This window comes from Dermacentor andersoni, unplaced genomic scaffold (genome assembly GCF_023375885.2).
Source record: "Dermacentor andersoni unplaced genomic scaffold, qqDerAnde1_hic_scaffold ctg00000039.1, whole genome shotgun sequence".
Lineage (NCBI taxonomy): Eukaryota > Metazoa > Arthropoda > Arachnida > Ixodida > Ixodidae > Dermacentor > Dermacentor andersoni.
Window position 1 is genome coordinate 3,452,878 of NW_027314752.1, and position 144,179 is coordinate 3,597,056.

The 144,179-nt window shown below is 46.9% G+C and overlaps 1 pseudogene; it reads right to left on the bottom strand.

The window, feature by feature from the left end:
* Positions 1-13,514: 13,514 nt before the first annotated feature.
* LOC126528238 (intraflagellar transport protein 56-like) lies at positions 13,515-103,385 on the bottom strand (annotated as a pseudogene).
* Positions 103,386-144,179: the final 40,794 nt, after the last annotated feature.

Sequence of the window (144,179 nt, forward strand, 5' to 3'; positions counted from 1 at the left end):
GCGTGAACTATGAAGTGATTCCAGACGGAGACCTGCCATCGCCCAAGAGCCGTTTACCACGCGCAGAGACTGTGCATGTCGTCCGCCTCAAGCCGTATTTTACACGATGATGTGAAGTGTACTGGTGAAACAACTTTTTTTTTGTCGTAGCGTCATCCTTCAAAGAACTGCGAAGCGTTTTTTTTTTGTTTCCGACCACAGAACACATTTTTCCGTGTGCATTTCCGTACGTGTGCTAGCACGTTTCCTTTTTTTTTGTCTTACCTAATTTGTGTACTTTCTGTGTACGTTTTGCGTTTGAGCATCGAGTCGATGCTCCTTTGGGAGGGGGCATAATGACACCTGGTGTTTTGAGCCAGCGTTGCGTGCCCAGCAAGAACGGCGATGAAGACGACGAAGTCAAACATCACGCGCCAGCTGGAGAACCGTCCCTTTTGTGTCTGACATTTTCGTGTTTGGCTGCTGATACTGCTGCTTACCCTTGCCTTAGTGCGTGACAATATATATATTGAATTGAATATTGAATATATCTTTATTTCCAACATATTGGGGGAGATATGCAAGAAAACCTGCAAGAGCAGCTTCAAAAAACATGCTACCCCCTATGACCACAACACATGGGCAGCGCGGAGCTGCCGCGTGTTTTTAACAATACAAAAATACAGAGTTTGCAAGAATGCATGAGAAGCACTGAGTGAAAAGTGAGTAGTTGCGCGTAAGGAATTAACAAAACGTTTCACACATGACAGATGAAAAAAAGAACATATATATACACGTATATATGTAATCTAAATGTGGACAAAAAGCTGTAAACTCATCTAATCGGCACTTCTGAAACAGCTGACCATATAAACATGAATATTAGTCCCGCTGATGAGGTCAAGAAAATTCTAACGGAGTAAGGGCACATATATCAATCCCCAATTTATTGAAAGCATTTAAAAGCCTTGGTAAGTTGTTTCTTTAGCATTTGTGAGCTGTAATTAGTTCTAAAACGCTGCACTGTCCAGGGTTCTGTGTTTCTTGTGAAACGTGAGGGGACACGTTCTTCTAAACATGATAGTTTAACAAGGGATAGATCGCTTTTCCTGTTTATGTGATATAACTTCTGCAAAAGTCGACGCCTATAGATTTCGTGCACTGCGATAATTTTAAACTTGTCAAATAAAGGCTCGGTGTGTGAATCGTACTGAACATTTACGAGGACGCGTACGATCCTTTTTGTGCAATAAAAATAATTTGTTTAAATTCGTATCAGTGTAGTGTCCCATACGAGATGACAATAATTGAGATGAGAGGCGAATAAGGCGTTATATAATAGTACTTTAACTGATGTAGGGAGAAGGCAACGGTTTCGGCTTATTAAACCTGTTATGTGACTCAGGTTTTGCGTTCCAAAGTTTACATGGCCATTTCATAGCAGCGATGAAGAAAAATGCCCGCCTAGGATTTCGATGCTTTCTACCAATTCAATCGGAGCTATATTATAGGCTGTGTCATGTAGTAAAGGGGAGGTGCTTCCTTTTGGACGAAAAATTATAGCTTTAGTTTTGGTTGGGTTGACGCACAAACAGTTTTGCTTAGACCATGTACTAAGTTTCAGGAGCACTTCATTTGATATTGTGATAAGCGCGGTGTAAGAACGTGATGTTAGAAATATGCTGGTGTCGTCTGCGTAAATTAAAAATTTTACATTGAAACGTTAGCCAAGCGGAGGGACGGGGCGTCTGCACGTTCGTCCGCAATGGGCTCACGTTCATCGAGTACCAACTCAAACACGGCCGCAGCAGGGTGGAATACGCCTTCACCGAAATCATGCCAAGCAAAGAACGAAAAGGCAGCCTGTTCATCGCCAACATCTACAGTAACCCGAAGCACAAAACACAGAAATTCACGACCCTACTACACACAGCCAGCACCCAAGCCAGAGACAACACGTTGCTGATCGAAGGGGACTTCAACGCCACCCATCGAACGTGGGGTTATGTGAAGGACACGGCCAAGGGACGGGACTTATTACAGGATACCCTGGACCACAAATGTGTCCTAATTACGGACCCCGCGTATCCAACCCGCATCGGCAACTCCGTAGCACGAGACACCACACCAGACCTTACGTTCATAAAAAATGACCACAGGGCAAAGTAACATGGCACAACACGGGCGTCGACCTGGGCAGTGACCACTACATCCTCGAAATTACGCTACCCAACCAATTATGGAGCAATACCATTATACATAAGTGGACGGACTGAGACGAATTCCGTAAGGGGCGCCTCACCACAGCACAAGACATCACGGAGATCGAAACCTGGACGGCGGAACTCCGCGATGCAGTGCGCTCAGCCACAAAGACCAAAGAAAGAGACGAGGACGTCATCATCATGGACAGCCGCCTGGCCCATCTGATAGAGGCCAAACGTTCGATACAGGCGCGTTGGAAGCAGCACCGGCTGAATTGCAAATTGAGGAAGAAGGTGGCTGACTTAAATAGGGCCATTGAACAACCATTGCAGGCTCCTGTGCTGTCAACAGTGGAACGAGATCTGCAACCGAGCTGACAGGGAATTGCATCGCAGTTGTACATGGAATCTATTTCGGCACCTCCTAGACGAAACAAAGACCAATTCAAACCAGCGCGACCACCTGGCCCCCCTCATGTACACCATCACACCCCAAGGAAAAGAAGCTGTTATCAGGAGCCTGGAAGCCAAGTATCTGCCAGACACGCCAACGGAAACCCACCCACCGTACGGGGGGCTGCCCAACGCGTGGCTCGACCGAGGCATTACCATATCAGAGGTACGGGTAGCGCTGCACGAGCTCAACACCCGCTCAGCAGCCGGCCCAGATCTCGTTACAAATAAGATGCTACGCAACCTGGACGACGCTTCGATAGAAGCCCTAACGATTACTTCAATGAATGCTGGCATTTGGGCAAGCTCCCCCGACAGTGGAAAACGGCAAGAACGATCCTGATTCCGAAACCGGGCAAACCACTGGACATCGGCAACCTGCGTCCCATCTCGCTGACGTGCTGCGTGGGCGAGGTGCTGGACCACGTGGTCGCCAACCGGTGGCAGGAATACCTAGAGAAGGAAGGCCTCTATCCTGACACGATGATCGGCTTCCGGCGCAGACTCAGCACACAAGATGCCATGTTACAACTCAAACAAGAAATCGTCGACAACAATTCACAAGACAGCAAAGTAATTCTGGGTCTCGATTTACAAAGTGCATTCGACAAAGTCAAACACTCAGCCATATTAGGACAAGTATCAAGGCTCAACATGGGGGTAACGAGCTACAATTACATTCAAGACTTCTTGACCAACCGCACGGTAGAACTGCACGCGGGAGATCTCAAGCTCCCCGAACACAAGCTCGGCAGTACGCGTACTCCACAGGAATCGGTCATATCGCCGTTGCTCTTTAACCTCGTCATGATCGGGGTAGCGAGGGCAGTAGCGGGGACCGGCGTCCGGCATACTATCTACTCAAATGACATTGCCCTGTGGGCGGTCGGCGGCACCGACGCCAGCATCGAGCAACAGCTGCAAGCGGCGGTTACCGCCATCGAGCAGCACCTTGATGGCACAGGCCTAATGTGCTCGCCCGCCAAATCCGAGCTGTTCGTCCTCACACCGCTTCGACCGGGACAGAAGCGCGCTCCTCTTCGGGAGTGTGATCACATCAAAATTGTGACTGCATCGGGGCAACGCATCCCCGAGGTTCCCAAGATCAGGGTACTGGGCCTGCTGCTCAACAAGAGCGGCCGCAACGACGAGACCATCAACAAGCTTACCACCAAGGCAATGGACGCCATCCGGCTCATACATCGAGTCTCTACATGACGGGCGGGCATGCGTGAAGACAGTCTCGTGCGCCTTGTCCAGTCGTTCGTGATCAGTCACATCGCCTACGTCGCGGCCTACCTTAACTGGCACATCACTGACAGGACCAAGATCAACACGCTGATCAGACGGGCTTACAAGACGGCGCTGGGTTTAATGGAGACCACGAGTACGGCTCGGCTCTTGCAGCTCGGCATCCATAACACCCTAGAAGAAATAGCCGAGGCGCCTCTCTACCACCAAGACGGGGCGCAGTATACTGACGTCCCTGGGTTAGAACCCCCAAGCTCCCAGCCGGCAGCCGTGCGAGATCACAGATGAGGTGCGGGCCCACATTTACGTGGACCCCATGCCGAGGAACATGCACCCAGAATACAACCAAGAACGGCGGCAGGCGTGGGCCTAGGCCCTCACCGAACAACACGCCCAAACCCCGCACGCCCGGTACGTGGACGCCGCGGAATACAAGCGGGAAGGCTTCGCGGCAGTGGTCGCTGCGGCGGCTACCGGTACCAAGACAACGGCAGCGAGCGTGGGGTGCACGAACGCCACAGACGCTGAGGAGGTTGCCATCGCTCTGGCGATCACCGAGGCCGAGTGTCGCACCGTGCTCAGCGACTCGAGGAATGCCGTGCGCAATTTTGCCAAGGAGCGAATATGCGCGCCGGCGGCCGCCATAATCGGCAAGCTCCAATTTCAAGACCGCGGCAGCACCGTCCGTATCAAGTGGTTCCCGGCGCACGCCGGCGAGTGTGCATCCTCACCGAACCACAACGAGACGGCCCATTCACTGGCGCGAGCGCTTACCTTCCGCGCCCCCGAGAGTGACCGTTCCGTGTGGTGGTTCGAAAGCAAGGACAGATTGACTAGTTATGCCGAAGTAACCAAGTGTTGCCGCTTAGCTCGACGGACAATGCCGCCTCCCCACCCGGCACTCAGTCGAGAGGAGGCCGTAATCCTAAGACAAATACAGACCGCGTCGCTCCTCGCCCCCGCAATGCTGCACGTGCTTCACCCAGAGCTCTATCCGAGTGGGCTGTGCGGTGTTCGTGCAGCGGGTCCGGTGGACCAATGGCACATCCTGTGGGACTGTGCCAGGTTCCCGACGGCAGCTACCTCCAGGACTTACGCGCCAGAACTTCAAAGTGCACTGCAGTCTGCAGACAAGGACTTACAACTATGGGCCGTCCAGCAGGCCCGGGGTGCGCTCGAAAAGCACAAGCCTCATGACCCACTACAAACGGGCCCAACTGGGCTGGTGCAGAGTAGAGTATAACCCCGGGTCGACGCTTGGCCAGCGTCACGACTCGTTAAATCGTCGTTCGCCGGCACTTTATTAAAGTTATCCCTATCCTATCCTATCCTACATTGAAATGAATATGTATAATATCGTTAACATATACATTAAAAAGCAAAGGACCGAGAATGCTGCCTTGAGGTACTCCAGAAAGTATAAACCTCTCTTGGGACCTGAAGTTATTTATCTGTACATATTGGCGTCTACCTTGAAGGTACGACATAAAAAATTCAAGAGGAAATTCTCTAACTCATATATATATATATATATATATATATATATATATATATATATATATATATATATATATATGTGTGTGTGTGTGTGTGTGTATAGTTCCTTTTACGCCAACCCCGCAACGCAAGTTTTCTACGAGCTTGCGTCTCTGGGTGTGGGCTCCTGGCAGCGATGCCGCAGTGGTCGTCGCACCATCGTCACTCCAGTTTTGCGATCCGACTCTCGTCATACCATCCCCGTCACATCATCATTGTTATGCAGTCTTGATGCATTCGTCGTCGCACCGTTGTCGCGATGCCGTCATGGTCCTTCAATTTTCATTAATTTAGCTTCTTCATCAGACCTTGGTCATGCCATTGTCATGAAACCATTGTCCATCGTCGTACAAGCTCTGTAATACAGTCGTCATCAGGCGACTGTCATGGTGCACTCGTCATCATTTAATTCTTATCATATCATTGACATGCCACTGTCGCCATTCTGTCGTCTTCATGCAGTCGCCCTCATGCATTTGTTGTCATACTGTCGACGTTATCGTGTCGTGGTCCTTCTATTATCGTCGTTCTAACTTCGTTTCACGGCTTTTGCCATGCTGCAGTCGTCACGCCATCGTCGTCACACAGTCGTCGTCATACCGTTGTCGATATGCCGCTTTCGTCTTTTTATCAACGGTAATCCTTCGTCGTTTTGTCATAAATATGTTGTCCTCATTCCATCCTGACGATGCCGCCGTCATCGTGACTATACCACCCATTGTTCTTATTGTGTCGCCGTCAGACTGCGGTCACCATGCATCCGTTGTCGTACCATCGTCGTCCTACCACCGCAAATTTTCGTAAGTCGGTCTTCATCATCCGACTCTCGTCGTGCTGTCATCGTCCAGCCATCGCTGCGATCAAGGATTTCTGATACAGCCGTCGTCACGGCATGACGTCGTACACTCTATGTCACCCAATTGTGCTCATACTATTGCGATGCCAATGTCATTCCGTTGCCGTCATACAGTGGTTGTCATGCATTAGTATCCAGGCCTCGTGGCAATGCCACCATGCTATTTCCATCGTCATCATTGTAACTTCGACATTCGGCTCTCGTCATACCGTCGTCATCACGTCATTGTCGCACAGTAGTCTTCATACTATTTTCGTCATTTCGACGTCGTCACGCTGTTCTTTTACCTTACCATCTTCCCATTGTCGTCGTCCTATCGTCATCCTACCGTGTTATTCAGTCCATAGACGTCATTCCTTCTTTGTCATTTAATAATTGTGCTGTCGTAATTCAATCCTAATTATTCCGTGGTTATCATGCTATTGTTGTCACTACGTCATCGTCTGACAGTAGCAATCATACATCTGATGTGATGCTGTCGCCTTTATGCCGTCGTAGTCGCGTCGTCGTCATACCAGATTCGTCATCTGGTTGTCATCATGCCAATTTTGTCGTGACATGGTCTTCGTGGACGCGTCGTCATACCACTACCCTTACGATGTGATCACGCCGTTGTGGTTACATCATCGATCGTCATCATTTAGGAAACTTCATCCCCTTTTCGTCATGCCGTCATCGCCACACAGCCTCTGTCATTACACTGGCGTCATTCCTTCTTCGCCATTCTATTGTCGTAACTGGGTGTGCATTATAATTTCTTCATAATGGGCCATCCTCATGACCGACCTAGCCAAGCTAGTGCCGTTGCAAAGTGGGCGATACCGGAGTATGCCGCATATAGCCGAAGTAATGGAAGTCTCACAATTGCGGCTACAGAGGTCAGATAAACGTCGCATCAGAAATACGTTCTGTCGCTCATTGCTCGAGTACTAATCGCATTACCATCGACAGTAATCGTGAGATGAGTTGTGCTGTTATTATTTGCGCCTTCTTTCATAAGCACTATATAGGGACACACCAGCAAAATGTCATCCCGTGGATTTGTACGATGTTGACTGCGCGACGGTCATATATCGAACGCATTTTTCGTGAAGCACGGCAGAAACCGTGACGACGATAGTCACGAGGGAAATAGAATGTGCGTTAATAAACACGTTGCAACAACAACCGGCGTAAAACGGTTCACGTTGAAATAAATAACGAAATAAAGCAAGAGCAAGTGCAGGAGAAATGTATTATGTTTACATTCAATGTAAAACTAGTAGGGGAAAACGGCAACGAAAATGGAAGAAAAGCTAATAAGAGTAGCAAACTGGGAAACACTGGTTCATCATTGCAAAGGCGTGTAGAATGAAGGACGAAGTGCAAGACACATGGGCCTACTGCACCTGAAACAATGAAACAAATGATACATAAAGAACGTTAGAATATGACATTTATTGGTAGCATAGCTGTAAGACCTAGAGAAATGCGTTAGCATTAGGTCACACCTCTCCGTGGTTCCAGATTCTTGACTTAAACCAAGATCAGCGCATTGCAAAGTGTTTAGGAGCTTTCTCGACACACGTCCTGCCTCTTCGAGGAGTGAAGTGTAGCTGACAGTGAACCCTCGCAGGCCACCATCAGTAGCACCATCATCGTCATCATCATGAGCTTATCCTTACGTCCAATGCTGTACGAAGGCCTCTCTATGCGATGTCCAATTACCTCTGCCTTGTGCTAACTGATTGCAACTTGCAACTGCAAATTTCCCGATTTCATACCCCCAACTAGTTTTCTGTCGTCCTCAACTGCCATTCGCTTCCCTTATAACCTGTTTTGTGACTCTAATGATCCGCCGATTATCTACCCCACGCATTACATAGCCCGCCCAGTTCCATTTATTTCTCGGAGTGTACACTGAAATATCGCCTATCCCCATTGGGTCAATTATCAACACCACTTTTTTTCTGTCTCTCAACGTAACGCGTAACATTTTTCGTTCCATTGCTCGTTGCGCAATCCCTAACTTATTCTCGAGCTTCTTTATTAACCTTCAATTTCTCCCTATATACTAGCACCGCTAGAATGCAATGATTGTGAACTTTTCTTTATAACTACAGTGATATACCAGTCTAATGTAACACAAATAAAACTTCAGCTTTCATTACAATCCTTGAACACTCGCCGATACATTGCCCTTTTATCACTGTTCCACAATTTCCTTCACTCCACTCCAACACCTGCATGCTTGAAACGACCCTACTCTACTTCACATAGGCTTCATGATAATTTCAGCTATGCCCGCCTTTACGGGTCTACAAAAGCATTCCATTACTCTGCTCTTCCTCATGCTATCAGAATATGGAATTCGCTCCCGGACAGCATTGCATGCCAGTCTAACTACGATTCATTCCGTAATGCCTTGACTGAATGCATGACTAAAGAAATGTGAAGTTTTACGTTTGTCGCACACTGCTTTCTATACTTGCACTATCTTTTACAGCTTATTGTCGCAATATTACCGTTATGTCGCTATGTTTACCGTTTCGTTGGAATGACGCGTCCGTAACTTATCTGTCATTTTGTTTTCATTATAACTGTTTAACACTCTATCTTGTTAATTACACGACTTCACTGAATACAATCTGTGTGATTTATTCCTTGTTATTATGTTATGTTTTCTTATTTTGCCTAGTGAATCGTAAACTAAATAATTCTTTTTTTTTCATCTCGGTTGCACTTGTGGTTGTAGGTTGTAAAGAGATACGCTTTATAGATGTCTTGTATTCTATGTATATTCTATGTACTGCCCCCCTTACTCAATGCCTCACTTTGAGCCCTGTAATGTATTTTAAATAAAAAATAAAAATAAGCACCCAGTCAGAATTTTGTAATGCTTACCGTATGTACCCCAACTCATTTTTATTCATCTGTAAATTTACTTCCTATGATCAGGATCCTTTGTAAGCAACTGACCTAGATAACCCTTCTCCTGTACAGATTCCAGAGGCTCACTGGCCATCTTGAATTCTTGTTCCCTTTCCTGGCCATTCAACATTATCTTTTCCTCCATATCATATTGACCGCAACCAAAGACGGTAACTTTCAACTAGTTGAAAGTTATCGCCCGTGTCGTTTGTGTGTTCTCTTCCGCTGTCCCCGTCTTTATTTGCGGTTAATATGATATGCACTAAACACCAACTAGGCCAAACTGAAGTTCTTCTGAAGCATTATCTTTGTCTTCTGCAGAATCAACCCAACTCTTACAGTTTTTCGGTTAAGGTCCGCAATCGTGTGTTGTAATTGTAAACAACGTGCACACGCACACACACAGACACACACACACACGCACCCTCCCCCCCATATATATATATATATATATATATATATATAAACGAGAGGAAAGGGGGTTAACCGAGGTGCCCGATTTTTATTAGTCAGATCATAAGAAGCCAACAAACACTGACACCACGGGCAACATAGGGGAAATTACTTGTGCTTCGTAAGCACACGTAATTTCACCTATGTTGTCCTTGTGATCAGTGTTTGTTGGCTTCTTATGATATAACTATACATATATGTATGTTTGTGTGTGTGTGTGGGTTTGTGCACGTTTTTCAAGTTCTTCTATCTTCTGTATGCATCTACAACATGACCAGCTTCCCACACTTTACACTAATCCACTTTTATTCCACTTGGTCATTCTCAATGCTCACGCATTAAATACAATTCACAGTTGACAGATGTATATCAATCTGGCAACTAATGCATCACAGATACCGAAGCTGTATGAGCAAGTTCTAAGATATTTTAAAAGTACTAGGGGTCTACTCAGTCTTACCGTGGCTGCACATGGCTCTCCGCACAGCTGAGTGCATACAGAGGCCTCACGCCCTATCTTGGAAGTGATCTGCAGCCGGTGAAGAGGTTGGACGAGCCCACACTGTTTGTCGCTTTAGGCGCGCTGTGTTAGCGTGCGCATTGTGTTTGGAGTCTGCGTAACCTCAATGGTCGAACATGCATTGCAGCTAGAGGCCGCCCGAAATAGTCACTTCCCGATGATCACGCGCTTCAACACGCCAGGGCTGAAACAGCGAGTGTTCGCGGTCATCCATTAAAATATGCACATGTCTGCCTGTCCGTGCGTGAGATTGTGTTTGTTATTTTAATTCGTACGGAAATTCTGCTGCAACTTTGTACGGCCGCAAAATCTACGTACCTTACTACAAGCAATTCTTTAATAGTTTCCTATCGCTATCAAAACTGCCTTTCGGGAGAACCGCGAGTTGTCTGTGGCTGGGTCCACAGTTTCTAATGAACTCAGCAAACGTGCCTTCTGCGATAGCCTAGTTTTGTTCATTAATCAAACAGCCATAATATTTTTTCACCTGCTTCGAGAATATGGACTTCAGAAAATATGAACCATTATCTATTTAGTCAACTTGAGATTTTTTTACAAATACCTACAGCGCCCGAGTTGAGCGTTATCGTAGTGAGGTTAATCACAAACATAAAGCCATGTTATTACGAAGATGAAGGTGGTTGTTTAGGCTGAAACATTTCGGCAGGACCCATCTCATGATAAATGCCGATAGTAATACGTTTCGCATTGGAGCAATATATCGACACCACATATTACCATCGTACGGAAACGAGTTCTGTATAAGGAGTGCACTGCAGCGGTATTCTTCTTTCGTGTTTCCCTAAGAACACTCGGCGCCCTCTAGCGCTGCCCCGGCTAAGCCTGCGCGTGGACTCCAAAAGGCATGGCGTGCCGGTGCCTGCGAACACTGAGAAACGCATTACGCTACAACTGGGCTACTTGCTCGAGCTTATTCCGAGACGCGCTGCGCCATCTATCGACACTGCAGAAACGTCCGCGCGTGGCCTCTGATACGAGAAGCGTGTCGCGCTGGTGGCTGCGAATGCTGAAGATTGTTCCCTCGCTTGCCGCACTCAGTGGCATATACTCAGTGACCCACGTTGGCGAGACGTTCATTGAGGAGCGGCACATACCCAGTGCATTTATGACGTAGCTCGCTAAAGCCTTGGCGTGAAAGGCGTTCTTTGAGAAAAACTCAGTGCCCTTCTACTCGGCGTAGAAGGATGACCAGAGATGCTGTGTATGTCGGTTGGCGAACTGCATGTCAATGGCGGACTGCAACTCCGCCGCGGGTCGGCCCGGCATTGCACTATCTTTGGGATCGGCCCACGTACGGGGACATTTTTGCTTACAACGACACGAAAATTTCCTTGGACGGTAGAAGAATACAGCTTCGCTGTAAAAGTAGCAGATACCCAGTGAACGTTTGATGAAGCCTTAAATACGCCGGGCTACTGTCCTTGGTGGATCCTTGTGACGTGGGTTCTATTCTGCTCAGCTTCTGAGATATTTATTTACCGGATCTTTCTCGTCATTGTACAACGGCAGATTCCCAGTGGCACACACCTAGCCAGCTATGTTGGAATCAAAGAGATTCATTGAAGACCAGGCTAGACCGAGTGACACATACCCGGTGCACCGAATCCGCGTCACAGTCCCTGTGAAAAGCGGTACCTACTCAGTACCGCATCTAGACTGGTCCATGTCGACGAGAAAGGCCTTCGCTGAAGTGCGGCACTTATGTACAGATTGCCACGTACTCAATGACCGAAGATGGTCGGGTGGCCGGTTTTTAACCCTGTTACCTGAGCGCAGCAGCTCCATTCATCATCCATTTCACCACTGACTACCCCGTGACCCATATAGGGGGGTAAACGGTTAGATACGAACATACCATAGATAGATACACACAAATAAACAGATAGATATTCCCAGAAAAGTGCGTGAAGTATTCTTAGAATGCTAACGCATTACGAGAAGGCGAAAGGTCACAGGCGCAAATGTGCATGGTCAGCTCAGCTCTGCGACGTTTTCTTCATTACACATTGAAGAACTTTCACTTGATATACGTCATAAGTATCCTAAGTGATCAGCTATGCGCAAGATGAGCTGCTAGCATATTTTATGTGATAACATGGCGCCCTTTTTGACACTCCACCCTTTCTTGCAAACATCACGATAGATTGGTCGGAACAGTATAGCGCTATTGGCCGCCGTTCGCTTATTTCAGGTTCTTATATTCTTGATAAATGAACTATTTTAGCTGCTGTGTCCAGTAAACCAACACAATTTATTTGTTGACGAATTATTAGCATTTATTCATTTTCATGAAGCTATTTTATTTTGTTACACAGAAAAGATATCCCCGCTGAACTGCCCGGCAAAATACATAACTTTGGCGAGCGGAGTCATATCTTGAATTTTCAATAAATAAAGTTTAAGTGTGCAGTTTAAGAGAAAGCTATAGCTCGGGAGCTCCTGTGTAAAGACATGGCAACAGAGAACGAGTTTTTCTCGCCAAGCACTGCGTTGATTTCATGGCACTTTGTGGCATTAAAAAGAAAGTGGTATAGTATAGTGACTGAGGTAAGCACGCTTGTTTAGGCCTTCAGTAATTCCTGAAATTTTTTTTTAAAATTGCAAACTGTAAAAAACTGAGCATCAAGTTCACAATTATCTTCGCCGTGAAAAACGATGTCACGGATTTGTAAACTGTGCCCAATCTTAAGTGCTCTAGATGTTTGTATCATGTGAGAATATGAAATATACCCATAATTTGTGATTGAGACTTTTGCAACACACTCGCAAAACATTGTAACACTTTTCCTTAAGTATGTAAATTCGTATACTCAATTTTTCCACTTTATATGTTTTAACAGATGCAGCTTACAGAACTGCAATATATGTTTTCGGTGCACAGTTACAGATTTAGAAACTACGAGTGCTTCACTTTTTCTTAGCCTAACCAATGTTTGGAAAGTGTGGGGAAAATAATGTCAGGCGCAATATGAGTCTACTTTCTAGGGTCACTGCAATTTACTTTCCTTTTTTTCCCAACTGCAACAAATTGCATTCAAGGCGGTCAAGCAGTTTACGCATATAAGCATTTAATCATTGTAGATTCATTCTGAATAGAAAAAAAATGTGTATCTCGACTTACACCTCTGTCGTGAGAGGGGGCAGAGGGATCCGGGTAGATTTCGACCACATGGCGTTGTTAACGTTCACCCAAAGCACGGTACACAAGTGATTTTGCATTCCACCCTCACTGCAATACGGCAACCTACGACTTCATTCTGCAGGATCGCAAAGTCAAAGCTGTTGCGATATCGCGGCCGGCGGTGTCCAGAGGAACGCCACAAGAGTCCGAAAGAGTTTATTCTTTGCTTACGTAGTACAAGCGTGCCGGGCAGTCAAGAAAGCGCTATCTTCTTCTCTTTGCACCAGCCATGTATCACCTTGCTGATGGACTCGGCCTGGGAGTGACTCTCGGTCTTGAGCATCTCCACGATCTCCCGCAGACAATCCCTGCATTGGGGAAAGGACCGTTGGCCATATACCTGCTTGAAGACTTCTGCTGACACAGTAACATCGAGAATTTGAACGCACTACAATTTAGGTCAGTATTCCCGTTCCGTCAAAATATGGACAAGGCTGTCGTTAAAACCTTTTCACAATGTAAATGTTTGTGAAAGTACCATGCCGATGTTGTAAGATCAATTTCAGATCGAGCAACGAACACTACTAATTCTGGCACCAAATAAATGGATTATCGTAACTTCACGCGAGGGCTAAGTATAGCACGCGTCCTGACATTTCTGGTGAGAAGTGGTTCGTGAGAACATTTCAGATTCTCATTAGAACATCTAGTTCTTCTTTTATTCAGTCGTGTACAGCAACTCCTTCACCCATTATTACAAGGCAAAGTCACAAAAATGTCATATTGGCGCTGCGACACTTCGTTGACATGACGCCAATGTGCTTCAAATGACAATTATGTTTGCTGATCCTCCGCGTTGCCTCTGCGGTTTTATATGTTTCGCGCAAGTAGATGTATATTCCTTGAAGCTATAATAATATGAACTAGCGATAAAAAAATCGTATGTCAATATAGCAGATAACTTTTGGTTATGCCACTGGAAACTAGGCTAAGAAATATGTTTGTGAGAAAATAAGAAGATGCCTTCTTGTCAGCGGTTTTATCGTGTTGGGTACCTTCATTTGAGGTCAGTTGGGCATGTATGGTACAATATCACTACAACCACGTCACGGTGCAGCGAAAACTGCAACCGAAAACAGCTACTATTCATAGGGAATGGACGCATTATGAATGGAATTCCCATTCTCACAATGCGAGAGGGAGTTCGAATACGAGTGCCCTGTGGCGAAGTTAAAAGGGAAGCAAGGTCTGAGAGTGATATTGCAGTGTGAGAGGAAGGCCAAGTGCGTCGCATTGACCACTCTGCAGGGTAAGTGACAAGTCAACTAGGGCGGAGTAGATCCTCCTAAGAATAAAGTTGTGATGTGTGCGCCCTAGCTTCGTCCCTCTACACCTTGGGAAATGGTTCCCTCACAAACACTACCAGTCGAAAGTGAACTCCCAGCTCTTAAGCAACGATATATTCGTTGACGTGAACTCGAAGCGGGCGGGTCGAGTCAAAAGTCCAGCTGGCCTTGTCCAACTCTACAGTGTCAATGAGCACTTCCCCAAGCGAGTTGGATAAGTTAATCCACCTCTTGCAGGCAGGTTGACCGAACTCGTCTGGAAGCTCACTTCGTGCAATCGGCTGGTGTCTACATGCGTCCGACCATAAATTTCAAGCCGACAAACTGGCTGGACTCAACTTTACCGCGTTGGTGTAAGCGTAACTAATTATCACGGCGCTGTCACGCAGGACACGAATGAACAGCCAAAAAGGTACGATTCAGACAGCTCAGGAAACAATATCGTCGTTTGAAAATGCATTGGCGGAGCTACAATTCTGACGTCCTGTCCTAGATACCTCCTTTCCGCTCCCTGTGTGCAAGTGTATACCACCCCGAAGATTCAGCGGGAAAGGCAAACAACCTAAACAATCCCTTTACTGACATGTCCATCACTCGCATCTACCACAAGAAAGCAGCTACACTTCGGTGAACAGTTTCACAAGGGAGCTTTTAATAAACGTGAATAGGAAAACATGAATACAAGACATGAATGGTACGTAGATGAATTACATCGCCTCATTCGCACTTGATTACTGCCTCTTGACGTCTCAGTGACTATGGTTGTACCTTCTGGCTGCGGAGGCTTTCTCTTGTGATGCTAAAGGACCAGATTGATCCCACGAATATTTTTACTACCCCAACGCTGCGTCACAGGAAGCCGCTAGTGGTAGTTTTTGACAGACTTCGGGAGGACCACAATCAATGAAACCAGGTAGCATTTCCTTTTTGCCATGGTCAACTCTCAACGCGTCAGCTCTTTCAATGATAAAGAAAGAGGTACAGGTAAAAATATTCCAGAACGGTAACACGGTTTAGGAGGCGCTTCGTTTGAATTTACGGCCCCGAATAACTTTAGAAAAATTGCCAGAAAGTAGCAACATTTAAAAAAAATGAAGCTCGAAGTGCCGCAGTACCAAAAAGAAATATCGCAGTTCGGTAAATTGTATCTCTTAGAGCATTTAGAGTGTACAAATGGGATGAATGGCTTGATACCTTACGTGAGATTGTTACCCTCATTAAAAGGGTTCAGAAAATATAGTGGTATAGTGGTATATAGCGTTAGACAGTATACAATTGTTCCCCTCTTTAGATGGCTCGGCAAGCACGATTAACAAATTGGCGATATTTTTTCACGTTCCTTTAGCAGGGTTATAAGATTAACACTATCTTTTCTTATTTTTTTTAAAATCTGACTATATTCATAAAATATCTTTGTTTACGAGCCAAAAGAAAACATGGTTCCTATACACTTGGTAGATTCTTATTTTTTTGCGCAAGAAACCTCATTAAATCTCATGCATTTGAAGCCGAGAAGATTTCTCAGCTTCCATGTGTTTTCGAGCCCCTGAGATTAACGTTCCTCTTAAAGACGGGTCTAACGCTTTCCATTATACGCTACATGTAGGGTAGGTTCGAATTCTGGCTACAATCGCAGACAGTCTACGTACATAGCTTAAGCCTACCAATTCATTCCTCGCTTTCTCTTGAACGTTCAAGAAAACAAAATGCTCAGTCACTCAGTAAGGCAGCTTCTAGCCCAGGTTACGAAATGCATCCTAAACGGCCTGGAAGACGCATGGGAAGATCATGATGATAATGATGGTGGTGCTTATTAGCATGGTTATTGAAACGGGTCAGGTACAAATAGTCCCCTAGCCTGTTCCATTTATTCCGTTTTTACGAGTTCCATCTTTATGCAGCCTTTTGCTTGTCTGATCTCGATCTTAGCTTTCGTATTTAATACATCTCGCTATACTGTGCCACTACGTACACTTGTAATGACTCCGGTTTCATCAATGTCTTCCCTGCTTTTCCTCCACCGATACACTAATCGTCTCCTACTTATCACGGTTGATGAGCAGTTAATCTCTCCACCTGCTTTGAATCTCAACGCTTCTGGAGGGTGGGCACTCGCTACAAGTCTATCTAGGCGAATATCTCGACATTTTCTCACAATGTGCTGAGTCGTTACCGGGCTTTTTCGTTTCAGCACATACGTGCTTCATTCTGCGGCGCGAATTTGCTCGGGCATGTCTAGTCCTCAGGCAGCCAGCCCGTACCTCAAATGGCAAGGCACTGCCCTTCGCGTTATCGCAAAACTTGCTTCCTAATTTGTATCTTGTCGTTTTCTTGTAAATCTCCACGTTCTTTTATTTTTCAGGGCGTCAATGCGCGTCGCCGCCTCGCGTTGACAAAAAGAGGTAACAAAAGCACATAGCTCATAGCATCATAGCTTTATTTTACAACTTCGCATATGCTCATTCAGACTGGGATACATAGCGAAAAAAATGACACAGGGACAAGCAGAACACAGGACAGGCCAAGCACACAGGGTCACAGGACACAGGCCACGCAGAACACAGGACGAGCGCTTGTCCCTGTGTCAATTTTTTGCGCTATGTATCCCAGTCTGAATGTATCCCACCAACACGCCCAAACTTCTTCCCTGCTAATTCGCATATGCGAACTAATAAATGGCACATAGAAATTGTGGCTAGGTATTTTTTTTTTGTGCACAGATCATCCGATCGAGCCTGCATGCCTTCTGCTCCGACGCCATCTCGCTTGGACAGCCAAGTAACCGCCATCGTTTTTCACTTCGACGCTGTCTTCGTGAAGCCGTGTTTGACGGTTTCGTCAAAATTGGAATGAGGCTGAAGATGTCAGCTGTCCGCTTAGTCGTGTACTCTGCCGTCTACGACGGGTATTGGAATTAGAGAAGACAGTTGGTCTGGTTGGTGCTTATTCTAGTACTCGAGACATTGTCAACTAGCGTCACGCAGACTTCGGACGACCGCGAGAAGCACACCACACAGCGTTGCCTCCTTTGTGCATCTTCATGTCGTCCTACATAATATTTATTATCTTTTGCACTATTTCACAATGTCTCGAGCATTGAAACACAGCCATACTCACGGCTCGTCCCTCCCGGCAATCACCTTCTGGAAGGTGCCCACGCAGGCTCCCCTCTTGCCCTCCCAGTATTCCGGGTTAGCGTCCATCTTCTCCAGCAGGTCGAAACCTCGCGCAGCGTACAGGAAGTGGCCCATCTGAGACAACGAAACATGGTGCTCAAGTGCAGTCCTCATTTGCGTTTGTTAATTAATTTATTTATTTTGTTTATTTGTTTATTAGTGGCAGCAGCATCGAGAGACACTCTTGTTTCTCGCGCAGCGCTACTGTTGCACCTCCTGAGATGATCAGGTACGATATTCAAAATTATTCTGAAAAATAAATAGAAAAATAGTACAGCAGTGGTACGAGCGTGTTCGCGCGGTTACGACGAGGGATGCCGATGAGCCAGATGCGGAAGAAGACAACGACGAACGCGCGAGCAGTGGCACGAGCACGTTCGCAAGGTTGCACCTACGTACAGTCACGATCAGCTTGAAGGGGATCACTCGAGCGGCGACCGAAACTAGGAGCAGCGCCACGTTACGTCATCACCGTCAGTCAAGAGGGAAACATCAGATAGCTTTCCTCTCTCTCTTTTGCTGTTCGCTGAGCAGCTGTCACTCCTGTCTGCCAACTCGCAGCTTTTCGTCACGCTTCACGAGATTACCTGTGAATCCATTTCGACTGCCTTATCAGCTATTGCACAAAAGGGTCATTGTTAGCCAATGTATGCATGAGGCAGGGACGCACACACATCACTGCCATGAAAGGGTAACAAGCACAAAAATGTGGCGAGTTAGTCTTGGAGGTGACGGTTGCAGCCTGGGCGAGCGTAAAAGGGGAAGAAGGCAGCGCAATTTTTATCTTCGCAGTTCCGAAATCGGCCGCTATGCTGCTTGGAAGGCCCGCCGGTCGCAGCTCGAGCGATCACCTTCAATTTGATCGCGACTGTACGGCAATACTCACCCCAGGAACGGGCGTTTAAGCGGTGCGCTCTAATACTCTCGCGCCATCTTGTAGTCTTGTGCGGCACTATGCTTTCCTGCCCACCCTTTCGCCACACTCTCCTCCTGCACTTCCTGCCTCATGCTTTTACTGCAGCCTCCTCCTCCGCTTTTCTCCTCACACTCTTCTCGCTATTACCGTCTTTCATCTCCCGCTGCACTCCGCGTTCGCTCTTTCATCATTCGCTGCTATCGTTCGCTCTGTTACGCGAAATGCCGTGCCACGCCGAAGAAAGCCGACGCTCAGCACAGGAACAGGAACCTAAGAGCTGAGCTCTAAAAAAATTCAATAGAACAAGCTACTTGTGCAAAACAGAATGGCGACTTTATACTTGTGATCAGCCCGGGATAGCAAACGCGATGGTTGTGACAAAGTTTACGTTATAAAAACAGCTTTGAGAGAGAGAGAGAGAGTAAACTTTAATGAACACCAGCAGTTCAGTCGGCTGGGCCTAGGCCTCCCACGATGGGACGTCGAGGTCTTGCCTCTTCGCCGCTTCGTAGGCCTGCTGGGTCGCCCAGAGTTGGTCGTCGAGATGGGAGCTGCGCAGAGCGGCGTGCCATCTCGACGAGAGGGTCACGGGATTAAGCTCTTGGTATTGATCTTTGCACTCCCATAGCATGTGGGGGAGTGTGGCCGATTCAGTTTTACAGACGTTGCACGTGTGGCTCGGGTAGATGTCGGGGTATATAGTGTGATAGCGTGTGAGGGAGGGGTATGTATTCGTCTGTAGCAGGCGAAGGGTGGTTGCCTGTGCCCTGTTTAACTTGCGGTGAGGGGTGGGGAAGGTTCTTCTTGCGAGGTAAAATGACTTTACAAGGTCGTTGTATCTTGTAAGGCGGTCGCGCCCTGCGGGTGCACCTGCACCGTCTCCGGCACGGTTGACTAGTCCTCGTGCTACGGAGTGTGTAACCTCGTTGAGTTTGGTGAGGTGCGGGTGGACAACGCCGGCGTGTGCTGGGATCCAGATGAGGGTGATTTGATTTTCAGACGAATGCGGGGCTTGTCGTAAGATACGGAGTGATTGATGAGAAATACGACCTTTGATGTAGTTGTTGACTGCTGTGCGAGAATCGCTCAGTATGGTGTGACAGGATGGGTCAAGAGTGGCCAGGGCAATGGCCACTTCCTCGGCCGTCTCGGCATTCTTTGTAATGATGCTGGCAGCATGTCGGAGCAAGCCGCCTGCTGTGGTAACCGCCGCAAAGCGCCGTCCATCTTGGTACTCAGCTGCGTCGACGAAGGTGACGCCCGCTGTTTTGGCGTAAGCTTTGATGAGGGAAGTAGCTCGTGCCTTCCTGCGTTCTTTGTTGTAGTCTGGGTGCATGTTTTTCGGAATAGGGTCGGCGTGTATCCATTGCTGAATGTCGCGTGGTATTGCGTGTTTGTCTCCATGTTGACGGTGGTAGGTGATATTAAGCTTGTTTAGAATGCTGCGGCCCGTTTCCGTGAGAGTAAGCCGCTCGAGTTGAGATCGACGTTGGGCCTCGATTAACTCGTCTAGCGTGTTGTGGATACCTAATTGTAGTAGAAGTTCTGTGCTGGTGTGGTTGGGTAGTCCTAAGGCCTGCTTATAGGCTCCTCTAATGATGATGTCCAATTTAGTCTTTTCAGCTTTGTACCAGTTGAGAAAGGGCGCAACGTAAGTAATGTGACAGACGATAAAAGATTGGAAAGGCGGATGAGGCTGTCTTCCTTCATACCCCCTCGCCGGTTGGTCACTCGTTTCAGCAGTCTGGAAGTATTGGTGGTCTGTCGAAGGATCTTTGAGATAGCCGTAGAGTTAGCTCCGTTGGCTTCTATGGTCATACCAAGAACGCGGATGCAAGGGACCACGGGTATTGCTCTGCCATCCCTCAGGTTTAGCTCTATTTCCTCGTATTGGCGTTTAGTCGTGGAGCCCCGCGGGGGGCGTCCACGGAGTGTGGGGCGGTATAGGAGAAGCTCCGACTTTTCAGGGGAACAGCGGAGTCCCGTACCTTCAAGATAATTTTCTACGACGTCAATGGCGTCTTGTAGGGCAGTTTCGATTTGGCCGTCACTGCCCTTTGCAGCGCAGATTGTAATATCATCGGCGTATATGGTGTGTTCAATGCCGTCGAGTTTTTGTAGTTCTTGTGCAAATCCGACCATAACCAGATTAAACAGTATTGGGGAAATGAGAGAGCCTTGCGGTGTGCCGGTACTGCCGAGGGAGAGTTCCTCTGATCGAATGTCTCCGACCGACAGGAAGGCCTTCCGATTGGATAGAAAGTCCCTTACATAGTTATAAGTGCGTTCTCCAAGGTTGAGCAAGGAGATGCGCTCGAGGATGGTGGAGTGCCTGATATTATCGAAGGCGCGCTCGAGGTCGAGGCCCAAGATCGCCTTCGTGTGACGGGATTTGCCATCTAGGATTTGATGCTGAAGTTGGAGCATAGCGTCTTGGGTGGAAAGATGCTGTCTGAAGCCAATTATCGAGTGGGGGTATGCACATGTGTCTTCGAGGTGAGTGTTTACACGGGTTAGGAGTGCGTGCTCCATTACCTTGCCTACACATGAAGTTAGCGATATGGGCCGGAGATTGGCGAGGCTAGATGGCTTACCGGGTTTGGGGATGAGAATTACTTTGGCCGTTTTCCATGTCGGGGGAATGGATCCCTGGCGCCAGCAGTTGTTGATGTATTCGGTGAGTTGTCGCACCGAGGGGTCATCTAGATTTCTTAGTGTTTTATTTGTAACCCCATCTGGGCCTGGCGCCGAACGGCTGTTCAGCTTATGTAGGGCAGCATGAATCTCTGCCACGCTGAAATCTTCATCAAGGGCAGGGTTGGAGGTCCCTGTGTATGGGCCGTGAGGTTGATTGGGCCCAGATGGGATGTACTTTTCACATAATCTGTTCTTAACGTGGTACTGGCCATGCGTCTTGCTTTCTGTGAATAAAAGCTTGGTGAGGCGATCTTGTTGATATGAGCGGGTGGTGGTGCTATCAATCAAATGTTTGAGGATTTTCCACGAGCGGGGATGGTGGAGTTGCCCGTCTAAAGAGTGACAGAGCTCTGTCCATTGCTGTTGACTTAGAACGCGGCAGTGTGCTTCAATTTCCTTGTTGAGAAGTGCGACCTTCCGTCTGAGTCTTCTATTGAGCCGTTGTCCCTTCCATCTAGAGAGGATGGATGGATGGATGGAAGTGAGGTCTGGCGTCGTGTCTCGTTCAGTAGAAGTGCCGAGGCGAGTGGGGAAGGCTGGGTCAGTAATGAGCGTAAGCCCGAGATCAAGGGAGTCTTGCCATAAGTTACGACCTGTAGCAGAGCTGCGTCTGTAACCCCATCCTGTGTGCGGGAGATTGAAGTCACCTCCGATGATAAGGGGGCTGCTGCCTGCGATATTAAGGGCCTTTTTGAAGAGGGTTAGAAATCGGCTATGGCGTTGAGATGGAGTATTGTAGATATTGAGGATAAATATTCCTTCCTTTCGTTTCCTTTGCGGGATGAGCTTAATGAAGAGGTGTTCGGTGCGCCGATCGTTGAGATCGTGTTCGATTGCAGTAATTCTTTTTCGAATGAGTGTGGAGACTCCGTGTGGAGCGTTGTTCGCAGTGAAAGAGTGATTCTGACGTACCGGTCCGCATTTTGCGGGCTGGGCGTGCTGATCACCATGATGTTTTGCTGGTTGTTCGAGCATATTGTGTCGTTTTGACTGTCTTCTGAGCTAAGTTGCGCTGCTTGAAGAATAGCTGCAGTCACTGTAGGGCTGCCGACCTTGGAAATATTGAGCGCTCCTTTGGGTCTGACGATGATCTTGATCTCATTTGCTGGTAGTGGGAGCATGCGCCCGGCCTTGAGAACCTGAGTTCTAACTTGCTGCCTGGGCCTATAGCGAGAGCGAGTGTCTTGCGTCCTAGGTTGTTGTTCTTGGGATAGTTTTCGCCCCCGCTGCTCGTCTGGGCGACGGGCGGTACACCGACGGGAACGGGCGGTACACCAGCCCATCTCGGCGGTTAACTCTTCTGGGGAAATATCTTTGCCACATACTTGGACTTCCATGCTTCGCAGATTTGGCCAGGGGCTTGTGCGTCGTAGCAGAGCTCGCACGGACACGCGCGGGAACGTGCCAGGTAGCCTGGTAGGCCGAGCACCTGGCTTTGAGAAAGGAATATTTTTGAATGACAGAGACGCAATATTTTTTCCTTGGAAGAGTAAGAATTTCGCCTCTCTTCCATAGGACTTTTTTGTCGAAGAGAACGAATATTCCGCCAAGAAGGAGGGCTTATTGTTTCACAGCACAAGAGATTAGTTGCAACTTTCATCATCATCATTATCATCATCAGCCTAGTTACGCCCACTGCAGGGCAAAGGCCTCTCCCATACTTCTCCAACTACCCCGGTCATGTACTAATTGTGGCCATGTTGTCCCTGCAAACGTCTTAATGTCATCCGCCCACCTAACTTTCTGCCGCCCCCTGCTACGCTTCCCTTCCCTTAGAATCCAGTTCGTAACCCTTAGTGACCATCGGTTATCTTCCCTCCTCATTGCATGTCCGGCCCATGCCCATTTCTTTTTCTTGATTTCAACTAATATGTCGTTCACCCGCGTTTGTTGCCTCACCCAATCTGCTCTTTTCTTATCCCTTAACGTTACACCCATCATTCTTCTTTCCATAGCTCGTTGCGTCGTCCTAAATTTCAGCAGAACCGTTTTCGTAAGCCTCCAGGTTTCTGCCGCATATGTGAGTACTGGTAACACACAGCTGTTATACACTTTCCTTTTGAGGGATAGTGGCAACCTGCTGTTCATGATTTGAGAATGCCTGCCGAACGCACCCCAACCCATTCTTATTCTTTTGGCTATTTCAGTCTCAAGATCCGGATCCGTGGTCACTACCTGCCCTAAGTAGATGTATTCCCTTACCACTTCCAGTGCTTCACTACCTATCGTAAACTGCTGTTCTCTTCCGAGACTGTTAAACAATACTTTAGTTTTCTGCAGATTAATTTTCAGACCCACCCTTCTGCTTTGCCTCTCCAGGTCAGTGAGCATGCATTGCAATTGGTCTCCTGAGTTACTAAGCAAGGCAATATCATCAGCGAATCGCAAGTTGCTAAGGTATTCTCCATCAACTTTTATGCCCAATTCTTCCCACTCCAGACCTCTGAATACCTCCTGTAAACATGCTGTGAATAGCATTGGAGATATCGTATCTCCCTGTCTGACGCCTTTCTTTACAGGGATTTTGTTGCTTTCTTTGTGGAGGACTACGGTGGCTGTGGAGCCGCTATAGATATCTTCCAGTATTTTTACATATGGCTCATCTACACCCTGATTCCGTAATGCCTCCATGACTGCTGAGGTTTCGACTGAATCAAACGCTTTCTCGTAATCAATGAAAGCTATATATAAGGGTTGGTTATATTCTGCACATTTCTCTATCACTTGATTGATAGTGTGAATCTGGTCTATTGTTGACTAGCCTTTACGGAATCCTGCCTGGTCCTTTGGTTGACAGAAGTCTAAGGTGTTCCTGATTCTATTTGCGATTACCTTAGTAAATACTTTGTAGGCAACGGACAGTAAGCTGATCGGTCTATAATTTTTCAAGTCTTTGGCGTCCCCTTTCTTATGGATTAGGATTATGTTAGCGTTCTTCCAAGATTCCGGTACGCTCGAGGGTATGAGGCATTGCGTATACAGGGTGGCCAGTTTCTCTAGAACAATCTGACCACCATCCTTCAACAAATCTGCTGTTACCTGATCCTCCCCAGCTGCCTTCCCCCTTTGCATAGCTCCTAAGGCTTTCTTTACTTCTTCTGGCGTTACCTGTGGGATTTCGAATTCCTCTATGCTATTCTCTCTTCCACTATCGTCGTGGGTGCCACTGGTAATGTATAAATCTCTATAGAACTCCTCAGCCACTTGAACTATCTCATCTATATTAGTAACGATATTGCCGGCTTTGTCTCTTAACGCACACATCTGATTCTTGCCTATTCCTAGTTTCTTCTTCACTGTTTTTAGGCTTCCTCCGTTCCTGAGAGCCTGTTCAATTCTATCCATATTATAGTTCCTGATGTCCGCTGTCTTACGCTTGTTGATTAACATAGAAAGTTCTACCAGTTCTATTCTAGCTGTAGGGTTAGAGGCTTTCATACATTGGCGTTTCTTGATCAGATCTTTTGTCTCCTGCGATAGCTTACTGGTTTCCTGTCTAATGGCGTTACCACCGACTTCTATTGCGCACTCCTTAATGATGTCCATGAGATTGTCATTCATTGCTTCAACACTAAGGTCCTCTTCCTGAGTTAAAGCCGAATACCTGTTCTGTAGCTTGATCCGGAGTTCCTCTAGTTTCCCTTTTACCGCTAACTCATTGATTGGCTTCTTGTGTACCAGTTTCTTCCGTTCCCTCCTCAAGTCTAGGCTAATTCGAGTTCTTAATATCCTATGGTCACTGCAACGTACCTTGCCGAGCACGTCTACATCTTGTATGATGTCAGGGTTCGCGCAGAGTATGAAGTCGATTTCATTTCTAGTCTCACCATTCGGGTTCCTCCACGTCCACTTTCGACTAACCCGCTTGCGAAAAAAGGTATTCATTATCCGCATATTATTCTGTTCTGCAAACTCTACTAATAATTCTCCTCTGCTATACCTAGAGCCTATGCCATATTCCCCCACTGACTTGTCTCCAGCCTGCTTCTTGCCTACCCTGGCATTGAAGTCGCCCATCAGTATAGTGTATTTTGTTTTGACTTTACCCATCGCCGATTCTACGTCTTCATAAAAGCTTTCGACTTCCTGGTCATCATGACTGCATGTAGGGGCATAGACTTGTACCACCTTCAATTTGTACCTCTTATTAAGTTTCACAACAAGACCTGCCACCCTCTCATTAATGCTATAGAATTCCTGTATGTTACCAGCTATTTCCTTATTAATCAAGAATCCGACTCCTAGTTCTCGTCTCTCCGCTAAGCCCCGGTAACATAGTACATGCCCGCTTTTTAGCACTGTATATGCTTCTTTTGTCCTCCTAACCTCACTGAGCCCTATTATATCCCATTTACTACCCTCTAATTCCTCCAATGACACTGCTTGACCCGCCTCACTAGATAGCGTTCTAACGTTAAACGCTGCCAGGTTCAGATTCCAATGGCGGCCTGTCCGGAGCCAGGTATTCTTAGCACCCTCTGCAGCGTCACAGATCTGACCGCCGCCGTGGTCAGTTGCTTCGCGGCTGCTGGGGACTGAGGGCCGGGTTTGATTGTTGTATTCATATGGGAGGTTGTGGCCAAGTACTGCACCAGGGTGGCCAATCCTGCTCTGGTGAGAGAGTGCGTTACCGGTTCTGGTCACCGGGATCAGGCCGCACTCCAGGCCTGTTTGTGCAATTTTCTCAACACACGTTTTTTTTTTTTCCGGTGGAGAATTGCGCGGCACCGGGATTTGAATCACGGTCCTCTTGCACTGGAGACGGATACTCTACCGTCCCCGCAGGAGTTATATTAAAAATTAAATTATGGGGTTTTACGTGACAAAAACCACTTTCTGATTATGCACGCCGTAGTGGAGGACTCCAAAAATTTCGACCACCTGGGGTTCTTTAACGTGCACCTAATTCTAAGTACACGGGTGTTTTCGCATTTCGCCCCCATCGAAATGCGGCCGCCGTGGCCGGGGTCCGATCCCGTGACCTCGTGCTCAGCAGTCTAACACCATAACCACTGAGCAACCACGGCGGGTCCCGCAGGTGTTGTACGCCTCATTTAACCTACAGTGGTGCCCTATTTGATCAGTCAAGGTGGACCAATCTGAGCTCGGTTATACCGCATGGATGGCACTCGGCTAGAGAACCTGGTATTTATGACCTGCACATGTGTGGCCACACATAATTGAGGATATATAATTTTTTTTGGAGGGTTTCCGTACAGTGATAAAATGAAGGAAAAGACATTAAAATAAAAGAAAAAAAAAAGAAAAAAAGGAACATATTATGTGATTTGAACTCGTGACCCTTCAATGTTGCCCGGAAAGGTAGCTCAGTCGGTTGGTTCGTCAAACCACCGGTTACTTTCAAGCACCATAGCTCCTGCTCCGAGCCTCATACTTATGTGGAAAGGGACTGATGATGTCCGCGACAGTGGTTGGAAGGCATAATTTCTTGGAAAAATGGCCGCCAGAGGAGCAGCGTGAACTCGAGCGGCTTTAGAGACTAGGAAAACTGCCTTAAAATATTTTGACTTGAGGGGAAGCTTCGTTAATAAACTATAACACGGCAATCAGCACTCGAATATAATTATAACCCTAATAATAATTGTAAATATTCATCTCATCTATAGGATCGAATGCGCGCGCTGTTGCTTAGTCTCTGCGTGTAGTAGTTAAGAGAGCCAGTTTAAGGGCGGAGAAGTGGGAAGGAAAGGAAAGTCTCTGAAGCAAACTTGCAGCGCCGTGGTTTTAAAGCGCAACCGTGCAAGTTTACAGGTTGCATAAGTTAAAGAGGCCAAAGACAAGCCTTCTACAAGAGCAACGATAGGTGCCTGCGCTCTTCAGTGAAACGTCTACTAAACTTGCAGAGGGCAATTTTGTTAATCAGGATCGGTTGTTTAGCCTTTCGTGCCTAAAAAGTGTGCGTGCGGAGCATTGCGCGGCTATATTTTCTAACTAGATGTCGTATGTAGCCTCTTGTTGAACAATAAGTTCACCGTGAGATACGAGGCCGTGTACCCAGGCATCTGTTATGTATGCTGCCGAGATGGCGTACTGCACACTTATTATTGTTGTTTTTGCCTTTAATATCCTGTAAAAGTACGAACTTGCATCTACGTCAAGAAATATTGTTAGTCTGCGTATTCAGATTATGACAAAGGGATATTAGGGAGGCCAAATGGAAGTGTTCAGTTTGGGAGCTGCCACATCATACCTAGAGCTTTAGGGAGATTTATTTCTCGCATGTAGCATCCTCTTTCTTTTCCTTTTTTCTTGCTTTTGTATGCGCTTAAATCTAGAAGGTCAATAGTGAAATGATAACCTTATGCAGTAGGTTGTTCAGGCAACATTTTCAATCTACTTTTCAATGAACTTATGTTTGCAGTATACATCACACGACGACTAACTACACAACTTTTTAACGTACAGTGTCTGAGGCCTTCCAGCAGAAGTCCCAAAGTAATTTTCCTTGCTTCTGTATCAGTTTATTTCTTCAAGGGTAAATACAGCAAGACAGCGTGAATGCCCAAAGAGTACAACAGGACAATGATTCGTTTGTTTCGCTCCTGCCTTCAGCGAAATTTGAATAAAAAACAGCACAAAAACGCTGCCATTGCATTTCGTTCTCCGTAAGAATAAACTCAGCTCACTATATTAGTTTCATGGCCACTGTAGACGCAGGTATTGCCAGATCCTTCTGTTTTGGAAAGATAGTCTCATTATGATGACAACTATAATCACGGTAGTACAAGTGTTTGATTCGTAATCTTCAGGTAGCTGGAGGAAACGACATTTTGAATTACCTCTTGCGTATTTTGTCACCTAAAAGTTTTATGTGCACTATTCGCACCCATCCGCAACTATACACAGAACCCACAAGAATAAAAGGTTTTCCACCACACCGGGGATTGAAATTCATAAGCCGGAGGCAACTTACAGATCGGACCTCGACGCGCTAAACCACTGTGCCACTGCGGTTTGCGATTTGTGAGGAGTTTTACTCCTCACAGAAGCTCTGACAGTGGTGGCGTCTACGCACATAGTTTGATGACCGCGAGAGGCAAACTTAGAGCACGAACACTGCGCTGGGCAAGTAGCATAGATGTTCTGCAGAAGGTGGCGTCGCACGTTGGGAGCACCTGGTGCTGTCGCAATGAAAAACTTAAAAAAAAAGTTGTTTAAAGCTTGGTGATTTTTTTTTTTGCATTGTTCAGACGTTGATAAATGCTTAGCACAGCACAACATACAGACGCTGTCCTCACTTTGTAGCAGTCATTGGCCAGCAGTTGGAGCAGACTAAAGGACTCGCTCGAAGTGTCCATGCTCTGGTAGAGTTCCCACGCCTGCTGGGGCTTGCCGTTCATGATGTCTGCGAGAGAGCATGATAGCTGTGAGAAGTGTCGCTACGTCGCGCACTCTGTGTCTGTTTGCATGGCGTGTTCGCGAATGTGCAGTAGGAGTCATGCGCCCCACAGACGCAAGGACCTGTGGGTACAGTTCACTGCGCTGGGAGCCGGTACACAGTGAACTGGAAACTTCCCTTACAGCACGTACGTAGACATAGGGACCAAAAGAACGACGAAGACAAGCGCGTTCTTTCGGTCCCTCTGTCTATGCACGCGCTGTAAGTGAAGTTTGCAAAGGAATACCGACAAGCCCGTGCCCAAACTTTGACACGAAGGTCGTACACTGACATAGCCTTCGCAGCACACAAATGCTGTAACAGATTATTGCGCACGAATACAAGTCGTAATCCGACGGTGGGAACGTCGTAATCCAAAAAAAGTTCAAGAGGTCGACCGAAGGAAAGTCGAAGTTATGCGGCGCCCGCTTCCGGACTGTCCCGGCAATACGAACACCTCAATCAGGACAGCGTGGAAGTTTTTAGGTCCAGCTGCTATACATCTACAGATAAGTCTAGAAAGAATAAGTGGTCTAATTACTCACCGAGCTTATTTATAATTGGCTGCGTTTTTTTTAAGAATGCGGTAAACTTTATACTATGTTTGGGAGACACTTTCTTCAATGCGTCAGCATTCTTTGGAGAGCTCCCCAGCCCTGCTACGCTAAAAGTGTGGTGCCCCATATTGACACCAAAATGCGTAATTTGCAAAGTTAGGACGTTTAATCGTTATGATTGTGTAAGTGTGGATAATTGGTACCTTTATAAGCGATTAGCAACAAATTAAAGAGAGCGTGCCCATAGAGATACACAGGGCTCCATAGAAAATGCGTGGGGGAAGCTTATAGCAGGAGGGGGCCGACTTGAAATTTAGAGTTGGGCAAACTTAAGACTTGGGCTGGCGCAATGTCCACTTGAACGCTGCTGAGTGACGTCCAAGTTATGTACTTGCGGGCAAGCAAGTGGGTTGGGACGCTTGGCGCGTTTTCATTGGGCCTTGTCGAGGCGCAGTTAGACTAGCGAGAGAGACAGCGAGGGAGGGTGACATAGCCTCGCAGCGATGCACTCTCTCCTCACGCAATATCTCACGCGTTACTGCGGCAGCTGGTGTTCGCTTTCCCCCGGTGTGCCCCTTGGAGACGCGCTCGTGCCTGGAGTTCCGGCTCGATTGGAACGATCGCTTCGAAGGCGCCGTATGCGGCGAGAACATCTGACAATTGTCTCTTAAAGCCTAAGCATTCTTTATGCTCTGAAAGGACATGTGTAGATGCAAGTAAATAAAAGTAAAGAACTAAAAGCAAGTAAAAGTAAGGAAAAGCGAAGTCAAAGCCGAGCCAAACAATGCTGACGCATTAGTACAGAATTCTCAGAATTTCTGCAGCTTTTTTTAGCATGTGGTACTCTAGTGCGCATGCAGAGAAAAATAATGAACAAAACATGCAAATCTGCAATGTAACTGTATCATAGTGGCAGGAATAGGTAGCGCAAGAGTGGATGATCAACTTTTCGATTTGGTTTCAAACGTGCCGCAAGCTTCCGCTGAGTTAATCGCGACAGGCGTGGTTTCATGCATGGGGAAAGAGTCCAGCAAAGGAACTTGCGTTTCGAGTGAACTTTGTGCGCATGCACTACCCATCTCGACGCTTCGTGCCGTTAGATGGCGCTGACCTGCCAGCCAGTCGACGCTCGCACGGTACTGTTATTCAGTCGGCTGTACGTCGCGCGCGCACGCACGTTCGCGGCAGTGCAGCGTACATCCTCATCGTCCTATGCCCTCCACCAAGCGCAAGTGCGTAATAAAACTAATTGATTTTCTCAACATGAACTGCGTCAGAAAATTCTTAATGTACGACTTACACAAAAGCTGCAGACATGATAGCTTCGGATTTTACTTCGAATATACGAGAATGTCGGCATCCTCACGTGCCGATAGCACCTGATGATGTAATGTGATGACGTCACCACGTCAAACGTGACATTCCGCCATGACGTCTTCGTCAAGTGATGGTGTCACTTATGACGTCATGTGATGCCTCTTGGAGAAGCAGCACACTGTGCGCTGCTCGCTTCTTTACACTGTCTCGGGGGCGACCCACATTCTTGTGTGTGCATCATGCACGCGGACACGAAAAATCTTGACTAACTATAGGTTAACAGCTTCGCTGTAAAAAGAAATAAAAATGAACCGATGCAGCAAGATTTAAAGCCAGTATCTCGTCATTGAAAACAGTGCTATTAAGAAAACAGCTACTGGTGAGTGCAGAAAATGGTCACAATCGACGCGTTACTTCGAGCTCTGCGTATTGATCGAAAACGCACCTTCGTGCGCTTACCGGTGACCCAGCTGCTGTCGTGCGAGCAACGTAGCTATTGCCACAAGCCTATCGATTTCGTTGCCCATGTAAAAAAAAAGAAAGATAGCAAGTGCAATAGCGAAGTTGAAGGAAGCGCATTGCCTGCTTGGAGCCAAGGTCAAATGCGAGGCCATCCAAAGTCAGAGTCTGACGCCGATGTGCGCTCGACCCTATGCGCCTGCTTGCTGGCCGCTATCGCCCATGCGGCGCGCATGCTCCACGAGCATGCGGGCGCTTTCCAACGCACCCGCTTATACGCCGCTACAGACCTGGAGCCTCGTCATCTCATTCGCCGGTACGGGCATGCGCTCCACAAACAGGCGCGTCTCGGTTGCGCTATGTCGCGCGTAAGCCACTACTCGCGGATACAACAATGGGCCCTCGAAAGCATGAAGTGGAAGGGAAGCGTGGGCTCTGCAGAGGCACGCCACGCGAACCAAAGCGACGTGATAGGAGCCGAAGCGACGTGCCCACGAGATACGCGCGGCCGTGGAGCGCGAGCAAGAAGAAAGGCGATGCGCGGCCAGAGAACAGCGACACGCCAAGCGTACGGCCAGCATGTACTGTACGCCGAGCATGCCGCCGAAGCCAAGCTGCGCCGATCGGAGAGCCGCCACTTGTGGGACATCGACGGGTGCTTTTAAAAGCACTTTGTCGAAGACGAATTCGGCGCATAGTGCACTGTCTGCGGCCGCCTCTGGTTCCGATCGCACCCTGTCAGGATGTCACGGCTGGCACATGTTGCGGTCCACGAGCAAGCGTTTCCCCGGAAGGCAATAAGATTGTTCGGGTGCCAAAAAGGAAATTATTCGCATTGACGTATAGAATGATCGAGGGTGGTTTCGGCTTGTATTTGTTTTTTTTTTCACACTGCTTCATTCTTCGCAAAAGAGCTATACACTGACTCACAGCATCGGGTCAGCCAGCTCTGGTAGATGTAGCTCGACTTTATCTTGTCGCTCTGAATCATCAGGAACACCTGCAGTAATCATACAAGAAAAGAAGGCAGCAGTCAATGCGAATAACACAAGCTTCCAATAGGCCTCCGGAAATTTGAACCACATTAGGATCGTGGTGGTGGTGGACGTGGTAGTGTTGCAGCAGGCGGCATTTACATAGCCGCCAATTGTTCAGCCTCAGCTTCAAGCACATTTAGTCTTACAGCGCAAGAAGAGTATCCTCAGCATGAATTGCAAAGTGAACGACTAAAGAGAAACGATCAGACCACCTGCTACTCACCACTATATGAGAGTGCGAAGTGCAATCATTTCGTATCCTACTTTAAGCATTGTTAATGTGCTTTAGAAATTAAATTGGTCCATGGTTACAACGGCGAGTGAGCCTGGGTTTAAACCACAAAGCTTTTCCTTATTAAGCCTCGTTGGCCATTAGTTGGTCGCACTGGCTAATCTGTCCGACATCGCAATTAGCTCGCACCTGCCCGTGCGATAAATTTTATTGGAAGGACTAATTTTTCTCTTCTTGAATACAAGCCTTGGAATCACAAGAACTAACGGACTCTCAAGTAACCAGAAGACGCGTGCCTGTCGCGCAGAAGGAGGGCCTATTGGCGTGATTCACTCCTATTCTTTTTTTTTTCTGTTCTTCGTGACTAGTCTGACGTTATACCCATCGTGAACGCAGTTGCCAGCATGTCTTGTCTTTTGTGTCGTTTCGTCCTAATTATAGAAGAACGCCCTCAGACTGGGAATGAGACCGGGACAATCTATTAGACTGGGAAGGCTTAGGAGTGAGCATCAATGGCGAATGTCTCAACAACCTTTGTTTTGTAGGTGACATTACCTAGTTGAGCAACACTGAAGCTGAATCGCAACAAATGTTTGAGGACCTTAACCGAGAAAGTGTGATAGTATGATTGGAGTTTATTATGCAGAAGACAAAGGTTGTGTTCAATGGCCTGGCACGACAACAAGAATTCATGACCGCTGGTGAACCTCCTGTGTCTGTGCAAGAGTACGTTTATATAGGTCAATTACTCACAGGAGACCGTCATCATGAGACAGAAATTTATGAGATGGAAAAAAATGGCAAGAGCGCATACAGCAGGCATTAACAAATCCTAACACGGAGTTTACCACTATCGTCGAAAAGAAAAGTTAGAATCATTGCATTGCATACAAACATTCCATATTATAGAGCTAACATATGGAGCAGAAACTTGGAGTTGAGTAAAAAGCTCCAAAACAAGTTTAAGGACCGCGCAAAGGCGAGGAAACAAAAAAAAATGTTAAGCGTAACGTTAAGTGGCAGGAAGAGAGCTGTGCGGATCAGAAAGCAAACGGGAATAGCCAATACTGTAGTTGACATTAGGAGAAAAGAATGTAGCTGGGCAGGCCATGTAATGCGTAGGGCAGATAACCGGCGTGCCGTTAGAGTTACACAATGGGTGTCAAAAGAAGGGAAGCGTAGTCCCAAACGGCGTAAAATTGGGTGGGTTGATGAAGTTAGAAGATTTGCAGGCGCAAGTTGGAATCAGCTAGCGCAAAGCAGGTATAATTTGATATCACTGGGAGAGGCCTTCGTCCTGCAATGGAAATAAAAGTAGGATTATTGTTAATATGAACATTATTATTATCATCATCGTCGTAATCATTGTGGGAAACGCGTTACGATATCCAGAAGACACAGCCAAACGTATCCATAGTATCCACAGCTTGTATGTAGGCAAAATATTTTCTTGTTTACCTCTAAAATCATTTCATAATTCATTGCTCGCGCCCATTCCACGTGCCGACATGTGCCTGTCAATGTTATTGCTTGTGGTTTTTGTTTAAGTACCAAGTGGCCTTCCTCATTTAGTGGGCTCGCCCGTGGTTTTAGATCTAGGAAAGCGGTGCAATGTGCCATGACGGAATGATTACAATGCAGTGATAGTTTAGCAATACTACAAATGACCCTAAATTTTGATACCCTTCGTTTGTTTTACCAGAGTATAGCCATCGTTGCATTCAAACGCTTTCTGAAAAGTGATTTTTCACCGATATTAGGGATACTAACGTGGTACTTAAGCTCTACCTATTTAATAATAGATTTTGCTTATCTAGCAGCCAAGGCACTTGCTGTCTTGACGTAGGTGCACAAAATATGCTGTAATTCAATCGCGTTCCAACATTGCAATAGGTATCCCAGCAACAAATATGTCATTGAGGTATTTTAGTCGCGTTTAGCTTGTCACCTGTAGACTCAATGCAGTTGCTCATACGGGCAACAGGCAGCCTACGGCTCTGTTGACAGTAGAGTGGACGATTGGAGTTACCTGCGTGCCCCCCCCCTCACGCATGAATACATGGAACCATGAAGTTTCTCATCTAATTTATCATTACACCACGCAGTTATTAGGCGCGAGTTTCATACTGAAGCACCTCTTACATCTTAGAATACCTCTAGATTCAAAGCAACAGCGATTCCACACCTAGTACATTTTTAAAACGCCAGTCTAGTGGCAGAAGCAATACCCTCAATGCACCTAGCTACCTCATTAAAATACCAGTTCACAAGAACTTCCGAGGTGTTTCATTTATATCGACAATCAGCAATAATGCAGGCACTTTGCCAACAGCTATTGAGTGCCTATACGAACAAGCTTTGAAAAGTATCATCAACACAGGTGACTTGGGAAAATTCAGTGGGCAGTATCACAAAATGGTAATGACGCGCCGGGAGCAATCGAGCGTAGCATGCTGCATATAACGGCGTCAGGTGGCACAGAGCCGAAACAATAGCTTCGAATTGCCGATATTTGGTTATAGGTAGGGCATGGCACTACACGCACACAGTGTGAATCGTGAATGCAACTTTTCTGAAACCTGTGACGAAGAAGATCGGCAGGCTGAAAAGCCTCATTGCCATCGCGTGGCTCGTACCCTGTTCGCTCGCTGGCTGCGCCCTACCTGCTGTTGCCGCGTTGGTCGCTGCTTCTCTACGACCCGAATAAACCCCCTTTACAATTGGTGGAGCTGCGGGGTACAACCGGAATTCTGGAACTTCGCAACCGGACACTGCAGCCTGTCTTCATTATGCCGGAAGAAGGACCACCGCAACCACAACCCGCTGCCCCGGTGACTACCATGGTCTGCCCCGGCCCGCTGCGTCAACGCGACCCACCCATCTTCAGCGGTACCGAAGACCATGACGTAGAAGACTGGCTCGCTGTCTACGACCGCGTGAGCATCCACAACCACTGGGATGACACCAAAACACTGAATTACGTATCGTTTTATTTGAGCGGTGTCGCCAGCGTGTGGCACCGCAACCATGAACGTGATCTCACGACGTGGCCAGCCTTCAAAACTAACGTGACGGAGGTATTCGGGCGCCCCGCCGTTCGCAAGCTTCGCGCCGAGCAACGTTTGCACAGTCGTGCGCAACAGTGCGGGGAGACATTTACAAGTTATATAGAAGATGTTGTCGACCTCTGCAACCGCGTTGACGTCACAATGGCTGATGCCGAGAAGATCCGCCATATCTTAAAAGGCATTGAAGACGACGCCTTCCAGATGCTGTTGGCGAAAAATCCGGCGACAGTCTCTGAACTCGTCAGTCTCTGCCAAAGCTTCGACGAACTCCGCAAACAACGCCTAGCCACCCGCCAATCTTCTCCTCAGGCGACTTCAATGTCGAGCTTGGCTGTTTCCCCGGATAATACGTCGCTACTGCTACAGATCAAGGAGTTCGTCCGTGAAGAGGTGGCTCGTCAGCTTTCTCTGATTCCCCTCACACACGGCCAGTCGAATTCTCCGTTGGCGCCCGCTCTCCAATCTGTCATCAAGGAGCAGGTAGCCGACCACATTCCACCTTCTCTCCAGCAGGCTCTGGTTGCCGCTCCCCTGACGTACGCCGAAGTCGCTTCGAGGCCTGCACCACAGACCTACGGTCCCCTTCGCCCGCCTTTACGCCCGCCCGTATCCGCTCCGGTCCGGCCAGTGGTGCAGTATGCACGACCTCAAGATCATTGGCGCACGGAAGATAATCGGCCGATTTGTTTTTATTGTGGCCGTGCTGGACACGTAGCACGTCACTGTCACCTCCTTACCCCCAACGTCCCCAACAATGTGCGTCCATATGCGCCACGTTTCCACCAACGCCGCAACTATTCGGACACCTTTGACTCTCCTCCTGTTGTCGGCACCGCATTCTCCGCTGCTCGCCGTTCACCTTCTCCTCGCCGCCGCTCGCTTTCACCGATGCACCGGCGTCGGAGCCCATTGCGCCAGGAAAACTAAATATCGCAGTTCAGGAGGCGAGAACTGCGGTGCCAGCGAAATGTATAAGGCCTCACACTTCCCCGAAGAACGTTATTGAAGTCGCCATAGAAGGAACATTGACGCTAGCACTTGTCGACACCGGCGCTGCACTTTCAGCGATAGATGCCCGTATTTGCCGCAAGATCGGAAAAGTGACGACACCGCTTTCTGGACTGTCCCTTCGAACTTCCAACGCGCAGCACGTCGAGCCATCCGGCGCCTGCACTGCTCGTGTCGTCATTCAGGACGTCCTCTATATCATAGAATTCGTCGTGTTGCCATCATGTTCACACGATGTCATATTAGGCTGGGACTTTCTCTCCACACATCATGCGATCATTGACTGCGCCCGCGTCGAAATCGAGCTGTTTCAGTTTTCGACTGATATTATCACTGACCATGAGGACCATTGCCGCAAAATCTCTGTTTCAGAAGACACCATTATACCGGCCTGCTCTTCCACCCTTGTCAGTATCTCTTGTGACTATGTAGATGACGGCACAGTACTCTTCGCTCCGTCTGAGCTCTTAGTTCACCGCCGTTCACTACCACTGCCGTTCGTCGTCCTCGAGTTCAAAGCTGGCGCCTCTCTCATGTGCGTCTCCAACCCATCGGCTGAACCAATTATTTTACGCCGCCGTGAAAGCCTTGGCAGAGCAGAGCCACTGCCTTCATCTTCAATATTTGACACGATGGACGACTCCACTTATATTGCTGCTCTCGAGGAATCGCGTCCACTGTCCCTACCGGGTTTTTTTACGCCAGCTATTGCCAGTGCCCTTACGACGACGCAGCGCGACGAACTTCTTCGCTTGCTCCAAGGCTTCTCTTCCTCCTTTGATTGCCAAGCAACATCACTCGGCCGCACAACGACTGTTTCGCACACTATCGACACTGGGAGCCACGCACCAATTCGACAGCGTCCCTACCGAGTATCGGCGACTGAAAGACAAGTTATCAATGACCAGGTGAACGATATGCTCAATCGCGGTGTCATCCAGCCTTCTAGTAGTACTTGGGCATCCCCAGTCGTCCTAGTTAAAAAGAAAGACGGCTCCATACGATTTTGCGTCGACTATCGAAGGCTTAACAAGATTACCCGAAAGGATGTATACCCGTTGCCACGTATTGACGACGCACTTGACTGTTTGCAAGGAGCGGAGTTCTTTCCTCCTTAGATCTCCGCTCTGGCTACTGGCAGGTGCCCATGGCGGACGCTGACTGTTCTAAAACCTCATTTGTAACACCAGATGGCTTGTATGAATTCACTGTGATGCCGTTCGGTCTGTACAATGCAGCCGCCACCTTCGAACGCATGATGGACGGCATCCTACGTGGCCTAAAGTGGAATACGTGCCTCTGCTACCTCGACGACGTTGTCGTCTTTTCTCCTGATTTTCTGACCCATCTTCCGCGTTTACATCAAGTTTTGACCTGTCTCCGGAATGCTGGTCTCCAGCTTAACTTAAGAAAGTGCCGATTTGCAGCTCGAAAACTGACTATATTAGGCCACGTTGTCTCCAAAGAAGGCATTCTTCCTGATCCTGATAAACTTCGCGCCGTATCCGAATTTCCGAAGCCCACTAATTTGAAAGCACTGCGCAGCTTCATTGGCCTATGCTCCTATTTTCGACGTTTCGTTCGCAATTTCGCTACAGTGATCGCACCACTTAACCAACTTCTTCAAGGCGACAATGAACTTTCTGGTTGGTCGGAAGCCTCTGATGATGCCTTTACGACTCTTCGTCACCTCCTCACGTCTCCGCCAGTCTTGCGCCATTTTGATCCAAGCGCACCTACAGAACCTCACACAGACGCCAGTGGTGTCGGCCTTGGTGCCGTGCTCGCACAACGCAAGAACACTAATGCCGAATACGTAGTCGCCTATGCTAGTCGTGGCCTCACGAAACCTGAGGCCAATTACTCAGTAACAGAAAAGGAGTGCTTGGCTATCGTATGGGCTCTTGAAAAATTTCGTCCGTATCTCTACGGTCGACGCTTTGACGTGGTGACGGATCATCACGCTCTTTGCTGGTTGTCCAACCTAAAAGACCCATCGGGCCGCCTCGCTCGGTGGGCCCTCCGAATCCAGGAATACGATATCCGAGTCGTCTATCGTTCTGGACGCAAACACTCTGACGCCGATGCCCTCTCGCGCTCCCCAGTTACTTCAGACAGCAGCACTTCTACTTATAGACATGACATCTCACCACTTGACATCCTGGACATGGCATCGGAGCAACAAAAAGACCCATGGATCGTCATGATATTCGACTTTTTATCAAATCCTCCGGCAACTTCGGCATCTCGAGCGTTACGCTGACAGGCGCAGCATTTCACAATCCGCGACGGACTTTTATACCGCCGCAACTACCAAAATGACGGCCGCAAATGGCTCTTAGTAGTGCCTCGCCACCTACGACAAGATTTATGCTCCGCTTTTCATTTTGACCCGCAGTGTGGTCACGGCGGAGTGTCAAAAACTTACACACGGCTTCGCCTACGATATTATTGGCGAGGGATGTACACCTTCGTCCATAAATACGTGCGCTCCTGCATTGCCTGCCAGCGACGCAAATGTGTCCCGCATCTCTCCACCGCACCTCTCCAACCACTTCCCTGCCCAGCTCAACCATTCGACCGCGTCGGCATTGATATATACGGGCCTCTTCCATCTACTGGCGCTGGCAACCGATGGATTGTTGTGGCCGTAGATCATCTGACACGGTATGCCGAAACCGCCGCCATGCCTGCTGCATCAGCAAAAGACATCGCCTCGTTCATACTAAACAACTTCGTTCTCCGCCATGGCGCCCCTCGCGAACTGCTGAGCGATCGGGGCCGCGTCTTCCTCTCAGACGTCCTGCAGTCACTCCTATCTGAATGCCAAATTATTCACCGCACTTCTACTGCTTATCATCCACAGACCAATGGCTTAACAGAACGATTCAACAGAACTCTTGGTGACATGCTATCAATGTATGTTGCATCTGACCACTCCAACTGGGATCTTGTACTTCCGTTCGTCACTTACGCATATAACACTGCCACTCAAGCCACTACTAGATTCTCGCCATTCTTCCTGCTTTACGGCCCCCATCCCTTCAGCACCATTGATACTATTCTCCCGTACCGGCCGGACCCTGCTGAATGCTCACCTGTTTCTGCGATTGCTCAGCACGCCGAGAAATGCCGACAACTGGCCCGTTCTTTGACGTCTGCTCAACAGTGCCGCCAAAAAGAGCGCCATGACCTCAATCCTCCCCCTCACCCCTTCCCCGTCGACTCACTCGTGTGGCTTTGGGTCCCACCTGTTGCTGCTCCTGGCCTTTCGTCCAAGCTCCTCCCGAAGTACCACGGGCCCTACCGCGTGGTTGCACAAACATCACCAGTGAACTACGTGGTCGAACCCGTATCGCCATCTCCCGATCTCCGTCGACGAGGGCGAGAGACTGTACACATTGACCGGCTGAAGCCGTACTACGATCCGCCCACCTCTTCCTAGGTCGCCAGGATGGCTACTCTTCAATTCCGGGGGTGATTGTGACGAAGAAGATCGGCAGGCTGAAAAGCCTCATTGCCATCGCGTGGCTCGTACCCTGTTCGCTCGCTGGCTGCGCCCTACCTGCTGTTGCCGCGTTGGTCGCTGCTTCTCTACGACCAGAATAAACCCCCTTTACAAACCTTTTTTTTTTCAAAACAAAATCTACGTCATGTCACTGAAAAAGGTGTGAAGCTTGTACACTGCCGACACATACGTAGATTTTTTTTTTTTGCTGAGAATGAACACTACACAACTCCCAAGCAAGGTGTCGACACAGTACATGAAGACTACTTAAGATAAAGCAATGAAAACGTAGTGGCTAAGTGGTAACAGAAAAATATCAGCAAAGGGAATTCAATGATCTTGGCACGGCAAGCATGCGGTACTCAACGATGAGAAAATGCAAGATGTAAAAAAAGAAAGGAACGCACTGAATAGGCAAAGCTATAGAGACGCTCGTTCTTGCACTGCTGATAAACTGTTGAAACCGCGCACATATTCCCCACGAGAAACAACACCGAATGTAGACGTACAAACACTTATAAAGGTGCCGGGTAGCTGTCTGACGACAATGATTCATTCGTCCCCATTCGACAGAAACTCAGCGTACTCCTGGGCCATTTCGCACGTCTTCGATTTGTTAGAAGAGCAAGGATGCACGGTCAAAAAATACCCACAAGCGGTAACTGCTCACCTTGTTTGTCCTCTTTTGGTGTCGTATGTATACTATAGCTTCGTCGTATTTACACGCTCAACCGTTCAGGTTGCCGATAGCAAATCATACACTCGACGCGGACTTCCCTGGGAGTTTGTTGGACCAGATGTTCCGTGGCTCAAATTATTCGCGCTATTACTGTGCAGAGAATTCCAAGCACTTCAAACTACTTCAAACGTCTCAACCGTCTGGCGTCTCTCATTATAGAACGAGGCGTTGAAAGCGACCTGACTTGGCTCTGACCTTCACTTTCACTGTCGCCATAGTGTGGCAACACACAAAAAAAAGTTCGTTGGTGCAGAGGCACCTCTTTCCCTTCGCATCACACTTCGTGTGCTTTTCGATAAGCGAAAAATAAGAAAAGCGGCAGTGAGCAAAGCGTGTCCTGCGCCCATCACGTGGTTCTTCGCTTTCTGTCGCGAGCAGAGAGGCGTAGCGGAGTGCAGCCATCCCGCTGGCACCGCTGACGGACGCTGTTTCGGTGTGCCCTGCCCAAAGACTGATGAAGGAAACGACTTGTGGACTGTTGTACTCGGATGTGATGCTGATTAAGAATATTCGAAAATCTTATCGCCCGAAGCGTGCTCCAGGCGTTTTGTTTTATTAGCTTTAGCCTATACTCGTGAAAGCAGCTTCTTCGTTGTTGCCGTTGCTTTTCCTTCTTTTCTCCAGATTCTCTGATTTCAGGAAGCGTGCCAATAAAAAAATTATGCGCATTTCGAAACCACTAGGTTTTACGCTAACCTGCTATGCGTTCTGCGTCGTAGGTAAAAGCAAATTCGCAAACAAAACGCGATCGCCGCACTTAACTGTAGCAGACGCCTCGCCGCGATGTCGGCTACACAGCGCCACGGCATCGGTGCGAACTCACCAGCTATATCGCTAAAGACGCTAGCGCCCCCTTTGTTGGTGAATTTACAGTGGCTCTATATGTTTCTTTCTCTTTAGCTATATCGCTAAAGACAGCGTCACTTTGTCGGCAAATTGCAGTGGGTCTATACGTTTTCCTTTTTCAGCGTGTTGAACAACGACTTACCTCTTCGGCCTCCTTGAAATTTCGCGTAGCGGCCTTTGCCTGGGCATAGTTGAAGTTGAATGTGTCGTCGTTGTAGAAGTAACTCTGAAAAATCACAATCAAGAAAGAAAGCCCAGTTGGATAAGCATACTGAGATAAGCTTTCATGCAGAAGTTTTTTCTCGAATTTTTTGTGGAGTTTTTTGTCGAACGTTCGACCATGTAGAAGTGCTCGCAGGTATTATTTGCGATGCGTTAGGCCACAGAACTACAGACAGAGATAGAGGTCAAAGTAATACCAAGGTATTGAGTGACCCTGGTAATACGGACACTGTAGGACCGGGACAGCGTAAACATTTTATCACAATTCTTATTTTCGCCTTTTCACGCTTCATCAGTGATGAAAGTGGCACTTCGCGTACTTCATCACCGGGATCGGTGAGTGGTGCATGATATGGAATATCCAGCAAGAGATATCCTTACATCGTACCGGTCTTGTTGTATACCACGACCAAATACGATGCCACTTGCTGCGAAAGCGCTAATGTAATAAAACTGTTCAACGACTACACTTTTTTCTGGCTCCGGCGTGCCGATGATTATATCACATTTATCGCAATGCAAAAACAATGCTAATGGACGTTGCTTTCAGTTTTAGCAAATGGCAACAAATATCTCGCCCGAGCGTCAGTGCACTTCATCTCTCACATTCTACCGTCAATTCACCCCCTATAATAGGGCCGGCCCGCCCGAGAAACTACAATAAGCCATATCTTGCTGCGCTGGATCAGCGGCAGTGGGGTTTCCCCCGCTGAAGTCGTGGGTTGTATTTCTAAGCTGCATCTGCTGTATTTCAGTAGTGATATAATCCAGATGGAATGCAAAAAGGGCAAATAATTGAAAGCGATAGCACGGTTAAGCACTGCGAGTGGACTCCTGGGACGGCGTTCTAAACAAGTCGCGTGTGAGACACGTAAGCGTGACGCTGCACGCAAGGGAAGTGCTCCTGGGCAGAAGAGACAGCGCCCTGGTAGCGACCAGGCGTCTCACAACGCTGGCACGTTGAGGATTGTCGCGAGTGGTGTTGCAGCCGTCAAACGACGATGGTGCATGAGAGGAGACGCACGAGAAACCGTCGGCGTCTGCTAGCGTGCAAAAAAATAATATGGATAACGTTAGCTCTTGACGTTTGCTCTCCGTTACACTAGTACCAGTGCGCGCACGAAGCAGATAAGCACATTTAATGACAATGTAGAAGCGCTCGCAGATATCCACGTGCGATGCGTTAGGACACAGAACCATAGACAAAGATACAGGCCAAAGTAATACCAAGGTATTGAGTCCATTCAAAGAAAAGGAAAGTTCTAATATTTCACGCAAAAAATAAACCACTTCACATTAATCATGCTATTCATTTTCAGAGCCAACGCATTGAACTGGTTGAAGAATTTAAAATTCTTGGAGTATACTTTTCTTTGATTTTACGTTGGGATGCCCATATCAAACATCTCTGCGCCAAACTGTCTGCGGTTATCGGTGCTATGGCATGCTGCCGCACATTTCTACTAACGAGAGCAAAACTTCAAATATACTATGGTCTCTTCTTGATGATATGTAGTGTTTATTGGCGCAAGGGCCAAGTGTGGCCAAAGAGCGCCAAGGCAGTGTTGATAAGTTCGCAATGTAATTATTAGTTCTATGGGGTTAATGTAAAGTGGCTGTGTAGGGGCCTTAAAAATAGTCGCTCTAGAGTACGTAAAATCTATATGTAATAAGATTATGTCGATGACAAATGACGTGTTCTATGTGTAATAAAATCCATCGTGAAAGAGTGATGCAATACAGAAAATATATTAGATGGTGAAATTACCTGGAGCACCACTGCCTCGCCAGAGCCCTTGAAACACAAGGGCCTAGAGGCATGTGCTATATGAAAAAGATATCACAGCGGCATCCTCTAAACAGAGGAGACGCTACGAGTGTGTGGGGCTAATAACATGTAATACAACATCTTTCAGGAAGCCCAGGACTGCGCTGGAGTCAAACAGCGGTTCTGGGCCTAGTAACATTACTGGATGAAGGGGGATGTGCTGGCGGTATGCTAAGGGAAAATGTTTCTTTCTTTCAGATTCGGCTTTCCGACACTCCAGAAGGACGTGGAGGACGGTGAGCCTCTCCCCGCATCTACCACAGGTGGGAGGCTCGTTTCCGGTGAGTAGAAAGTTATGTGTGCCAAATGTGTGTCCTATTCTTAGACGACAGAATAGGACATCTGTCCGGCGTGATTTTGTTACGGAAGGCCAGAATCCTAACTGTGGCTTTATCACGTGGAGCTTATTATTTGTTTCCGCGTCCCATAGCCGTTGCCACTGGTTCCGTAGTTTCCTCCGTAAGAGGGGCTTCAGGTCTGTGACAGGAACTGCAGCGGTGGGATTAGCAGAATGCGATGCAACTGACGTGGCCATGTGGTTCGCAAGAACGTTACCTTTGATGCCCCTATGACATGGCACCCAGCATATGATGATATGCTGATTACCTATATACGCTTTACACAAAGCAGAAAAAAGTTCGTTAATTACCGGATTTTTGTGGTTAGAGAATGCCATCAAGGCCTTCACAACACTAAGGGAATCCGTATATATGACTGCTTTCTGGAGTTTTGATTTCCTGATATGCTTCACAGCCGACAGTAGTGCGTAGGCCTCAGCCGTAAAGATACTAGTCTCCGCATGCAGTACATCGGTTTCCGAGAAGGATGGCCCGACGGCTGCGTAGGACACCCCGTCGTGTTACTTCGATGCGTCTGTGTAGAACTCTGTGCAGGAGTGTTTGTGCTGGAGTTCCCGGAAATGCATCTGGATTTCAATCTCTGGAGCGTTTTTTGTAACTTCCATGAAAGATGTATCGCATTGTATCAACTGCCACTCCCAAGGAGGTAGCAGCTTGGCTTGATGCATTAGGCGAAGTTCGAGGAGTGGAACATGCATTTCATGACTAAGCTCCCTCACACGCAACGAGAAAGGTTGTCTTACGGAAGGACGATTACAAAATAGTGTAGCATATGTCATATCATTAATGGCGTTAAAACAGAGATGTTCAGGATTAGAGTGGACTTTAAAAAATATGTTTGGCTGATGTATGTCCTCTGGATATGAAGTGACCACTCATTCGATTCTGCATATCAACTTTGTACGGGACTCGTTCTGAAAGCTCCAGTGGCTAAAAGGATACCCAGATGGTGAACAGGGTCTAGCATCTTTAGTGCGCTCGGGGCGGCAGAGTGATAAATGACGGCACCATAGTCTAGTCGCGATCGAATGAGACTTTTATATAGATTCATTAAACACTTCCTGTCACTACCCCACGTAGTCTGGGATAGAAGTTTCATTATGTTCATTGTTTTCAGACATTTTTCTTTAAGATGTTTAATGTGGGGGGCGAAAGTGAGTCTGTAGTCAAGTATGAGACCTAGAAATTTGTGTTCTTTGTTTACAGGTATCTGTTGTCGACACACTTCTAAGCAGGGATCCGGAACCAGGCCTCTCTTCCTTGTAAACAAAACACAAGAACTCTTATGAGGATTGATTTTAAATCCATTTTTCTCTGCCCACCCTGACACCTTGTTCAAACCATGCTGTACCTGTCTCTCGCACATTGCGAGGTTACAGGATTTGAAACCTATTTGAATGTCGTCCACATAGACGGAATACAAAATGGCCGGTGGTAAGGAAGCACGAAGTGTTGTCATCTTAACAATAAAGAATGTGCAACTGAGCACGCCACCCTGGGGTACACCGGTTTCTTGTGCAAAAGGACGTGACAGCACATTGCCTACTTTCACCCGGAAAGTACGATTGGACAAGTAGCTTTCTATTACGTTTAGCATATTACCATGAATGCCCATTTCTGACAAATCTCTCAAGATTCCGTAGCGCCAGGTCGTATCGTACGCCTTCTCCATGTCGAGGAATATCGATAAGAAGAACTGTTTGTGTACAAACGCGTCACGAATATGTCCTTCGATACGTACAAGATGGTCGGTTGTGCAGCGCCCTTCTCGGAAGCCACACTGAAAGGGATCAAGCATTTTGTTTTGTTCAAGGAAATGGATGAGTCGCCGATTTATCATTTTTTCAAATACCTTACACATGCAGCTTGTGAGGGCTATCGGGCGGTAACTTGCCACTGAAGAAGGGTCTTTGCCTTGTTTCAAAACAGGGACCACAATGGCTTCTTTCCATGCCGTTGGAAGGTACCCTGCGTCCCAGATAGTGTTGAAGAGTGTAAGTAGTGTTACTTGCGTGTCATTGTGTAAGTTTTTGAGCATTTCATACATGATTCTATCGTATCCCGGTGCAGAGGTCTTGCATGCGCTCAAGGCAGCTTTCAACTCGGCAGCACTAAAAGGGCAATTGTACGTTTCATTCTGTCGGCATTTATTGATGAGTGGCTTGCATTCTTCTATTTGTTTATATTTTAGGAAGGATTGTGAATAATGATTTGAGCTTGATACACTCTCAAAGTGTTCCCCCAGTGAGTCGGCCTGATCTTTCAGTGTATCGCCCTGTGTATTTACTAGAGGGAGTGAATATGTTTGCCGCCCTCTAATTCTATTTACGCGGTTCCAGACTTTCGCCTCATCTGTAAACGTGTTAATACTTGATGAAAAGTTCTGCCAACTTTCTCTTCTGGCCTGCCTGCGGGTTCTCCTGCCTTGAGATTTTACTTTCTTAAAGTTGATAAGATTCTCTGCAGTGGGGGAAGCGCGTAGCAACCCCCACGCTTTGTTCTGTTTCTTACGAGCAATCCTACATTCGTCGTTCCACCACGGGACACGCCGTCTGCATGCCAAACCACTTCCTTCAGATATGCATTTAGATGCGGCATCTATTATGAACGCTGTAAAATACTCCACAGCGGCATCGATTTCTAGAGAAGACATATCAGCCCATGAGATTCTTTCGAAATTTCTCCCAGTCGGCTGTATCTATCTTCCACCTAGGAACTTGTGGGGGAAATTCATTTTCTTTAGATGTTCTTAGCAGTACGGGGAAGTGATCGCTCCCGTAAGGATTGCTCGTAACTTCCCATTTGAGTTCAGGCAGTATAGACGCGGAAACTATACTAAGATCTACTGACGAAAAGGATCTGTTTGCAAGAGAGTAGTATGTGGGTTCTTTCTTATTTAGAAGGCACGCTCCAGAAGAAAAAAGGAACTGTTCAACGAGACGACCTCGCGCATCGATGCGAGAGTCTCCCCACAAGGTCTATGCGCATTGAAATCGCCAAGAACAACATAAGGTTCTGGCAATTGATCTATATAGGATTGAAATTCATGTTTCGTTAATTTGTAATGTGGGGGTATGTAAAGAGAGCTAATGGTGATGAGTTTGTTTAGGAGGACAGCTCGAACCGCCACTGCTTCGAGAGGCGTTTGTAGCTGTAAACGTTGACACGCTATGCTCTTATGGATAACAATGGCGACACCGCCCGATGATGCGACAGCATCATCGCGATCTTTGCGATAAGTTATGTACTGTCGGAGAAAGTTTGTATGTTTAGATTTTAGGTGTGTTCCCTGTAGACACAGCACTTTTGGATTGTATCTGTGGATGAGTTCCTGCACATCATCAAGGTTTCTAAGAAGACCTCTGACGTTCCATTGTATTATCTGTGTATCCATATTTGGAGTAAATAGGTGCTGTGTGTACGGAAACAGAACTATTATTTACAGAGACTTCAGAGATTAGATTACAGAGCTCTTTCGAGGCCCTGTAATCGGGGTCTTGCCCTTTCTGGAGCGTTCAAATGAACCTCGCCGCTCCTTAGGCGCTTGACGCCCCTGGAGGATAGGTGTAGTGTCCATTGCCTCTTGTGAGGGGCCGGACACCTGCTCTTGCGAGCGAGAAGTTACCAGGGAGAGTCCCGCCTTGGAGGGCAAGACCCCTGCGCCCACCAGCCCGGAGGTCGATGGGGTTCCCTGGGGGATTTGGCTGCGCCGGCCGTTTCCAGCGCTGGAAGGTACCTGGGAGGTTGAGGCAGCCTCGGCTGCGCCCACCTTCAGGGTCGATGATCCCTTCTCCTCGGTTGACGGAGCAGCGCTAGCTGCAACCGCCGCGGGGGCAGATGGCGTAACTGCCGACTCCCTGCTTGAGGGTCGGACAGCCGCCGGAGGCCGTTGTGACGCTGCCCCCTGACGCGCCACATCGGCAAAGTTTTTCTTGGGCAGGTATGATACCCGCCTTCGTGCCTCTTTGAACGAAATATTGTCTTTTACTTTTATAGTTACAATTTCTTTTTCCTTTTTCCATGAGGGGCACGACCGCGAGTACGCGGCGTGATCCCCGTCACTGTTTACACAGTGGAGAGAGTTATTACATGCTTCAGTGGCGTGTTCAAGGGCACTACATTTCGCACATGTTTGGCGGCCTCGGCAGCTCTGCGAGCTGCGGCCGAAACGCTGGCATTTAAAACAACTTACGGGATTCGGTACATATGGTCTGACACGGAGCTTGATGTACCCGGCCTCTACAGACTCGGGCAGAATACTTGAACCGAATGTGAGTATTAGGTGCTTCGTTTGAATTTCTTTACCATCCCTTCTGATCTTAATTCTTCTGACATTGACAACGTTCTGCTCACTGAAGCCCTCCAAGAGCGCAGCTTCTGTCAGCTGGAGCAAATCGTCATCAGACACAACGCCGCGGGTGGTGTTCAGAGTGCGGTGAGGAGTTACTGTCAATGGAACATCCCCAAATGACACTAGACTGGGCAACTTTTCGTATTGTTTCTGGTCATGTAGTTCTAACAGGAGATCGCCACTTGCCAGCCTTGATACTTTGTAGCCTGGACCAAGGACATCAGTTAAGGACTTGGAAACTAGAAAAGGGGAGATATTTCGTACTTGTTTATCGGATTTTTCAGAGTGGATGACATGGTACCGTGGGAAGTTCGGTCTTTGACGGCCAAAGAACTGGAATACATCTTCGGTGCGCCCTCTTTTTTGAGGGCGATCAGGAATTGGAGGAAAGGAACTTGCCATAGAAAAATGTAATTTTCGGCGATAACGCCAACCACCCACCGTGGAGCCCTACAAGGGGACGTTACAGGGACTGTAAAAACAGGTCCTGCAAACGCCAGCTGTACGTTTTCACTATAACCAAATACGAGATAACCTAGGTTGGTTATTCACACAAGGTTAACCCTTGCTGCCTGGAAAAATTGGAAGTAAACGGAAGCTAGGAGAAGACAGGAAAGGTGGAAAGTAAGAGAAAGACGAAGGCTGGAGGGAGAGAGAGACAGGAAAAGGCAACTACCGATTTCCCCCGGGTGGGTCAGTCCGGGGGTGCCGTCTGCGTGAAGCCGAGGCCAAAGGGGTGTGTTGCCGCCGCCGAGGGGCCATAAAGGTCCAAACACCCGGCATTGGCTCAACCCCCAGGATCCCCTTTTCCCCGGACACGGCTAAGCCGCGCACGGCTACACGCGGGAGGGTCCAACCCTCGTGTGCTCGGGTACGTGGTGTCGCAACACACCAAACGCCTGCTTCCGCAGACGCCCCTGCGGGGAGTTTGGTCTCTTCTTATCGTATATAAATTACTCTTGCCTTGTCTGGGCTACAACATCCAAATCGAACTTGCAAAAGCTGGTAATACTTCAAAAGAAAATCGTTCGGTATACAAAGAACGTTAATCGGCTTTCACCAAAAGATGATATATTTCTCAAATACAGGCTAAACAGCGTAGATAAATTATACGAACATAGATTACTAGACATGATTAACTTCTCATCCGAATATGTTAAGAATTATTTTACATCCCTTGCTCAGCTAGAACTCTGCACTCACACGAAAAATAATACACGAAACCCCGAGGCGGGGAACGTACCATGGTTTCGAAATAATTACAGCCTACAGTCGTTAACACATAATATACCGACTGTACTAAACAAATATAAGCACACAGCTACACTAAAGAAAAATGTTTTTGCGTGACTACTTTCTTTCTTTATAGTGACACTTTAGTATGTTGCATTCAAGTGTAAAATGTCATTTTCATGCATACGTGCGATGTGTAATGTTTGTTGTGTATAAAGACTTCAGCGTATATATCATGCGAGTGCTACTACCATGTAAGGGACCCTGGGCCTCCGTCAAACTGCTCCGAAAGCTTTTTGCCCAGGTGTCCCTCCAGTTCCTTTTGTTTCTGGTAAATAAAATTGATTGATTGATTGATTGATTGATTGATTGATTGATTGATTGATTGATTGATTGATTGATTTCACAACACAAATGAGACAGAACAGGACACAACCACAAAGAAGACGGAGCATGCTCCCTAAGAGAGCGCGCTAATAAACAAGAATTGCTTGGCTGCGCATCTTTCAGCGCATTCTGAATCATGCGCTTGTCAGCCGAGATTTCATGATGCAATCATTCTGGGTAAAAAAGCAAAGTCAAAGTGGTACCAACTTCTAGAAACGCTTCAGATAAAATAAACAAGTAACGGGTGAGTGAGCCAGACTTCTGTTGTGTTGTAGAACGCGGAGTATAGTTTTCTTTAAATACTACTTGATAAAATGCCCTCTGTACTCCGTTCGCCATAGCTTGTGCTTCCGCACACTGGACAAAAAAAAGGTATTTATTTGTGTTCTCACTGCTTTTTCAATAAAGTTGTTAGTAGCGCATGTGACGTGTTTCTTTGTGTCTTCTTTGTGGTTGCGCCCTTGTACTACGTATGCTTTACGTCATTAGGTCGGAGCCTAACAACATGTACTCTTGCAGCAGTTCAGCGGGAACGCTAGTGTGCTTATAGCGTGCAGGCGCCCAACGCTCATGCCGCAACCCAAGGCAGAACACTTCTCTGACTCCATCACCGAGCCGATTGAGCGTAGAGTGACGATGCACCCTCTCCGCTCTGTCGTTCTTTTGCAGTCCAACGCAGTCAGAGTCTCTGGATATCTTCTGCGTATACAGATCGGGACAGCACGATGGTAGCGTCGACCACGTGAATCCACTTCGAGCGGGCGTATAATTATCACGGGAATAAAACATTCACGTACGTGCAATTACGCGCACACCGAACAATTAACCACCAGGAGGGCAATTAAATTGGGGTCTTGGTGGCGCAACCCACCACCCCGTTCCAAAGGGGACGCTCATAGCATCAATCCATCCAGCCATCCATCCTATGTGAAAGCATTTGCCTTATTTCAAATATTACTGCGGGAAGTGAGCGTCGGCCAGAAACGGGGCGGTGAAACAGGAGCCACGTGCGATAAGGTTTAGTGCGCTAAGCAACATGTGGCGTCCAAGTTGACGCCCCATAGTGTTGCGTAGTGGGGATTTTATATGTGGGTCTTAACTACTACCCTTTTGCTAGTTGCATGCTGCGGAAGCGGCTTTTGGAGCCAAAAATACGTCATACACGTCGGGTTATGAACATCACCTATGCTGAGTTTGGAACTTGGCTAGATTTCTAACATCACGTCACATAACATCGCGATGAAGCGCATCCGTTTGGTGAAGGAGATGAAGATGGCACCAGCGGATGACCGGTGGGCTTGGTGACTAGTGAGGCAGTCAACGGATGTTTATCTAGGCTTTGAAGGAGTTGTTTAATAATGTGCTATTATCGAAGAAGAGACAACACACTGGCATGCACTGTAGCGATGCGTGGCCGAGGCGAAGGTGGGGAAGGGTAGAGACGGCGGAAATACTAACTGAGATGCGAAGAATGCCTGCGATTAAGAGGACAGTCGGAGCACAGGTAGGCGAGGTAGTGCGAAAGTGTATGTATGTGAGCATAATGCAGAAGATATCTCGCATAGCTCCAAAGTGCACATGAAGGCACTCATCCGTTTAAACTGAAGTCCCCGGGCAAACAGTCCGAGTCATGGCTCGGCGGTGGCCGATAGCGTATTCAAGAGGTTCGCGCAGCCATGCTCGTCCCTAAATACAGCGGCAGAAGAACAGCACTGGCGGTCACCCGAAGCGCACTGAAACGAGCAGCCAGGCCTTACTGTGTCAATCCTCTTGCGGCTTAGCGCAATCATCGCTCGCATTGCAGTCAGTTTTGTACAATAAATATTTGACATCGGCCACACTTTCTTAGAAAAGTTCAAGAACCCCAATACCTACTACTTCCAAATAGCAGAAATTGTTGGGGAAGAAGTTAATATATTAGTTCATTATGTTATTAACAGAAAAGCTTGAAAAGTGAATTACCCTAGCCCAAAATAAAATACAAAACATCATGAGCCATTCCGCTCTGCGAAGGTGGATTACCCGCGAAGCTGTTTAGCACACGACACAAAGTTGACGCAGAATTTCGAACAGAGGTACGAATTCATTTATTGTACGGGTATGTGGCCATGGGACGAACGGTACCCGCACACATTTATTGTCATTCGCTTGGGCGACGGGACCGCTGCCCCGGGGGGCCGAGGGAAAGTAGATACGCGTGACGTTTCGACAGGACCACCACCACGGGAGAGCGGAAGGAAAGGAAAGGAGGTACGCAAGCGCTTGGAACGCCGACAAGGGCGGTGCGAACGTCGACATGGCTGACGCGGGCAGGCCTTTTAGGCTAAGGTCCGATCGTAGTATCTGTACCTGGGACATCTTTGTGTCTCACGTGTGACAAGGGTAGTTCAAGAGCGCGTTACAGGTCCCGGAGCCCACTACCCGGAGTCTGGAGGGGTATGTGCCATTGCTCTTAGACCCTTTTTGCACTATCTTCGGGATCGGCCCACAATGTTGACACATGCATGGAAGCCTTGTCATAAACAGCTGCGCTGTAAAAACATGTCACACATAGCACAGAGAGTACCATCTTCCAACACTTGCCCCTTTGTTTTTGGTTCGCCACATTCGCGCGCTCATTCTGTCAAAGTTCCCGAGGCTTCGCGAGCCCAAGCGCATCGAATACAAGTCCATAGTCAAGGTTTATCTGCTGAATGTTCACGCTCCGTTACAGGTCCGTGCTTTTCTTGGAATTTCCTTTGTTTCGCATCCTTTCAGAAAAAACGTCGTGTCACGCACTGTGGGAATCGATGTTAGGCGAAGCATTTTGCGGGCAGCTGGCTATCTATAATAGTTTAGGGTTCCACGAAGCTTTGCCAGGTGAACCCACTCGTTTGCGTGTATCTCGTAGTGTCGCGCATGTGATGCGAGCGTACGTGTGTGCGATGACAGCGGCAAGAGGAGGACCATGTTGACGACTATCCTGTGACGGCAGCGGCACGATTTCTACTGAGTTCGACGCGAATTTATACGTTGCGATTCTTGCGTTCTGCATAGCTACTGAACAGGCGTTCGTGAGAGCAAAATGAATTTTGGCGTGTCCTGCGAGTAAATGTTAAGCACTCGTACATAACTACGTTTATGTCTTGTGATTTATTTCAGAATCTCGACGACATTTCTACTGCGGTGAAAAATACGCAGTACATACTCAATCTGGGCTTATCACGAAGGCGTGAAAGGTCGCGCAGGTTGTACGTAGCATTGGGTACTGCGAGGAAAGTACTGAAGAACATGGGCCGATGGCGGAGATGGCGCAGTCTATCAGTTCGCCCGAAGCACGAGCTGTCGTCACTATTGAAAAGAAGACGAGGAGTGGCGCGGGGCGCAGGAGCCTGACGTCTTGAAGAGATGTAGTCGAGTCTGGCACGAATGCGTGCTATCGTTGCCTGCTTATTGCAATTAATGAAACGATGTATGTAATACATACCATGCAACAAGAATCGTAGCCTAGTGATTAGGGCATTGGACTGGTGTTTTCGAAGGCGTATGTTTGATTTACACAGTCGGTCATGCTTCTTTTTTTTTATTTCAAAGGTCCGAAGTGTGGCGTGACATGAAAGACCTACCTAGCGACCTCCCGCGAAGCGCCTAGAATGAGGCAAAGAATGCTTCATATTCAAATGTATACAAAGCATTTCATTAACTTTACCGCCACACCCTAGACGAAAACAAATGTCGGAAAAAAGACTGGAGAAAATATGCATTGAAACCACCAGCCTTCAGCCGTACCGTTCATCTTCGCACGATGAGATTCTGTTACGTTTACACCTCCGCTGACCAGGCCGACAAAGAACAGCATTTGTACTTCCACAAGAACATTTGTATTTTGTGAATATCATCGGAACGTTGGCATTTATTTTTATTTAAGACGTGTGTAAACATTTCAACTTTAGAGCTGTGTCACTTGTCTGTTCTTTTTAGCTTTGCTTGAAGTATTTGCGTGCAATGGCGGCATAATGAGTTTTGCAAGCAGCGTGTACAAGCCCCGTATCCTTGTATTATGATGTAACAACCGTCCATCACTTCGTTGTGCCCGCCGTAGTGGTCATTGCCTCCTGCTCGAACCGAAGCGGCTGTCCGACAAGGGCACCAACGCCACTCCGCCAAGCCTTCTTTTACATCTGAATAAAGCCAGTCGACTCTCCGTTCTCAACCTGTGAAAACGTGTATTACTTGCCTCTGCCAAACCGAGCGTCCAACAATGACACGTAGAATGTAAATGCGGCTCTCGTGACGAAACCATGCGCAAGAGATAAGCCCCAGCACGAGTATCTCGCACTTCGCCTTTGTTTGAGTGATGAATGGTGGTGCCACCCTTTGGGCGAATATGTAGTGCGAAAAAGTGAACTTCCAGCACAGGCCAGTCAACGGTAGATATATAGGGGTAGTACAGAAGGTTATATAGGGTGATTCGTTGCATGCGCGCCGTGCAGTGTGGATCTATTCGGAAATAAGGCAGGAGCATCAGTAACCACGGTTAGCCAAATCTGGGAGTGTTCTCAGTGAAAGCTTCGCTTCAATGCAAGAGCAGCCGGTGTCAGCAAGTGCAAGCGATCGTTTGGTCAGGTACGCTGATAGCAGGCGCACCTTGATGGAGTTCAGGTAGAGCAGGAAGTCGTCGAACTGCTTGAGCAGGAATTAGCAGGACGCCATGCACTGACGACCAGGTATAGTGTCTGCACAAAAGGCAAGAAGCACGCGTGCCATGGTGCACAACAATAAAGGGAAGTCAGGGACAAGTCCAATTCTACGCATTGAGGACAGCGTGTGCGAAGCACATTCGCATCTCACATCTAGTTTATACCGCCTAAGTATGCTGCTGATTCAAAACGCCGATATGTCTGACCATTGATATGAATCTGAAGAGACACTACTAGACTGAAACAACAAACAGGTTGCTTTCTTTTCGTAGAGTGCCTTTTAGAGACTCTATGTAAATTTCTTTTGTAGGAGAACAGGAGTAAATACGGGGAAAAATCAAGTCAGCGTTTAATGTACTTTACGGCAGTGCCATGGCAATAATTTAATTGTGACGTCGCGCATATTGTAATACTTTTGCTTATTGCTACTGGCTTTAGGACAGTTTCTTACAGTTGCCACCTTAAGTACGTGCTTAGTGGCTACTACAAGGCGATCGGGCTTCATAGGTGGACAATCAAGCAGCCGGGAATTAAGGCTGCAGAACTGTGACGTCACTGAGTGACAGCGAGCGAACCTAAATGCCGTGTTGCCACCTACCTTTCTTTTTTGTATCATAGTTATTGTGTTTACCAATCATGAGCTAACTATAGGACATAGCTAGCTAATATTTGTTTGCGTAATGTTCAAAATTTCGCTTGACTAAATGTTTCTTATTAATTATCCTTATCACAGTAGTGTTTTGCACGTGCTGTGCTTCAAAGTTTGGCTGCTCAACTTGGCTGGTGTCTACTCGCAACAAAGAACCAATGAAACGTCCTCACCATAATTCAATGCCTTTTCTATTCTGCAAGTCAGTTATTGTCCCTTTTTTCCATCCATCGTCTATTCACCGTGATAGAATACCTTCTTGCGATGGTACAGGTGGTATGCCCTGTTCACGGTCCGCAATCACGAGCTCTCCGCATACGTGACTTCTCGAGTTGCAGAAAATGATCACCTACCTCAAAAATAGTCTTCAGTACACAGAAGTCACAAAACAATTGTTTATACTATTGTCCGAGCAGCGAGCCTCCTCTTAGGAGCTTGAATTCGCCGGCGCCACACTTTGTTACAGAATGTTTCAAGGCTTTGTTCACCTTTTTACGTGGCAGTCGCCCATTATAAAGACTGTAATGATCCCAGTCTGTCTGTTTTCACTTTTTTTCACGCCTTTATTTTTTGTCACGCTGTTCTTTCCGTCTTTACTTCCCCTAGTGCAGGGTAGCAAAGCGGAGGTTTTAACTCTGGTTAACCTCCCTATCTTTCTCTCATTTGCGTCTCTCTCTCTCTCACTGAACGCATTAAAGCTACAGGCAAAGAGGAACGCCTCTGCACCGAGCGCCTCTAAATATGAAATGACCTGTATAATGTATACGCATAATTGTGCCTCGACAGATTTCCTATTTTTCGCGTTTATTGTGATGCCTCTAACAACGAAGGCAATCACAGCGAATTTGCTACAGCGAAATTGCCTGTACCACGAAGTTATTTAGGCCTCCCCGACTGCAAAACTGCTGCATTACAGTGAACGCCACGTAGTATAGTGCCGCCACTGCCCGCCGCAGACGCCACTCAGCTGCACTCTAAGGTAGCACAAACGGCTGCGCCATCGACGCACTTGACAAGTGTGCCGATGTCAGTAAGTGTTAAGCACTGCTGCACAGCGCCAGAAATTTCTCAACCTGCGCGCTGCTCGTTGTAACAGAAGCGATAGTGACGGCTGACGAATACGTCACACTTGGAGATGACGCGATGATGTAATCGTAACTGATGACCGATGACGTCTTCAAAACTATCTGGGTGGAAAGGGCGCGAATCTCAGCCATGGCAACAGCTATGAAAAGCCTGTGCATCAATAAAGAATTTTGACGCGAAAGTCGCAGACTGTGGGAGAGTGCCCGCAGAGACAATTCTTTTGTTCGTTTCTTTTTATTTATTTTTTTTAATTCTTTTTCTCTTATCAATTAAGGGAAAATGACACATCCACCGACTCGTAGCAATTGTTACAAAGGAAACCCGTATGGGTTCCTCGAAAGAAAAGCCATCGCATCCCCTTCTACTGTGCAGGGTAACCAACCGAAGATATCCTCTGGCTAACCTCCCTGTCGATCCTTTGATTTTATACGTATCTCTCTATTGACGGCAAGCGAAGCAACAGCGGCATTCGACAATCCGCAGCTTTACCTTGCGTAGTTCCCACGTTACGCCGGGGAGCCATGCCCTGAAACTCGGCACAATAACGTCGCCTGCACTTGCACACTCTGTGAGACGAAATGCGCATACATATAACGGTGTCTTATTTCACTAATTCAGAAGTACATGTTGCTGGGCTAGTTGGTTCATATTGCCGAGTAGGCCATAAATATGATCGCTTTGGCGCGAACAAGAATGGACGGAAGGGAAGAAGGGGAGCGCCCCCTTATTCCCACCCGTCCTTCCTTGTTTGCGCCAAAGTGATCATATTTATGGCCTACTCAGCATTATTTTAGTAAGTATTGCTTGAATTCTTGTTCGATACAGGTTAGCTATTCCTGAGCATCCTTAACCTGCTCTATTGTGAGCGGTGGGGTGCACGATTTTTACAACGAAGTAAGTTGTATGATGAAATTTTTTTTCGGCCCCTAGCACATCGCTATATTAACTTTCGACAGTGTAGGACTCTAAATATTTGAGGTTTTTCAGCTGACGGACAGCCAGGCCGGTATGTTTTTTTTGTTTTTCGTCTACAATAAATGCGTTACATTGTTTCCAGAAAATACATATTTCCGGATTCATACAAAGTTTCAGAGATAGCTTACAAGCTATCCTGAATAGGGGGTGTCCAAAACCAGATGTCTTTCGCGTCATTCTGGCTCCCACAATTGCGTCAGGTGCCTTCCGACAACAAAGGCATAGCCTCTAAGACCTGCATAAAATATCCAGAGGTCGCCACCCTATAAACCGTGATTTTGGACACCACGTACAGGATGTCAAAAATTTTAAGCTACTGTGAATTGAGACAAGACAGCCAAAGACTGAGCACAGAATTATTGATAACATTTGAAAGGGTCGTTTTCGTGTTTGACGTGTCTGCGACAGTCATGCTGGAATTAACGTACCGTATTCGCTGGCCGATCCTCCGACAAGCTGGAAGAACTGCTGCGCTATCTTCAAGTGCTCCCGCTGCGATTAAGAATGAAAGAAAGAAACGTTGAAGTGATGTGGCACTGTTTCCACATTCTACAAACCTATAAATTCCTCTGTAAAAAACGCCAACTGGACCACTGCATCTTTTTGCTTTCTTGAAATATTGACGATATCCTCTAGTTACTTATGGTGCGTAGCTATAAGCATACAGGACCCCTTTCAGGCCCTAAAATACAAATGCCATGACTGCACGTTCAAACAATAAAGCAGTTCGTTTTGTACACTCAAATGCAATGAAAGACAAGAAAAGTTCTCCCTGGAAACAAATTTGATTTGTTTGTGATTTGTTATATTGGTATAGTTTGCAAAGCGATCTTGTAGCACAACGCTTACCTGACCCGCTATAAGAGAAATTTTTCCAAGCTATATCAATACAAAATTAAAAGGTGTCCATTCCTGCAAAAAGGTTATAGGCTTCAATGCTTGAGAGCAATGTAGCCCTTTTTTTCGTTTTGGAGAACCTCGAGGATTACACTTCGTTAAGAAATAAAAATGAGGGCCACAAAATTTCGCATTTCCAAGGCGACGGCACCCAAATCAGTAAAACCGAAACGCACCATGTAGAACGCCTCAAGGTGACATCGTCACAGCGCACTTAGCGCCAAGAAAATATAATAACAGAGGAAAATTCAAACTTCTGCAGTGGCTTTCGAGTACCCTGGAATCATGCATAACAAGGAATTAATATTTGGTCGTGTACGTTGTCTGTAAATTATGGCAGCCTGTGTTATTTGCATCTGGTTAGATGTGTTCTATATTTTTTTATTCTGAAAAAAAAATCCGTGTCTGTTTTGGTTGTCGTCCAAGGAATGTAGAAGCCATATTTTTCCTGTAAGCTTCTTCGTTCACGAAACAGCTATCTTTCTTTTAAACATTGACTTTTCCGATGAACGTTTGCTGTTTTTCCCCTTTTTGGTAACACCTCGGATGCCTTATCTCCACGTAACGGGTCATTTTAGACAGTGAAAATGTGTTGATTTTCTACTTGAACTTATCATCTTGCTGAGGTAGTGCCGTCAAGACACATGTTTGACAATGATATGCATCGGCAACGCTAGGCACCAGATTCGCAAAAATCTTACGAAAAGAGATTTCGCGAACAATGAGCAGTTTATTTGCGCTGACCATGCTCAACTACCAAAGTATGTGTATCCTTATTGCACAATGTACATGTTCTATAACTAGCGCTTAGCACGTATCACCGAAACAAACATCTATTATTCCCCTTTCCCCGCGTAGGGTAGCGAACCAGACGCGCGTCTTCTCGATCTCCGTACCTTTCCTTCCTTTTTTTCCTCCTGCTCGTCAACAGCAGCAAGTTTTGCCTCATCGCCAGCAATATTTTAATTCGCTTCTGCCCGCATTATTTCTTCTATTACATTATTCCTAATTCTTCACTTTGTCAGTGCACAAATTGTTGCGGCAGAACAAAGCGGAAATAATTTCTTGTATGTAGCGAGCCTAATTCAATCATGAAACCTCGGAAAACAGTTCATACTATCAACTCAGAAATTATCCCCACGGTATAATCTTGAGTGGTGCTACAAGCACGCTATGCTTGTGTATAAACAGAATGTCTACAAAGAATTGTGATTTATTAAACAGATGAAGGCGTTGACGTTTATACGTGCGTTGATGTCTGCGTTGATGCCTGATGGCGCTAGTCCAGTCTCTTCTTCCACCGCGGGCCTCTATGAGTACTGTCCACTACATGCCACCCCCCCCCCCCCTCCCCCAGAGATGAAGGCACTGCCGTTGAGCACTCTCAGTTGCGGAAATGGCACTGCCAGAGTCTCGATGAGTTGACTTCAAGAGGTCGATGGAACTTGTCTCTTCCCGTCCGTTGACAAGAAGTTTGAAAAACTTGGAGTCACGCTTTTGGACTTTGAAGGGACCGTCGCAATGAGCTTGTAAAGGAGGGTGAGTAGCGTCGCGACGGATAAATACTTGACTGCTATGAAGTAAAGATGGGCTCATGTAAACATTCATGCGGTCGGTACGAAGCGATGGTTGTATAACAGTGGCCATTGTAATGCGAAGGTGGTCGGCGTAGGATTCTAGGTCAGCAGATGACGGTTCCGAGGCGAAGAACTCACCGGGTACGCGAAGTGTCGTGCAGAAAACGAGTACTGCTGACGAACACTGTGCCTTTGCTTTCAGAGCTGTGCGAAGACCTAGTAGAACCAAAAGCAGGCGTTCTGCCAACGGAATCATGGAGTAATGGGCAGGCAGTGCTGCTTTTAGTTGACGATGGAAACGTTATTTTCGACCATGAAATTGGAACTTTGGTGATAAGCTGCCGTTCGTATGTGCGTTACACCCAGAAGAAGGGAGAAAGCTTGAAAGCGGGACGAGTCAAATTGCTTCCTCTGTCTGTCGTTATGGTGTGTGTTATGCCGCAAAGAGAAATTCAGGCATTTAGGGTGGCCTGGGCTACGGAATCTGCAGTAATGTGAGAGAGTGGCATTGCTTCAGGCCAGCATGTGAAGCGCTCCATACAAACAAATGTGTATCATGGTTCGAGGACGGTGATAGCGAACTAACGATATCGATGTGAACGTGGCCGAAACGAACGTCTGGTGGTGGAGAATGACCAGGCGCACTCATAGTGCGTCGACTGACCTTGACACGCTGGCACTGTATGCATTCCCGAGCACAGCAACGGATGTCAGCGTTCACACGCGGCCACAGATAAGCGGGAAGTGACCAGACGTTGTGTGGCAATAAGGAGTGTAGTGCGTCAAAACCTTTTTGCCGAAATTGTTGTGGAACGTAAGGTCGAGGATGACCCATACACCAGTAGTATATAACTGTGACGTCGCAGCCAGGCACTAAGATATCTTCGAACTGCAGAGAATCTTTGACAGTCCGGAGTGTTTGAAGTTCACAGTCTGTTCGTTGAGCTGTAGCGAGGCGGACGAAGCCAAGGCCCGAACGGTTTACTTGGCTCGCACTTATATGAACACGTCGGAGAGCGTCATCGACGGGATCATCGGCACCGCTGATGTTCCGATTTTCAGTAGTGAATTCGGAGATACATTTAGGCTGGCGAATTTCGCGGGGAGCGTGCGAGGAGCTGTTGGAGGTAATAGCATAAATGAGCGGTTTGGTGTCGGTGAGAATAAAGAACTGACGCCCTTCGAGATTGTGACGGAAGTGGCGGCTGCGAGGTAGAGTCCTAGCAATTCGCGACCGAAAGTGCTGTAGCGCGTTTCTTGCGGTGTCAACTTCCTTCAAAAGAAAGGTATAGGCTGTCATGTCTTGCCAATCAGTTGCTGAAACACGGCGCCAGCCGCTTTGTCAGAAACCTCTAAAATAACGGACATTGGAACATCTGGTTGCGGGCGTGCCAGTAGAGTAGTGGTAGCAAGGGCGTTCTTGGCAGATATAACAGCAGATTCAGCAGCATTAGTCCGCGATATAGGCGTGCTAGCTCGTGGTGTGCCAGAACGTAGAATGTGCAGAGGCTGCAAAGTTGATGCACAACGAGGATAGACACGGCGATAGTAATGAATGAGGCCTAGTAATGCCCGTAATTGCTTGGCGGAAGGCGGACGTGGAAAATCTTTAATGGCTTGGACACGGGATGGGACAGGTTGGATGCCAGGCTCGTCTACTCGATGGCCCAGGAAATCGAGAGAAGCAATGCCAAACTCACTCTTCAAGATGTTTACAACTAGGCCATACTGACGGAGGCGTTCAAACGCCTTACGCAGGTCACATTCATGTTCCGCAGCCGAGCGACTGAATACAAGAATGTCGTCTAAATAGACAAAGCAACAAGTCAAGCCACGGAGTTGATCGACGAACCCCTGGAATGCTTGAGTGTAGTTACGGAGGCCGAATGGCATGCGCACGTATTCAAACATGCCAAAATCGACAATGATTTCGGTTTCAGGAACGTTGGAAGGCTCGACAGGAATCTGATGGTAGGCTTTTACTAGACACACCTTGCTAAATATGCAGCACCCATAAAGCGATGCGGTGAAATCGTATATGTGAGGTATAGGGTACCTATCGGGAATCGTCACTTCGTTTAAGGCGCGCTAATCACCACACGGTCACCAAACACCCGTCTTCTTGGGCACCGTGTGTAAAGCAGATGATCAAGGGCTAGCGGAAGGACGAACGATGCCCAACTCTAGCGTGTGTTCGAATTATTGCTTTGCAATTTTCATAGGGTCTGGTGCTAAGCGGCGAGGTCGGGCGTATACTAGTGTTCCTTTAGTCACAATGTGGTGCATGACGTTGTGCACTATTAGACGACCTGGCGAGGGTGGTTCGAAAAGCTCTGGAAATTCCAGCAGGATGGTGGACCATGGTTTCGGTAGCTGGGTGTGTGCTTGTACGAGACGCAAAGCTTGTGCAGACGTGGTGATACCTTGTACTGACCGGTTTGTTAAGGAGTCAAGAAGGCGGCAGTTGCGAAGGTCGACCAGAAGGTTAAACTTCCACAGAAAATCAACGCCGATGATCGGCTCGCAGACGTCAGCGACGGCAAATAGCCATTGGAAAGGGCGTCGCAGACTTAGGTCAAGAATTACAGATTTCTGGCCGTACGTTTTAATGTTGGAACCGTTGACGGTAGTGAGGAAAGAACTGTCATGGCGATGTCTTCTGCCGTTTTGAAAAGTAGGGGGAATTACACAAATTTCCGCACCAGTATCTACAACATAGCGAACTTTTGTGACATGGTCGGTGAGGTAGAACATACGGCTTGATGTAGAACCAGCAGCACTAGCCGTCATCAGTGACTGGCCCGACCATTTCCCGGAAACTTACGTTTCGCATACGTACAGGTGTTGTGCATGGGCTACGAAAGTATTGCGTGCAAAAATATGTTCCACGTTCTTTCTGTGGGTTATCACATAAATAAAGTCAGCTCTGCATACAAAAACAATTAACGAACGTATTACGCACGGATTCTGTTCCTCTAATTCCATTCATTAGTTAACCGTCTCGCCGAATGAATGGTAGCTGTAAGCATGGCAGCGCCGCGTCTTCAAAGCCAGTGAAGAAGTGCAAAAGAAGTAGGAAGCAAGAATAGTCCTCGCTTAGGACACTGACAAATCGCCAGAGTTTCCATATAAAAAGTCTATACAAATAAACAAACTAACTGCTCGTGGCAGCTGGACGTTGTTATCCGTATCTCGCGGTGTACATAAAATGGCATATGCGCAATAACACGAAATAGAGGGCAACGGAGAATAAACATGGTTAAATGCATCTGCGGCACTTGTCTATTTGAATTTGAGGACACTTTATGTGGCATGACTTACCATTCGTAATATGTAATTGTAGCAAGTACAGTGACAACGCGACAACCAAAGGTGATAAAGTGCTAACGCAAAAATCAAATATAGCACTATTCTGATGGTATCGAGGCAGAAATTTAGGTACTTCTCGTGGTGACCCACTAGAGTAGAAAAGTATATATTAATAAATCCATCATTTCGAATTTTTTTACCCAACCGTAAGTCTCAAGCCTAACGAGAGGGGGAGACGCTCAGATCAACAAAATAACTGACGCACTCAAAAATATCCGTTAGTGGTCCAATCCCGCTGATTGCGCAGGCAAGCGAGCGAGTAAATCGATCTATTCGGCGAATTACATAGCAGTACAGTCGGGCAGTTTGTTTCCGAGCAAATTTATCAGCGTTTAATTGACATTAAGTAAAGTTCGATACCTCCGTTCTTGAACCGGGCAGTTTAAAGTGGACCTTGAAGTCTGACTTCTTTGTGCGAAATAAATAGTCATCTGGCGGTGAAACAGTGAACAACTTCTATATTGTTGTTAAACTTGTGAACAAAAACGACGCGGTAATTCTCTCCTTTAGCTAATAATTTTCCTGCATTTAACATCAACTCACTCTTTTTAGCAATAAGTCGAATGATGTTACATACTTGCTCACCCCACCGTCTTCCTCTTTCCGTCTCTAATTGTGGAATTATTAATGATTTATCCGTTACCAGCTCGCAGCTTCTGAGAGTGGTGGTTTCTATCTACGCCATTTGTGCGGACGCGCTGGTGTATTAATCAAGTACTCGCACACAAACTAGACCAGCGCGCGCGCACGAGACAAAGAGAAAGGGAGAGGGGGGGAGAAGGGCGTCGTTCTGCGACTGACCGATCCCTGCGCCTGTCCGATGGCTGCGTTGACGACCCCCTTGAGGATGTACTCGTGCGGCACCGTGGGTTCCAGGTCCTTGATCAGGTTGTGCGCCTCCTGGATGCTGTCTGAAGGGGGCAGAGATAGATGCATGACTTATCTCGCCTGCGTGGGGCATTTCTAGTGAAAATACGTCCTAATTCGTTAAGTGTCACTACACCTGTCGAAACGTTGGCCTGAGGCGTCCCTTGTTCGATTGCAGTTGATTTTGTGCAGTAGTTCAACGTTAATGCCGATCCTGTATTAAAGTCCACTTACAGGATTTTATTTTTGATGCAACATGAGCTTAGAATGCGCTACCTAGCGGCAGAACTTTTGTGATGTAAACATCAGAAAGCGGAGAAAGACTGAACTGTGGGAAAGAAGTGGTCTATTCTCTCAGCCTGCTGGAATAAAGTACCAGAGATAGCTGTCTCCTCTACTTCAGTAGAATACTTTGTTATTAATCTTGCGAACTTCAACTTCGGTATGTAACATGTTCGATTTGCAACGCTGCCCGACTCAGGATTCTTATTTACGTTTTGTTTTTTGTGACATGGTACTTTTTATACGCTTAACATGCCGTTAATGTATTACGTCTTCTCTTGTTTTCCACTCATACTTTGGCCCTACTGCGGCCTGCAATATGTATAAATAAAAAAAGACATTCAAAGTCGGCTACTCAATTCTTAAAAAGGACTACTTTTTGGGCAAGATGGTGCTTAGATTTCGTAGGTATACTTTGTGGCCCAAAATCGATTTCTTGAAAAGGAACAGAAGAAAGGAAGACACTGAAGCGCCAATAGTGAAGCACCAATTGGCGCTTCACTGTCTTTTTTTCTTCTGTCCCTTTCCAAGAAATGTATTTTGCGCTACAAAGTATACCTAGGAAATATTCAATGCTTGCGGTGCTTTGCCCGCATGATGCAAATGCAATGCTAATTTATTAAAATATGTCTTTAATGTGGCTACAGCTGTGTCGCAGGTCACCAAACGAAGCTGCGATGGATTACTGTACATATAGGTATAGTAGGAAACACGGGAGCCAACAAAACGCCACCAGAAGCACATGATTCCGCTCCTGTCAAACCAACTCAATTCGAGAGAGCTCATGCTTACAATAGAACACATAAAATATGTAAATCTATGGCACAAGTTTACTAATTTGACGTTAATTTTATCAAAATAATTGTGTAGAGAATTGGTTTCCATGTACAGTTTTAGATCGCTGCAGGTGCTGGCCATGGCATTGCCTCTCTGATTGGTCGTGTCAGGTTAGAAGACGCGCATAGAGGCAGCTTTTTGCGTTGTATACGTCGTTCAGCTATGCTTTGTTTCATGTGCAGTCATTCATGGAAGGACGTAGAAGCCTGTCCATTAAGCGCTCCTAAATTGCAACAGCAAAGATGTGCTTTGAAGGTTTGGAAAGATGTACCTTGATAAAAGTTCACTTCGGCATAGAAAAATTGCTTCGGCCATGGGATTACGCACCATTACAACTATTTGCTCAGAAAGCCGAACCTTATTTAGAGGAAATTAGACTTTATCTGTGCATTAACACTTTCTATATATTTATGTGTTATACTTATGTAGTGGCATTCTATGTGGCTTATAGACTGATTTGTAGGCTGTTTTTCTTTTGTATATTGGCGCTTGTTATTTAAGCATGTTTCCGAAATGTGCTTTGCTGTCTGACCGTTTGTTTGTTTATTTTTTATATCACCTCGCGTCACCATCCTTCGCTCACTTAACAGTATTCTTGGGGAAGAAGCCGGCGACGAAGCAGTGCGCAACATTTCTGACGTGATCAGAATAAATCATTCGCAAGGGTATAAGCCCACCTGCGCCAGTGTAGTTAGTTAATCCATCTTCTTCGCCATCCCGTTTTTGTGCTGCTTCGGCTACGTCAAGATACTAACTACCCTGGCTCAATTTCGTTTTGCTGTTCGAATGGAGCATGGGCGTCTCCCTCACCCTGCTTGAGGTAGTAGATGACGAGGTTGAGACGTGCCTCGGGAATGGCCCCCACCAGACCGGGCAGCACCTGAAGCGCGCCCTCGCCGCCTCGGAAAACAACCTGCGAGGCACAACACGTTTCTTTCTTTCGGCATTCAGAAGGAAAGAAAAAGAGCACTGTTGCCGGAACGGGCACCGCGTTGACCAAACTTACGAACGTTTCACCGCAAGCCTCCGAAACATTCAAACGTTTATCCACATTTAATAACGTTAAACAAAATTCATCCGACGCTCTACCCGGATGCTCGTCCGTGGTCTGACGATAGATCGACATTATATCACATCTCCTGGGAGGGGACTAAAGAACCGGAAAACCTAGCGTACTTCCTAGGGAATAAGATAAATTCTAACACGGAGCAGCGGAAGGCACAACGACAGCTCGGACACAGAGGTGCAGCTAGCACTTCTGGATCAATTTCGGCGGGCGGCTAAAGCTAGGCGAAAGCCACCCAGAATGATCCACGCCCCGTTTCCCTCCCCTCCCCTTCTTTATTAAAGTGCTTGTTTCTCTTTTTATTTATTTGTTTAACCGTTGTCTGGTGTTCAAGCACCCACCGTTAAGTGTGCATTAAAAAACACTCAATTAGTTTATAATGGTAAAATATTATTAAAGAACTCTAGTTTTGTTCACTTTGCGGTAATAGTTAGGCGAGAAAATAACGTCAAAGTTTCACTTTGGAATTTTGTGCCGAAACATGAGGGCCGGTACGTCAGTGCATTTCGGCTGCTTAGGTTCAGTAATCATCCTTGCAACTTCGTAAGTTCAGTCATGAGCTCTTTTAAAATAAAATGTATTTCACTTTTTTAACGCAAGAATTTGACTAGGTGCTGAAATACGGCGTCAAAATCCATGATGTCAAGGATACCTGGTGCTGAAATTACAAGGCGGCTTCGCAACGCGTCTTTCGTTATTGTGTGTTTGCTGGCTTAGCACGCGTCTTCTCGCAGGAACAATGCCAAAAACAGTGACTGTTTTTGGCATTGCGAAGGGGAACCTATTTAGACAAGTCAAAGCATCTTTCTTTTTTATTGCCCCTTCAACAACAGCTATCGGCATGACAATTATGTTATCAGCGCGCCAAGTGCAGACAGTACTTGCGTAACAAAGTTTTCGTGAATACGAACTATAGCTGCTGTTCCGCATTAACTGCAACTGCCTGCGCAGTCATTGTAAAGGCTGTCTCGCCGTCGGGGCCGAAAATAACGAATAATATTTCAAGTCACAAGCTCGCCCGCTTCACATTGAGAATGCCAACATTGGCTGCCGATGGTCCGGCGTGTGCATAAAGGATATCGAAAAGAAGCAAGTTTAACAAGACTCAAATTTGCTGGGCGGAACCGAACCCACGTCCCAAGGACTCCTCGAGGGCAGCAAGCAGCGTGACGTTTTAGCAGGCTGTGCCACCGATGAACTGGATATGCGCCGCAGTCCCTCAACAAACCTCTCGCCAACCTACCTCACCGAGTATGAGCAACTGGCTGTGCGGCAAGCAAGGAAAAAATCATCAGCGTTCTTAGGCACCGGTGCAGCGTGCTTCTGGTCTCGGAGGCCGCGCGGGGAGTTCTCGTCAGCGCCACTCGATGGCGGAGCGTCCGGAAAGAAGCGCGAGAGAGGAGCCCGGTTGCCGCGTGACACGTTTCGCAGCGTGCGCACGAACCAGCGCGCCATGAATTTTGGAGGCTTTGCGGCGGCGCTGCTTGATGGCACCGAGTGATCTCGGGGAAGCTCGAAAGAGGCGTCCCGCTGCAGTACATGCCTCATACATAGTTTGTTTCGACGGTGGTAGTACGTTGTGTCGATATATATTGATTGAATACTAGACGCATTAACGTTGACAGTCATATAAATTGCAGAGTTATCTCCATCTTTCTAATGACAATGACTCCGCGGACTACCCAATGATCCAAGTTGGCGGGAAAGCAATCACAAGCATTGAAAGGTAGGCAGACAGACATAGGAAAGTGCACTAAGTATTCTAGGGAATGCCAATCGCATTAAAAATTCAGGCAGAAGCCATCTTACTATGGATGTCGACGATAATGCGATGAGCATTGAAACCTCGTTGTGACTCAACGTTTCATCACCGCTGAAAACCGTCATGTATGAGGCTCGTATGCAGCCTGTCTGCTCTCTCTTGCCTCTACTCTGAAGACGCTCTGCCATCTGGCGGCTCCGCCACAGGGTCTGAGTGTGGGGCGTATGTGAGTATACAGGGCTATTATTTTTAAGTTTTATGGAGCATTTAAAGATAGTCTGCTACAGATACTATAATTCCGGTCCTTGAGCTGGATTATTCAGAGCGGCGGACATTACTTGCATGAAAAATCAAAACGCACATTCAATTAATTAACGAAATTGCACTAATTGTATTTTGAATTAATTCTTCTACGGCAGATATTGCAATTTACGCATTAGATCCGCTCAGTTTGCAAGGTGTATGCACTCGGAAGGAATCTTCAGAATGACGCCAGCTTGGAGACATGCGCCATCAAACTTGCCGCAAAAATGGGCTGTTGCTCCTTGCACTAACTTTTGAAAAAAACGCGCTTTTATAGATTGAATCACTAAAGTAACTGGCTAAACATCCATGTATTTCGTTCCACACTCTGGGAAATATCTCCAAACTGGTGTCTGCCTGGAAATTCACTTCAAGTGGATAAGTCTTGCAAGCTATCCGGTTGCAATTCTTAAATTGCACTATGTGCCCTAAAGTAATAATTCAGAAGTTAATTTGTGGATCTTTTAAAAATTCGTTGAACATGTGTTTCGATTTGTCGCACTAGTATTGTCCGCCTCTTCCAATAATGTCCGGCCCATGTGATGTTTAAAAATTCCACAAAACTTGAAACTGATCACCCTGCATGATCAAAGAAACCGCCTAAATACATGTGGCGCGGATTCAGTTCCACCGCACATCGGAGAAATTATGAACGTTTTTTTTTTGGTCGTCATTGAAAAACGGCACATACGCAGCGGCACGTGCCCAGTTACTCAATTTGGCGTTACCGAAGTTCATTGAAAAGCGGTAATTACCCAAGGGCCCACACTCAGCGACCCAGTTGACGTCGAATATGTGCATCGAAGAACATATACAGAGTACCCACGTAACTTCTGCCAGACTATAAAAATATGCAAATACCACCTAAGTGGACAGAACCAAAGCAATGTAGTTTGCCGTCGCTCGGCCTCGAGCATCCATGGCAAACATCACTTTGGTTCTGTCGCGCGCCAATATTGAGTGCATTTGTGGGCTTCTATCATGCTCGAAAAAGCACTTTTTTGTTGCAAGCATTCGGCAACAGAAAGCTCTATCGGAGTTTCTCATGTTCTTCTTCAATTATCTCATTGACACCTTTAATCTGATTATAATATTTGAGAAAGTTAATAAATATTTAGGACTAATTATATAATTAGGCAGACTTTGAAAATTATCTGAGTCCTCCAAGCGACGGCAGACAACATTACCTTTGCTCGTCCACCTATGCTGCATTTGCATATATCTTAATGTTTGGCTTAAGTTACGTGGAACACCATGTATAAACAGTAGCCCATAACCAGAGAACTATGTTGATGCCAAAGAAGTTCATTTGGGTTGGGCACGTAACCAGTTGCACATTGCTGCCAGTTGCCAAGTCGTCATCAATGATGTTCACTGAACAGCGGCAGATACCGAGTGCCACATACACAGGATTAGCGCCACATACAGGATTCGAAACCAACCGTAAGAACAAACCAAGTTGTTCCGACGGTTGGTTCCAATCCTGTTTCCTCAACAGTGCGGCCCGATGCGCTTCCCATTGTTCCACGGACAAAGCTACGGACTACCCAGTGACTCAAGTTGGTGGGAAAACTGTTAGAGGCTTAGGACAGTTTTAGTTTCACGTACGCAGAAACGGCGCGTACGTGAAGATCTTGCAGAATCGAAATGCACTTGCGCCGAACGTCGGGAACACCGTCGCGTCTCACGTACGCACGCGAAGTCTGCTCTCTTGCGTTTCGCGCCTCACGTTCTTGAGGGGCTCTGCGAGTTGCCAGGCAGAGAACGCAACCCAAGCTAACACGGGTGACGTGCCGGAATCATGCATTGGCTCCGATTCCTGCCCGAAATTGACTGTAGTAGAGTTCATGTCTGCCCGCACAGGTCCCGCCGTGGTTGCTTAGTGGCTATGGTGTTGGGCGGCTAAGCACGAGGTCGCGGGATCAAACCTCGGCCACGACGGTCGCATTTCGATGGGGGTGAAATGCGAAACACCCGTGTACTTAGATTTAGGTGCACGTTAAAGAACCCTAGGTGGTCCAAATTTCCAGAGTCCCCCACTACAGTGTGCCTCATAATCAGATCGTGCTTTTGGCACGTAAAACCCCGCAATTATTTTTTTTTTTTGCTGAAAGAGGGTAGCAGTAGACATGCGAAAGCAACGATCTATACGTTTGCGAGCCTTCCACCAACAGACTGTTGCTTACGCTATACTATAGGCGCCCCGCGGATGCGGAGTGTAGCGCACGTACAACTCTCAGGTTTGCGGGCGGAAAGCTTCTGCGTAAGTGAAACAAGCTGTTTACTGACAGGGAGAGAGACAGAATCGGACTACGGAAAATGCATGAAGTACTTTAAGAATGCTAATGGCATTAATAAAGGTGTCATTAGGACCACTGGGGATGCCCCGCAGGGTATGTGCCCCTGGGGTTTCTGGGCATGTTCCACTGAGTGCGTGCAACTGGGGTCACTAGGTATGTGATCAGTATGATAATGATGATAGTGATACCGATAATAGTGATGATTACGATAATAATGAACGGAACAGTGTTGACGATGAATATGATTGTGATGATTATTACTGATAACAAAAACTAGGAAGGCGATTCAACTCAAATTTGACGTCGATCAAGCGTTGCCGCTCCAGCACGGCTCTCACAATAGATCATGCGTTTCATACACCTCATCATCAGCTCCAGCTCACCCAGGAAGATGGACGACGAGCAGCAGAACGCTACCGAATCGGCGTCCTAGCCGGCACTCAACCACTTAGGGCCAGACAATGAAATCTTCCTTACCTCAGTAACGAAGCCTTCATTGCAGTGAGGCTACCTTATGTCACTCTGAAAGCTTCCTTACTGAGGCGCCCTCGGTGAAGGCTTCCTTGGTACTTCCTCAGCATAAGGAGCCAAACAATGAAATCTTCCTTACCTCACTAAGGAAGCCTTCATTGCGGTGAGGCTACCTTATGTCACTCTGAAAGCTTCCTTACTGAGGGGCCCTCGGTGAAGGCTTCCTTGGTGCTTCCTCAACATAAGGTAGCTCCAAAGCTACCTTCATGCGTCCTTACGCCGCTCCTGGCCCTGAACGAGCGCTTCACCTCACTGCTTGACCACGTGGCATTCGCTTGCGCATGCGCACTGTCGCCCACCTGCGGAGAAGCGCGAGCACGGTACGACTTGCCAGGCATGTTCGTTTCAGTCACGCGTGCGGCATGAAAGCATTGCTAGGCGTTGCTAGGCGTTGCAAGACGCCGGCGTGCCAGCATTGCTGGAGCACATCAAGTTTTGCACTGTAATGCGCAACTTTTTTTTAACTTTAGTAAACAAAACTAGAAGAAAGCGTCCACGCTTCTCTATATTAGCTATTCAATTTAAAGATTGTGCAACGATACAACATTTTTAATAGGATAATGGTGTTCGCGGAAAGATTTGAAGAGATATTCTCGAACCCAGGCACGCGGCAACCGCTCCTTTGGTGAGGACGGGGGAAGGGAGTTTTCAGAGTACGCTTGCTTCCTCCGTCGGTCCTTCGCTGTAAGGAGGCCTCACGTAAGGTTAGGAAGCGCTGGAAGGAAAGGAACGCTTTATTGTTTGAGCCAAGCTACCTTCATGCGTCCTTACGCCGCTCCTGGCCCTGAACGAGCGCTTCGCCTCACTGCTTAACCACGTGACGTTTGCTTGCGCATACGCGCTGTCGCCCACCTTCGGAGAAGCGCGAGCACGGTACGTTTTGCCAGGCACGTTCGTTTCAGTCGCGCGTGCGGCATGGAAGCGTTGCTGCGCGTTGCTAGGCGTTGCACGACGCCGGCGTGCCAGCGTTGCTGGAGCACATCAAGTTTCGCACTGTAATGCGCTACTTCTTTAGGTTTAGTAAACAAAACTAGAAAAAAGCGTCCACGCTTCTCTATATTAGCTCATCAACTTAAAGATTGTGCGACGATACAACCTTTTTTATTGAATTGTGGTGTTCTGATGTTCGCCTAAAGCTTTTAAGAGATAATCTCGAACCCAGGCATGGCGGCAACCGCTCCTTACGTGAGGACGGGTGAAGGGAGCTTTCAGACTATGCTTGCTTCCTCCATCGGCCCTTCGCTGTAAGGAGGCCTCACGTGAGGTTAGGAAGCGCTCGAAGGAAAGGAGCGTTTTATTGTTTGGGCCTTAATGGCAGAGTGCTCCCGAGCTTAAACATTCGTAACGGGGGATGCACATCGTTGATGTGAATGGAAGCAGGCTGAGCGAAAGAACGGAAAAAATAATCGGGTGGGCTGTACTGGGGTCGCAGCCACAGTGTGGCACGTGAAATCTCTTGTACGTGCTGCAGAGGATGTACGGGCACTAGGGTACACAAATGGCGCTACCAAATGACTATTATTCATGTATTACAGAGCCTGCAAGTTTATAATATTATACATCTAGTTGGGGTATTATGGTCTCATCTCGCAATCACGATCGCTGCCTATACGTACTGAGCCCGCCCGGAGGTTCTATAGCGGACCAAACCGTCGAATTTCTCCAACAAATTGCACACTTGTAAGCCCTGTAACTCCCGACTCGCACATGTTTCAATTTGATGGATTATACCTACTAAGACGTCGGGAGATCTCTCAAACGCCACCGCTCCCGCTTGGATCGACAAACGTACTGCCGAGCTACGCCCCTGTGAACGCCGAGCGAGATGTTAAATTTATTTCCGATTGCGTCACACGTGACGCAACAGCACTGGCATCTGTGCACGTGACCTACGCAAGATCGAGCAATGGATTCTTTCTTCTACACAACGACACCAAAGTAAGGTAGGACGGCTGCAGAGATATCAGGGATAACGGTATTACATGGTTTGGTTAGATGTGGTTTTAACAAGCGACCACCTATGCTGGCCGGACTGAAATACCTTTCACGTTGAAAGGAAGGCTTTTGCATACGTCCAATTAACCACGACGCCTTCTAACGCCTTTGCATAGTCTACTTCTACATCAAGCGAGGGGATACATCGAGGACGTACTATTTGGAGCTCAGGGTTAGCTGGGATTTTTTCTTACAAACAAGTCTAGCGTAAAAGCTTTCATGAATACGAACCATATGCTTCGACAACAGGAAAGCTATTACGTCGGCGAATACATTTAGTGCCAAGACTGGACAGAGAAAGTATAGAAGCAACGTGGCCGAATGGTGAGTTTTTATGCGAAGCATATTACGAGAGCTCAACCCAGTTCCTCCGGCGCGGCGGTGTCGCCTTCAATGACCTTTGACCCCATGCCATACCACGTGACACCGTGACGTCAAGACAGAGGAGAAACGGGGCTCCAACTCGCGCCGTCGCTCGCGGCGTCGCGGCGGTATATAAGCAGCTGCGCTTGTTTCTAGGTGGCTTTGGCTCAACTCTTGCAAGATGGGCTGGGTGGGAATCGAACCAGGGTCTCCGGAGTGTGAGACGGAGACGCTACCACTGAGCCACGAGTACGATGCTTCAAAGCGGTACAAAAGCGCCTCTAGTGAATGCGGTGTTGCCTTAGAAACGAGCTGTTTCTAAGGCTCAGGCGTCCGTCGCTTGCTCAGGTGCACATTTCGTTGCCGCGTCGAACGCTGCGTTGCTCGACGCTCACCGCGTCCAATGCGGGGCGCGTAGTCGCTGCGCCGTAGCCCATTGTCTTCCACCCCTTGGCGGGTCGACGGGAACGCTGTCGCGTTCCACTCTTGAAGGCGAAGCAGAGTAACGCATGAGTTGTTTCTTCGTCTAGCCGAACCAAATATAGCCAAGCAACAGCAGTTCACCAGGCTAAACAGTGGTTCAACAACTAAAATAAAGGCTAGTATGCTTCGCATCCTGGGCTTAACCTTAGCTAAGCCACAGCCATTTTTTTACCGTGCGCTTCAAGTGGCATGCGCAAACGAAGTATACGCACTTCCGACTCCTTCTTTCGGCATCGTTTCTCCAGCGGCGATAGGAGTCAATAAATCTTTGGCAGGTTCGCCCGCAAGTACGAAGGTATAGGGTTGCACTTAAAACTCTCGTACGCTGTTCTAATAATACGCGGCTACCACACGTTGTCCCTAGACAGCGTGCAAGGCAACTCTTTCTGCGCAGGTGGGACGGCAGCCTAGTAGCGACCAGGCGCCTCACAATACTCGCGTAATGAGGAGCGCCAACATGAGGAGCGTTGCTGCTGTCGCACATCGATGCTGCGCGGGATGCTACCGACGGGAGATTGCCGGCGTTACTCAGCGTCTGCATACACACAGCGGTTCAGCAGGAACGCCAGCGTGCTTATGGTGTGCGTGCGCACAACGTCCCCGCCAGCAGCGGAAAGCAGGCTGACTGCTGCGTCACCGAGGCGATTGAGGCTTTGACGATCCGTACACTTCGCTTCGCCGTTTATTTTTCAGTCAAACGCGTTCGCGCATCTCTGGAGACTCTCCAATCCACCGCGCGCGAAGGGCGCATAGAGGGACGGTACGATGACTGCGTGAACGCACCTCGAATGCGCGTGTAATTGCTATCTCAGTGAAATGCGCTATCACCACTGCCTAACCCATAAGCTAATATTTAATGAGTGAGTTGAACTTAATTCCTTTAGGATATAAGTTGTAATTGTGGTATTGAAGCTGCTGGTAATGAAGATGTGCGCATTAAATCAGATTCTTCAGTGCCACAGGCTGAATTCACAACACCTTTCCTTGAAGTTGGCCTGCCGCTTTCTCTGATATTATGCCGAGCACCATCAATGGCTTGCACTTGCATTTACGAATGGTACTATAGCGTAAATACAACATTGAGAATACGCTTGTGGTATTCTTTCACTTTTGCCTTGTTCATAGTTATGTGCTTTTTTACGCCTATTTTCTCTTTATAGTTCTACCTTCAAGATGGTAGAACGTACAATCGCGTCTTGAGTGAGTCCCTTACTTTTTTTTACCACCTTGAGCTCTGCCAGAAAAACTATGCTCAGTTAAAGTTGGAGTGAAAATATGTTTAAAAACACAAAGTATCATAAGGGACAGAAATTATAAGGAAAAGGTAGGGAGGTCAACCAGGCTCAGTTCGGTACGCTACCCTGCAGTGGGGAAAGGGGGGAAGGCGATTGAAAGAGGTGAGAAGAAAGAAGTTCACACTTTGCACGGCACAAAAAGTATAATAAAAAATGTGTTTCAACATAATTTAGAAGTTTTCTGAGTATACTATTTATAAACGATGCCGACTAAGGATGAATTGCCACTTTCCTCTCGATCGTACGATTGTGTCCTTTGACGGCATGAAGCCCTGTATGTCTAACCTCCGAGTCGGCATTATGTCCACTAAATGTTCACACTCTTTAAATGTAAAGTTCGATTTTTCACATGCTACGCAAAGTCAACTCGTCTCACCAGGTTGTGCTTGATGAGGTCTTGGGCGTACGTGAAGATCGGCGACGCACGTTCTCGCAAGCTCTTCAGCTCCGCCTGCAGGATGGCACACCGGTGGCGAGGCTTAGTTCATCAGCATTAACCAATCGGGTCTTAAAACCTCCTTTTTAATTTTTTTAAAACGTCCTTAGCACTAACCCACCGCTGTAGCTCAATCGCCACGGCGTTGTGCTATTCAGCTGAAGGTCGCGAGTTCAATACGGACTGCGGAAGGGGCGATATGCGATATTTCGATGGGAGCGATATGCGAAAACGCACGTGTACTTAAATTTAGGCTCCGGTTAAACAGCCCTTAGTTGTCAAAAGTAATATAGAGTTCCCCACTGTGGCGTGGGGATGGTGGTTTCAGCACGTGAGGCCTCAGAATTTAATTAGGTCGGTGACTATGGCAACACTTGAAGATTTGAACAACCTTCTTGAGTCGTCAAAAACATTTATTTCACTTGACTAACTGTTCATCTCGTAAACGACTCATTCTAATGACGCCCGAAAAGAAAAAGTAACGTGACAAGTTGCTTCACACTTATTCGTAGTTCAATCAGTCCCTGATTGCGAGAGCTTGCTAAAGATCGCGCACATTTTTGTTCTCCGCCTTTCTTTGTGGTTTCTAAATCGCCAAGGAATAAAACGATGTAGCCTTCACTCGTCTACAGGCAGCGCGTAATATTTTCTAATTAAAGCGCTTATAATGGGATCCAGCATCACTTGAAAAATCTGTTACTGGAATGCTTCTTTTTCGACTTTTGTTTTACTTTTGCCTCACAATAAGCATTTGCTGTCTCACTTATCACTTTCCGTTTCAACTCTTTGAAAATACAATTTAAAGGCAAAATTTTCATGGATCAGCAAGCAGAAATTTTCCTTGAACAGTGAACGAATTCTTATCACGCTCTCACCTCAGCCGCCTTTTCGTTGTAAAGGCGAAAATGGTTGCATGCCTTCAGATTGATCGCGGTTGCACTGTCCGGGAAGTTCTGCAGGTACACCGCCAGAACCTCCTGCAGGACACACACCGACACACTATCAAGTTTATACGTTAAAGACGGGCGCCAGCTGGTCGCAACCCCTTCTTTAGAACCAAAAGTCTTACACGATTTGACGATGATGCCATCTCTATAGATAGCTTGCAGTTGACATCCCGGACGCAGCTCCTTATCATGGGGGTCATCCAGCATGGCTGTTTGGATGGCGCCAATATATCATATTCACTGACACAGAAAAACCTGCTTGAATTTCATGCAGACGTGGTCAGAACTCTGCTAGCATCATTGTTAGAACGACGGCAGAGCCGGCCGATCCACCGCGCGAAGTGCCAACGGACGCCTCTTTTCGCCATGCTGGTCCTCCAACATGGCAGCTAGGATGACGTCAGTGCAAGCCATATATAGGAGGGCCTCGTGTCCCACTGGAAATCGTTCTTTTGTAAAAAGGATGACCATGCTTTGTGTCGCCCGGGTACCCAATTGAAATGTGTGAAGACTCGGCCTTCTTCGAGTGGTCGCAGCGGTGGCGTAGTCGTAGAGCCTCCGCCTCATATGCGAAAGGTACTGGATCCGAGTGCCGCTGTTGCCGAAAAACCGCCAGCTTTTCTAATAGGCATAGAGCTGTCATCGGACTGCTGTTCGGCTACACACGGGAGTTGGCATCTCTAAAGGGTGCCGTATGGAAATTTCTAGGCTTGTCCTCTGGGCGCCCCTTGACCAACCACAGACCGTACTCTCGGCTGAGGGAGACAAAATAGAGCTGACGCGAAGTGACTAGCGCTAGCGCTAAAATAGGTACGAGTGCCCGCTTCCGCCTCGATGCTCGGCAACTACTGGACCTCAACGCTTTCAAATGTCTGTATTCCCCCAACCCGAGATTGTCGAGAACACGTAATATATGCTTTTGGATGCCACATGAGAAATTGACGCCCTGTAGGCGGCTCAGACCCCCTGCGTTTGTGTTTGCAAAGTCCAATTCTTCACCAAGATCCCCAAGAAGTCGAGGGACATCAGGCGTGCAGTGCTTCCGTTGTCGATAGGGGATTCAGCTGTTCGACAAAACCAAAACGATGACAGTGAAGCTGCTGGCTATTGGACAAACCAGCGTCCAACAAAGTAAATACCAAGAATGCAAAATACATTTTGCATTCTTGTATTTTTGTACAAATACAAAAATACATTCTTGTATTTTTGTACAAATACAAAAAGATGTAAGGTTTCTTTCAGTTGAATAGTTGAAATATTAATATCTGTTCCACCGAGTGCCATTTTTAAAATACGGAAATTTCCATATTGAATGCTGGAACATTTTTTTTTGTTGTTGTTCACCGAACCGAGGGGCGTGTTGGGAGTGTTACGGTTGGCATCTGGCACCACGTGCAGAAAGGAATTTCACCCAACCTTCTCTCGCCTTGCCTCGTCGAAATGAGGCGTGACTGCTCCTGCTGTGGTTGGCGTCCCGCACCAAGTGCAGAAAAGGATTTCTCTCACTTGACTTTCACACACTTCGCCTCGCCGAAATGAGGCGTGACTTCCTAATTCGCCATGACCATTTCTAGTGTCTGCCGGACTGGCGGACGCCCCGCAGTATTTTGTCTTTGTGTTTCTTTTGTGGGTGGTGTGTGTGTGATGGCGACTTTAGAGGGACCCTTTCCTCGAACGGCTCAAGTCTACAAGAGAACTTCCACGAACCAGCAACGCGCAAAAGAGATGGACAAGCGTCTTCAATTTCAGGAGGCGGGACAGCCTCCTCTTTGCAGCAGGCTCGGTATAACCAGAGGAGGAGGGCTGGGCCCTCTTTCTGTGCCGGTCACGTGACGTCGACGGAACTTCCGATCTCTTCATTCTCTTCTCTTCAATTTTCACCAACCTTTGAATAAACCGTGCAAGTTTCGCACTACAAATCGTCTCGCCGCCATGGTCTACCGGATGCCTGCAGCCCGCCGACAACGCCACGCTACCCAATAAGTAACGTTGGTCGAGCTTCGTTAGGCAGGCGCCGCTACAACTCGGCAGCAGTACGATACGCTACCCTGGAGTACGCAACAGGAGGCGGCCCTGCTCAGCCACGACCTCGCTGATCAACTGTGGGCCGTCCGGTACTCTGAGGAAGCCGCCTGTGTCCAAGGACTCGAGGCCGTCACCTAGGCTGGGGTGCTTATGGCCCCACCCCACCCGAATGACCGGAAATTTAGAATAAAATTTTCGCTCACTCACTCCCCCCATGAGGTTTCAGTGAGGAAGGTTTTGCTGACATGTCGACCATTGTCGTTTTTACGATATTCACTGAACACGCATATTACTAAACAAGGTCACGAAACCGCTAAGCTATCTGAGGCAGAGCAAACAACACAAGGACCATGTTACCCCGTTTCACTGCGAAAAGAGGCGTCTTACGCCTAGTTTTAACGCTTCTGCTCTCATATATTCTTTTGCATCCTATGAGATTTCTTGCACTCGCACGAGAAGCAAATTTTGGGACAGACAGACAGACAGACAGACAGACAGACAGACAGACAGACAGACAGACAGACAGACAGACAGACAGACAGACAGACAGACAGACAGACAGACAGACAGACAGACAGATAGACAGATAGATAGATAGATAGATAGATAGATAGATAGATAGATAGATAGATAGATAGATAGATAGATAGATAGATAGATAGATAGATAGATAGATAGATAGATAGATAGATAGATACTTTACTAGTGGCTGCCAGCAGCGACATCACACTATATGCATCAAGCGATTGTGGACAATCACACACACAAAAAAAGTGCCGACAATCACAATACCACAAACAAACAAGTCAATCGAAAATCACCTCAAGCTCCGTGGAGAGCCCGAGAAGGCTGCTTGGTATTGTTCGAACACTCAATTTTAAATGACCAAAAACAAAGCCGTTGTTGCACATACCGTTATTACACATACATACGTTGTTATTGCTCTACATATAGAATTTGCTAATGTATTAGTTTTCCATGCTGTGTGCGTACTCCTTTCATTATGCTGATGTTTATTTTTTTCCCGATTCCATATTAATATGTTACCCTATTTCCCCCTTACACTATGCCTTCTCGAAAACATGTAAGGTACATGTAAATAAATAAATTCATGAATGCTTAACGATCCCCACCTGCGATACATCGTAGTAGTCGAGCTTGTAGTAGCACAGGGCCACGTACACGTTCAACGCCAGGAAGTCCCTGCGGAAAGGCGGCGAGGGGCGCAGTTAGCCCGAACGCTGAATTTCACTGCAATCCTCCTGCGCTACCTGGGGGTTAACGTCGACAGCGTGGTTAGCAACTGTAAAACCTGAGAAATCACAGCGTGCCCTCCACCAGGCCGAACTCTCGTCTGTCTAGTGTGCACCCAAAATAAGAGTATCAGTGCACTTCGCACGTTCCTGTACTGCTGCAGGAAATCATCTGGTCACAGCATTTCCCATAAAACTGACAGCTGTCAGGAATAAGACTTCGAGTTTCTTTGCGATCCGCCAGGCATATTGAACGTGCTAAACGGGCGTTTTGTTGCGTTAACAACTACACGGGCGGCTCAAACATGGCGAATCGAGCAAGTTGGAATTTATCTGTCATATCAGCTAACGAGTGTATCTTTAACAGTCGGGACGTTGTGCAAAGTTCGTCTAAGTGAACATGAAAACATTTTGAAAGCTGCACCGACCTCTGGTTTGCCCAGTCATTTTCGTGGCTATGGGTGCACACAAAAGTTCTGCACTACCACCATAATCGGAAGACACAATGATCAACGCACGCAGGAAACTGCTTAAGCACTTTGGATTTTCAAGAACGCAAAGTATATGCAATAGCCACACTTCTATAGCGCTTAAAAATAAAGAGATAGCTTTGCTTGACTGCTCATAACTTGTTTGTGTAATCTTTTCTATAACATTAGGCTGCCCTTGGCAGGAAGGAGTTTCAATTGAGGTTTCTACGGACAGCCTTGGACTTGGACCTTGAAATATAGGCTCGACGCAAGGTCAGGTGTACCGAGGTTCCCAGAAAAATTATCTTTAGGTCCAAATTATGTAGTAGATATTGCGAAAGTGAACGTGTCTTGTGATCTTTGTCGTACTGCATGGTCAAGGAGGTCAAGCAGCATTTTCATTGAAGTTACACTCGCCGTACAGTAGTGATCACAAAGGATGGAATGCGTTGCGCAGATTTGGATGGCTTCTTGTAATGAAATTACAAAGGCATAGCGAGGATCCGAAATACATGCAGCATATTAGAGGTTTCATCTGAGGAGCGTTTTGCGCGGCAGCAGCTTTACGGAAACTGGTGCTAGCGAAAACTTACGACGAATTAAACTTAACATGCGATTCGAATTGTTAACCAGGAAGTCAATTTGAGTTTTCCATGAAAGATTGTTAGTAATGTGGATGCAGAGGTGTCTTTACTAATTAACAGATTCAATAAAAGCATTGTTACGTACTAAGTGCAGTACCAGCATTGTTAAGTGTTAAGTGCAATAACACCATTGGTAGCAATTGACATTGCTATAAAGGTCAGTGCTTCGCGACTCCAACAATATGCTCGCCCCTAGCGGCGGTGCCGAGAACCCGCTAATCTCGTTCAGTGGCAGGTTGACACATTACAGCGTTTCCCTTGCCTCGTAATTATAAAACTGTCGTGATGCTGCCGCGCCCAAGCCCCAAGAAGAAACAAAAACGCATGTCGAAAGAAATTTGCTTCATGCCATCATGGCGTGTCATCGCAGCAGAGACAGCAATTCATCATTTCATCTTTTACCGAAGGTAGCAGACGACGCGCAACGGAGAGCGACATGGATAAGAAACTTGCGCATTGGGAAGCAGGTGACTGACACTATGCTGGTTCGTTCAAAACACTTCACTCGGGACGACCTCATTATTCCCGGCCAACGGAACATTGCTTTATTTTATGTATTTTATGAGTTTCGAATTACGGAGTGTACTTTCTTAGGCAGGTGCTTTAACAAATTAGTGAAGTACGCGTAAGCTTCCTCTGGTTTGGTTAGTTTATTTGCCCGTGCACATATCAAACATAAATGCACAATATACGCATTCGCCTTCTGAAGCCATGACAGACGTTACTGCCTATATATTGTCGGATGCTATGCGAAGAAATGCGACGTGAGTCACAGCGTGGACTTGCTTCCGAAGGTCTAAAACAGTCAAGTATCGTGCCTGTAGCGGTGGAGCAACGCCGCGAACAAGCGCTTGCACCTTTCGGAGGCTCGCTACGAACAAACACCTCCCTTTTCAAAGGATCTTTCTCTTTTAAAAAACTGATGGGGCTCACAGGTCGGACGCTAACGCGCATGGCGCAACAGTTTCGGCGGTTTCGTTTCTGAAATCCTTGAGACCGATCAAAAGTTAATCGGCAGCAATGGCTCTTTCGGCTTCGACGAACCACCTCGAATCTACGCCAGATACAAGAAACGCGAGCACAGCACCAAGCGAGAGAGTCACCGTGAATGTTTGTGCATTTTTTTTATTTGTACAGTGTTGCCAGCGCAAGTAACGAATGCAGGATTTGCCGAATGCTATTTTTTTTCTGTAAAGAATGCGTCTCAGCGAATACTTCGGCATTTTTCACGTCCACCGACGAGCTGTTAAAAAGACAGAGAAAAAAACAAGCGCTAACATCGCATGCTGTTTGTAACGCTTGGCGTAGACCTTGTCGCTGCAGTAATATGCGAACTAACCTGTTTTCGAGGAGAATGCGCTTGTAGATGTCTATGGCCTCCTGGTAGTGCGCTCTGTAAAGAGAAGACAAATTAATAAAAGTGAAATCAAATCGTGAAATCGACCTCTACAACACAATTCTTTACAAAATGGTATGCAGTGCCACTGAAAGACTCATGGCTTCGCATTGACATCAGCTCCTTCACTGCTACAGGAGTGTTTGCAGAAACGCAATAAAAAAAGCGACAGTTTACCAAAGTGTTCAAATCGGGGATCAGAATTCATATGCGCCGCTTACAGTAATCATGTGTTACTTTTTTGGAAGAAAACGTCACTGTACCAGGCCCATATGCACAAAAATCTGGCAGAACCTATGTCGCGATGAATGTCCACGTTAATGCAATTAGCAATGAAGCAAATGCAGCGACACACCATGGTGGACCGCCAAAAACACGACATGCATGAACCTGCTGGGCTTCTCTCGCGTTCTCACGATGAACTCGCGTGGGACGTGCGCAAATATATGTTCAAAGTAAAATGTCTCAATATATATGCATGACGCGGGTTCGATTCCACCCAACGCCGAATAACATGTTTTTTTGCTTGCAACTCTTGAGTAAGCACAATGGCCCACCTCCAGCATTATATTCGCATGAACTAAAAGAAAGCCACGGTGCACCCTAAAGATTTACCGCCACGTACTGCGACGTACTGCTAACGACCACTGGCCGCTTAGTCATCCCAGGCGACTTCAACGCGCATCACCATCTATGGGGAAGCACCAAGATTAGCTTCCGACAGCAGAATGACGGCAGCCCAATGTATTGACAGGGCACTTGCTTGAACTTTGGTTTGAAGACACTTTGCTGCTCGAAATAAATTGCACAATAGTCTCCTTGTGCAATCTATTTTGTTCCCCAGAGGATGAGAAGGAATGGGTGCCGGCTCCGCTCATTGTAAGCACGGCTCAGACTTATACATTAGACTAATATATTGTGAACTTGCGCGATCGCTTACCCTGATTTCTTTCTTGTTATATTTCCTTTCGGAGTAGCAGATGAGGAGGCAGGGAGTGGGGGAGTTGTGAGGGACGGGGGGTTGCTTGCGTTGTAGCTATATTAACAGAGAAAACGGTAATCTTATGCATACTCTGTCGTTGACCTCTGCTTTGGCGTGGCCAGATTTTCGGTCTTATTGGATTGGAGCATGCGAATCAATATAGAAAACTCGCGTCGACAGCTAAAAGAAGAAAGCGACAGTCATTGCCATCATTGAGTCACGCAAGCTAGCGTTCCATGCCTAGTAGAATGCATCCTTTTTTCTCCGCGATTATTAATGTTTTCATTTCTACTCTATCTATCTAGAAAAACATAATGCATAATGTGTGCCTTTAACAGAACCGGATACATGTTTAAATCGGTTCTTTGAGAGCAAGAGTGAATGAGAACTTTATTTTGCTGGGGCATGGAGAGAGGTAGACCCCCGTCCGCAAGCACTAACTACAAAATACACCAGCTCTACCGCCTTTTGCGCACACCTCTCGCCAGAGCTGAAGCCACAGCCTGGAGGCAACTCCAGTCCAACACCTACCCTCACCTCACGCTCCTCAATGCGATATACTCCACCCCGTATCAATTTATTTGTCCTTTCTGTACAGAGCGAGCTACCTTATACCACACCATATGGGCCATAAAAAAAACACAAAGAAAACATCATAACTCCCCCAACCGAAACGCCACGCACGAGCAGTGGGAGATGCTGCTGACCAGCTCGGCATTTGGAAGATCCGCAAAAGCTAATTTTGCCAGAGCCGTAAGTGCTGCCACCGCCACTGGGGCCTTGGACTTAAGGCTCCACTCATAACGTTTCTTAGAAATAAACATTGGGCTTCATTTTACTGTTTTCGGACAAGCCGTGCATGCTGCTTATTTGGGCTTGCTATAAAAGGGTTATTGTTAATTCACCTGCTCAGCTCAATTAAGTTACTCAGTGCGCTTTTTAGGTAAATTACGGAACATTATATATATTGGAAGAATTATCGTTTTTACGCTACCAAAAATGTTCTCCAAGGAAACGGTAGGCATACTTAAGAATAGCGCTACAAGCGAACTTCAGCGAGTTGGTGGTACTTCATGTTTGGAAAAGTAACGCCAGTGTCGTGTTCTTCTTTGCCTGTGTCCTTGTCTTAAGGATTGAGGAAACTTAAGGATTGGCTTGAAAAGTAGATTTAATACATGATATATCGTCAGCCATGCCACGTCACTCACTTTTTCTCGCAAGGGAGCATTTTCACGATATGAAGCACTAGGTCAACGTCACATTTTGCTTGTTTGAGTCATAGCTTTTGCGCCCCACCTCATTCTCTATGAGAAAGGTTTGCTTACCAAACGCTCGTACGGCCGAAGCAGGCGTACGCCTGCGCGATTTGGAACCTTGACCAGAGTAACTTTCAAAGATGTTCAAATGAATAGAAAATCGCGCTACCATGTTCATTTGTTCCAACCACACTTATCTAACAAGTGTCACAGCAATAAAAGAACCGACCAACCTCCTCAGCCTTCAATGCCTCGGCAAAATTTCGAGACTTTTCGTTTTTAACAAATTTTATCACGCGTCACTTAACCACCCCGTCATCACCTCCGCTCACCGATTGTCGCTTATTGTATAAGTCACCACAAAAGCCGTTCATTTTCACATGCCCATATTTCTGTATAATTGGTATTTTTCGTCCAGATGGCAAATGACTGGAACAACTTACCAGCCATTGCTGCGAACACCACAACCGCTGTAAAATTTAAAGCGGTCCTAGCGGATATTATGCAATAACGCTACCTCACTCGTTCTTTCCTGGTTGTGATGATTCCCTTTTATATCTTTATATCTCTGCACCAAATTATCCTGCTTCTTTTAGTATTTACTAGGGCATGTACTTGTATGTTATTGCCTATAGCGCCCATTTGATGTCTCGAATATGTACTTTCTTCGCCTTTGGTACTTACTATTATTCCTATCGGGGTAATTCATATTTCATGTTCATGTTTACCTGCCGCTAAAGCTGCTAAAGCTGCTAAAGCCGAGAGCGCGGGATCGAATCCAGGCCGCGGTGGCCACACGTGTAAGGGGGCGAAATCCGAAACATCCCGTGTACCATGCATTGGGTGCACGTTAAAGAACCTCCTCTGGGCGAAATTAATTACGAGTCTCCCACTACGGCGTGCAGCACAATCATATCGTGGTTTTGGCACGTAAAACCCCATAATTGAATATGCCCATGTTTATACTTATTTATTATTTGTATCTGCTCCTTGCTTACTCGTGTTGTTATTCATGCTTACTGCATTTTTTTTGTAATTGCCGTTTCTTTCTTGTTGTTGACTCATTTTATGTACGCTTGACCACTCTTGGTGTAAAACTGCAAAGGAAGAGCAATGGCCTCTCCGCTCACGGAACATCTGGTGCGCTAGTGCCGCAGCAGGTGTCCCGTTTCTACCGCTCTGCTCCGTTGAGGCACGCACGTGTCGTGACGTCGCAGCGAATGGGAATTTAGCAGCCGTTTCTCTGCTAAAGGCACCGGCTTTTTCTCTCAATGGGACATTTGATTCTTTCGCATGAATACAAGCAGATGATGACATTGATAATTCGGAACGATGAACAAAGACAGCTTGTGCTAAATAAACGCAGCGGCAATCTTTGCACAGGTGCACGTGGCGGAGAGCCTTGGGTTGACTAAACATGGGCCCAGTTCTCCATATCACGCCCATTGTATCCCGGGATTGAGTTTTAGAAATCGAAGAGCACGTTGTACTCTGCTTGAGGATGCCGAACGGACACTGAACCGTGACAGGCAACATAAGAAATTTTGATGTGCGTTCACCGCCGTTGTCACCACACACTGAGAAATTGACGGCATCCATCGTCGGCGTCGCTGCCATATTCCATATAAATTCCAAGGGCGTTAACACAGTCGCCGCGCGTCGTATGCTGTACGTGCGAGTGAAAGCGCGCCAGGGAAGCCGACGATCGCGGCTCAATCTGGCGCGCGCGAAGGAAGTGTAGAGCAAACGCGCCGTCTTCGGTCGCGTGAAAGGCCGTGGGTGGTTAGGAGATAAGGAGGGAGCCGGCGCGGCGTTGTGCTTCGGCAGCAACTGCGCATTTCGCGACCGGGCGCATGGGGAGCTTACCAAGGTCGATTCAAATAGGTCGCGAAGCTTCGGGCGAAAAGCGGTTCAGTACAGATTGTCACCGACATCAGCATGGGGGGTTATGGGAGCAGCGATCGAAGCGCGACTATGTTTGGAGGGAACAAACATTGGGAAAGAAAAACACGTTTTTTAATTCAAACGAGACACAGTTAGATTCATCCAACGAAAATAAAATTCCTAGTCAATTTTATATATTCGTGATGAGTTAAATAAATACGTTTAATTTTATTATTATTAATAAATGCATTTCTTTTCAGCGCTCATGGCTACAGGGGGCGTTGACGCCACTATCACTCGCATTGCAATGCACGTCTTAAAAATGGGCAGAAAGGCGCACTCGTATCACCTGTTGAAATACGCCCCCCTCACAATTTGTGATTTCTTGCTTGTCGAAGTTTGTCTGAATTTGGCGACGCGGGTAGCTTCATTGCTTCTTAATCTGTTCAGTCAAAAGTAATGAGTTACGACCGCCAGATAATTGTGTAGTTGTTTTGGTGCGACTGCACTGGCCGACGGACTTGGCATCCGACAATAGGATCAGCACTCTACACCTAAAGCTTTCGTCGGCCTCCAAAGAAAGTATGTTCTGCGCAGGGATGCGATTTCGACAACCGTACGGCTGGCCTTTTCCTGCATCGCTTTCCACGCTGAAAGCTCGAAACGACCATCAAGTCGAATGGCGGGGCATTTGAATATATAGCTCCAAAGGAAGAACAACAAAACAAATTTCGCGCCTTCGAAAACAAAATGACGTCACTTCTGCTTTTAACGGACATGGCGTCACGTTATTTTTTCTTCCGCCGGAAGTGTTCCCACCACATACAGATGGCGCTAAGCTATAGTGAATTAGAAGGGGGTAGTGGGATCAGGGAGAGCCCGCGGGTCTCTCCCCGCGGGTGTGGCATCTCACGTCGACGCCGCCAGATGGCGCCACTAGAGCATGGGCTGTACGGAACGCGAAACTCGGAGTATTTTCAACGTAGAGAAAGCCGTGTGGGCTTGGTGTCGCGCCGAAAAAAGAAAGCGCGCAGCTCCGTAACATGTTTTCTGAAAACTTCTTCTTCAAGGCGCAGAGAAAGGTGGAAAGGCGGACGTTCTTCTAGCTTGCGTGAAAATAAAGCCGACCCAACGAGTGCAGACTAACGGCCGCACGACGATGCGACTGATTTCTAAACTAAAAGCTCGCGAACACCATAGAAGAGGTAAATATGTGAATGGGTAAATTGCTTAATTCATCTGCCATTAACAATTTTTATATAGGTCAGTGCCCAATCGCATTCAGAAGTTCAAGTGAGCCAAACCATTGCGGCGCGTGTACTAACACATTCGGAACAGAGGCCAGATATGATGAGGTTTTATTCCCTTAAGTGCGATTTTGTTTACGAAAGCATATATCCACTGAAAGCTAGAGAGTTAATCCTGTGGTGATGCCACTATTATGCGGTCGTAGTGGTTACCAGGGATAGCGAAATTTCGTAACACAGCCAAATAAAGATAACTCGTGGTGGCCAAATTGTGTTTGGCCACCACGATCGAGTTCTCTTTATTTTGCTTTATTGGTACAAAAGTTGGGCAGCTACTCCTTTCTCAAAGTGCATGTCTGCTACGAGAGAGGCACTATGAGGAACGGCTTATCTTCGCGTGCAATTTCTTTTCACGCCGCTCCTGTCGCGATTGGTTGATCCCTTTTACACAGAAGTGCAGCCTGGTCAGAACATAGAACTTGGTCAACTCTGTTGTGAGCGCATCTGAGTGCTGCCTGCAGCCTAAGGCATAGTCGAAGTTCTCCTTCACTAGCAACATTACATCCATTATGCTGTCACTGCAGAGTTTCTCTCGGCTGAAGAACACAGTGATGTCCTCGAACTTCTTCACTGACCTGAAAAGCTCCAGCGAAGGATATAACAACCCTCCCTTGTCGCATGTCACAGTGAACTCAGAGTTTCTGCTTTCAGTATTGGGGGTTTCCAAAAGAATTCCCTTGCAAGGCATGCAGTCATAACACTTCAGAAACTTTCGAGCAACATACCCTGCCAGGTAATGCATTAGACGGTCGTCGCTTTTCTGCTCCACCAACTCTCTGGGCTCAGCATGCAGGAATACTACGAAGCATGCGCTCGGCTGAAGCTAGGTTTCCTTCCTCAACTGCAGCAGATTGCAGCAGCCCTGGCTTATTGAGCTGGAGCATCTTGCGCACTCAGGAGAGAACTCATTTCTCCGCTAGCTCCATTAAGGTCAGCATTGCCTGAGCGTACTATTTTCGCGAGATTATAAAAGGATAGGCAATAATTAACGACAATTAGAAACTGCGTTGGTGATGGGTGGTCATTAAACCCACATGATTGCCTGACTATACTGAAAAAGTTTTCCAGCGAATCCTGGCTTAACCTGGATGTCATAACATACCTAAATCCCTGGCTGACAAGATAATCCAGCAGTGATAATATGCTGGATATCGTCACCCTTAGACCATCTGCAGTTGAATCGCTTAAATATCCACCTACTCTTTTAGCATGTTTCGCACACAAACCACACATGTTTCGTCTAGTTTCTTGTCTTGGCGGGGCAAGGTGCGTTCCCAAATTCGCCGTGTTTATTCATCTTTCGGCGCGGTGAACAACGACGGCTGCTTTCCTTTTTTCCACTTATATCTAGCTGTTTCACAGCCGGGAGCGAAGCAGTGTCGTTGCCGTTGACGTTTTGACCTTCCTACTTCTCACGTGTTCGGCCGACTGCGCGCGAAACAGACTCGAACGGTAGGTTGAAACACCAAAAAGCAGTCAACGTCGCAAATCAAGCGCGCACAAACAAGCGCGCGAAGCTCTTTATTCTATGGCGAAGCAGCACGCGACTACAGCGCCGGCACCAAAATCCGCGTCCCGTCCGCACTCGCCGCCTCTCTGCAATGCATAGGGCGCTCCGGCCCCTGAGCCCACTACCCCCTTCTAGAACACCATAGCTAAGCCCCATGAACCGGCGATGGACCGCCATGTTTTGAACGTATGGGCTCCTATGGAAGCTTCGCTACCAGGTATATTTACCTTGAGCTTACTATCGCGGCTCAATGTCGCGCGCCATGTATGGACGAAAGCGATCAGGCTGCGCTGGAGGGAGGCGAGCCGGTGTCGATCGACACTGCCAACAGGTGCGTACTTTGTACTGCAGGCATCTGCAGATGGCTCGTACCTTTGTGCGTGCTGTGTGTTCTCGCCGCTCTTGCGTTGAAGCGATAGAACGCACGAAGGTCACTTCGCACGCCGCGGCAGCCACGCTTGCTCGCACCAGCGTTTTGACAGCGAGTGTACGCGCTCATCGAGTGTGATGTGTTCATGGTTGCTTGTGCGCGCTGACAGCATGCTTGTTAATCTAATCTGTAAGCGAATGTTCACAAGTTTATATGGCCGATAAAACTACTATCATTACTTCGTATAGCTGTCTACTGATTTGCTATCGCAATCGATGCTTCGCCTTTCGGTCGAAACTGCGTCATTTTTTAAAAAAATAGCAGATCTGATCAACTAGTTGATTTTCGTATTTTCCATTCTCGAGTTAGCCATCCTTTTTGCTCCCTCCGTGTCCCAGCGTGTATGCTTTACTGTTTATCCAGTAATGGTGGCGAGCTGGGCCGGAGTGGGAGCTTAAACAGAAAGGGCGGTTCTGTGGTGCCCCTGAAGCAACATTTCGGCCACAGAAACAACTGGCACGGCCGTGTTCAGAAGTGCAAGCGTCTGTGCTGAGGTGGCCGTATAGCTATCAGCGCGTGCCTATCGTGTATCCCCATTCTCGCTCATAGCGCAACTCGTGAGCCGTAGTGATGTACTCGTGGGGTGCGCCTACAGAAGAATAAATACTTTGAAGAATCGTGTAAGTATTTAGCACACATTTGCATCCTATGCGTTAGAAAGCAAACCAGTAACAATTATTATTTTTGGTTCATGTTCGATTTTGGTTCGGGTTCACTTCGGGCTAGAATTCCGGTTAGGGTATGGTTTTCGGTTCAAGATTGGGCTTGACACGCTTGTTTACAAAGCTATATAACTTTGGTTATGTCGATATACTTATTTATACGTAACAAAGTATTGCGCAAGGGAAATATACAACCAGTGTGTTGTTTAATTTGTTAGCATTACAGAATGGCAGCCAGAAAAAAGGAAGCTCAGTCAAGGACGGCCGAGAAGTAGGTGGTGAAATGCAATTAGAAAATTTGTAGGCGCATGAGGTAGTGTCATATGGCGCAAGAAATGGGTGATAGGAGGTAGTTCGAAGATGCCTTTTTTACCGCATTGGACACAATTGAACTGATTAATGATGATGATAACTTTGGTCACCGGCAACCAGTAACCTTTCATGCTTGGCTAATGAAATTGTCCACTTTTACGTTGAAATCACTGCTCATCGCCTGGCACACGTAGTTTTTGGCTAACTCTACTTGTCCGGAGAACGGGCGAAGAATAAGGATATGCATTTTTCTTCAGCCGCGAAAAACATACGACACGCGCAGACAATAAGGCCGCGGGACATCAAGCGCTTACCCGGTGACTCTCTTCACTTTTGTGAGTTGTCCGGTTGCTCTGCTGTCACAAAATGCAGTTATTCCAACTCACTGAACTTGCCATCCTATTGCAGACATTGTGGTACGAGGACTGAATTGGCATGGAAGTTAGCCTCACAGAGGATACGGCGCACTTTCCCCACAGGCAGGCTGGATAAGCGGATACTCACTCATAATCACTCAGCAAAAGTTTTTCTGTTTTATGCACTCGCTCACACCCATGTGCACTCACTCACGTTCTCACTCGTGCTCGCAAACACTCACTTGTGTTCACAGTCGGTTCCATTCAAACATACCGACGCCCACACATGCTCATACACGCTCGCCTCCACTCACACTAGCCGACAGTCACTCACGTTGATACTCACCGCCACTCCTCACTTTCATATACCGCATTTCAGCGAATATAAAGCGAGGTCCTCATGACCTTCCTTTAAAACAAATTTCAGCCTCAGCAAACGCCTCGCGTTATGTTCGATCGGGCGAGTTGTAGCGCTTATAGGGAACAGGAACACGAGAATGCGCGAAGTAATACACACAGGTAGCGCTACGTGTGTGTCTCCTTTGTGCCTTCTCGTGTCCAGTTCCCTGTAGGCACTACAATTGGCTCGTTTCAAGATGAACAACCAACAAGCTCGCACCGCTACTCTCGTTAAATTTGGGTTCGTTAAGCGCTTCTTTAATTGTCTGTCACCTCGCGCCCTCTGAGCTTGACTCGGTTAGTCGGCTCTCCGTGCACGTAGCCACCTCGCCTTGCGCGAGAGCGACGAACCGGTAGTTGCCACCGTGCATTTCGTGCCGTCTTCTCCTGTTCGTACTCAGTTTTAGCGGAGCGTCGGTTGCACTCTGCATGTTAAGCTCGCATTTCACGCGAACCCCCCAGTGGCTGCAAGAACTGCGTTGACTTCGCTTATTGATGAAGCGCGCCTTCCCAAGAAGTAGATGCACGCTAACGCTACTCTCAGTCGGTTTCGTAGCAGAACGTGGGCAGCGTTCTGTACTTTTCGCTGTCGGCATGAGAGCTGTAGGCACGAACAATAGCGTTCCCGCGAGCGTTGGGCTCAAAAGCTATGTGCAAATTGTTAGGATACAGCGGTCTAAGCGGAGCCGACCGTAAACGCTTTGCTGAAGCTGTCTTGTATCGCATCAATGTGGAGGCCGGCTTCCACTGCTGTCGCGCAGGCGCGTCAAGCGAGCGGCCTTCGAAGTCGCCCGGTGGATCACCGTGCAATTGGTGAAATGCTTTGACTTGTTCGATTGTGCCTGTATGTGTCACCTTGGTATGTATGTCACTTTGGTAAGGCAAAGAACAGCACATTGCTGGCCGACAGCGAGAAAGGCGTCAGCATTTTTCTTTCCTCTATATTTTGTGACGGAACTTCGCACTACCTAACGATAATTCAAGCGAACGGCCGGCGAGCATCCGCTTTTACGCACCGTTTCGGTTTTTGTTTTGTTTCTTCTATGCGGCATCACGCGTTATATTCGCAATATATATCGTCATGGTTATCGTTACGTCGATATTTTTGCCACAGGTCGACAGTTGTAGACGAACGGACGAGCTGACGGCATTCCTCGGCGCGGCGGGCGGCTTCAGAGGTGGGCGTACATTCGGCTCAGTCCGGCCTGTACGGAAGAACGGTGTCGATTGTAGTCAAAGGTTCGCTGCCATACAATAGGAAGAATGGGGAAAAGTTTGTGGTCGCCTGTGGTGCAGTGTTGAAGGCGTACGTGATGTATGGCAAAATAAGGTCCCAATCAGTGTGATCAGAGGTGACGTATTTGCGGAGCCTGTCGCCAAGGCTGCGATCAAATGTTTCCGTCAAACCTTTACCTTGAGGATGGTAGGTGGTGACGGTGCAATGAACAATGCTAGGTTCAGCAAGGAGAACGTTTACGACTTCGGAGAGGAACACACGTCCTCTATCGCTTAAGAGTTGGGGTGGTGCGCCGTGACGGAGACTAATTCTTTTCAGGAGAAAGCATGCTCTACCACGAGCTGTGGCTGCAGGCAGAGCGGCTGATTCCGCGTATCGCGTCAAGTGGTCGATGACGACGACTATACGGTGGTTTCCGGATGTCATGCTTGGAAGGGGTCCATGCAGGTAAATGCCAACGCGATTGAAGCGCCTGGCAGGGCTCGGGATTGGCTGGAGTGGACCGGAGACATGCTGAGCAGGAGCCGTATGGCATTGACACTGAGGGCACGGTCGAATGTACTTGCACACCAAATTGTAGGTCCCACGAGAATAAAACTTGGAGCGAAGCCGAGTGAACGTTTTGAAGGCACCCGCATGGGCACACTGTGGATCAGCGTGAAAGGAAGAACATATTTCATCACGAAGATGTCGAGGTGTGACCAGCAATCATTTGCGGACGTCAGAGAGGTAGTTTCGGCGATGGAGGAGGCCATCCCGAACATTGGAAGTGCAAGGCATCACAGTGCAAAGCTCGAGAATGTGGAGAAGAGTCGACGGGTATGAAATGAAGCGGATAATAGAGCATTAATGCAGGCATCCTTGCGTTATTCCGAAGCCGCATCGCAGCCTGCTGGGAACGAAAGTAGTTCGTCAACGGCAGACAGGCAGGCAGCGCGAAGCTTGGGCACGCCAGGGCGTCCGAAAACTTCTGTGATGCTGGTTTCTTGTGGTCGCGCTATTTACGTGCAAATACAGTATTTTCGTTAATGCTCACGTCTGCTCGCAACCTTCGTCCCTCTATCATCCACAATATCGCTCTATCTCGTCTCTTTCAAAACATGTAGTGGGACTAAGTCGGTGTACACGTCAGTGACTATAATGCGGACCTGTGACTCTCTGTGTGTACGTGAGGTATTGAATGGATGCGAGTGACAGCTGGTCCTCGAGTATGTCCTGCAGGCTCTGGTGCAGCGCCATGAGCCTCTTCTCGTCTCCCGCCTTGTGGGCCAGGTGGAAGAGAAGCCGGCTCTGCAGCTGGTTCTTGGGGCCTTTCAGCACCGACGCTTCGGCCTCGCGGTAGAGGCCCAGGTGGAACTGGCAGCACGCAAGGTAGCTCCACACGTCCTGCGAAAAGCGCAGAGAGTGAAAGCAAGAAGAGCAAAGGCAGAGAGTTGAAGCAGACGAGCGTCCGGTTTCCTACCCTACAATGGGGTGAGGCAAAGGCGGAACAGAAAGGAAAAGCGCCCGCGAAGAAAAGAATAATGCTGTTCGAGTGGTGATTTCTTAAAACGAATGGAATAATAATGCAATAGTGCCAGCAGCGAATTGAATTGAATACTTTTTCAATAGTTTTCCAATAATAGAAAGTCGTTGGCAGCCATCATAAAAAGAAAACGATGTTCATATCCTTCATACTGGCAACGTTAGCAAACTTCTCTTATTGCATTGCCCGTTCTGAAGCGTTGTTTATTGAAGACACTAATGAAGCGTTACGAACAAGCAAGCTCTTTCTTCGCATGTTCAAGACGCTAACGGAGAGCGCTAATGATAGCAGGTTAGGGCTGCGGGATGAAGTTTGTCGCTCTTTCGCTCAATTTTACATTTGATGCGCCCAGTTGACAACGCTAACATGTTCGAAAACTACCTGCAAAATTCTTCGTAATTACGAATAGTAACTAACCGCTTCATAGACGGGAGCCCAATTGTAAGATATACGATTCGTAGCTCGAAATATCCGAATATTCACACACATCTAAAAAAAGAACTGATCTTACCAGGAAGCACACCTGCACTTGCGCACGAGTGTCGCTCAGGCAGCTTACTTACGAATAAACTTACGATTTGTGTGGTCACGTGCACGACAAGACAAGATACGAGTCCTACTGGAATGACACTTCAAGAGGGGACTCCACAAAAGCATTACGGATGGGCCAGCAAACACAATTTTAAGTTTAATTGCGAGATCGAACGCCCTTAGACTGCCATTCTCACATAGCTTGAGAGAAGTGGGGCTAGCGTATACGTGTTTTCTCTGTAATTTATGCCCGAGTAAGCTTGCTTTTGTGTTTCACGAAAACACAAGTCTGATGACGGTTTGCGCGGAGTCGATCTGCATTGCTGGTAGCGGCGCGCTTGCCGAATGGGCTCATGAAACCACTCTTACATCTTCGAAATTCGTTCTCTCAAGCATTCTGTTGCGCGATTATCAGGCGCCTTGTTTCGAGGACATCGCGGAACATTTTAAGCGATGTTTCAAAACAGTTGGAAGTTCAGAACACATGTGCCAACATTGTCGGCACAGTATAGTCTTTCCTTAATATCACATCTGGGCGGATGAGGGCGGAGGTTATTCTGCAAATGTTCACTCTAGGTGAACTGTCCATTTCAACGCGCACTGATTGGATTGAGCTTGAGAGTCGGCGGTGAAGATTGGCGCCTATTTCTACCGGCTCCGAGTTCTATCTAATCGGTGAACGCTAAAATGGACAGTCCATTTAGTGAACACTTACGGAACAGCCCCACCCGCTTCCTTTGGTAAACAAAAATACCAGCTTGCGCTAGAAGTAGCAGGTGTTTTGGTGAAATGCTCTTTCATCGATTCTTGCGATTTTTTGTGCTATCAGCCTAATTCAGTTTTCTGTATAACTAATGTCGCTGCAAGCATTGCAGAAATTTGTCTGCCGTCAGCCGAGTCCACCCTGGCCCGTCAAAAGGACACTTTACCTTTGCATTTAGTATTTAAATACATGTGGGGGATAGAAGAAATCCTTTCGCTCGGCGTCCATCCGCACTGAAGTTGACGTGGTTTGCTGCATTCAAAGGGGAAGCTAATAGGTACCGACTGCACAAAGCAGATTTTTTTTTATTTAGGCCAATACTTTGAGAGCAGTTCTCGAAAACCGCAAAATTAAAGAAAACCGATGCATCAGTATTACAACTTTCTAACTTAGCAACAACAAAATTGTTTGAAGATGTCACAATCCCGCAAAGAGCAGCTTTTCAAACCTCTAAAGCAGACTGAATTGATTATAGACCATTCTGTATTGTACAACTGGTGTAATTATGTTGGGTTACAAAGGGAATAATGGGTGAAGAGCACTAGAGTAGTAGCGAACAGCCCGAGCTCTCTCGCAATCACAACAAGTGCGGTCATCATCTTCTCTAAGTTGCCACCGAAAACACGAGGTGCGTCTGCCATATTTCACTGTTATGCAAGTAGGGCATTTCGTAAATCCTAGTAAACAATGCAGCAATGCCATGCAAGTTTTAAATTCACATATGACATTTGGCCGCCTTAGACGCTCTAAGAGATGCAATTTACAGAACTGTGACAACTGTTTTTGGCGCAGGGTTATGAACTTGTAAACTGAGTTCTTCATGGGCAGAGTGAGCGAGTCAGAAAACTTTATCTCGAATCAGAACGATTCGCATCCGGCGAGTTAGTGGGCTGGGGCACCCGCCGAGGTTACGGCCAAGAGTTCTTGCCTCTCGGCGGCTTCCTTGGCCCGCTGGACTGCCCAGAGTTGGTCTTCCAGGTTCGAGCTGAGCAGCGCAGCCTGCCATCCCGCGCGGAGGCTATCAGTGAAGGTCTCGCTCTCATTCATTAAACCAATTTTTAAAGCGCCAAAACCGACACACATCACACAAGAGAGAACAACAGGACAGAGGGCCACTCACAACTACTTTATTTTCACAGAAGACACGTACATTTATGCCCTCAGTCAGCGCCTGCGCGACAAGCACACTCAGGCATCAAGTACGATAAGATAAGGCTCTTTCAACAAACTGTTTCTCTGACTTATACAGTGATAACGACGTTTCACTAATACACAAGCTACCTTTCTTACTGATGTAAAATGATTCCACTAATTCACTAGATTTCGCACTTCTGCTTCTGCTGTGTGTGGTTTTCTGGCGCCTTAAAAATAGGTAAAATGAATCAATATCAACTTGCCCAGCAAGAAGATCTCGCTTTCATTATCGTGTATTAGTCCCTGGCATTCCCGTATATCATGTGTTCTAGGGTGGCTGTGGTGCCACACAATTTGGCAGAACTCGCAAAGCATTTCGTTTGTGTAAATGCTCTTTGTCATGGCCGGCCACTTACGCTGACAATATGTCATGCATTAGGATTTGCCGGAATTTTCTCTTACGAACAATCTATGTCGTTAGAGCAGTTTGTGAATAATGGTCCGATTTCTTTTATGTTGCCAGTTTTTTCATTTTTTTAAAATATGAGTTCGAAAATGAAGATTATGCTTTTGGCACGTTTTGTCTCAAATGCAACAACGTTCATTGAAATTGGTTCAGATGTTGCCTAATGAGAGCAGTTATTTGTTTCGCACGTATTTCAATAGGATAATGGAGTTAGCCCTAAGCTATAGCTTCCTAGCTCTTACAAATTCAAATTGATCTAGTTGTGTGCTTTCTATTGCGCTGATGTCGTAGGGTCACCAGATGTCACACTGAGTGCTGAGTGCCATACTGAGTGTCATACTGAGTGTCATACTGAGTGCTGCTCATACTGAGAAAAGTAATGCTTTTCCCACCACTGACACTGGACATCAATCTCACGCACTTCCACCAGTGTGCAATGGGGAGCCGGGCGAGCTGGCAACTATACTATCGCACAACACTCGCACTTGGCAATATTCTGTCGGGTTTTGCCCGTTACGCAGAACCTGAGGGTAACGGCATCTGTGCTTCTATTTCGGAGGCCACAGTGAGCAACACCCTGGCGGACAAAGTGTGTGCATCGCAAGTAAATCATTCTTGAGAAAATGGGGTAGCCTTTAGGCCACTGTTCGCGCTACTCGTTATGCGTTAAGCACCTACTCCGTATTCATGGCGCCAGCTAACGAGCCCAAAAACAGTCCCTCAACAATCAAGGAGTGCAGTTACTCTGAATGCAAACGTCCTAGTTAACACTCTCGGTTCTCAGAAGAAACGCATCAACTTGCTTCGTCTATACGTTCAAGAACTCGAGATTAATACAAGAATAGATAATTCCGTTCGATGACCGAATCTAATAGTTGTGATGCTCCAGTCACGGTGGCTTAGTGGATACCGGATTTACCTGCTGCGGGCAAGGTTCAAATTAACGACCATCGTAACTGCCATTCCAATTGGGGGTAACGACAAAACCCTTGTTTAATTAACTACTCTGCATTAAAGAACGCCAGATGGATTGAATTATTCCGGAGCCCTTCACTACGAGAACTCGCATATTAAGACTTCGTCTTTGGCGAGTTGGCTCTGAAGTGGATTGAACACAGAGGGGCTGGGACGAAGACTGGAGAGCACAAAGGTACTAGTTCCGTTTTCATGGGTAGTTCTGTTACTCTGTCTGCTTCCCAACCGCTTTGCGTTCCAGCTTCCAAGCTTCTCAATGCCCCTTGTTACTTTCGCAAGTTTAAAGTCCATTTCAGAATCAACCAAATATATCCCAAACACTACGATCTTCAACAATGCGAAGTGTCCAGCAGGAAAGCTATTTGATACATATTAACAAAACTTATATTTCTGGCCACGCATACCACGAGTAAGCGTGACCGGACAGCGAATTCGGCATTCCGTCGTGGTTCGCTCAGGTGCGTACGACGCGTCTCCACTCACAAGCGGCGGCGGCATCGACTTGTCGGCCAGCAGTTCCTGGTAGATGCGCATCGCCTGCCGGTGCTGTCCCAGGTGGAAGGCGCAGTAGGCCGTCCACAGCGCCGCTTCGAGCCGTGAGGACTGGGACGAGGAGGAGGAGGTGCCGGTGAACTCGAGCAGCGACATGGCCCCCGTGAAGTCTCGCTTCTCGAGGAACTCCTCCAGGGTGGGCAGCCGGCTCTCCGCCGACTTCTGCTGCCGCTGGTGCTCGACCTTCAGGCCGTCGCCGTCGCCGCTGCTGGCCGAAGACGTGTCCACGGCGGCCACCGCTGGCTTGGTCCGCGACAGGAGCTGAGAGAGGAAGAATTAACCTTAGGGACTTTTAGAAATATTGTACGCAAGCGGCTTTTTGTACGGAAGAAGAAACTGTACTCGACTATAGGCCCCTCGCATTTTCTTTTGTACTCCCGGCAGATTGCATCCCTTAACTTACTCTTCGATCTCTAAAACTATCGTTAATATAGCACAGCACCTAGTCCGACGCTTTTGGATTGGAACAGTCCCCGCCTGGCCATATTCGCATAGCACGTTATGGAGGTTCTAATGGCCCGGAGGGGAAGAAAGGTGTGGGTACTGCAGTGAGCCCGTCGTTCAAGAAGGTGGCATGTATTGCAGGTTGAATTGTGGTAGGCGTACTCGTACGGGTCTCTAGAGAATTGAGCATGAGTACAAAGGCATCGAAATACACGCGTTATTCTGTCATCTTTTGTGTAGCTTAAGTGGGTCGACGGAAACAGAGCGCCATCGTACGTCATGTCAAATCTTACGTGACTGCTTTTGCAATCGTTGACGATATAACGTCTCCCACCTTACTCGAAAAAAAAAAAACATTTGCAGATAGAGCTCAATGAGCCCCGAGAGTGCTCGTGTGGCAGGTACAAGAGTTGTTGCTTGTCGAGAGACCCTGGGAACGTTACGTTAATAAAGACGAATAGTCATGTTTGTCGTCATCATCATCAATGTAGGGACTTAATATGCAGGAGACAAAAGTAATGTTCAATAAGCATGGCACGAGAACAAGAATTCCTGAACGCCAGCCAGCCTCTTGAGTCCCTGCAAGAGTACCTTTATGTAGGTCAATTACTCACAGGGCAACTTGGTCATGAGAAGGAAACTTACAGGCGAATAAAAATGGGTTGGAGTACGTACGACAGGCATTACCAAATCCTGACTTGGAGCCTACCGCTGTCGTTGAAAAGAAAAGGGTACAATCGGTGGTAACTGTGCTGCCATATGGAGCTGAAACTTGACGTTAACAAAGAAGTTCGCAAGACGTGCATCTCACACGGACGCCACGGCATGCGAGAGAGGACACATTCAAGCTGGTCAGAAGCCTGCTGATCAGCCGAATGGCATACAGCCTCCCCTACTATAATCCCATCAAGACTGATGTACAACAGGCGGACGTGATTCTCCGCAAAGTCTACAAAACCCCGCTGCAACTTCCCCACAACACCTCAACCGAAAAGCTCCTAGCCTTGGGACTACACAACACCTTCGAGGAATTGAGAGAGGCGCAACTAGTCTCCCAACTGCGCAGACTACAGCAGACCCCATCTGACAGGGAGCTCCTGAAGAAACTAGGCTGAGCCGATCAACTTCAAGAGATACAGAGGACCGAAACAATTCCAGACGAGTATCGCAACACACTAAAGGTAGCACCCATACCCAGGAACATGGATCCCAACCTACACAAAGCACGCAGAGAGGCGTGGGCTGAATACCTACAAAAGGCACCAGCACCCCAAGAAACGACGGTATACGTGGACGCAGCCACATACGCGAGAGCAGCGGGACAGAGCAACAGCAACGCGGTAGCAACGGTGATTGATTCGAACCTACGCGAGATCACCAGCGCATCACTACAATACTGTACAATAGTCCAGGCTGAAGAAGCGGCCGTCGCACTAGCGGCAGTGGAGGGATATCGGTCTAAACGGTCTCTATCAATCCTTACAGACACACAAACGGCGTGCCGCCGCTACGTACGCGGCAGAATAGGGCACGGAGCGCTCCGCATACTCCGCTCCGGAGACCACATAACACAACGACAACCAAACGAAGAACCAATTAGGCATACGATAGTTGGACGTCGGGACACACGGGAGTAGCAGGGAACCAAGAGGCGGACAGGATAGCTCAGGGTACACTTATTACAGAGCACCCAACGTAGGCGACCTCGAGGGGACCGCACATGTACCCCAAGACTATTTGGCGATACTAAATTACTACAAGGGCTGCAGAAACCGGTATCCACCACCGCACAACTCCCTTAGCAGAGAGTACTCTGTCGCGCGGAGGCAGCTACAAACGGGCTCGTACCCGAACCTAAAGGTACCCAGCAAGATGTATCCCACACAATACAATGACAAATGCCCTTGGTGCCGCGAAACACCCACGCTGTATCGCATAACGTGGGCATGCCAGAAGGTAGACGTGGTACCCGTTATATCAAACCCGAGTGCGGAGCAATGGGAGGGAGTGCTCTCCAGCGATCGCCGGGTCGACCAAGAAAGTCTGATTCGGCTAGCACAACTGGCAGCACCATCCAGCGGAACTCTGGACTAAGGGCAACCGACCATTGTGCAAGATGGACGAAGCCATCTGAAGACCGCAGAAGACCAGCGAATCTAGAGCTCAATAAAGTTTTTCACTCACTCACTCACTCACTCACTCACTCACTCACTCACTCACTCACTCACTCACTCACTCACTCACTCACTCACTCACTCACTCACTCACTCACTCACTCACTCACTCACTCACTCACTCACTCACTCACTCACTCAACCTCACGAGAACAAGTAAAGGACCCCGCAAAAGAGCGATAGAACGAAAAATGTTAGGCGTAACGTTAAAAGAAAGGAAGAGAGCGGTGCGGATAAGCGAGCAGATAAGAAATAATCAATATTCCAGTTGACATTAGGAAAAAAATGGAACCGGACAGACCATGCCATAGCGTAGGGCAGATTAACAGGGGGACCATTAGAGTTATACAGAATACCAGCTAGAGCAAAACAGGGGTAATTGGGGATCGCTAGTTGGGAAAAGCCTTCGTGCTGCAGTGAACTTATTATAATTTATGAGGCTGATTATGATGATGACGACGACGGCACACAGCAGCTTCTGCTATTTTTTCGGCAAACATTTATTGAACGTTTTTCGAGATCCTTTAATACAGCAGCCATTCATTCTTGGAAGGCTTGTTTACAACGAGGCTCTAAATATGTTGAGAGGCTACTTGTGCAGTTTATTTCAATGTAATTAATAATCTAGTATAAAATTGATACTTTGTCCCTGGTAGTAAGCCGCTTTCTTTTTGTTTTTGCATTACTCAGTACAGGCGTGGTACTTAATTAAACCGATATATCTCTGTTGTGAATAAATGTGTCTACGTTTCAATATTTGCTATTTTATTTTTGCTAATCGTATTCGATTCGTATTAGAAAAAGTTGGTGTTCCCTCACCCCACCGCAGTAGCAGTTTTTATTCATTTTCAGCACAATACAAAGTAAAATTAAGTAGAATCAAGACAACATGACGGTATCTTACGTCTGCATCCACCAGTGCAATATTAGAGGATGAGTGGTTACATGCACGGTAAATGTGGGGTCTCTGCCTGTTGTAGAGGCCGGCGTCAAGTAAATATCAGCTCTAGTCCAGTGTTTGTGTCGTTATAGTGTATTCGCTGCGGTCATTTCAAGTGCGCAGGTAACACATATTACACGAACAATGGAAGTAGCAGCAGCAGCAACGAGCAAGCACAGCTCTGAGCCGGAGCTTCCCAGTGAAAGTACCTCGTCCGTGGGAGTTCCAAATGAAGTCCCAGCGCTCGCGACAAAATTTATGTGTAGTGCAGGTCCAATACTGGATATTTTACCACGGACGCCCGAAGCATATCACCACATAGACACCTCTCCACCCACCGACACTCTTTTTCTGCCCACAAAACAGCAGTCACAGTGCCACAGATTTACTTAATTTCGTTTCCATGCATGAGAAAAATTATGTTTTATGGTATGCTCAAATAACCGCCCAAATCTGTTGGAGCTCCTGCCCATACGTACATCAAGCATCGCGCATTTATCCTGGAGCGCTGACTTTGGTAAAGTTCAGTTGGATACGCACCAGTGCCCGGTTCTAGACCAAGAGGAACGCCCACTTTACTCCAAGTGCACGTGCGTGCCGGAAGCACGTATCTGATTCCGCTGACTCAACATTTCGCGCAATACAGTCTAGCCCGGTTATAACGAAGTCGGCAGGAATCGGAAATCACTTCTCTATATCCGCTATTTCGTAATATGTGGAATATGCAAAAAAATGCAAACATGGGCATACCGATTTATTGCCGCTGAAAGTGGTCCAGTGTCCCCTGAACCCGTTTCGCGAGTGCGGACTTCAGGATTGCGGCTTATATACCATCCAGCTGCAAACCAAAGATCTGGTCGATCTCCGGACACACACAGGTACATCCGTAGCGTGTAAACAGCTGCGATGGCCGCTGCGCAGGTGACCGGCTTAGGGGCCCAACTAGCATCGTCGCATTCGCTGTCGGAGGCACTGTCCGCCAAGGTCTCTTCCATGACATTCCCGGCAACTTCTGCAGTCGTGAAGTCCTCGGTGGCAACAAGGTCGTCGTCGGCGAAAACGAAGTCCATGTGGCTTAGACCCACAGGCACAAGCCTCAAGTCGCTAGCTGAATCCCAAAGCTGCTCCAAGCAGGCCGTCGCGGCGGCAGCATCAGCGATTGCAGCGACCGCGATTGATAAAGAACCGTGATTGGCCAAGACGGCTGCTCTCCGCGACGTCATAAAAAAAAAAAATCTTTTCTTTTTACATTTTTCCCCTGCGCGGCGTGCTCTACCGCTCTACGCCGTGACGCCGTTCAAGGACCGCGCAACACGAGACCAGCGTTTCATGCGATGCAGTGAAGCAACCTTTCGCTCCGCGGGAGAGCAGACGACGCCACGAAAGGACGCCGTCAGCCGAATTTTGCTCTTATTTTCGTGGAAAAAATCGCCTCAAGGACGCAAAAATGTGTTGATTGACAGATTATTTTTCGATTGGTATTAAATATCTTCGTTATATCCGCTGACGCGCTCTTATTTACGTCGTTAAAACCGGACCCAAAATGTGTTGAAAATGCAAAAATGGGAATGGGAAATTGAAATCCCTTCGTTATAACCGCTATTTCGCTATAAGTGGCTTCGTTATAACCGGGCTAGACTGTATAACAATTGTTTGTAAGACATTACATATAGCGCTCCCTGGGATGTAATATATGTACTGTTGGCACACATATTTCTGTAAGCCACAAAACCGTTCGGTAATTTAGTGCGCGCATGTGCGACTAAGGTAATGTATAGTATACAATCAAGCTGCAGAAGAAGCATATGACCTTGCGACAGGCAGAGCGTGTGCATCAGGCACAAGCCCCGTATGTCCGCAGTATGGGGAAACAGAAAATGTACAACAGAACGATCATGCGAGATACCTCCACTGAACGCACTTGGCTCATACCACGTTTTCGATATGGATGTCTTAACGACATCCCTTGGATGTTATATATATATATATATATATATATATATATATATATATATATATATATATATATATATCGTTTTGGTGGCGCGGGGTCAAATCCCGGCCCCGACGGCCGCATTTCGATGGAGGCAAAATGCAAAAGCACCCGTGAACAGCTAGTTGAATGCACGTTAATAGGGGCCAAACTTAATCCGCAGTCAACACTCCCCCCCCCCCCCCCCCCCCCCTGCCGCGGAGCTCATGATCATGTCGTGGTTTTGGTAACTAAAACCCCACAATTTCAATTTTTCAATGTACAAATCTCTATGTCACAATTTAGTCATTTCAACGACGAGCATTATAGGCAAAGACTTTCACGACACCTTTTTGTGTCATATTGCTTGACATGCTTGGCTATCTGAGGCAAAGCATATATTAAGAATCGCAGTATGTCGCATACTCACGAAAGGCTGGATTAGCACCAATCATTTGCCTAGCACACCATGACACAAAGAAACTGTCACGTATTGTATGGTGTACACTGCAGACCGGCTTTCGCAGAAAATGAGAAGCCTCGCTTTTACAGAAGAAATATCCATGGTTAACATAAAACATAACATGTATTTTGGCGTAGAATATCATTACATACTATATATCTTTTCGCTAAAATCGGGGTGGGTAAAATAAAGAAACATATATAGATATACATATATATATATATATATATATATATATATATATATATATATATATATATATATACATATATATATGTTTTTATTTTACCCACTCCGATTTTAGCGAAAAAATATATAGTATGTAATGATTTGCTACGGCAAAACACATGTTATGTTTTATGTTAACCATCGATATTTCTTCTGTAAAAAGCGAGGCTTCTAATTATATATATATATATATATATATATAGTCATGTAAACTGCCACAGACCCAGTGGCGTAGCGACGAGGGGGGCCGCGGGGCCGTGGGCCCCGGGTGCAAGGGGCCAGTAGGGGGGGGGAGGGGGTGTCATATACGTCTGAAGACACCCCTCCTTCCGCGGGCTACACCCGGAGGTGGGGCGTGACAGAAGACCTATGGGCCCCGGGTGCAAGACGACCTAGCTACGCCACTGCACAGACCTAATCTTCAAAAGAAAATAAAACGTTTTATGTGCTATTTCCTTTTGAACATTAGGCGAGTGCCAGTTTATTTGGCAAATTTCTCACGTTCACCTGACGGGTTTTCGTGGAACATTGGAATATATATATATATATATATATATATATATATATACAGTCTAGCACGGTTATAACGAAGTCGGCGGGAATCGGAAATCACTTCGCTGTGTCCGCTATATCGTAATATGTGGACAATGAAAAAAAATGCGAACATGGGCATAATGATTTATTGCCGCTGAAAGAAGTGGTCCAACGTCCCCTGAACACGTTTCGCGAGTGCGGACTTCAGGATTGCGGCTTCCATACCCTCCAACTGCGAACCAAGGATCTGGTCGAACTCCGGACTCTCGAGGTACATACATCCGTAGCGTGTCAACAGCTGCGATGGCCGCTGCGGAGGTGACCGGCTTAGGGTCACAACTAGCATCGTCGCATTCGCTGTCAGAGGCGCTTTGAAGGCGCTTTGATGATGTCGCATCCGCGACGTCATAAAAAAAATCGTTTCTTTTCTTTTTTACATTTTTCCCCTGCGCGGCGGGCTCTACCGCTCTACGCCGTGACGCCGTTCAAGGACGGCGCAACACGAGACCGGCGTGCCATGCGATGCAGTGAAGCAACCTTTCGCTCCACGGGAGAGCAGACTACGCTACGAAAGGACGCCGTCAGCCGAATTTTGCTCTTATTTTCGCAGAAAAAATCGTCTCAAGGACGAAAAATTGTGTTGATTGATAGATTAGTTTTCGGTTGGTTTTAAATCTCTTTGTTATATCCGCTGACGCGCTCTTATTTACTTCGTTAAAACCGGACCCAAAATGTATTGAAGATGCAGAAATGGGAATAGGAAATTGAAATCCATTCGTTATAACCGCTGCTTCGCTATAAGTGGCTTCGTTATAACCGGGCTACATTGTATATATATATATATATATATATATATATATATATATATATATATAGTCCAAGGTTCCACGAAAACCCGTCAGGCGAAGGTGAGCACTTGCAAATAAACTGGTACTCACCTAATGTTCATGTATATATACATATATATATATATATATATATATATATATATATATATATATATATACTGCAAGCACTATTGACGTATTTCGTCGTTTTCATTTGCACATAGCCATCATCATCTTCCCTGTTCTCCTACTTCGCTTCGCGCATGAGCGTTGCCTTTCTTGGAATAAACAGCGCTGGACAACTTGATCGGTCTCGGTATTATAATGTGGTGGAGGTGCTGGGTGCAGCTGGTGACCGGAACGGAGCTCCAAGGAGGACGGGAACGCGAGAGGACGTCGGGGTCTTGACGTACCTCCACCACTTTATAATACCGAGACCGACCAAGTTGTCCAGCGCTGTTTATTCCAAGAAAGGCCTGCGGCTACACACCGCATCGAAACCGATGGTTCCGCTATAATACGACGACGCCCCTATCGTGTATCGTGTAAGATAATACGACCTTGATCTAGCCCATGGGCTTCTCCCGTGGTCCTGGTAAAGAAGAAAGATGGCTCCGTTCGCTTTTGCGTCGATTATCGAGCGCTCAATAAGATCACACGCAAGGACGTGTATCCAATACCTCAAATTGACGACGCTTTGGACACACTACAAGGGGCGGAGTATTTCTGCAGCCTTGATTTTCGATCAGGATATTGGTAAATTCAGATGAACGAGACTGACAAAGAAAAGACCGCATTCGCCACACCAGACGGACTATATGAATTTAACGTGATGCCCTTTGGCCTTTGCAACGCCCCTGCCACATTTGAACGCATGATAGACAAGGTACTTCGTGGTCTAAAATGGAATAGCTGCCTCTATTATCTGGACGATATTGTCACGTTTCGTCTGACTTCAGCCAACATCTTTATCGATTAGACGAAGTTCTCAAGTGCTTTGCAAATGCTGGCCTCCAGATCAATAGAAAAATGCAAATTTGCAAGCAAGACTATGAAAGTATTGGGTCCCGTCGTCTCAGAAGAAGGCATCCAGCCAGACCCCGAAAAGATTAGTGCAGTTCTCAAGTTTCCTCGCCCCCAGCAACAGAAAGATCTACGTAGTTTCCTCGGCTTGGCGTCATATTTTCGCCGATTTATACGAAACTTCGCAGCAATAGCAGCTCCTCTACACAAGCTACTGGTAATCGGTGCCTCTTTCACATGAACTAGCGACTGCGAGTCGGCTTTTCAAGCTCTTAAGCGGCATCTTACTTCCGGACCAGCGCTTCTCCACTTCGATAATCGAGCCCCAACCATACTCCATACTGACGCAAGCGCACAAGGTATTGGCGCAGTACTTAATTCTGCAACGTAATGCAGCCTCTAAAGAGCAAGTCATGGCATATGCCAGCCGAACACTTTCTCCAGCTGAGCGGAACTACAGCATTACAAAGCAAGAGTGCCTGGCTATCCTTTGGCCGATTCAGAAATTTCGCCCATACCTTTACGGCCGCCACTTCACCATCGTCACCGGCCATCATGCTCTGTGTTGGCTGTCAATGAAAAACATGTCAGGACGCTTAGGAATATGACTTTACTATAACGTACAAGTCTGGAAAAAATCAACATGATGCAGACGCATTGTCTCGCTGCCCACTCTCACTCTCTCCCGGTAACGCGCCGTCGTCTTCCCCACCACGTCGTTCCGATGCTACGCCTGCCTCCCACCAGCTGTCGATAACGCCCCTGGAGCAAGTTACGCTTTCATCACGCTCTATTTCGTCTCGCTTCAGTGGGCCGACTCCTACTGTCGAGCTCTCATGGATCGCCTTAGTGGGTTCGCCGAACCACCCAACAGCCGCTTGCGACGCCAACTTCGACAATTCCGCCTTCAAGGTGGCGTGCTACACCGCTACGTTTACCACCCAACAGGTCACCGGTGGGTCACAGTTCTACCTCGCTGCCTTCGCCTGCGAGTATTAGGGGCACGTCACGACGACGTATCGGTAGGCCACTTAGGCATCCACAAGACTTACGACCGCATAAAGACCCGCTGCTTCTGGCCTGGCCTATCCACAACGGTGGCCGAATACATTGCCTCTTGTTCGTCATGTCAGCACCGCAAACGCTCGGCATCCCCTCCTGCCGGTTTACTGCAACCTCCCCCTTGTCCGGATGTACCTTTTGAATTTGTTGGTGTTGATTTATATGGCCCCTTGCCGTTGACACCCTCCGGTCACCGTTGGATTGTCACTTCGGTCGACCATTTAACAATATATGCCGAGACTGCCCCTTTGCGATCCGGCACCACTTCTGAGGTCGCCGACTTTTTCTTGCGTTCCATCGTCTTGCGCCACGGGGCTCCTCGCGTTCTTCTCAGTGACCGTGGCAAGGCGTTCATTTCACAAGTTCTCGAGGAAGTTCTTCGGGCCGCTAATAGCGTACACAAATATACTTATACTTATCATCCGCAAACCAATGGGCTTACTGAGCGCTTCCACCGTACGCTGTCTGACATGATTACCATGTACATCCGTCCTGACCACACTGACTGGGATAAAATTCTTCCTTTTGTGACATTCGCATATAGTACTGCTATTCAACGGACTACCGGCTACAGCCCTCTCTTCCTTGTGTATGGACGATCTCCTTCCCCCATATTCGACAGAGAACTCTTTTTCGCACCTTCTTCGCCTAACACGTCGCTTCCAGAAGATTTTGCTGCCCGAGTTGCACGTTGCCGTCAAATCGCCCAGCAAAGCACAGAAGCTACCGAAGCTGAGCGCAAGCGTCACTGCGACAGCAAACGCCGTGACCTACGTTTTCAGCCTGGAGACCAAGTCCTGCTTTAGTCTCCAGTCCGCACTCCAGGCCTCTGTGAGAAGTTCCTTCAACGCTACATTGGCCCTTACACCGTTGTGCAGCAAACACCTGCAGTGATCTCGTCCGCCCAGTACACTCCGTCACTGACCGGCGCCGCCGGAATGCCGAAATCGTTCACGTCTCGCGGATGAAGCCTTTCCCTCCCCGTTTAGATAACCTCTAATCTGCGGCCAGGCTGATCGCTTCCATGACGAGGGGAAGTTAGTGTAAGCACTATTAAGGTACTTCGTCGTTTTCATTTGTGCATAGCCATCATCATCTTCCCTGTTCTTTTACTTCTTTGCGCATGAGCTGGGGCGTTGCCTTTCTTGGAATAAACAGCGCTGGACAACTTGATCGGTCTCGGTATAATGATATATATATGTAGTGACAACAGCACTTGGTTAGAACAACACCAGGACGAATACTTCGTCTTTCTTTTTCCCTTAGATTTATAGCCAGTATATGTATTAGGCTGAGCTTTCTGCGAAGAATTATCTCTGCATTTTAATCGTTACTGATCGGCAAACAGTTCCGTTGAGGATGACGAACACTATACCAGGCCACTGCCACGTATCAACGCGAGCTTTCGATTCAGTAACTTTTAAAATTTTTGCGCGTACCGCCAGCATTGTTTTCATTGAATTTTTTTAACAAGATGACGTGTCTTTGTTGCCATCATTTATTAAAACACTCGCGTTAAGGGCCCCGTGCCGCAGAAAATCCGGCGTCGGCGTCGGCGGCCCGCGTGCGGCTTCCGACGCACATGGAGCGCACGAAAAAGTCGGCGACCTCAGAAGCGGTACCGGATCGCAGAGGGGCAGTCTCGGCATATCTTGTTAAATGGTCGACCGAAGTGACAATCCAACGGTGAACGGAGGGTGTCAACAGCGAGGGACCATATAAATCTATACCAACAAATTCAAAAGGTGCGTCCGGTAGGAGGGGATGCCGAGCGTTTGCGGTGCTGACATGACGCACAAGAGGCAATGTATTTAGCCACCGTTGTGGATAGGCCAGGTCAGAAGCAGCGGGTCTTTATGCTGTCGTAAGTCTTGTGGAAGCCTAAGTGGCCAGCCGATACGTCGTCGTGAAGTGCCCCTAATACTTGCAGGCGAAGGCAGCGAGGCAGAACTGGGACCCACCAGTGACCTTTTGGGTGGTAAACGTAGCGGTGTAGCACGCCACCTTGAAGGCGGAATTGTCGAAGTTGGCGTCGCAAGCGCCTTTTGGGTGGTTGGCGAACCCACTAAGGCGATCCATGAGAGCTCGACAGTAGGAGTCGGCCCACTGAAGCGAGACGAAATCAGACCGTGAGGAAATCGTAACTTGGTCCAGGGGCGTTATCGAGAGCTGATACCTTGTCTTTTATTGTTTACAAAGTTATTCTTCGCAATTTTGAGAACGGCAGCCCACAAACAAATGTAACGATGAAAAAAAAACACAGACAGAGCACATTTTTTAGGTTAGCTCTTATCGGACTGAAATATTAAACGTGCGAAACAATAACAGATCCACCCACGCAAAAGACCGTGTTTCTACCAGAACGCTTGTCTTTGTGCATAGCGTTCGCCGCCAGCGTTTCCTGGTAAACGTTAGGTTACATAAGCTGCACTTGCCGGGAAGCATGAAAAGCAGTCAGGGGCCTTGGAATGCTATCGCGTTCCACTCTTAAAGGCGAAGCTTAAGCGTCCTCCAAATTTTTGTTAGGCTTGTCGACACGTTGAGTTGCTGAAAGGCAGCGAAATCAGTCCCCACCGTCAAGCAGCTCACTTCTGCGACGGAGAGCCGTGCTTCTAAACTTTTTCTAGGGGTTAGCCCAACATTCGAACTTTTGAATACGAATAGGATAATCTTTGATATTCTGCTCGTGTTCGATCGGAGAATTCGCTATTCAAAATTGTGAAGTTTCGTTTCCGTGCGAATATAAATTATATAAGGGATAACTGCCCTTTTCAGATAATGGGTGGGAAAGAAGCCCGTCTAAGTGAGGACTGCTCCGAATGATTTTAGAGCCGAAAAGCTGCGGTTGTTACGCAGAAACACCAGCTCCTGAGCAAACGAACGGGAGCCTGTAGCCTATGTAGGAGTTTGCTTGCCACATATTGAATGACCAGTGTAACGCATGGGTCCCTCCACGCCGAATCATCCAGCATTTTTTTCGACCGTCACAAATATAGATAAAAAAATTTCCACAGGTGTCTTGAACTTGACAACTCTTTCTCCGCGTTCAATTTTCTTGTCAAATATTTTCTAGCATTTTGGCAAAATTTATTGTTCTTGTCCAGGTGAGCTACAAACCACAATTCAACTGTTTTTTTAAGCCCTTGTATGATCCAGTAGTGGAGATGGTATAGATGGCAAAACAATGAAGCAATGTGACTGCAAATTTTTAAAATGTTTGAATACTTCGGCTTCTGGCACAGGGAAAAGCGAGTAAAATTGACAAGATAGAGCATTTTTGCCGGAACCTCAGAAAATATGGAAGGCACAAATTAAATATAGATTAGTAGTCCTATTAACATACCATAGCCTAAAAATATTTGACGCATTGGCAATTCAGCAGATGACCTGAAAAAAGAAACCGGTGATGTTCTAATTTTAAAAAGAAGCTTCGTGTTCAAGGTTAAAAAAGTTGTTTTGCTGGTTGGCATAAAATATATCTGATACATCATTAGATAGCTCCACATCTCTGGTATGCATGTGAAAATTACAAAAAGGCATTACTTTCGTTATTGTGAAATATTTTTTTTTATTTTTGTGTCAGCACCGGCTTTTCTCCGGCGTGGGCCCAAGGTTTCTGGTTGAGGATACAGACGACAAAGCTGGTTTCGTTTGCAACGCAGATGACAGAGAAACGGTCATGGCCTGCGTTTCATTGCCAGGAGACGCACGCTCTAACGACATGCGGCATGCGCTTGGTGTGTGCCAGACGAGCCACTCAGCCATTGCACATGGGATATCATGACGCACGTGTTCGCCAGAGAGAATTGCATAGTTGAAAGGCACGTTTCAGGCAGTTTATAAGTAAAACATATTTGCGCCTAAGTAGCAAGCGAACTGATAGCGAACGCTGTTATCACTCACGCAAAACATTTTAAAAGTTATCCGCACTATAATCGGCAAATTTCTTGTCTGCTTAAAGAGGGCCCCTCACCAGGGCACATAGAAAACTTTCGTTATATGCTGGAAGCTGTTAAGTGCCCTCTTGGGAGCGTTCTGCAGAACGAATTTTTCAAATTAGTAGCCGAGATAGAATTATTTCAGTGCAGCGACTCCATGATTTCGGGAGGCGAGCTTCACCGCCTACATACACTCGTTATAACGAGGTTATAACGAGTGTCTCGAATCCGGCAACATTGGTGCCTTCAGGTACCATGTGCGGGTTTATTGGCCAGTTGCCTTCACCCAGAAAGATCACGGACTCCAAGGGTCTCGAATCTGGCAACATTGATGCCTTCAGATAGCATGTGCGGGTTTATTGACCAGTTGCCTTCACCCAGAAGGATCACGTACTCAAGGGTCTCGAATCCGGCAACATTGATGCCTTCAGATAGCATGTTCGGGTTTATTGACCAGTTGCCTTCGCCCCAAAATAGATCACGTACTCCAAGCGTCTAGAATCCGGCAACATTGATGCCTTCAGATAGCATGTGCGGGTTTATTGGCCAGTTGCCTTCACCCAGAAAGATCACGTATTCCAAGGGTCTCGAATCCGGCAACATTGATGCCTTCAGATAGCATGTGCGGGTTTATTGACCATTTGTCTTCGCCCAGAAAGATCACGTACTCCAAGGGTCTCGAATCCGGCAACATTGATGCCTTCAGAGAGCATGTGCGGGTGTATTGACCAGTTGTCTCCGCCCAGAAATATCACGTACTCCAAGGGTCTCGAATCCGGCAACATTGATGCCTTCAGATAGCATGTGCGGGTTTATTGACCATTTGTCTTCGCCCAGAAAGATCACGTACTCCAAGGGTCCCGAATCCGGCAACATTGATGCCTTCAGATAGCATGTGCGGGTTTATTGACCATTTGTCTTCGCCCAGAAAGATCACGCACTCCAAGGGTCTCGAATCCGGCAACATTGATGCCTTCAGAGAGCATGTGCGGGTGTATTGACCAGTTGTCTCCGCCCAGAAATATCACGTACTCCAAGGGTCTCGAATCCGGCAACATTGATGCCTTCAGAGAGCATGTGCGGGTGTATTGACCAGTTGCCTTCGCCCAGAAATATCACGTACTCCAAGGGTCTCGAATCCGGCAACATTGATGCATTCAGATAGCATGTGCGGGTTTATTGACCAGTTGTCTTCGCCCAGAAAGATCACGTACTCCAAGGGTCTCGAATCCGGCAACATTGATGCCTTCAGATAGCATGTGCGGGTTTATTGACCATTTGTCTTCGCCCAGAAAGATCACGTACTCCAAGGGTCTCGAATCCGGCAACATTGATGCCTTCAGAGAGCATGTGCGGGTGTATTGACCAGTTGTCTCCGCCCAGAAATATCACGTACTCCAAGGGTCTCGAATCCGGCAACATTGATGCCTTCAGAGAGCATGTGCGGATGTATTGACGAGTTGCCTTCGCCCAGAAATATCACGTACTCCAAGGGTCTCGAATCCGGCAACATTGATGCCTTCAGATAGCATGTGCGGGTTTATTGACCATTTGTCTTCGCCCAGAAAGATCACGTACTCCAAGGGTCTCGAATCCGGCAACATTGATGCCTTCAGATAGCATGTGCGGGTTTATTGACCATTTGTCTTCGCCCAGAAAGATCACGTACTCCAAGGGTCTCGAATCCGGCAACATTGATGCCTTCAGAGAGCATGTGCGGGTGTATTGACCAGTTGTCTCCGCCCAGAAATATCACGTACTCCAAGGGTCTCGAATCCGGCAACATTGATGCCTTCAGATAGCATGTGCGGGTTTATTGACCAGTTGCCTTCGCCCAGAAATATCACGTACTCCAAGGGTCTCGAATCCGGCAACATTGATGCATTCAGATAGCATGTGCGGGTTTATTGACCAGTTGTCTTCGCCCAGAAAGATCACGTACTCCAAGGGTCTCGAATCCGGCAACATTGATGCCTTCAGAGAGCATGTGCGGGTGTATTGACCAGTTGTCTCCGCCCAGAAATATCACGTACTCCAAGGGTCTCGAATCCGGCAACATTGATGCCTTCAGATAGCATGTGCGGGTTTATTGACCAGTTGCCTTCGCCCAGAAACATCACGTACTCCAAGGGTCTCGAATCCTGCAACAATGATGCATTCAGATAGCATGTGCGGGTTTATTGACCATTTGTCTTCGCCCAGAAAGATCACGTACTCCAAGGGTCTCGAATCCGGCAACATTGATGCCTTCAGAGAGCATGTGCGGGTGTATTGACCAGTTGTCTCCGCCCAGAAATATCACGTACTCCAAGGGTCTCGAATCCGGCAACATTGATGCCTTCAGAGAGCATGTGCGGATGTATTGACTAGTTGCCTTCGCCCAGAAATATCACGTACTCCAAGGGTCTCGAATCCGGCAACATTGATGCCTTCAGATAGCATGTGCGGGTTTATTGACCATTTGTCTTCGCCCAGAAAGATCACGTACTCCAAGGGTCTCGAATCCGGCAACATTGATGCCTTCAGATAGCATGTGCGGGTTTATTGACCATTTGTCTTCGCCCAGAAAGATCACGTACTCCAAGGGTCTCGAATCCGGCAACATTGATGCCTTCAGAGAGCATGTGCGGGTGTATTGACCAGTTGTCTCCGCCCAGAAATATCACGTACTCCAAGGGTCTCGAATCCGGCAACATTGATGCCTTCAGATAGCATGTGCGGGTTTATTGACCAGTTGCCTTCGCCCAGAAATATCACGTACTCCAAGGGTCTCGAATCCGGCAACATTGATGCATTCAGATAGCATGTGCGGGTTTATTGACCAGTTGTCTTCGCCCAGAAAGATCACGTACTCCAAGGGTCTCGAATCCGGCAACATTGATGCCTTCAGAGAGCATGTGCGGGTGTATTGACCAGTTGTCTCCGCCCAGAAATATCACGTACTCCAAGGGTCTCGAATCCGGCAACATTGATGCCTTCAGATAGCATGTGCGGGTTTATTGACCAGTTGCCTTCGCCCAGAAATATCACGTACTCCAAGGGTCTCGAATCCGGCAACATTGATGCATTCAGATAGCATGTGCGGGTTTATTGACCATTTGTCTTCGCCCAGAAAGATCACGTACTCCAAGGGTCTCGAATCCGGCAACATTGATGCCTTCAGAGAGCATGTGCGGGTGTATTGACCAGTTGTCTCCGCCCAGAAATATCACGTACTCCAAGGGTCTCGAATCCGGCAACATTGATGCCTTCAGATAGCATGTGCGGGTTTATTGACCAGTTGCCTTCGCCCAGAAACATCACGTACTCCAAGGGTCTCGAATCCTGCAACAATGATGCATTCAGATAGCATGTGCGGGTTTATTGACCAGTTGCCTTCGCCCAGAAATATCACGTACTCCAAGGGTCTCGAATCCTGCAACAATGATGCATTCAGATAGCATGTGCGGGTTTATTGACCAGTTGTCTTCGCCCAGAAAGGTCACGTACTCCAAGGGTCTCGAATCCCGCAACATTGATGCCTTCAGATAGCATGTGCGGGTTTATTGACCAGTTGCCTTCGCCCAGAAATATCACGTACTCCAAGGGTCTCGAATCCGGCAACATTGATGCATTCAGATAGCATGTGCGGGTTTATTGACCAGTTGTCTTCGCCCAGAAAGATCACGTACTCCAAGGGTCTCGAATCCGGCAACATTGATGCCTTCAGATAGCATGTGCGGGTTTATTGACCAGTTGCCTTCGCCCAGAAAGATCACGTATTCCAAGGGCTCGAATCCTGCAACATTGATGCCTTCAGGTAGAATGTGCAGGTAAGTACAAGTAATTTTCCCTATGTTTTCCTTGGTGTCTTTGTTCGTTTGTTGGTTCGGCAGTGGAGCTCTCCTGAAATCATGGGTTCGCGGCACTAAAATATTTATATGTCGCCTATTATTGAGCCGATTTGAAAACTTTTTGCGGCAGAACGCTGCTAGAGGACACGTAACGACTTCCAGCGTATAACTAAAATTTTCTAGGGGGCCTGGTGAGGGGCCTTTTAAGGAGGAGATCGGTCCCTCCTCGGCAGGCTGTAGCCCTGCGGCACCCATTCGACAAGCGCTGGAGGTGATTTGTTACCATTAGTGCTTTATATGGGCAATTCTATATTTCTCAAATTTTTTATTAATTATTTAATCTCGATGTATCGGTTGATATCTGACATGAGCAATAACAAGGAAGCAGGTATTGTCATACTGCTGCACGCATTTCCCTGAGGCGTTGTTCATGACAGTCACCACCCTTCTTCGACTATGATTCTTGGCAGAGGGTACTGTCTCACGATCCACCTGAGCGTGAAGCTACCTGCTCCTGAATTGGTGCAGGTTCGCAAATGGTTTCTTTATAGGTTAACAGTTAGTTTTCATCCATTTAGCTGTGCATTACGACTGCAGTTTTATATCAAAGACGCTTGTATTTTGTGTACTTTTGTAGGTAAGCACAGTGTTGTAGTGTCTGAGCTTGTCAACGAAGCAAGGCCACTAATGTTCTGTGTGGTAGCTACACTAATTTCTTTGTATTCACATATTTTTAATCCTTTACCTGCAGACTCACATTTGAAGAGCCGTTTCCAAAGTGCCAATTTATTCTGCCTGCTTGCAATCGGCACAATAATGAAGGACCAAAATGTTCATTGAAGATAATATGTGCATTTATTTGCAGAACACCCATAAAAAAATTTGTTTATTTCTAGAGAAAGTAGGTTCCACAGCACAGCTAAAAGTTGGTTTTATCAGCACCAGTAAAGTAAAGTAAACGTAAACGTCCCAAACATGACTTCCGTGCCCTGTGGGAGTTGTGACGAAGCCGAATGTCTCGTAGTAGAATCACATTTAGTAATGTAGGACGGCCCAGTATATAGGGCACACAGCAAACTCAATATCACAAGGAGTGCTATTCTACAGTCTTCACAGCGCATATGTGTTTTCTTCTTTTTGTACTTTTCTTTGTCTGCAGTATCACTATCGCTTTCGACTCCAAGTTTAGAATTCCCCAGAAAATGTGACTGATTCTCTTCTTTCGGGAGTTTCTTTGCGGAAAGCCCCCGTCACATGGTCAACACAACGACGACGCCATTTGTCACGTGACCAACATTAATGGTGAATTCGGGCGGTCGATACAGTCCTCTGAGACGAATTGCAAGACGCTCCACATCAAAACACACACACACACACACACACACACACACACACACACACACACACACACAAACACACACACACACACACACACACACACACACACACACACACACACACACACACACTCTGAATTTTCCTACGTTCCATGAAAACAGCTCAAGCTTCGCAATTTTACTCATTACTGCCGGTGCCAGAAGCCCTCGAAGTTTTGAAATATTTGACAAACTGGCTATTTTGACAGTCACACCACTTCATTGTCTTGCCATATACGCCATCTGAGCGACTGGATCATGCCACATGCCTTTAAAAAAATTTCATTGGTGATTTCTAAGCCTGCCGTGCAGGAACGATAAATTCCCGCCAAGAATTTTCGCAACGAAAATAAACCTGAAGAGTGGGTATTGAATTTCTACAAACATGGAGAAATTTTTTCGCCTGTATGTGTGAAGGCCGAGAAAATTACATTTGATTTGTCCTCTAATGACAACCCGGGTGTATTTCCTCACGCATCTCCTTCAACGAACACAACACTGGTGCCCTGTGGTGACGTGCAACTGTTTACCTCTTTCATCGCTGCAATTGTCATAGTGCACCAGATAATTGAAAGCAGTTCATATCACCGCATTTCTATAAATAAATTCTACTATAGTACTATCAATTACAAGCTCCTCAGTTTCTGAAATCAGTAGCGCGTAGCATCGCGTTATTGTGTGAATGTTCCTCAATTCATTATTTTTTTTTATTCTTTAACCTTTCATTCAGTTTACCCCTTTCCTCAGTGTGAATGTTCCTCAATTCATTATTTTTTTATTCTTTAACCTTTCATTCAGTTTACCCCTTTCCTCAGCACAGGGAAGCCAACCGGTATACTTACACAGTGGCTAACCCTCCTGTCTTTCGTTCCCTTTCGTCTCTCTCTCTCTCTCCTCAGTAGACCAGGTACCATATGGAAAATAATGTAAATTAGACTGTATTTATTTGTTTTTCAATGAATGGGGCAAACAAAGATGACAAATTATGCTGGGGCGTATTCAAAGGGAACGGCCGCTTCAGCAATATTTTCTCTGTTCTTACCAGATTTCAAAAATTTTTGGCCGTATATTCCAGTTCTTATAAATGAAAGTTCTGCTAATGAGTCACTGTAATTTACTTTCTCTGGAAAATGGAACAAGTACAGCAACCGGTCCCACAATTGTATATTAAAATCATTCCTGCGTGTTACTTGCATTTGGAGAGAAAAATCGGAATTGGGTCTGGGCAAGTTGTTCGAATAAAAATGAAAGTCAGCTGTATATACGTGTTGCAATGTAAATTATAACTACAAGCATAGTATGTGACTCGTGAACATTTAGCCAACTTTTCGCCAACATATATATATATATATTTTTTGTAAACTGAGCCGGAGTAACCAATAACGTTCGACAGCGTTCTCATAACGTAATCACGCGAATTCCACGCACCGCACAGCCGCACACATTCCACGAAACAAAGCAGCCGACGCACTCACTCACTCACCATAATTGAGGTTCTCGCTGAGTCACACAGAAGTGTGTTCAACGTTCTCGTTCACTGCGTGCTTTTCTGTGGGGCCAACTGCTCGCGCACGTTTAGTTTGGAAAGCACGATACACAGCCTTCGTGGGTGTGGGTGTTCTCCGTACGCACGCAGTCGCCATGGTAGCAGACGACGGGCATGCCGTATATCATGTGACCATGCCGTCATAGTATTTACTCGTAGTCGGGCAAATAGCAACTACGTAATTTTATTAATATGAATTATTGTTTGTTGACTTGTTTTATTAAGTGCTTGTCTACAAATTCGGGTCCAATTAGTCGCACCTGATAGAATGCGACGCTGCGCCTCGGCTTGTTGTTTGCATTTAGTTGCAGAGTAGCACGCTTGTTTAATCAATGCGGTCACTTCCACGTGGTATCGGCGATTCTCGCCTTGCCTCACTCAACTGCGTAATTCGTGTGTTCTCCGAAATGGGGCGCAAAATACCCAAGAGTCGTCGACATAAAAAGTTGAAGTCTGTTGACCCCTTTCGGAAGGATGCCGGTGCGCCGAAGCAAGACGAGTGAGTTGTGCTGATCGAAATCACCCAGTCGCGTGCATCGTCAGTGCTTTGGCAGTAGCTGTTTTCGTAAGAGTAATGCGCTGTAATGGTTTTGATTTCTGTGTCAGCCTCTACCACAAACGAGGCGGGATGAACTGCGCCAGATGTAACGTGTGTCTCGCCAGATGGAATAATGTATGTCTGATTAGTTGATTTGCGGTTTTCTTTTTCCCCAACTATGGATAAATGATTATATGATCGTACTACCTTTTGAAGCGAGTTAGTCGTACATGTCGCTAAACTGTTAATCTATTACTGTAGAGGTTCCCCTCCTGTACAGTAGCTTCTCGTTAGATAGCTAGCTACTGTGGCTTTGCCCTTTGTATCGGACGTCACACCAGTGTGTCCTAGCCGGAATAAAAAGAGAAGAAAACGTTGCGCCACACACAACGTATACGTCACAGCGCGGGAGTACTGTGCTCCGTGCTCACAAGAGTGTGACAGTCGGTCCGACTCTAGTGGCGGCGTATTGCCACCCTTTATTCAGAGAGTTGTCGCTTAGTTACTGTCACTTCAGCGTTCGTCTCGTAGGTAAAACCGAGCGCCTGTGCCAGTGTAACACACCCTCCTGGAGTCGGTGAGAGGCCTGTTCAACAGTTCGCGCCACCTGCCGAATCTCGAAGAAACCCGACATGGGATCCGCCATTACGCAGCCGTTACCACCATGTGAGGAAGTCGACGTTGAATGTCGCTTCGCGCATTCGCACCATTTTTGACCATGGGAAAATACTGTTGCGTACCATCGTGTCGACAGAAGCAACTCGTGGATCCCGGATACAAATCGCGAAGTAAGGTAAGCTTGCTTTTCTGTATTTTGCAGCAAGGGGCCTTGCTTCCCTTGCCTCACCACGTATGATTGTGCGTAATTTTCCAGTGTATGTCTGCTTTCGCTTTTGGGATCATGTCCACAGTAGCGGGAGGAGATCTTATAACGTCTCACTAGCTTTTTTCTGAAGCGTGTTTGTTGAAACAAAAGTTAGCGACCGTCTTGTGTTCACTCGAAGCCGTATAAATACGATTCGCGGCGAACGCACATGCGTTGACCTGAGTTTCTTTGCTCGAGGTGCACTGCTCGTGCGCGCGTGTATGTGCGTGTTTGTGTGTGAATGTAGTCGTAACCGGAATAGCAGAATGCACTAATTCAAAGATTTAGCCGATTAACCCGTATTTAGCATGCAGCATTTGTAATGAAAATTTCACGGAAGAAAAAATACGCTCCTTGAAATTTGTCGCGAACTATCAGTCAAGGAATCTTTGCCATTAATGTGTGGGAGAATGCGCTTTCCCATCTCCGTGATTCGAGTTTGCCGACTTTGCTGCCTCTCCCCCTCTCCCACTTTAATAGGTCTGACAACCGATTTTCAGGGCCCTACTGTTTTATGGTGCAACGCAGAGCCAACCCTCGGTAGTGTTTACATCTGCAGCAGTTACTTCCAAAAGTACGTGGATATTTAGTAAGCATAATTTTTTTAGATCTGAGCAGCCTCTAAAAAAGTAACAGTCCCTCCTCCAGCAACGCTGAGTAGTGAGAGCGGTGTCGATAGCCCTCCTCGCAAATTGTGAAAGCAGCCAATCTTTGAGATTTCACAGCAGTGACTGTAACTGTTGTTAACTACCTACATTTCAACCTTTTCAACCACTTTTGAAAATAAAGAACTGCTGCAATAAGTCTGCATTATTGTACAGACATTTCTTACATTTGTGCTGCGTTTTTCTCCAAGTACACCCCCATGTCATGACTGGCTGGCCCCAGTCGTTGTTCTGTCGATAGACGAGCCAAGCCAACTCATTCAATATGAAGGCGAAGGCAGCGCTATTTTTCTGCTCACTACAAAGAAAAGCTTATCTGCACATTGTAAGTCAGGAAAAACATAATAATAAAATGTATGCTGCATTTCAATATTAATAAAAAGACCAGGAACTGCTTACAATAGTAGAAGGTCCTGTGGTGGACCTCTTAAGCAGCTCCATGCTTTTGCTGCGTGGCGTGCCATAGGTCAACTTTTGCGACTTTTAGTGATGAATTAAAAATACAAAATCCACGTTTAATGAGAAAAACACGGCTCGTTTTAGCCACTACAATAGGGAATCCTTCCATCAGACGAGTTATCTCGATTCATGTTCTGAACGGTTCTTTGACCCTTTAAGTCCTGCTTATTTTTTCTCTCCTTAAAAATATTTGTGTGAGCACATTGTCCGGTTTAATCCACAGTTTTTGGCTGTGTTCTTCCTCAGAGTACGGAGTAGCTAATGAAAACAATTATTATCTAAACAAGAAATAAGTTTACGGGAAGTTGAAGGTTTAAACAAATTAACAGCAGTGCAATGCATAACGGTGGTCAGACAACTGCTGAACTGAACGTTTCGACAAAATGCCTTGCTGAAAGGTTGCCTCCTATGATATTTTTTATTCAGCCACATTTCATCGCAACAAAACATGAAAGAGTCTCTGAAACATTTTTGACAAATTTTCTAGACGAGTAGGGCACAGCTACAGTAAAACATTAGCGCAACAATTTAAGTGGAGCATCTCATATTACAGAAGCTACGGACGATTAAAAGTTATTCTCCTGCATTGCCATGCTTTTCCTCCTCAACTCGTTCGCCACATGATTAGAGCTGAGCTCCGCCTTCACTGGCTCTGCATCATGATATAACGTCATGTTATCTACTTCCTGTTGTCTCTGCTAGCATCAGAGACAAGTTTCATGAAAATTAAGCTGAAGTGTACATGAACTGTCATACACGTAGCTGTTTAGCAATATTTTTTTGGTAGCACAATCTCCACTGCTGGCGTTATTCCTGCCTCTGATTGGATGTGATTAATGAATCATTATAGCATATCTTGAAACTTAAGCGATGTTAAGAGGACATTTCTTTTACAAGCTCAAGCATTACTGGTAGGTACCAGCCACTTTGTGTATGGATTGTCATGAGCAGAAACATGAACATTTAAGGTTGGCATTCAGCGTTTTTCAAACACCTTTAAAATGCACAGAATTTCTAGAATTTCCTTGTGTGTAACCATTCGAGAGCAGCAAAAAGAGCATGCTGAAGTGTACATTGCAATTCTGTGTGCATTGGCATTATAAGCAAACTAAGTATGCATTGCAAACTACACGCAATCACTGTGCAATTGCGCATATAAAGGGCAACTGCACCTGTGCCCTTGGCACTTTTGTTGCTTATCGGTATCTCGCACACTTGACACTTCATGTTCTAGTCTCTCCGCCTCTTTACAAGCACCTCCCTCTAATGCCTTTTCCGTTATGCCACCAGTGCACAAAGCCTCTCCGCTAGTTTCCTGGCCGTCGATCCCCCATGAGAGCCATCCAAGCAGCGTGCTTTGTGACCGTTCTGCCGCAGCGCATAGCGTGTCCAGTATTATGGTAACTGCAGGTGAGCTGGGCGTTTTGGTGGATGGGCGGAGGTGTAAACTAAGGCCCCTCTACACCACTGCATGCTCACTGCATGCATGCTCACTGACCTGGAGAGGCAAAGCAGAAGAATGGGTCTAAAAATTAATCTGCAGAAAACTAAAGTAATGCTTAACAGTCTCGGGAGAGAACAGCAACTTACAATAGGCAGCGAGGCACTGGAGGTCGTAAGGGAATACATCTACTTAGGGCAGGTAGTGACGGCGGATCCGGATCATGAGACGGAAATAATCAAAAGAATAAGAATGGGCTGGGGTGCGTTTGCCAGGCATTCCCAAATCATGAACAGCAGGTTGCCATTATCCCTCAAGAGAAAAGTATATAATAGCTGTGTCTCACCAGTACTCACCTACGGGGCAGAAACCTGGAGGCTTACGAAAAGGGTTCTACTTAAATTGAGGACGACGAAACGAGCTATGGAAAGAAGAATGATAGGTGTACCGTTAAGGGATAAGAAAAGAGCAGATTGGGTGAGGGAACAAACGCGAGTTAATGACATCTTAGTTGAAATCAAGAAAAAGAAATGGGCATGGGCAGGACATGTAATGAGGAGGCAAGATAACCGATGGTCATTAAGGGTTACGGACTGGATCCCAAGGGAAGGGAAGCGTAGCAGGGGGCGGCAGAAAGTTAGGTGGGCGGATGAGATTAAGAAGTTTGCAGGCACGGCATGGCCACAATTAGTACATGACCGGGGTTGTTGGAGAAGCATGGGAGAGGCCTTTGCCCTGCAGTGGGCGCAACCAGGCTGATGATGATGATGACACCACTACCGCTGTGATGAAGGGGCTTTAGTGTAAATATCAGTGGCCTGAGCAGCCTAAGCGGTGTAGCCACAGGATGCTTGATCAGCCAAACGCAGAGCTACCATTTCTGTAGCCAAGCATAAAATACTCTAAACATTTAAACAGACAATGGGTTCACAATTGTGCTTCTGCTGAAAATTTACACTACCAGCAAAGTAGAATATGCTTGGTTACTGCTATATTAGCTGTGAGTTTTTCTGGTTGGGCTCTGTGCCAGCAGGTCGCTGTACCGTGCAGGTCATTCACGTTTGCGCTTCTGCTCATCCAGTAAAACGGTCAGTCCGCTTGCGCTTGTGTTTACAAGACATGCTAAAGCCCTCTGTTATGGTAGTAATCCTCCCGCTTCAAGTGACAATAGCAGATGCATCAATCCTGGTGCTGATCGGACACCGACAGCCCGGTGTGCTGTAGCCACTTCGCTCGTCTGCTGCCTGAGGGACACAATGTCACTGCTTGGCATATCGCTGATTGCTACATTTGCACAGTGCAACAAGGGTGAACTATGGGGCTCATGAAAAGAAAGCTTGCGACCAACACTGACTGTACAGCTCACATCAAGACGAAGCACATTGTAACACAAGCTGACGACAGTTGCTCTATGCTGGAAGTGCTTGAGTATAGTGATAAGTTGTCCTGTGTTTTGTTTCTGTAAATTTTTTATTCAAACGAATTAAAGAACAGTTCAACTATTATGAACAGCATTTGTTCACCATAAAGTTGGAAAAAATTATAGATGACGTGACCTGGGTAGCCAATCAGATAACTTGCCCGACTGATGCCAGTTGGGCCAAATGCGTCAATCAGGATAGGGTGGCTCAAAACTCAGGGGAGCCGCGCTGCTGCAATCGGTAGCAGTACACATATTTAAAACCTAATAATAAATTACACATTTTATGTGGAAGGCTTACATGTGTCACTTAATGATCAGGAGGACCTGCCCTAACGACTTGGTACATTTGTACAAAATCATCAAAATCATTCAGGTTCCCTTTATGGACTTGCAAGATGGTACTGTAAGGCCTGTTTTGGTTCAAATAGACCTAGCAAACTAAATACAGGAGAATACGATTATGCCGGAGTAATGCAATGATTCCTTCTGCTTGTTTCTATTCCTGTGTTACTATCCATCACTTATGGCTTACCAGTCTTGCTGGTAATGTAGGCAGAGTGCTACATGAACCACTGTGGCAGTGTAAAATGGAAGGGAACTTCAAAGACACTGTCACATTTACGAGACAGTAAAACAAATCTACAGACCATTCTGTAACCAGTTATTAACTTGGTTGGACCAAGATTGGGGTGTTCAATAAAGATCAGGTTGTCGCGTGCTGCCGTACGGGTTCGGTACTCATTGCTGCCGACTGCATATAGCTGTTGTGGTTGGAGCACTTAGTTGCTGTGGTTGCTCGGTTACGCACCCATGACTTGTAATACTTAATACTAAAGGACATATTGGAATTACAAGTGTTCGACAAGCTTTTTCCTAGCATGGCACTGCATGTCTCCGGTCACCCTGCATGATATGTATTGTCCAGCAGTAAAGTAGCTCAGCACTGCTGCAGAGACTTTGAATGTGCAGTCAGCTTTAAATGCTGTCTTGTTGAAAACATGAGGTTTGACTTTTTCTTTCTGTGTGTGTGTCCAATTGTGTAGGTTGCTGAATTGACACAATAGCATTCAGGGCCCCATGTCACGGAAAATCCGGCGTCCAGTGTCGACCGTCATTTTGGCAAAAATAATTCCCAACCACGCATACCCAACCACACAGGCCCTCTGTGTAGTGCAAAGAAGTTACTGAACTAATTGAATTTCTCAAAGTGGAATACATAGGAAAAATGGTAAATTACGACTTACACACAACCTACAGACCTGATATCGTCAGGTTGTAGTTTGAATATACAAGAAAATGTAGTTCTGTTACGTTAAAACTCAAACACGATCCCATTTTCCAGAATTTCTAGAATTCATAGAGCGTCCATGGCCTTCGAGATTTGCGCATGTCGGCACGCACAAATATTAAAGGCTATGAACAGGCACGCCCGGTTCCTTGAAGTATCTCCAGGTGGCGCTCGCCTCTGCAATTTATCGCTCTATGAATCGCCTCCATGAATTTAATTTATAAAGGTAAGGGGGAGGAAGATATTCACTCGCATAGACTGGTAACCATTACGTAAGTAACATACAGGCTAGCAATGCAGGCAATCAAATTAAAGCAGCAAGCATGGGCAGAGAATGGCATTTTAGGTGAACATTAGAATGGCTTCAGAATTGGTAGGCGTTTGGATGATAACTTATTTGTTCTTACTCAGTGTATTGAAATATCAGGAGTAAAAAGCAGACCGTTATATGTGGCCTTTTTAGACATTACACGAGAGTGTATGACAACGTAGACCGCAACTATTTGCGGGATATTCTGGAAGGGGAAGTCTTAGGTGACGATTGTCTACAGCTTTTGAGAGAGATTTACCTAGGAAATACCGTTTGCATTGAATGCGAAGGGATGAGGAGCGAGGAGAAAGTTGATACCAGCAAGGGACGGAGCAGGGGTGCCTTTTATCGCCACTGCTGTTTATGATGTACATGGTGAGGATGGAGAGGGCGCTAGAAGGAAGTAATATCGGGTTTAATCTTATACAAACGGGCGGGCACAGTAGTAGAGCAGCGGCTTACAGCCTTATTTTATGCGGACGGCATTGTCTTGCCAGCTAACAACAAAGTGATTTGCAACATCTGGCTAATCTGGGCGCAGGCGGGGGAGAATTTAGGTGTTAAATTTAGTGTTAGAAAATCAGGTGTTATGGTATTCAATGAAAACTGTGAAGAGACAGTGGCAATACAGGGCCTAGAAATACCTTGGGTAAAAGAATATAAATACCTTGGTATATGGATAAACGAAGGCAATAGATATCTGGAAACAGAGGAAAAAATAGCAGTAAAGGGGAAGAGAAATGCAGCCATAATGAAGCACAGAGCTCTATGGGGATACAATAGGTACGAGGTGCTCTGGGGTATGTGGAAAAGTACGATGGTTACAGGACTTACTTTTGGAAATGTGGTTGTTAGCTTGAAATCAGAGATACAAGCAGGACTTGATGGGAACCAAAGGTTAGTGGGATACCTCGCAATGGACGCTCATGGGAAGCCTACAAATGAAGCTGTGCAGGGTGATATGGGCTGGACAAGTTTTGAAGCGACTGAAGCTCACAATAAAATTGGCTATGAAGAACGACTGAGGAATACGGAAGAAATTAATTGGGCTGGGAGAGGGTTGAGGTATCTGTACAGGAAAGACATTGATTCACGGTGGAGGAATAGAACAAGGCAGCTTACCAGCAAGTATGCAGCCTGTCGGGTGAGCAATACAGCAACAAAGAATGTCAAGTGGAAAGTCAGAAAAGCTGAAGTAATTTGACGGGCGGTGGCAATGGAAATGAAACTTGCCATGAGTAGCTACTTCAGAGGAAAAAAAATGAAATCAGGAAAGAAACAATTTATTATAACTCAAACGGAAGCTCATTACATTTAGGAGTGAGATCAAGATGCCTTAGAACATGCACCTATAAAGCGAGATGTAAGAAGGAAGAAGCATGTGTTGCTGCGGTAAAGCTAGGGAAATTATGGAGCATGTTTTATTAGAATGTGAAATCATTTGCCCAGTGGTCAATTTCAGCACCACTGACCTCCTGGAAGCCCTTGGTTTCAGCGAGAGCAGGGGAAGGGTAAACATGTCTGCAATAGAGATTAGTAAGAGGCGATTGAAAGATCGTTGGAAAAAAGTAGGGAAACAACAAAAAGCAGAGATGTACAAAAGGAGAGTTCACAATAGGGGGTCAGAAAATTTGGTTGTGAGAGTTCATTGTCTTTTCCTTTCGCCCCCAAGCAAGAGCTTGGGGGCGAAACCTACCGCCCCATCCTAAAGGGGATGCTCATAGCATCCATCCATCCATCCATCCATCGCCACCCACCCAAGAGGCCACGGTTTGGCCAGATAGCCCGCCTTTGTGCATGGCATTCACAGCCAGCATTTCCCGGTAAACATTATGGTTACATAAGCTGCAGTTGGTGGGAAATGTGAGAAGCAGCCCGGGATCTTAGAATGCTATCGTGTTCCCCTCTTAAAGGTGAAGCTTAAGCATCCTCCAAATTTTCAAAATGGTCAATAACAGCTACGTTTAATTTGAAGGTCTACACTTGCCTTGGCTTTTGAAAAAACGGTGTTGTGCAGCTGCTTTGGTTAACTTATGTCACACATATTTCTTTCTTTGACATTTGTTGAAGTGAAGCTTTACAGTATAAGTTCTGAGTGAAATTTATTAAGCTAGAAAAAAAAGAGTATTTTATGTCATGCAAAAGGATAGAAAGTTGGGCGAGTTGGTACGGTAACATGATCTTGAATTGTAGCGCGAAGTGACATATACAAAGACTGGAAGCAAACAGGATGAGCACTACATGTCTTGTACACAGGGCTCTTTTCAATGTGAACGCTTTAATAGCGCTTGTCTTGTCTTGTCTGCTTCTGGTCTCTGTCTATGTCATTTCACACTACAATTGACGAAGAAGATGGTATCATTATGTTTTGGTAAGTTGTGGTTTGCTAAGTCAGAAAAAACACAGAAATATCAAATGGATAGTGATGCAACATTTTCAGATTCCAGATTCCATATCCCACCACATGAAGGCAACAGATAATGAAGCCAGGAAAAGCATATGGGGAAATTAAGTTATTTTTGGTTGAAATGTAAACAATAAGGAAAAGGGAACAGGAAGTGAACGGGCAGACAACTTAATGGGCCAACTTCAAGAACTTGCCATGAGTAGGAGTTGAAACAGGCACCTCCTACATTACAGATCTAGTGCTCTACTATTGAGCTACTGCGATGGTCATCCTTGCACTGGCTTTCTGCGGCATTTGTATATGTGTACTAGGTCTAGCTTCGATACATTCATGGCCATGTTTGAACATGATACAAGACTGTCCCACATCCGCTGCAATGGTAGTAGGCCAAGCGTGCCATGCATTTGGTATGTGCTGCTCAACTGCTGTGACAGCTATCCTTTCATCCGCTTTCTTGAGTATATGTGTGTGCATGTACAAGGGGATCTAGCCTCAGAAGTATTGGCCATGGAGGTGCTTGTGGAATATGCAGATTTTCTCTGCGTCTGGTCAAAACTGGTTAATTGGTATTGATGAACAAGGATTGTGTCGCATTTTGAAGGTAGCAAAGGCTGAAATGTATCAACTTTCAATTACATTTACCACAATGGAATGGTCCAAGTATGCAAAAATGTTATGAGGTCTGTGCAGTCACTGGTTTGAGCACTCAATTGGAAGGAAAGTTTGATCTCATGTCTGGTCATTTCTCATACCATTTTCTTGCGAAATGAATGGAATGGTTTTGAGAGGATATTCTACGATTTACAAACTGATCTAGCATATTATTTAGCATTCCTTTGAAAGAGACACTACATGGGAACATTTAGTTTAGACTCATAAAACTTTTTCAGAATTTTATTTTGAATAATTTCATGCCAACAGATTGATTATCAAAGAAGGAAATGGAATTCAAGATTCATTTTTTTAATGGAAACACCGGTGCCGTATTTGATATTGTTAGGTTGCATATTTCAAATTATTTTGTTATGTTCAAGCTGTTGTTGCTCACTGAATGTCCTTGTCATTTTGCGAGTTCACTCTTTGGCTCCTTTAGAATACAATGAAGTCCATCTGAGTGGAAATGGTACTAAACAAGACAACACGTTCTCTGAAAGTGGTGTGACTTTATATGCCCCCTCCCGCACCTGCGCAATCACACTATCCCAATGATCAGGACGCTGATTGCATAGCATTGAAAACATTCTCGAGATACCACATCTGGGATGCATACTCTGATAGTGTGTCACTTATGCATTTGCTAAGGGCCACACATTTATTGTTAAGAATAAAGACTGTTCATTTAATAAGCGCGCACATCTCTGCGTATGGGTGTGAACAATGGCTGTGTAAGTTTTGAATTTTTGAAAAGAGCAGGAACATCCTTGCATGTCAGATACTAGTAACATTTTTAATAAAGCAGTAAGAATACAACTGTGTGAGTGACACATTGATATCTCTGTTTGAATCTGAGATGCAGTATCTCTGGAACATTTTCAGTGTTATGGGATGAGTGTCTTTAGTGACACCTGTCCCATCTTTCACTACTATGTGTAATCGTGTTTAGTGCTGTTTATACAAAGGTGAACTTGTGCCAACTAAGGCTAAGCAAATGCTTTCAATATTGATGGTGTTGCTGAGAGCTGGTGCATGTACTTCAAAGCAGTGTTGCTTGGGGGTGTGGCCTTTGTTGCATGCCAAGTGTTATTCTGACATGTATATAAATTGCATGATTTCCCTAGTAAACTCCTGGTGTAAAAGAGCACTCGTCCCATCTTCTATCTTGTTCTCCCTGCCTTTTCTCATTTGATACTTTCGCTAAGAATGAAATTAGCGTGACACTCGACTGATAAAACCAGGCATTTTGATGACAGTGAACTGAATTTTGTGCAGGTTTCATTTTTCCGCTTGCCTTATGGGAACCAGGATCTGCTGCAGAAGTGGCTGGATGCCATAACGAAGGACGAGGACCGAGATCTCAAGTTTCACCGAGCTACAAAAGTGTGTTCAAGGCACTTTGATGAGGACGACTACTATCGCGGCTATGTGAACGGCAAGCGCTACCTCAAGGATGGCAGCGTGCCCCACATCTTCGCTGGCAGGGTGCCCGAGAAAGGCGCCGCTGGGCACTGTCGGCCAGTACCCGACGCAGCTTTGCTCATCGCGACAATCCCGCGTACCTCTGCCGTCCATCTCGTTCGGCCACAGCTCGGTCAGACCAGTCCGTTTACCGCGGTTGTGTTGGATACCGGAGTGCGTCGCGGCGACAAGTTGGTTCCCAACATAAACTCTGCCGTTGTTGAGGTGAAATGCAAAGATGAAGTTGAGAAATGTGAAGGTGACGTTGAGGAGAGAGTAACTGTGGACCCCGTGCACACATACTGCAAGCCCGCTTCCGGGAATAGAGTGGAGAAGGAAGTAGGTGTAGGTCCCGACCACGCAACGTGCGACGAGCCATCTCAGATGTCGAACCAAGATACCAGTTCACCACAGGCACTATCCCGCTGCAGTGTGCAAATAGTAGCGTCCGGTGGGTACGAGTCCGATTCCGACACGGATGCAAGCATGGGCGCTGTTTCAGACACTGACATGCCCATTAATTCAGAAGATGGCAAGGCAATTCTTCCGGATGACACTGCCCTGGAAATTCTCTCGGAAACAGCCACAGAGGTTCCCCCTGAGTTTGTATATTGTCCCAGCCAGGCTATGCCAAGTGTTGCCCACTTGGACCACTCGGGGAATGCTCACCCCAGCAACAGAGAACAGTCTCTCGAGTTGGACGGCCTTCAGAAACGTGTCTTGCAGCTGGAAATGGAGATTGAACAGATGAACCGTGCCGTGGAGTGGTATAAGCAGGAGGCAAAGGATGCAAAGAAGGACAAGTACAAATTAGCACGGACAGTGGAGCTGCTCGAGCAGAAGTGCCAGAAGCTGGAGAAGTGGCAGTTCAGGATCGAGAGCTTTCGGCACAGCTGTAAGGATGTGAACTTCTACACTGGCCTTCCTGATTATCCAACTTTTGAGGACCTCTACCAGTGCCTGGCTGGCGATAGAGTCGGAAGTCACACGAGATCGCGGAGCAGTAGGTTCCTCTCTGACCGCAACAGGCTGTTCTTGCTCCTTGTCCGGTACCGGCTGAGGCTGCCTGAGCCAGACTTATTAGCCTTCCGGTTTCACGTGTCATGCAATAGAGTCTCTAATATCTGCCTGACTTGGACCAGATTCATCTACCGGCACCTGCATCACCTTTGCTCTGGCCATTGTACACGTGTAAGAGGTGCACCAGTGGTGAGCAGTGCTACAGGATTTGTCAGCAACTGCGATCACCGTCCAATCGACTCCCGCCCCGAACTGCAAGAACTTTCAGACACTTGAAAAGTAGTGACGTCAATCTCTTCTCGTAGTGCCACAATATTTGTGTGCCCTCCCATGGACATGGCATCAGCTAGACATTTTGCAAAGGCGTATGACTGTCAAGAAGGGCCGCCTTCCTATGACAACAGCTGCAAGGTGGGTGACGGGGACGTAGCAGTTCAAGACATTTTGCACGAAATGGGCCTTCCACCAAATCTATCACGGCTTCTGGGACAGCATGGGAGTGCAAGTGTGCTGACAGTGGACGACATAGTGTCCCTGTATGAAGATATAGAGCATGTCGTCCCCAAGATAAGGGGCTATCGCATATTTCAGCAGCCTTTCCCACTTTCTTTGCTTCCAGTAGCGAAGGAAATGCTTGCAATCTGCGTGGTCCTGACCAACTATCCCGACACTTCGTCCAATCGTCCTGATGAGTGATTCAGTACCATTGTGAAACAGTGCACTCAGCTTCTTTCAGAAAAATGTTTGCAAAAGCTTCGTCATCATGCATCAGTGCATTAGTTTCAACGACAGCTGGTCACTCCTGCGCACTGTAACTGTCCCTACCATCTAATGGTCTGAGAAGAGGTTCAGTTTAGAGCTATCTGTTCATAAATGTGTGGTGCTCAAATATCTTGGATCAGAATTGCACCCTATGTCCGTTGACACTGTCTGTAAGTGGCATGAGCCTTTGCACAAACAAAAGCGAAGTGTTACCAAAGAGGCAGCAGAAATGGCTGTGCATTCTTGCAGAAGCAGGCGACTGTCATGTATTTATGAGACATGAAATATAATATGCGTAAACATTATTTTTTGTTACAGCGTCAAGGTTCTCACCTCTAACCTGCTTCAATCTCACTGAAGTGCTAAGCAATTTATGCCCGAGATTGATGCGCCAAAAAGACACTAATGGTGTTTTCTATCGGGTGATCCAGAGCAGCCTCTGAAATCCTGGATCGAATGTTTGGATTTCACTAAACCAAATCTGCCAGTGGAGAGCAGGAATGCTTCTGCGGGTAATCGCACATGAAGTTTTAGCACACAAGTTTTGCAAACTGGTTCCGAAAGTGATCTGACTTCCTGTATGTACGTTGCCATGGCAAGCAAAGTCGCCAGTGGGCACCAATAAACATGAAGGTAGAAGTGAGGTATGCTTCTTGTCCTGTTTTTGTCCAAATTGGCGCCTCTGCGGTGGAGCAAGTGAGAACAATCCTGCACGGAGTGGTTGATCTGAAATGGCCAGTGGCAAGCGCAAACCTGCGCAGCGACCAGTGGAAAACACTATGAGAAGAAAACCAAAAGTATTTTTCCCATAGAAAACGTTTGATGACCTTTGTACTTGTCCTTCTCTTTGCTTAAAATACAGAATGCAGAAACAGGCCCAACTGTAGGAGACAATTTAGATGAAATTGTGATAGTGTACATGAGCTTTTCTTTTTCTTGCCTCCTATAATGTGAAAAATGTTGCACGATATGGCACTGAGTCCAGAGGCCGAACCATGAAATTATTAGATTATTGACTTCTTTTTTTAGGGGTTTTGTTTCTAAATGACTGGTATAATATACTATTGGGAGCTATATGCTGCTTCTGTGTAAAACTAATAGCAAGTATGGTGTTAATCATGTACAGTCACCGTCAAAAGTTTCCAACATGTACATCGCAAGAGAAATCCAAATTTCAGCCCATATTTAGCATGAAGCCAGTGAAAAAGTGCAGCACTGTGTCGTTTGTGTGTGCTGGCATGAGTAACAAATCTTAAACCTAGGCTGCGTGCCCATGTTTGCAAATAACCAGGATTTTTTTCTTCAAATTTTGTGCCCCATAAACTTTTGATGCAGACTGTGTCCATGCACACTGATGCAAATTGACAAGCAGCATGTGTATTCAAACGTTCTCGGTGATTTTACAAACACATAGAATGTAGATATGTTTCATGAGGCTGTACGTTGAACAAGTAGCATAGGTGATGCTTATTTGCTCATCTTGTTTGAATTTAAAGGGCCCCTCTCCAGGCCCCATAGCAAATTTTGGTTATATGCTGGAAGTTGTTACCTGCCCTTTAGGGAACTTTCTGCTGGAAAAATTTTTCAAATTGGCTCATTATAGCTGACACAGAAATATTTCAGTGCCGTGAACCCAATTTCAGCAGGCGAGCTCCACTACATAGCGAGACACTCTCCTCACTCACCCCGTCTAGCCTCTCCAAGCGAAATTCCTTCCCTGCGTTCTCCCATACAGGAACTGGAGGATGGCATGATGCATATGTCATGGGCCCCACCTTCAGTTCTTTTTTTTTTCTCCTCGCTTTTTGCGGCGCGGTGCACTTTCGCTGATGGCGTCACATGCGAGCTGTTGTGATTGTCTCATTTGACGCAGTGCACAATATGCGTGTTGCGCACGAGGACGCCTGACTAGTGGTATATTTCAGTGCTACACGAATACTGAGAAGAGAATCACAGAGCATGATCCCGCGCTGGAACACAGTAGAAAATGACATAGTTTCAGTGTCTGTGTGCAACTGCACAACATGGGAACAAGCGGACGAAATGGAAGTACTTCTCTCTTGCGGCGGTGCGAAGTAAAACAAGAACATTCAGACATTTGGTTTACGTGTTTTATTATTTCTCTAAGCTTTAAGTCGTCTGTTCAAGCAACACATTACACAAATAACAGATGTTGCCTTAAATAATTCTTTAAGTGACATGTCTCGATGATTGACATGACTCTGCGACATGACACTTAAGAATGAAGAGCAATCATTGCTTGGAAAGTAATTTAGTACTCCCTTTTACATTGCCCATGGTTGTACATCATAAGGTTATAAAGAAGGATGAAAGAAGAAATGCGTCGCATCATGATTTGTCATCATAGCTGTGCCATTGAAAAGGTTTTATTAGCCTCTTCCTTGTGGTTTGGCATTTGTCATTTCCTTGCCGACTATATTTTGGGATTGCAATGACACCTGGGAATGTTGCCTGAATAAGACAACTTGCTGTCTAGCCCGGTAGACAATGTGGGTCACTGGAACAGACAACTTGAGCACAGGGTATGAGCAGCAGGGTATGTGCTAATTCTTGTGCAATCCCTCGAATTGGTGTACCACTATGACACAGGGAGTATGATGCCTTATAGGTACATAGATATGTGTTGTACTTCCGTGTCCATGCACCTATAATCGATGTTCTTCCCTCGGCAAGCATCGTACCGTATTTACACTATTGTAAGTCGACCCATTTTTAAAAATTTGAAAATCTGAAGTGGGCAGGTCGACTTACAATTGAAACCAAAACATGGCACGGCCAGAAAAAGCAAGACCAACGAGATATCAGGAGAGTTTCAGAAGTTTTCACTATCAGGAGTTTTCGCTATCCCATGCGTTTGTTCGCTTTTCGGAAGGGTTTTTCAACATTTTTCAGAGTTTTAAAGCGCACACAACACTTATGGGGGGTGGGGGGGTGGGGGGGGGGGTGTCGATATTTGATGGAAGTGCCGCTGTTCCATTCGCAGCGGCAATCCCAGAACGCCGGCGCTCGCAGGGAGTATCGATAGTTCATGGAAGAGCAGACACTGCTCACATGTTTCTCTTTCCCTGTTCAACTTAACTGCTGGTAACGTGCAACCTGTGTTGCTACTTCCATGCTTCCTCGGCTGTCATGAGTGCTCCAGGCCCACTAAACATACGGCACTCGTTCACAGCAGCATTCCAGAGGACTGCCGTTCTTTACACCGAAGAAATAAATCACTGCGCAGCGGGCCGCAAGTTCAATGTTTTTGAACGGGTAGTGCGAGAGTGGTGACTGCAGCGAAGCAAATGTGACGGCTAGCGAATTTCCCACGGGCCAAAATCGGGACGCCTGCAAGCTTGCGGCGTACATCACTGAAATGCGTGATCCGTCCCTGCCAGTGGAAGTGCGACATGGTCATGAAACAAGCCCGTAACTTTGCCTTTTAAGGATCTGCTCCGCCGTAAGTACAAGTGGCTAGTAGCAGAAGACTGCGAACTTACGTCAACTGGACCTGTCAAAAGAGCCTGCCTGACGGCTGTGTGTAGTTGGGTGCATTTGGCGTGGGCTGCTATTCCACAAGACGTCGTGTCGTTTGCCAAGTGTGAAATTTCGCTGGACGTCGACGCACTGTGGGACTGTAGTAGCGATGACGATGGTAGAACTAGTGAGGACAATGGCAGAAGTGAAGACGAGTAGTCCAGTGACCATACCAGCTACCAATAAATTTTCGTTATCGAATGTGCCCTCGGGTATGTTTTTTTCCCCTGTCACATGCAATATGGAGGGGTCGACTTACATTCGAGTCGACACTTACAATCGCGTAAATACGGTACATCGCGCATGGCCCCATGATACAAGTAGTGAATTACTGGTGTTGGCCTCTACTGCTGCTAGCTTGCCAATTCAAAAAAGCTTCTCATTATCTCAATTCCAACATTGTGATGGATTTGCATGTTCTTGCACGTGGGTCCAGTAATTAAAGTGCGAAATGCAAATTAAAAGGCAGGAAATTTAGTCATACTGTAGTGAGGTGTGAATAACTGTCTTGCAGAGTTTCTGATCAAACATTGCTATTATCTATCTAGTTGAACTTTCTCGCAGGTTTTTGCAAAGTCTATTGTATCTCTCTGAGAAAAGTACAAAAAATCTTGAAACAGGAGCTTCCTTAATGTGAAAGTTGTGGTAGATATGTAGAGTAGGAGTTCATTGATCTTACAGTGCTCATATGAAGCTGTTAAAATTTATTCAGTGTGTCTGCTTGCAATAAATCATGGTTTCTACTGTTGGTGTGTTTTGTTCGCTCTATAATAAATTGGCTGCCTCATGTCTGAAACAAAAAGATGTGAGTGTAGTGGTCATGTTTGATTTCATTTAGTGATACTTTGAACCCTCTCAAGGCTGATGTATTAGCGTAAAAATAATAGATATGGTGAGCAGCAGAAGGCATTCCTACAGCAGGAGTAGCTAGGAAACATACGTGAGGTATACATGACAAGAGAAATAATGTAGAGCTAGTTCATCTTGCAGTAACATTACTGTGACACTATATGTCTGTGAGAACCAAGCCATTCACTCTTCTCATAATATGAAATAAAAGGACCCTAAAGAGAAGAATGTTTTTATTTGTATACTAAAAACACAAAACAATCCACTCTTGCCTTGAGAAGATGCTTGGTAATCCAGAAAAGTTGCAGGAAGTAAACATGGGTGGCAACACCACCTTGAAGTTCTGACACCAACTTGCCGTGATGACACGGATTGTGATAGCACCTCCTATAGCGTAGTTAATTCTTTCTCGGTAAAAGGTTAAAAAATGGACTGCATGGTATTTTCGGAAATTCTCGGAAATTTTTGTGTGCCAACATGGCTCAAGTACGAAAAAAAATGCTTGAAATCCATGAAATCACACTGAGGTGCTGGTGTCGGGGTTCTGGCATGAAATTTTACGAAATTAGAACTTCGAACCTTCATTTTCTCTTGTAATTTTCAGCCTATTGTGAAATTGCAAGGAGTGGAGTTGTCAAAGAATACTTTATCAGTCTGCACTGATTTTTCTCTAGTGTCCCTTTAAGACATGCTGAAGCTGCAGTGTAATCAAGCAGCCTGTTCAATTCATTATTTGCCATTGGAAAGTTTCTGTAAAAAAGCAATCATTGTGGGCTTGGGGACATGGGATGTACACTCATTACGAAATGTATATGAACCTCAGGCAGACCAAAAACAAAAAAAAATTCTGTTGTAGCTCGGACACAAACCAAAATTCACAGAAGCGCTGGAAAGCTCACAATGCTGAGTTTGGACTGCAGTCTTCATTTTCAGTTTAACATGCATAAGTAGGGAAAAAAATTTGTTTTATCGTGGGATCCTTAGTCCCTGTACTTTTCTCGCAGCTGTTCATACTGTGCGAGTGTTAACAGTGTATGAGTTTATCTCTCAGATACAAACACAATGCCTACAAAGTGCAAATGATGCATCTTCAAATATGATTTCAAAGTACCCACATTTGTCAACTTTGACAAGATTTTGAACTGCAAAGAAAATAATGTTACAGGTTGACTGCAATTTGTTTAACCTCATGACCGTGAATGTTACCGGGAGCAGTGTAGTGCCCTCTCTGTTGCGTTTTGTGGCAAGGACAAGGAAAGCTGGTCGCTGTGGAGGCTCAGGCCACATGAACCAAGCTTACACTAGTCGCCTAAGGAGGCCACAGTCAAGCTTCAGAAGAACACTCTCTCGAGGTTCAATTTCAACATCTTGCAGCGCTTTTTGCAGGGTAGGCAGAGCAATAAAGTTATTGTTGGTCTTTTGACATTCCTTGAATTGTACAGAAGCCATTGAACTCTGTTGAGCAAAACACGAAAAACTGATGTTTTGCAAGTCTCTGCAGAAAATTAAATGAAGCTCGCACAAAATTGGAACCAGTGGGTTCAAACAAAAATAAAGTTTATATTCAAAATAAGCACAGAACATTACATGTAGACGCATTCAGCCCCATACCTCGAAAAGTAATGATTTCCTGGTAGAATCCTTGTAAAGGCTTATGGGCTGTCACACAGCCATGTTCTAATATAGGCAGAACGGAGAAGTGTCCATCTACGGAGCTTTCGGTACGCATTAAGAAAACCCAGCTTCTCAAAGATAGTCGAGAGCCCTCCGACATGGCACCCGTCATGGTCCCTGCAGCGTGTTGTTTTGGATAGTTTTGCTCCATCATTAAACCATTAGATCAGTAAACTCAATGCCACATTACTTTTGCGGTCCACCAGCTGGTTTTCATTTAGAAATACCACTTACTTTTATAATTTGGTAACATTCCCGGCAGGGAGAGTGGTGCTTTACACTGTAGTTAAGTCATGAGGTCCGTGTTCTACAGGTCAGCCAGGAGGATATCGAGGTCTGCATCTACAAGTGTTAGTCTTCAGTAGGTTGTGTCTGTGTTTCCTTCTTTTGCTTATATTGTCATTGTATTTCAGGCAGGTGCTAGCCTATCTGCAGATGAAGAATTTTTGCTTTCACATGATAACATTATATTGACTACTCCCCCGAATTTCTAAAAATATTTATGAGTTTAAAGTTGCTTTACAATTTTACGAAAGTTGCCTCAAGATAAAAACAAGAAATTCTGTTTTTGAAAGACTTTCACTGGTTGCTCTACAAATCTGTTGAGATAACAGAAAATTTAGTGAGGTAACAGAAGTTAGTGAAATAAGATGAGAGGCGTACTTGCTTCGAGCAAACTTATACAAGCAAGTTCCTGAAGCAGGTCAAGTTGGCTTCAGCAAAGTCACTGTGGTCTAAAAACAATGCTTTGCTAATTGCCAGTCTCTCCTATATCAAATTTGCTGCTGCTTGTGTGGGGCATCTAGAGGTAAATGACCTGAAATAAAGCACACATGTATCCTACGAAAGCTGTCTGCGCAGGGAAAAGTTAAAAAAAAAAACTGGTGCAATCGCCCCCCCCCCATGCCCCTTTCTAAGTCTTGTGTATTTATTAATACTAATATGAATACTAATGTTCACAGGTTGGCATGTAACAAGAATGATAGTCTCAATTAATCGCGCAGTCGGGGTGGTCTCAGTGGTAGAAGGCCATCGTTTGATGCGCCTGTGGTGCTTTCCTTGTGTTGCAGTCCCCGTGCAAAACGACCCCCAAAGAATCTGGAACAGGAGGTTCCACGCAGCTTCAAGGTCCTGTTCGATGGCATGAATGATGGTGACGAGCCTGAGAAGCGGCGCAGGAAGCGAAAGGCATCTAAGAACCTCATCTCAGGTGAGCACTCCAAAGGCCTCATCTGGCTCGAACTTCTAGCTGCTTCTTGGGATGGAGTTTACTAAAAGGGCCTTAGCTTGTGAAGGGACTACGTCGGAAATGAAAACTGTCTTGTGTCATGACTATTACAGCCATTTTCCAGAAGGACAGCCTTCTTTCTATCAAATTTGTGGGGACTGCGTAGCCCATTTCGTTGCAGCGCCATAGCGCAGCACGTTTTGGGCATAGGAGCCGAGCGCGGCGAGGTCGCTTTCGAACTTCGCGCGCGCGGTCCACCGCTTTCCCTCTCTCTCATTCCTCCGAGGGCGCCGAACGGCAGCGGGACCGTAAAACACTTGCTGCCGTCCGCCCCCGAACGGTCCAGGGGCTCACCCGATTGGTCTGTTTGGGTGGGAACCCGCGTTCCGTCTCTCCTGGCGACTCAAGTCGACCGAGGAGCGGCAACGCGGGGAGAAGCTCTCGGACAGCGAAACGGTGCGTACTGACTTCCCATTCTCCCTGTCATCCCTTTGGTTGGCCGGTCTCGCCGAAGGTCCTCGACCCGAGGCGGTTGCGTACCTATTCGCTGCTCCTGTTCTGAAGGCTGCGCCAAAGAGACGCGGCTCACTTGACGTGCGCGGTCGTACTGCGCCGAGTCGCCATAGGAGGCTACCTCGAGCTGAAACAACGTTGCCCTGGTAGCACAGTCGTTGGGAGCCATCCTCCCGTATAGCGGCGTGCTACCGCGTTTTTGAGATAACTGAGTGTCACCCCTTGACTTGCGGGAGCTTCGGCTCATGAGCCCCGCTTCGAAACGGGTGTATGCAGATATCCTGAACGCCAAGGTGGTCGTACAATAAACGCCTTCCTTGTACTCTGGGCCTTCTCCTTGCGGCGCTCTGTTTCGCTCCCATAGGAGACCGAACGAGCGTCCGCTTCGGGCACACGCTACACACGCGGCTGAGCTGATCGTCCCCCTGAGGGGCTCGGAACCTCGGACCCGCGCTGTGGTCCAAGGTGACTCCCGGCGGAGCACCGCTATATAGGCGGAGACCACAAAGTGGCGCAGTCAGCGCCTTTGCGTAGACTACCGCCGTCTGAACGAAATGACTCGAAAGGATGCCTACCCGCTCCCGACGATTAGCTCCATTGTAGGAAACCTGAGCAGTGCTAGGTACTTTACTACGCTAGATGCCTCCAAAGGTTACCTACAGGTCCGGATGGATGATCGTGACCAGTGCAAGACCGCGTTCACGTTTACTCGTATGCTCTTTGGCCTCTGTAATGGTCCGGCGACCTTTCAAAGGCTGATGGACCGCGTTCTCGGGGAAGCCAAGTGGTCACACTGCTTATGCTACCTCGACGACATCGTGATCTATTCACGAACCTCCGAAGAGCACTTGACCCATGTTGCCGATGTGCTTGGGAGGGTGTGGGCTGCCGGGATGACTTTGAGTCCGGCGAAAGCCCAAATCGCGCAAACTCGAGTTCAATTACTCGGGTTTACGCTGGGCAGCGGCTCCATTGAGGCGGACGGGGCGAAACTTCGAGCCATACTCGATTTCCCCGTGCCAAAGGACGCACGCGGCCTGCACCGCTTTCTGGGAATGGCAAACTACTACAGGTCGTTCATTCCGTCTTGTGCCCGAGTGCAGGCACCCTTGACGAAGCTATTGGAAAAGTCTGTCGAGTGGCATTGGGGACCTGAGCAGCAAGAGGCGTTTCGCCGTCTGTCTAGCGCCGTTGCGGAGACAGCGCAGCTCCGGCTCCCCGACCTGACCAGAGAGTTCGTTGTCCAGACTGACGCGAGCGATTTCGGATTAGGAGCCGTCCTCCTACAGGTATTTGATGGCGTGTTGCTACCGCTGGCCTTTGCCAGCCGCATCTAACACCCTCGGAGAGGAATTATTCCGTGACCGAGAAGGAATGCCTCGCCATCGTGTTTGCACTACGTAAGTTCGATGTCTACCTTGACGGGACGAAATTTGTCGTGCAAACAGACCACAGTGCACTAAGCTGGCTGATGCGGCTCCGCGAGCCTGCGGGCCGGCTCGCGCGCTGGGCCCTCCTGATACAGCATTATGACTTGTCAGTGCAATATCGAAAGGGGAGCACCAACGTGGTAGCTGACGCGCTATCTCGTGCTCCATTGTCCACCGGGAGCCTTCCTCTAGGTGCGACAGTCGATAGCGGCGCCTTTGCGCCAGCAAGTATCAGAGGCGAAACGGTGGCCGAGCCGCCGAGCGGTGAGAAGGGAGAGCCCGCAAACGGGCAAACCCGTGCCGCTATCCAGGCAAGCAGCGTGACGCAAAGCAGGCGAGAGGGGGAGCTTCTTGAAAGCGAACCCACGACGCCGACGCGGGCGGTAGGGATGGCTGCAGTCCTGAGTAGGGACGAGACTAGGCCCGCCTGCGTGGCTACGGGAATCGCATTCAGCGGGAAAGAGCTACTGACGGCCCAGCAAAATGACCCGTTTTGTCGTGCTGTGAGCGACGGTCTCTGGGAGACAGAGCGCCGAGAGGCTGCTTGTACTGCAGCGGGCACGGTGGAGGCGAAGCCAGCGTGTGTCGCAAGAATCAGATGTATGCGCTAAGAGACAAAGCCGGCAATATCATTACTAGTATGGATGAGATAGTTCAAGTGGCTGAGGAGTTCTATAGAGATCTATACAGTACCAGGGGCACCCACGACCATAATGGAAGGGAAAATAGTCTAGAGGAATTCGAAATCCCAAAGGTAACGCCGGAAGAAGTAAAGAAAGCCTTGGGAGATATGCAAAGGGGGAATGCAGCTGGGGAGGATCAGGTAGCAGCAGATTTGTTGAAGGATGGTGGACAGATTATTCTAGAGAAACTAGCCACCCTGTATACGCAATGCCTCATGACATCGAGCGTACCGGCATCTTGGAAGAACGCTAACATAATCCTAATCCATAAGAAAGGGGACGCCAAAGACTTGAAAAATTATAGACCGATCAGCTTACTGTACGTTGCCTACAAAATATTTACTAAAGTAATCGCAAATAGAATCAGGAACACCTTAGACTTCTGTCAAGCAAAGGACCAGGCAGGATTCCGTAAAGGCTACTCAAAATTAGATCATATTCACACTATCAATCAGGTGATAGAGAAATATGCGGAATTTAACCAGCCCTTATATATAGCTTTCATCGATTACGAGAAAGCGTTTGATTCTCTCGAAACCTCAGCAGTGATGGACGCATTACGGAATCAGGGTGTAGACGAGCCGTATGTAAAAATACTGAAAAATATCTATAGTGGCTCCACAGCCACCGTAGTCCTCCTTAAAGCAAGCAACAAAATCCCAATAAAGAAAGGCGTCAGGCAGGGAGATACGATTTCTCCAATGCTATTCACAGCGTGTTTACAGGAGGTATTCAGAGACCTGGATTGGGAAGAATTGGGGATAAAAGTTAATGGAGAATACCTTAGTAACTTGCGATTCGATGATGATATTGCCTTGCTTAGTAACTCAGGGGACCAATTGCAATGCATGCTCACTGACCTAAAGAGGCAAAGTAGAAGAGTTGGTCTTAAAATTAATCTGCAGAAAACGAAAGTATTGTTTAACAGCCTCGGATGAGAACAGCAATTTACAATATGCAGTGAGGCACTGGAATTCGTAAGGGAATACATCTACTTAGGGCAGGTAGTGACAGCGGATCTGGATCATGAGACGGAAATAATCAGAAGAAAAAGAATGGGCTGCGGTGCGTTTGGCAGGCATTCTCAGATCATGAACAGCAGGTTGCCATTATCCCTCAAGAGAAAAGTATATAATAGCTGTGTTTTACCGGTACTCACCTACGGGGCAGAAACCTGGAGGCTTACGAAAAGGGTTCTACTTAAATTGAGGACGACGAAACGAGCTATGGGAAGAAGAATGATAGGTGTAACGTTAAGGGATAAGAAAAGAGCAGATTGGGTGAGGGAACAAACGCGAGTTAATGACATCTTAGTTGAAATCAAGAAAAACAAATGGGCATGGGCAGGACATGTAATGAGGAGGGAAGATAACCGATGGTCATTAAGGGTTACGGACTGGATCCCAAGGGAAGGGAAGCGTAGCAGGGGGCGGCAGAGAGTTAGGTGGGGGATGAGATTAAGAAGTTTGCAGGGACGGCGTGGCCACAATTAGTACATGACCAGGGTTGTTGGAGAAGTGTGGGAGAGGCCTTTGCCCTGCAGTGGGCGTAACCAGGCTGATGATGATGATGATGAATTTGAACCGCCGTTTACGTGTGTGTGTACTGCCATGTGTGCATTGGTGCCCGCCTCGGTGGGAGTCGAGACGTACGGGCGAATGGGGAGGCTTCCCGCGTTTTTCTGGGCTCCACCGTAACTCTTGCGCGTAGTGCGCGGGCACTTGTCTCCCTGACTTCGACGCGCAAGGTGCACCATCGATGGATGCGCAGTCCTCCACAAACGGCGACCGTCGCGGCGACACCGCTCTGCAGCATCCAGGGCCAAGGCCAAAAGAAAGGCTTGGCTCGCAAT